Genomic DNA, 144,179 nt, shown 5'->3' on the forward strand with positions numbered 1-144,179 from the left:
GCATATTGGAGTGGGTTTCCATTTCCTTTTTGTCTGAGCCACCAGGGCCATTTCCTTCTTCATGAGATCTTCCTGATCCAGGGATCAAACTCAAGTCTCCTGTATCTCCTGCATTGCCGGTGGGTTTTTACCACTGAGCCACCAGGGAAGCCAGCAGTGGTAAGGGATCTGCCTACCAATGCAGAGAGGCAAAAGACTCCTGTTCAGTCCTCAGGTGCACACACACACACATACACACACACACACACTAAAAGGTGTGCAAGCAAAATAAAACATTAAGCTTGTTCATCACTACCTTGCCAGTTAAGGCTCATAAAATGGTGAGATATTGAATAATTGCAAGAAGATCTTGAATTATCCTTAGGAATCATTAACTTTTTCCTGTTTCCCTTTCTCTTTCTTTCCTTTCCTTCCTTCTCTCCCTTCCTTTCTGCCTTTCTTATCTTCTCCCTTCTTCCCTTCCTCCTTCCATCCCTTCCTCCTTCCTTCCTTACTCCTTTCCTTCATCCCTTACCCTCCCCTTTGCTTTTCCCAAAGAGTAAAGGGAAACATCTTGAGATAATAGGACGTTACTGACTTCACTTTTTTCACTTTCATGCATTGGAGAAGGAAATGGCAACCCACTCCAGTGTTCTTGCCTGGAGAATCCCATTGATGGAGGAGCCTGGTAGGCTGCAGTCCATGGGGTCTCGAGGAGTCGGACACAACTGAGCGACTTCACTTTCACTTTTCACTTTCATGCACTGGAGAAGGAAATGGCAACCCACTCCAGTGTTCTTGCCTGGAGAATCCCAGGGACGAGGGAGCCTGGTGGGCTGCTGTCTCTGGGGTCGCACAGAGTTGGACACGTTAGCAGCAGCAGCAGCAGCAAATACACTATAGATTTCCAGAACCTACAATCATTGAAAGTTTCACAAGTTTTTGTAGATACTGTCTGCTAAAGACATTTTATCCATGTAAAAGTTGTTAGGAATCTGATGAGACTAGAAAGTTTTTATTTGGAATCATACAGAAAGAAGTGGTCTTTTTTAAACACTGAAAAATAAATATGAAAAAGTGGGAGGAAATCTCAAGGGGGTTTTCTGATTTATAAAGAGGGATGTTGAACTTCAAATGCTTAAAATAATATACAATTCTGCAAGTGTCTCTTAAGTCATTTAAAATTTTTGTTTTAGATATTTTGTACTGTAATTCTCTTCAATCTCAGGCCTTCATAAGGCTGCTTATTCATTTCATTCACATTTAAATCAAATATCATTTCTTCCTATAATCTTTTCTGGCCTTACGACCTCAGGGTGTATAACCCATCTATTTCAAACTCAAAAATAGAGAAATTCTGATTTGCCCTTGATTTTTCTTGTTACTATAACCTCTCAAATAATAGAACTACAAATTTTAAATCAAATTAAAATTAGATTGAACAGGATAATCTGTGTGTTATCTTTCCATATGTTTAAAAAGTGGGCCAATTTTATTTTTTAACTGGTATAAATATTTCAGAAAGAAAAAGGTAAGAGAAAATGAAATAATACTATTAATTTCACATATCCCTAGCTTAAAAATGAGAAATATTCCAATGGGTTTAACCCCATAGTATACTGAAAAGCTGCCCCTTCCTAATTTCACATCAATTGAATATAAAAATGAAAGCAGAAACAATGACACTTTTTAAACTTGGGAAGATAACACAATGTCACTTAATTTGGGGTTGGTAGCTGAAATTATTTGTTTTACATTGCATAATAAATGAGAAAAATCACAATAATCCTTATACACGTATGTTTTATAAACATATATATATATATATATATATATTCTATTCATCTTACACAAGCAATTCTGTTTTAGTTGTAAAAAGTCTGTTATATGATTTGAAGATATCGGAGATAATGGTCAGCTTGGAATATAAATTTTGTTATGCTTCTATGCCAAGAGAAAAGAAATGAGGTTTTTAGTTGAGCTTACAATATACTGAAGTCATTTTTTAGTTAAGTGCCAGGAAGCAGTAGAGTTTCCTCTTACGTTTTGAATGTTTTCTTTAACAGGCTGTCCATAATATTAAATCCTGGGTTTGAGGGACCACAATGTTAAGTGCCTAGAATATGCTCAATGATGGAATGAGTTTCCTGCGTGGAATAAATAATGTTTGATTAAATCCATTTTTTTGCTTACAGAATAAAATATTGTGTCTGACAAAATTAAATTTCCTCCATAGCCCATGCATTAGCATAATGTGGATTTTCCAAGCTGCCTTTATACATGATATAATGTAAGCTGTAATGAATGAAAGTAAGTTCAGCTTATTTCAATAGCAATTCTCCAGTGCTTTCCAGAAGTTTTGATGGCAGATCAATTCTATGCAGCTGAAAAAAAAATGTTGATGATGACCAAGTTGACTGTTATGATATATTCTATAAGATGAAAAAGTGGCCACAGAAAACTGAAAGATATTCAGAAGATTTTTACTTTACTCCAATTTATCATATCTGTAAGGACACTAAGATATTACATTAGGTTATTTCCTCTAAGATAGGACCCATGGAGAAAGATGTTATTAATGCAAATCAATCAAGGTCTACATTTTTAGTAAAAAAAAAAAAAAAAGGACAGGTGGATGGATCTCTAGGTAATGTGGGAAATAATCTCATCACAAATTTAGTTTCATAGTAAATTGTAAAGTCAGTGTCACAGAAAACAAAGTGAAATGTCTATGTTTTCACCATATTTTAATCACACTCACTAGTGTATCTATTTCTTGAGAATTTATATTTTAAAATTAGGTTTATTGAAGTTTAATACATAGGGAGTAAAATTCATTGTTGTGTGTTAATTTTGACAAACGATCACAGTAGTGTTATGACTACAGCATTAAAGATGAAGAACATTCTTATCATTCCCAAAATATCGCTTTGAAGTCAATGCCTTCCAGAATGCCACAGAAACATAATTACAGAGTGTTCAGCTTTCTGAGTTTAGCTTCTTACACTTATTACAATGCAGTTGATAGACATCATGTAGTTGCCTGTATCAGTAGTTCATAGCCTTTGGTGCTGAGGTGAGTTGTAGTCCATTGTATGGATACACCACAATTTGTTAATCCACTCACCAGTCAGTAGACAACCATAGTGCTTCAAATTGGGGACAATTATGAAGCTGCTTTGCATGGAGGACTTTTTTTTGACACAATTTTATTTCTCTTGCATAAATACCTAGATATTGAGCTTTGGGGTTGCATAGTGAAAGTGAAAGTCACTCAGTTGTGTTCAACTCTTTGTGACCTCATGGACTATAGCCTGCCAGGCTCCTCTGTCCATGGAATTCTCCAGGCAAGACTACTGGGGTGGGTTGCCGTTCCCTTCTCCAGGAGATCTTCCAGACCCAGGGATCAAACGTGAGTTTCCCACATTGAGGCAAACTGCTTATCATCTGAGCCACCAGGGTTGTATAGTAAGCATATCTTTTACTTTTTAAAATCCATCAAACTATTTTCCAAATTGGCTATATATACCATTTTGTACTCCCACTAACAATGCATATGAATTCCAGTTGCTCTATTTTCTCATCACTGATATTTGCAGATTTTATTATTATTATATTAGCCATTCAATAATATCTCATTGTGATTTTAGTTTTCACTTTCCTAATGACAAGTATCTTTTTATATGTTTAGTTATTTTTGTTTATGTTTATTTGAAGCATCTGTTAACATTTTCAAATCTGTTTCTGTTTTGTCGTATGTCTTCTTGTTGAGATGTAGCAATTCTTTATGGAGAGGAAACAGCAATTCACTTCAGTTTTCTTGCCTAGAGAATCATGTGGACAGAGGAGCCTGGTGGGCTGTTGTCCATAGGGTCTCACAGAGTCGGACATGACTGAAGCGACTTAGCATGCATGCATTGGAGAAGGAAATGGCAACCCACTCCAGTATTCTTGCCTGAAGAATCCCAGGGACAGTGGAGCCTAGTGGGCTGCCGTTTCTGGGGTCACACAGAGTTGGACACGACTGCAGTGACTTAGCAGCAGCAGCAATTCTTTATGCATTGTTGGATATCAATTACATGTTTTGCAAACATTTTTTTTTCCTGGTCTGGGATTTGTCTCTTCATTTTTTAGCAGTTATCTTTCAAAGATCATAACTATTTATTTTGATGAAGTCCAATTTATCACTCTTTTTTCATAATGTTTCCTGCTTTTTTTCTTACACCTAAGCAATTTTTGTCTAAATGCAGGTGACAAAGATTTTCTATGCTTTCTTCTAGAACTTTTACAGCCAGTTTTACACTTAGGTCTATAATTCATCTAATTTTTTGCATATGGTACAAGGTATAGATTATGATTCATATGGCCGTAAGTGTTCCAAGATTCTGCCCAGGGATTGTCAATGCCTCAACAAATGAAGAAATCAAAGTATTTTTAAAAGGTGCAAAAATGTTACATGATGTATAAAAGTCTCATCAAATGGCTACAAAATGAAAAAATTCAGATAGTTGTATAAATGATGCATGAGGAATTAGACATATTCTGTTAACTTAATACTTTATGTTTCTTTTTTTGTTAATTTTATTTTGATTCCTAGTTATATTCACTTGGCAGAAATACTTCAGGTCAAAATTTCAGAACTGAATGTCAAGGAACTGAGTTCACAATTTGCACTGTTATTGACACAAACTGCCAGAGTGGCGATAGAAACTTCAAATCATGGTTCTGCCTGTTGGATTTTCAGTCAAGACATCTCTGAAACACCAAGTGGGCCTAGTATGAAATTTACCTCACTGGATTGTTTGGCTGCTTCAATGAGAGCATGTAAATGAAAGTGCTTGTAAGTTCTTTTAAGGACAATATACATGATACTTATTTTATATAATTTCTTATGTTGTTTTCCTAATTTCAAAGGTAATTCATGTTAATTTTAGAATTAAAAAAAGAAGTACCTTAATGTTTCTTACCCAGAGGTAATTTGTGTTTACTTTTTATGTATATGCTTGCAGTATTTTCCTAAGTATTTACATGAATATTCATTTGTTTATGTATGTTCTACAAGTATTTACCAGTGTCTGCATCTGGACCATACATAGGGATGTGTTTAGTGCTAGAAATTCAGAAATAAGTAAAACCCAGGCCAAGACTTCAAGTCTCACAATGTAGTTTGGGATACAATGAGTGCAGCGATAAAAATAAGACAGCTATTATGGTAGCTGCAGGTGTGAATCTCCATTCATTTGTTCTAAATATCAGACTTCCTAGTTCGAATAGAAAATTACACATATGCATTTGTGTCTATTCTTATAATATGCATGTGTCATTATTACCTATAGCAGAATACTTATTCCTTTAACTATCATATGTTTTTGAATTTTGAGAACGCAAAATTCCAGCTATTTCATTCCATTTGCTTGTAGTTAGACAGAGCCATTCAGGGACAAGGACTCAAGATGGCAAGATTTCACTGGAAAGCCAGTGAAAGAAGGCTTAATAAAAGGTCTTAAATCCAGATTGTATTTAGTAGAAATCATATTATTCTCAATATGGCTTTAACATTAAAGAAAGGAGAAGGTTGTGGTTTTTTATTACCATAATGGTCATGACATTGAAAAAATTAGGAAGAAGTATGAAAGTATAATCTTAACCCTAAAACTATTTCACTTTACCTTTCACCCACTCTTCACACAAACATAATTACCCAAATTGTTCTAAATGTATGAAAAAGTATGAGAGAAAAATACCATTCAGAAATTAATAAATTTAAAATTGAGGTATAGCATAATTTGAGCAAATGTTATTTATGGGGAAAACAATTATGGGAATTCAGAGATATCCAGGGAACAAAAGGAGAAAAAAAGAAGCCTTGGTCAGCCCAGTCCTTAGAGGACGTTTAGTGCAATAAACATATATTTAGTACCTACTCTGAATCTGTCATTTCTTTTTTTTAGATATGAGAGACATAAACATATGTATATAAATCTAGAAACCATAAGGAGATGTCAAAGGAACAGAGAAAATGAGAAGACAGGTATATATATTTGTGAAAAAGTAAAAGGGATAGATGAGATTAAGGATCATAGATCAAGGGAATGGAAAGGGAAATTTATAATTAGTATATAATAATTCAGACAAGGACTAGATAATTTTGCAAAGTTTTATACAGCTTGTTAAGAATAATAGCTATACTGCTTCTAAAATGACACGTCAACTATAAAGACTTTGTGAAAGTGAAAGTCACTCAGTTGTGTCTGAATCTTTGTGATCCCATGGACTATACAGTCCATAGAGTTCTCTAGGCCAGAATACTGGAGTGGTTAGCCTTTCCCTTCTCCAGAGGATCTTCCCAACCCAGGGATCAAACCCAGGTCTCCCACATTGCAGGCGGATTCTTTACCAGCTGAGCCACAAGGGAAGCCGTAAAGGCTTTAAGTAATACTAAAATAAATTTCCAAAATCCCACAACCAATCAAATGTAATATTTAATAATAATCTTCCCAGAAAATTGAGTATTTGTGTGGAAAAATAGTTACAGTTTTAGAAAATAAAATTACACTATTACTGACATTTTTCAAATAAAAATAGATTTCTTTTTTTAGTATTTCAACAAGGAAAAGGAAAAAGTTTACTGGAAAAAAATACTGTACTGTGGATTTATTTTCATGAATATAAATACTAAGTACTACCAAATTAGAGAAATTTAAAAGAAAATAGTTTCTTCTCTAAAATGAAGAAAATAATATTTTAAAAATTAATAAATTTCCTCTAAAATTTAAGTATATCTTTCCATACTAGATAGTTTCTATTTTCTGTTCTACATGATTAGGGCATTAGTACACTTAGTTTCTAAATTCCACTTTTTCTAGAATTTCAACATTTATGTTACTGATTTTATAATGCCTGAAATCCCAACATTTGTATTCATGTCTTTTGCCATAATTTGTCTAGTTTTTTTCCTTGTTTTATATTTGAAGAAACCAATACTCACCACAACATTGCTTGTTCATTCTTGAGTTTTTCATTTTTATTAATTATTAACTTGGTTTTTAAGAGTCAGACATGACTGAGAGACTTCACTTTCATGTGTACTTTATATGGTGAATCATTACATGTTTAAGAACATTATCTACCATCTTTGAATATCTTCAATAGGTATAAAATCACAGGATCACTAGCTACATCAAAACACTGCATATTATTTTCTACTAACATTTACTAATGAATGCTATTGCAAAGAAATTTAGAACAATTTTTCTTCTTTTTTATAATTAACATTTTTTAAAATCTGCTTTTTCCCCATTAATGAAGTTTATTTATTATATTAAGATACGCTTTATCATAAGCTTTAGTGTTTATTTTCCTTTCTTTATGCCTAGAAGACTTTCTTTCTAAGTGTTAATTTACCATTATTTTTTTAAATTCTGTTTCATATTTTCTATTCAGGCACAATTATGTAAATATTGGATTTCCTATTTTTTGTTTCCCGTATTTATCATCTCCTCTATAATATATTACTTTAATTTACTTTTCTATTTGTTTTGCATAATTTTCTTCAACATATTCATCTTTATCTTGGTTTGCATGTGTGTGTATATGTGTCTGTGCTTGTTTATGTGTGGTATTTGGGAAAAATAGTAATGGGTAGAGTGTATTTGAAATACTTGGCTATAAAAGAGGATATTTTAAATTCTTACCCTAAGGATACATCTTTCCTCAGTTGGGATATATTACCAAAAAAAAAATCGACAAATTTTTTATATTACGACCTTGTCAATGCTTCACATTATCTGTCTTTCACCCTCTTCACCTCTACATTTCTTCTGGCTGAGAGGCTGGGACAGAAACAATAGAAATGACTTAGTGGCATGACTATTTCCTTACCTTCTTCTTTGCCATTCTGCTGTTAATCTGCCTCTAAAGTCAATCTTTACCTCTCTCAAGGTAAACCTTATCACCTCAACTCACCTCCATTTTTTCCCTCAGTTCAAAGCAATCTGACTTCTCACCCTTCCATTGAAAGCTTTTTCACTGAATTATAATTCTAATTCAAAATCTAGTGGGCAGTTTTTAATCTGACACTTATTTGACCTGGTATACCTCTAAATAAAATAAAAACAGAAGGAAAAAAAAAAACTCTATCCTATATTTATGATCTTTTTTTGGAGTGGGAGAGGGCAAGGAATAATGATTTTATTCAGAAAACTAGCGAACTGAAAGATGGTGGGCTCAAGCTCCAAAGGATCATCGTGCCTGACTTAGAATTCAGACTCCTTTTCTACTAAAAGTGTAAAGTCAAACACTTCCTGGTCCCCATCAGCCTTTGGAGGGAAATGTGTCAATTTCTTCCTCCCTGCAGTCATTCAGAGGTAGACCAAGTCAGTATGTCACTTTTGTTAGCTCATAGGAATTTTAGCTTAAAATTTTAACTTAAAATTCTGGAAAGAAAAGTTCCCAGAGATGGGCCATTATGTATAATTTAAGTTTACAGGCAGCATCCCTTTAGTGATTAATTTGTAATAGAATACAAAAGCTTCTTCCCTACTGCAGTTCCCCACTTTCAATGTCCATTCCACATTCTTGTGGAAAAAGGAATGAAGACCATTCTGCTGAATCAGTTCAGTTCAGTTCAGTCGCTCAGTCATGTCCGACTCTTTGCGACCCCATGAACCACAGCACACAAGGCCTCCCTGTTCATCACCAACTCCCAGAGTTTACCCAAACTCATGTCCATTGAGTCAGTGATGCCATCCAACTATCTCATCCTCTGTCATCCCCTTCTCCTCCCACCCTCAATCTTTCCCAGCATCAGGGTCTTTTCAAATGAGTCAGCTCTTCACATGAGGTGGCCAAAGTATTGGAGTTTCAGCTTCAACATCAGTCCTTCCAATGAACACCCAGGACTGATCTCCTTTCGGATGGACTGGTTGGATCTCCTTGCAGTCCAAGGGACTCTCAAGAGTCTGCTGAATAGAGGTGATGAATATTTCTTAGGCACTTTAGTCAGTCTTTTTATGTACAACTATTTGAACCTAATGAAATATCTTAGCACTCTGTTGTTTAATTTATAATTGACCTTGGGGTTTTGGTTCCAGTTATCAATAGGTATACTGAATTCTTGTGTTATATATTTGGACAAAATTAAACAAATTGGTTGCCCTTTCTCCAGCTACAATGGAATCATCTACTTCAGTTGGACTTCCCTGGTGGCTCAGACGGTAAAGCGCCTGCCTACAGCGCGGGAGACCTGGGTTCAATCCCTGGGTCGGGAAGATGCCCTGGAGAAAGAAATGATAGCCCACTCCAGTACTCTTGCCTGGAAAATCCCATAGACGGAGGAGCCTGGTAGGCTACAGTCACAACTGAGCGACTTCACTTTCTCCAGCTACAATGGAATCATCTACTTCAGTTGGATAGCAGACCTGTTGGCAAACTCATGAATGGTATAGTGCCCAAAGTTTTAATATAATTGGCAACTGCTAGGTCTTTTAGCATTTATAGATTTTCCTACCTGGGCAGATACCTGGAATGGCCTACAATACAGTAATTTAAAGCTACTTAATTTAAACCTGCTTCTGGAAGCCACTGATCCATGGCAGGGCAAGTGGCAAAGCCTTGGGATATTTAATTTATCCCAAATTAAATATCTCAACATATTTCAACTGGCGTTCCTTTTTAATGTATGGTTCGTTTTCTTGGTTTTTCCTGTTGGTTATGGCCTCCAGGACAAAAGTTGCTTTAATGCCTTAATTCAAAATCTGGGGATAATTTCTCTAAAGAAGGCTTTAACCACTTCAGAGATATTCTGTGTTTGGGATATGCTTCCACCCATCCTAAAAAAGTGTCCACACAAACGAGAGCATGTTATCTGATTTTTTTTGTAGTTCGAGGCATTTGAGTAAAGTATGTATCAGTCCGCAGTGGGCAGATTCCTCCGTGTTGAGTCCCCATCTGGGGAGGTCTGAGAGCAGTCTGAGTTGCTTTTTAAGACCTTGGGGGAAAGACCTCTGTCTCCTTTTCTGGGATTTTCAGGAGCTCTATCAGTAGGACTGAAGCACTCTGGTGGGCTGTTAAACTATTCTGGTGAAAAACTTCAGGGTAAAATCTATCAGAAAATTAATCTGCTCATTCCCTACTGTCAATTTTACCTGGGGCTTCTGTGGGGAATTAGGTGGCACAATCCAAGGACGCTTCTGGGCCTCTTCCTTTAGAGTGTTCCTTTCTGTCTACCACAGGAGAGGCTCTCAGCTTTTATTGTTTTTCTGATTTAGCGTAGGGCAATTGCTTTCCACTGTTCTCCTCCTTACAGTAGCACATTGTTCCTTCCCCAGCAGGGGCTTTTCTCTTCTGGAAATCAAATGCCCCTCCAACAAAAAGTGGAGTTTTGTTTTGCATCTGCATTCTTCTATTGTTTTACTTTGCTGAATACTTTAAAGGCAACATCTACCAACTGAGGAGGGTCCATTCCAAATGTAGGAGGCTTTCCAGGTAGTACTAGTGGTAAATAACCCACCTGCCAATGCAGTAAACAGAGAAACATGGGTTCCATCCCTGGATTGGGAAGATCCCCTGGAGGAGGGCATGACAGCCCACTCCAGTGTTCTTGCTGGAGGATCCCGTGGGCAGAGAAACCTAGTGGCTACTGTCCAGTTCTGCAAAGAGTAGGACATGACTGAATGACTTTTTACACATTCACACATTCCAAATATACCACCTAATTTTTGCAACTTTCTCTTGATATCTGAGGCACTTTGCCCTAAAACATAAAGTTTACCATTCTAATATTTTCACGGGTCTTGGGATCTACATTCGTGTGACACAGGTAGGTCTGAAATTCTTTCCAAAAATTCAGAAAGGTCTTTGTTTTGCTGAGTTTCTTGAATATTTTTCAAACTCCTTTGCTTTGGTTTCCCTTTTCAAAGCCTGCCAAGAGGCTCTACTGTAGTAAGTAGTGCTCTAATAAAGGCCTTCTTCTCTTACTGGGGTACCAGTTCATCTGGGGGTACTGCCAAGTAGGCTTCAGGTGTAGAGGATCCTCCACATAGGAGGGTTGTAATTTTATAAGAGTTGTCATCTTGCCAGTTAAACAAGTCTGAAAAACTTGTTTCTGTTTGTCTGCATTTAGGGCCCCTACAAGATAATAGCATAAGGGAACTTGCCCTGCTCTGGCAGTGGCTCCTAGCCCAAATTGGGCACCCTGTCAGGTCTCAGATGGTGATGCCAGGCCAAGTACCTGTGTCCCAGAATTAACACAGGATTTTCTAATTGATCCCTATAAGGAAGGAAGTCATGATCCTCAGTGGCAGGAATCAGGGCTGGATAGGAATGGGAGGTAGTGGAAGGGGTGGGATATATTGACATAATCATTGAAATGGCTGGGACAGCTGGCTCAGCCAGAGGTGTTAAGGTTTGAAGCAACATATCCTCACTCTCATTCCCTTACTTTCCTTTTCTTATTTTCCCTGATAATAGTACAAATGCTTGCACATGAAGGATTTCATCGTTCTTCCCTGCTTTTTCACAAAAATAGCTATAGAGTCATTCAAAAATCACTGTGAAACCATAGATAGGAATTGACAATCTAACCGTAAAAAGGATGCCTTTTTGCTTTGGCATCAACCAACTGGGATTAAAATGTTATTGAAGAAAAACTTGATGACTGTTGTGACAAACAACTGAAGATAATTACTAGAATAATGACTGATATCATTTGCCTGAAACTCAGGAGACCCAGGTTCAATCCCTGGGTTGGGAAGATCCCCTGGAGAAGAGAACAGATACCCACTCCAGTATTCTTGCCTGGAGAATTCCATGGACAGAGGAGCCTGGTGAGCTATAGTCCATGGGGTCACAAAGAGCTGAACAGCACTGAGCGACAATCACCACAACACCAGAATTTTAGGAGTTCAATGTAATTTCTAGAATGTGTATATTAATAATGTTTACCCATGTGATACAATCTAAGAAGTCTTGTCATCACTTATTTGACAATGCCTCCCATGCAATTCAACACACCAAATAAGCCCAATTAGCTTAATATTCCTCTCACTGAGATGGAAAGAAAACAAATAATTTGAGATGTTCTAGGGACCTCTGAAAAACCCTAAAGTTAGCCAGAGGTCAAATGAACTCCACTTACCACTTGATCTTTTGGAAGTTTGCCAAAAATATTTAAAAAATTTGCCACTGTCTTTTATTGTCATATTTGCCATTATGATCTTTTATTGTCACTGTGACATCACAATGGCAAATACAGATCACTTAAAGAAACAATTACCAAAAGCAGTTCAATATTTTAAGAAAACTTTGTACTCTTAGAGTACTGAATTCAAGTTTTGCACCACTTTACCTTTAAGATTTATTAAGTTCGACCTTATCTTAGAACTTAGTTCTAAGATGAAAACCTGGAGAAACTATTCTAGATAGACATTCCCAAAACGTTATTCCCAAAATGTTTACCCCCAAAACTCTTTACTTCATTTACCTCTATTTTATATACTTAAAAGTTTTTGTCACATTGTTATTTTTCTTGCAGACAAACTTTGAAACAGGAATAAAAGATATTATTTGATTTCTAGTAAACCTACTTACAATAAAAGTATTATACTTGATGCTGATGCCTCTAAAGATATATCTGTGTCAAAATAAGCTTAAGCTAACTTCAGCATCAGATATTAATTCAATACTGAGTATTTCCTAAATCATGTGAATCTGAAACTCATTCTCTCGTTTCTTTTGTATTTGAGTCTGCTGCTGCTGCTGCTAAGTCACTTCAGTTGTGTCCGACTCTGTGCGACCCCATAGACGGCAGCCCACCGGGCTCCCCCGACCCTGGGATTCTCCAGGCAAGAACACCGGACTGGGTTGCCATTTCCTTCTCCAATGCATGAAAGTGAAAAGTGAAAGCGAAGCCGCTCAGTCTATAAGAATTTAATTTCCCTTTAAGCCAATTAAATAGAGCTATTTCACAAATTAATTGTGTCAGTGCCACACATGTATAACACATGCACAAACACACAAACACAAGGACCTTAGAGTTCCCATTCCAAAATTTTAGCCATAAATCAGCTATTACAATGTAAAACCCATCAATTATAGAAGAGATTGGATTCAAATTTGGCTTCTGGCACATGAGACAAATCAAAGTCACCTGTCTACAAAGCTAAGCCCTTTTTACTAATATTTATGGAAATGACACTTCTATTTGTAGCTTCTGGTGATTTTAGGAACCAAGAGAGCTATTCTTCCTTGAAATGTCCCACTCTTGGACAAAAATAGATTTTTTTTTTCCCCTGTTCATTTCCCCCATTTGATAGCAGTAAGCATTTTAAATATTACAGAATTGATTTGGCTGTAAATGGAGAAATTGATTTTGGCCACACAAAATGAAACAAAAATCTAAATAACAAACAGGAAATCCTAAATAAGACTGTCAAATTCAGTCTTGGGGTTTTATATATACCAATGATACAGGAGACCATAAACACTTAACACAGCAGGAGTTGAAGTACATGGTGCACAGGGTCCCAAGGTAACCCTTCCTAAACTCCCTAACATGTACTGTTGGCCTCACACTGTTACAGTATCATTTTCCTCTCACACATGGGTTCATAGCTGTAATCAGATCCTTTATCCAAAACGTGCCTCAGAGGACTTTCTTTAGGGATAGTTGAAACATTCCTCCCTTTTCAAGATACCCAAAATACAAACAAATGCTAGCATCCAAAAAAACCAACAAATGTGTTTAAAAATCAGGTAGAAGTCCAACAACTCTTTCCTCTCTCCAACAGGGTATTCCACAAAACAAATTGGCTTATTCCAGAGAGAAAAAAAAAAAAAAACGAAATGGAAAGGAAGTAAACTTCCTGGCTGACCACACCAGAGAGACTTACCCTACCATGTAGAGTGTTGAGGGCTCCCAGTTGTCAAATTCCTTGCTCCAACTGCCAAGTGTTGGGCAGCTGATGGTGCTTTGGGAAATTTTGGAGGGCAGATCCTCAGGACAAATGGCTACCCTAATATTCCCCAATCAGGGCCAGCTGGATCCCAAGGATCCCAAACAGCAAGGATCCTGGCTGGAGTCACCAAAATTTGCTACCTAGACTAAACCAATACTGCTCGCCCCATGACAGGCCAATAATCGAGAAGTAAGCTGTTAGGGCAAGGAAAACAATTTTATTCAGAAAGCCAACAAACCAATAAGATGGAGGGCTAATGCTCCAAAGAATCACCTTATATTTATTATCTTAATAGCACAAATATCCTCTAATCACTTAAAACTTTAACCTAAAATTTATTTTTGATTCCTAGCTTTCCATTAGTTCTTCACAATCCAAACCTGTTTTCCCAACTCTGACAATTCTAAATATTTCCTGCTACTTCTTGTCCAATAGGCAGACTATCTTTAAAGCAATGGTTAAAAGCAAATGTATATACACGTCAAGCATGCATGCCTATATGTGTGAGTATCCGTGCACATACATACACACAGAGTAAAGTTCATGGTTGACCAATGTGCCCAAAACTTCACAACTAGAAAACCTAGAAAGTTAAAATTCAGCATAAAACTAAGTATTGTATTTTATAACTGAGAACAGGTGGCTTTGTTTTTATGTGTATGGAGAAGGCTGGTGCATCATAATCTTCCCAGATTACACCTGGGAAGGTGTAAATGTAACCTGCTTCTCTCAACCTTCTTGAAGGATGTCTTAGATCCTCTACATTTTTCACTTGGAAAGTTCCAGCAGAATTTAATCTATTTCAGTCATTGCCCAGATGACTTCCAGAGTCCATGATTACAGCACTATGATCCTGTTGTGCTGATGTTTAAAATATTTCAATTCCATCCATTTCTTGATAAAATAAAAGAAAAATGTGTAACACATTATTTACATCTTTCTTAAATTGACCTACGTATATACTTTTCCCACCTTATTTGCATGCATACCATGCTACTGCTAATTAAATTATTTCCAATTCTCCAAAAAGAGCCTGGCTTGCTCTCACCATCCTTTTGACTCTATAGATGGCAGCCCACCAAGCTCCTCTGTCCATGGGGATTCTCCAGGCAAGAGTACTGGAGTGGATTGCCATGCCCTCCTCAAGGGGATCGACTTAACCCAGGGATCAAAGCCAGGTCTTGCATTGTGAGTGGATTCTTTACCATCTGAGCCACCAGGGAAGCCCAAGAATACTGGAGTGGTTAGCCTATCTCTTCTCCACGGGAATTTCCTGATCCAGGAATTGAACTGGGGCCTCCTGCATTGCTGGCAGATTCTTTACCAGTGGAGCTACCAAGGAAGCCCCTCAGACTGACCTGGGACCCTTCTGACAGGCAGTATTCTTGGGAGTTCTCCATTGGTTTGGCTGAGACTTTGCCAGATCTGAATTGCAGTGCGAGGCTCTTCTTTGCTCAACTTTTGTTTTTTTTCTCTTTCCTTCCACAGGTGTCTAATCTTCATAATCTGAGGAGTTTTCCTGCTCAATCCTGTTTTACCACACTTTATTTTTCACAGGGATTATCTTTGCCCCATCTTTTCTCCCTCAGCCCCCGAAATCTCACATGCACTTAACTTTGTCTCAGTGTTTGTTTCCTGAAAGATCCAGACTGACATGGTTTCCTACCTGAAATATCCCATTCTATTTTCTACTCTAGCTAATCAAGAACAATCTTAATTTCTGAAGGCTGTGGGATGCTGGGCCTGCTTTGTGTGTGAAATGTACAGTTGGATAGGACCCTGTACTCTGAAGTGCCATGACTGGCTTAATACTTTTTTATTGTGATCTTGAAATTCTGAATATTTCTGAACATGGGATTCCAAATTTCCATTTTGTTTTGGTACCCCAAATGTATGTAGCCAGTCCTGCATCACTTTCTGCATTAAAAACTTATTTTTTAAATAAGATTAAAACCTAGTATATACTATTTTCTCATGAATACCTCAGTTCTTTTGAGTCATTTGCTTCACACTGGTTTCTGATGTTGATGCCTCTTTTGTATTAAAGTTATATCATTCTTTCCTTTTATACTTTACTTTGGTTGGGAAAATGTGTGTTTGTCTTTTTCTCTAACTAGAATGCAACTTCTGAGGTCACATTTGAGTTCACTTGATATTTTGCATAGAATTGTCAAGTAAACATACAGAAATGTCTGTAAATATTTTCTAAATAAATGACACAAAATCCCCTTTATGTGAAAGGAGTGAACATAGATTTAAACAGTGACAAGCTTAGTGTGTGTAATCACACTATAGCCCACCAGGCTCCTCTGTTCATGGGATTATCCCAGGAAGAACACCCAGGTGAATTGCCATTTCCTACTCCAGAGGATCTTCCTGACCCAGGGACTGAACCCTCATCTCTGGCATCTCCTACTTAGGCAGGCAGATTCTTTACCACTGAGCCACCTGGAAAACACAAGCTTAGATGTGCTAACAAAATAAAACTTGATGCTCTATAACGCATCTGGGCTTCCCTGGTGACTCAGATGGTAAAGAATCTGCCTGAAATGCAGGAGACCCAGGTTCAGTCCCTGCTTCAGGAAGATCCCCTGGAGAAGGGAATGGCTATCCACTCCAATATTCTTGCCTGGAGATTTCCACGGACAGAGGGGCCTGGCGGACTACGGTCCATGAGGTCACAAAGAGTCGGACACGATTGAGGGAGTAACACACACACATAACTCATTTATTCTTCTCAGCATGGAGTAGTATGAAAACCTAATGAAAACTTGTACAACTAACTAAAACTGTTTCCTTTCATTTAAACACTCATTTCAGTTTAAAATAACTAATTTGAGATAAATTCTCAATCACTGAAAGTTCTGTTTAATCTTTAATGTCTCTGTCTCTCTGGGAGAATTCATTTTGTCCTTCTGGAAGTAAGATAACAGCCCTGATAAACCTAAATAACAACAACAATACAAATTTCTATGGATCAGGTACATCATTTTAGAGTTATAATCTCATTTATTCTTCATAAAATTTCTATGAAGGTGTTACTATTGCTAAGTCTCTCAAGGGAATGAATTACAATTCAGAGTTTAAACAATTAGCAAAAAGAATTAGGAAACTGCAAACCAGGTCTGATCACCCCAAGTCTGCAGTCTAAACTCACATAGTTTTATCGCAGAGATAAATATTTACCTGACACTTGTCTAGCAAAAGGTACCAGTTTCTCCACAGATGTGTTTCTTTTCAAACACAAGTGGGAAAAACATTTTGAATTGCCCATTGGAGTCCACATGTGTGAGAACATGAGACAAATCTCAAATAGGAAATTTAAAAGAAAAGCATTAATTAATTGGGCAAGAGATATTTTGTACTCTCAGACCAACACAAGCACTACATTTTCCCCTTATACTTCAGATTACCTGAGAGACTTATCTACTGAAGACAGCTCTAATCTAAACAAATGGCCATAGCCTTGAGAGCTTCCAAAGTTGATATGCAAAGATGGCTGGGATTCAAGGCAATGCAAAATGTGCTACAGGAAGCTTTCAAAGCACAAATTAACCCATTTATTATGTCTGTGGTAAAGTAGCATGTTTTGCCTTGTATAACATTTCTCATGTTTCCATAAACCATAGTTTAATATCCTTTTGGAAGATTAAAACTAGAAGTCATTCCTAGTGCTAACAAATACTTTGATTGAGAGGTATAACTGTTCTATTGGGCCTCACAACTTGGCAGCTGGTTTCTTCAATTACACTTTTTAAGTAGAACAAAACTCTGAAAGCAAGCAAACCCTTGACCCTGAGTCCTGCAGTGGGATTGGACATGCTGTGCTATCTCCCCAAGGCACATTTCCTTAAGCAAAAGTGTGTCTTTGTAGATGGTTACGTCTGGTTACTTACAACATCATGAACAATTACATTCTCTTTTCTGGTTCCTATAGGCCAGCTATCTAAAATTAAGTTAAAATATACACATTTTTGTAAAGAAAACAGACTTGATTTAAATAGATCACGACAAGTAATCATTCTTTCTGAAAAACATGCTGCAGTCGGCATAGTTTCAGTGAAACCTCAGCAAGGGTGTTTCAAGTGTCATGATTTTAGTTTTACTGAATTTGAATTGAATTTATATATATATATATATATATATATATATATATAAATGAATATATATATATATGAATATATATAATATATATATATATATGAATATATAATAGGGGCAAATAGCATCTTACCTCTTCTTGGATTATATATCTTCTCTTCTATTTCAAGCAGGTGTTGGCTGTTTTTGTCTCTGCCCTCCCACCCTCTCCAAGCTAGAATCAAAGATAATTTCTATGTGCAGGCTTAACTCTATCTCATATGTGGAAAATGGACCTGACTATTGTGCAGGTCAAAATCTGTCAAGTATTGGCAATGTCACATGGTACAACCTACTGGTATTCAAGACATTCCTAAACAATGCAGGCTGCAGCCAAGTATACTCTTGAATTGGTCGACATGTCAAAGATGCAAATCTGATGTTTCTGGGATGAACTATGTACAGATGTATATCCAACAAGTCAGTTTTAGACACCTGGGTGTCATGTTCTTGAGGAATTTTGAATTTCAGTTTTTCCCAAATTCTTTATTTATGCCTTTTAGTTCCTTTCTTGGTTATAGCTCTTAAATTTTAAATTATACTTAATACCAGATCTCATGCATTTGCTAGTGATCCAGAGGTGTCCTAGAACATTTTTTTTTTTTAACCAAAATTTCCCTGGTGACTCAGACAGTAAAGAATCTGCCTGCAATGCGGGAGACCTGGGTTCTATCTGGGGGTTGAGAAGATCCTCTGGAGAAGGGAATGGCAACCCAGTCCAGTATTCTGGCCTGGAGAATTCCATAGACAGAGACTGGCAGGTTACAGTCCATGGTGTTGCAAAGAGTCGGACAACTGAGAGACTAACACACAATGAATACGAGTATTTTTATAAAGTGGGTGGCCATTTTTATGGCAATCCCTGAAACTACAAATTGGATCCAAAATGTAGCTTGGTATTTTTCACTGATTTATAAAGTTCTAATAAAAACTTTAAAAAAATAAAAACTTAAAAATATTTTTAAAAGTTCAATTAAGAAGCAACATTTAGGTTGAAACACTCACTGTATCAATACCTTTGAAAGAATCAATTGATTCTATTTTTCTATAATGTCACACATTTTTTTTTCATATGCAGTCATCATCCTCATATATTATTGGAAGTATGAGTCCCTGAGCAAGAAATCCACTCTTTAAACTTTCATCAAGTTATCAAAACTTCTTAACAATGAGAAATAAAGGGAAAATGAGTCTTACATACACTTGTCCCTATTCTTACAACTTCCACAGTCAGACAGTTTTAAAGACTAAAAGAATTATAATCTTCTGAAAAAAAATCAAAAGAAAAGTAACTTTTTTGCCCCAGCTTCAACTGTTTTGTTCATTTACTTATTTTCTCTTTTTTATTCTTTCATGCATGGTGCATGCTTGGTGGTATCTGACTCTTTGCGACTCCATGGACTGTAGCCTGTCAGGTCCCTCTGTTCATGGAATTTTCCAGGCAAGAATACTGGAGTGGGTTGCCATTTCCTACTACAGGGGATCTTGCTGACCTAGGGACTGAACCTGCTTCTCTTGCATCTCCTGCATTAGCAGGCAGATTCTTAACTGCTGCGCCGTCTGGGAAACACCTATTTTTCTTTACATTTCATCTAATTTTTTTTTTTTTCCTTTTCATTCTTACTCTATTCTCTCTACCTCTTCTTCCTGCTGGATGTGCTTCCTTTTAAGTGTCAAACAAAATGACGTAAATGCTGTGAAGTGCTGAGAAACTAAGTCCAAAGAATTTCTGGGTTAGAAGCATACTGACAATTTATAAAATGTTTTAACAAATACATTTTTCTCTTTGAATTTCATTTTGTTTTATTGTTGCTTATGATGTAAAATGAGCAATATCCAACTCCACTAAAAATTGTTTTAGGAAAAAATAGTCAATCCAACTTTAATGGACAAAATTTTGAAAAAATAGTCAATCCAACTTTAATGGGCAAAATTTTGTTTCAGTTTCTTCTTGAAAGCTTTTCCCAAAGTTAGGTTCAACACCATGCTCTTTTCCTAAGTCTGCCCTAGAACTGTGATAGGTTGTAAAAAGAGCATAAATCTTCTCCCTTCCTAGTTAATTAACTTTAGCAAATGATCTTGTCTAGATAAATGGTATAGACCCAGCAACATTCTTATGAGCATCAAGTGATATAACACAAATACAGTTCCACAAATCTAGATGCTAAATACATGTTCATTTCCCTCCCCCTTATTTAGTCATCATGTTTGTTTATTACTGATAAGATGACAACAATTAAGGAGGGAAAGAAGGCTTTTTTTTTTAATTTACTTACTTATTATCTGAGTTATATAACTGATTTCATGGTTGCAGATACAAAATCCATTATTTGGGTATTGCTTCAAAATTCACAAAATCATTTTACATATCATCTTTCTCATTTTATTTAAATAGAATTATGAGGTTAATTAGGTAAATTGTATTATGTATAAATGAAAAAAGTGGGTCAGAGTGGTTACATTGGCATAGTTAGTAGTTCACAAACTGAATCCAAAAGCTAGAATTTTTAAAATTATTTTTTATTGGACTATAGTTGCCTTACAATTTTGTGTTAGTTTCTGCTGTATAGCAAATGAATCAACTATGTGTGTGTGTGTGTGTATATATATATATATATATATAGAGAGAGAGAGAGAGAGAGAGAGAGAGATCTCCCCTCTTTTTTGGATTTCCTTCCCATTTAGGTCACCACAGAGCACTGGGTAGAGTTCCTTGTCCTATTCAGTAGGTTCTTATTAGTTATCCATTTTATACATAGTAGTGCATATATGTCACTCCCGATCTCCCAAGTCATCTGACCCCCTCTTTTCCCCTGGTATCCATATATCCATTCTCTACATTTGTCTCTATTTCTGAAAAAGCTAGGTCTCAACATCTATTCAAACCCTATTTCTAATATAAAGTGTATTATTAAAGTTAAAAGCAATGTTTATCATAATATTTGGTAGATAGCACTGTTTCATGGTTGCTCACATAACATAGTAATTAAGTGCATGGATGCTGGATCCACATTTTGAGTGTGCAAGTCACACCTCTGCCAATTAACTCATTTTTTTTTTTTTGCTCCTGGTTTTCTCATTTGCAAAGTGGGTATAGTAATACTTCTTGATTGGGTTGTTATGACGGTTAAGTGACTTAATGTATGTAAATTGATTAGCATAGGACTTGGCACATAATAATTGCTTTATGTGTTTGCTGTTATCATCATTGCATAAGCTAGAAAGAATTATAAGAGCACATCTGATGAAGAATAATAGAAATCCATCAGATATGAGATATAAACAGATATTTCATTCTTATTTATATCTCTCAATGAAAGAGGCATATTAACTAAATTTTACAGTTGAGTAAATTTATGGTCATAAAAGAGGTGACACAATGGTAAAGAATCTGCTGCCACTGCAGGAGATGTAGGAGATGCTGGTTCAATCCCTGGGTTGGGAAGATCCCCTGGAATAGGAAAGAGCAACCCACTCTTTGATACTTGCCTTGGAGCATCCCATAGACAGAGGAGCCTGATGGGGTATAGTCCATAGGGTCACAAAGAGTTAGACATGACTGAGCAGCTGAGCAGGCATGCAAAAATGTTCAGAAAAGTAAAATGATCATTCAAATTCATGCAACCAATATTACATGTAAGACACATGTAAAAAAGGGGTTTGAATCCAAATCTCTGTTTAAAGCCCATGTGCCTTCCACTATAACACACAATGTCTCTTAATCTAGTATTTTACTTTTCACATGAGTACAGGAGGGTCAAGAGAGAAAAAATATCTATGAGTCCTAGGAATGATGTCTAGTTAATAACTAGCCTAAGCTAGGACCCAGAACTCCTAAATCAGAGTTCAGTGCCTACATGAAACCAGGCTATGAGCTAAATAGCTGTTTTGTTTTGTTTTAATTGTCCATGATCTCATGTTACTGTCACTGTTTTATATGTTAAAAACTTATTGTAGAGAATAAGGAAAGAGAAGCATTTTTTAAAATTAATGAGACACTTGTTCTCTTTATCTACAAATCCTAATAAAACGACAGGCAGACTGATACATAATTCATAGAAGCTAACAAATTACAGTGCATTTGCAAAAATGACCTGTTCTTTCCTACTTATTTTCTGTGTGGTACATTAATGTCAAAAATAACATACTGATAAATATAGACAGCATAGAACAACAGACAATATTGGAATAAAGTATTGATATAACCCATGCCAGAAATGGTAGCAGAGCAATTAGAGGGCTCACACAGTTTGAAAATGAAGTCAAAAAGTCAACCAAGCTTTTATTTTAGCAAATATTATTTTATGCTTTATATTCTTTTTACACAAGGATTCAATTTATTACCAGAAAGAATAATCAAATATTAAAATTATTTTCTTAAATCCTAGCAAATGGACATTGTTCAGGCTTTCAAGAATCACATGAAGACATTAAATAGATACACTTATACCACTATGCTATGCCTCTGTAAGAAATGCAAATTATTGTAACCCCAAGTATAACATTCTAAATGGCAGCTTTCCAGATCTGCCCCTGGAAAAGACTGTGTTAGGTGAGAGGGAAAGGATTGTAGGTAAGAAGAAAAGCTTTCTTTTATGAAGGTTAAAGGGTATAGTTTGACCTTCATCATTGCTTTTCAGTTCTGGGATGAGAACCCACTAATGACGTGGTTAACTAGACAGATTATGGATATCTCAGACAAAATTAGACTCTGAGACATTGAGGGAAAAAACCAAAACAGAAACAAAAAGAATCACATAATAAAAATTAAATAAGATAGTTGGGGTCCTTGGAAGCATATATTAATAAACCTTGTAGTAAAGAGAAAACGGGGAAATTTTTATATTTTTCACATAATAATATCCTGTATAACATGTGGTTGTAGAAATGCCAATGGATATTGTAACTGTAAGCTAGGATTCTTCCCTGTGTGTGGTACTAGCATGTATGGATATTCATTTCAGGTTATTCCTCTCCCTAAGTGGTCCTTATCTGACAAGTGTGCTTCCTATTTAACATACTATTCCCCATGCAAATAAAAACTAAGAGCCTCTTGGCATTACAAAGACAGAATGGCCATAGATTAAATCACAATTCAAATATTAAAAAGAGCAGATATCATATATGCATGCATTAAATGCATTAAAAATTTTAGACATATTTTAAAGAATGTTTTAAAAATAACAAAGATATAGATTTCTAAATTCCAGGGTTTGTCCATATCCATGTTCATAAACACACATTGTCTGTGAGTATATGAATATCCTTTTGGTAAAATCACACAAATAGAATCAGTTGATCAATCAATCAACATTAATTAGTGTTTTTGATAATCAAGAGAAAGTGCTACATGGTGTGAGTAAATAATGACAGAAATTTTCTTCCCTCCTCTTGAGGACATCTACCAGTCCTTTGGAAAGATAGAGCATATGCATTAAAAGTGGGGTCTAGTGAAATCAGGATCAGCAACCAAAAATCCTACTGCTAGGTCCTCTATGGTAAAGAGAATACTGCTTTGGAAGTTAGTGTTAGCCAGGCTACAGTCCATGAGGTCACAAAGAGTCGGACATGACTGAGAGACTGAGCAACACTAGAATGTTCAGCTTGGCAGAGCAATTAGAGGGCTCACACAGTTTGAAAATGTTGGGGACATTTCTTTGGGTGAGACAGTGTATTTAATTTCATATTTTGCTATAAAATTATCACATATTTAGCAGCTTAAAAACAATATAAGTTAATTTTCTTACAGTTTTAAAGATTCTAGAAGACCCAGGGATGGAGCCTGGGTCTCCCACATTGTAGGCAGATGTCTGCTTTACCATCTGAGCCACCAGGGAAGTCATTTTAAAGATCAGATGTTCAAAATGGGTTGTACAGGCTAAAAATTGGTATTTGCACACCTAGTTCCTTCTCAAGGCTTTAGGGGAAAATCCATTCCATCTCTTTTTCCAGTTTCTAAAAGTTGCCTGCCTTCCTTACGCCACAGCCACTTCCTCCAACTCTAAGACACCTCCACTACAGCCTCTGCTTTGTCATCACAGCTCCTCTCTGATTTTGATCCTTTTGCCTCCATGGTGTAAGAACCTTTATGATTATATTGTTTTCACCTGAGAAATGTGGGATACTCTTTCCATCCCAAGATCCTTAAACTTAATCCTATCTGCAAAGTTCCTTTTGCCATGTAAGGTAATATATTTACAGGTTCCAGGGATTCTAATGTAGACACATTTAGGGAACCATTTTTCTGTCTACCACAGATGAAGATGCATCCCAAGTGGTATAAAATTAAGTGCCCAAGTCCTATACTATGATACTACTCAAAAACTCTAGAAGTCATGCTTTCTGAAGGAGTGTCATTTTAGGAAGTTGTGTAAATCCAGCTCCTGTTTTTAAAGAAATGAGTATAGTGTGGGTTTCTAAAACTTTTGACAATGATCCATTGTTAAAAATAAATTCTTTACAATACAGTTCATGTGTATGTGGGTGTGATGTGACAGTTTCATGAAACAATTCACAGTCGAATAAGAATCTAATATTTTCTATACTTATCTCTTTTATTTATAACAATGTGTTGATCATCAGCCTTTATTGTGCTTTTATCAATAAAAGATATAGGTAATTAAAAGTATAAAGTATCTACTGATTTTACAGGTAAAACAAGTACATGTATCAGAGTATAATAAAAGATTCAAATACATTATTTAAGGGGAACCTTAAAATGTTAGTGTACACTGGCACTCAGCAATGGGTAGAGTAGTCCAAGCAAAGGAGGCAAAACCTAAAACTATTACCCAAGGTGGAATAGTCAGGAAACTTCAGTCCTAAGAGTTCAAGATGGAGCTGAAAAATAGAGTATAGTTGGAAGCTATTAAAGAGAAGAGGCAAACAAAGAAGTCAGAAAGATGCACTAATAATCATGGTCTGTTTGAAGGCTTTCTTTTATTCAGGATGTACCAGCTGTGAGGTCCAGTTAGATAACATTGGGAATCATTAATGAATGAAAAGACAATGAATTTGCTCTCATGAAGGTCATAACCCAGTAATTGACTTATCCTTTAAACAATGATAAGAAATTTAAACTTTATCATATAGGTAAAGGTTATGTCACTAGAAATTATTATACAGAAAAAAAATAACACACAATGAGTTTTGTGTTTTAAAGAAACCTATAATTCAATATGGATTTAGTGTATACAGGTGAAAACTTTTGTTTAGCAAGAAATAGAACTAAGGCTATATGATGAGGGGTGGCGGTTAGAGGATGAGGTGGTTAGATAGCATCACCAACTCAATGGACATGAATCTGAGGAACCTCCAGGAGACAGGGGAGGACAGAGGAGCCTGGTGGCATGCTATAGACCATGGGGTCACAAACAGTTGGACGTGACTTAGTGACTGAACAACAACAACTGTATTAGAGGGGATAGACTTTTAAAATATTAATAAGATACAAGTCATATGATTTGGAGGTTAGATATGAAAGTTATGAGAAAGGGGAAATGGATGTTTATTTCTATATACTTAATTTTAGTAACTGGGTGTAAGGAATCACCAATGAAGAAGGAGGCACATATTAAAAGCAATTTTAGGATAATGGATACTAAGTCACTAATTAAAAAAATCAAATGATTACATACAGAAAATGGAAGAATATATAGATCTGGGCTACAGGAAAGAATTGGGACACTGATTATGCATTGTTAATCTGTCAGTGACATTTTAACCAATGAAATTAGGATAATTCACCCAGGAAACTATGCAGAAAAAGGAGAGAAGAAAGGAGATTCATAGATAGCAGCATTTAAAGGATGATCAGAATGGGATATTACACAGAATCTTGTAATGGGAGTAGAGTTTTAGTAAATAACATAGTTGTGTGATTAAAAAAAAAAAAGTTTTGAGATTATATGGAGTGGTTGAAAGTGGATCCAATAGGTCCTAGAAGATAAGAAGTGAAGAATGTCAACTCACCTTGGTTATCAGGATATCTCTGGTAGCATTAGTTGAAGTGAAGGCTCAGAATGATGAAGGCAGTGGACAGATTTTAGTGGACTGAGGAACAACAGAGTAAAGGGTGTGAAGATGGTCACTGCGACCTACAGTTTCCATAAACCTGTTCATGAAGGAAAGAAAAGAGGGCATTGCTCCAAGAAAGCACAGTATAGAAGGTTTTGGGTTTTAAAAGGAGAGCACTTAGAAACATTTTTTATTTTAGGAAGAAAAAATGTGAGAGTCAGATTAGAAGTTGTTAATGAAGTGGATAAATGGTACAATGAGAGCAAGAAGGAAAGAATGTATATGGTGGGTAAAATGGCCCCTTGCCCTTCCTATTATAGTGTATTCTATTTGTATAGTAAAAACAAAATATCTTAAATGACCTAACATTTTAAAAACCTGAGTCCAATTGATTGCTCATAGTAGAACTGGAGAGCTTTCCACATTAATTTTTGATTCTCTTCTCCTCACTTGTAAAAACACCAAGGGCAATTAACATAAACAGGCCTGTGATACTCCTGACTTTGCAAGGTAATTAACACAGCAGGAAATGCATTCTGGGGCAGACAGTTCCTAGAAGAGTGGGTGGAATCCTAATGGGAGACTGAGGAAGAGTAAGCAAGTTAATAATTTCAGTCTGTATATAGCTCTCACATCATTAAACTCTCAAAGTTATTTTTAAAAGGCCAACAACCTGAAGAGAAATTTTTACCTTTCCTTCAGTTTCTTCAGGGGCCTGGGCTTTCATTATTACTGTTGTTTTTGTCTGATAGTGGTGTTTATACAGATTTTCTAAAATAGTCTAAAAGCCAACCTAATTGCTAGCTTTGCATAACTTACCTAGTTACTATTTAAGCAATAATGACCTTCAGACTGGATATTTTCTTGGCGTTAATGACCAATGGAAAGCTTTAGTGGTCTCAGGTAAAGCTAGGGGCCATTAATAGAGACGGTCATTAATAGTGTGAAAATGGCTAACTGAAAGGTCATTAGTGTGATTATAAATCATAACTAAAGAAAAAGGCAAAGAATTCAAAAGTTACAAGTTGAACATCAAGTTGCCATGGATACTGTATTTTCCTAGATACAGAAACCCAGAATACTAACCAAAGGAAGACAATTCTCAATTCTCATTTTCCATTTAGGGCTATACTTGCTGTTTGAATACACATGTTGGTCCATAGAAACTGAAATAACTAACATTCCTGCTGCATGAAGGTAAGAATCATTGCACTGAAAGGGACATAGGGAGGTTATTCATTCCAATTTCTACTATTATAATTATGACAAGCTGAACTACCTTAACATCATCTTACTTTACAGGTATCCAAAGAAGGAAAGTATAGACATCTTAAGTAGGGGTGGATCCAGTTTTTGTGGAGCCTAAGGCTCGTAGAATTTGAAGACTACTTTTAAAACAGAAGAAATCTAAATTACTAATATAAAATATCCATTTTGCCATGTTTCTGACACAAGAAAAAAATGTGACAGAGGCAAGCATTCTACTGATTGCACTTAAAAGGTCTTACTCTTGCAAAATTTTTAAAATCATATGACCGTATAGTATGTTGCAATGTAGAAGATGAAGGGCTTCTTCAGTATAAAATGATTTCCTGTCAAGAAGCCAGAAGTTTAGACAAAGAAAAAGCCAATAGATCATCCAATGTGACACGTGCGCTGTAGATGAGCAAACTCAAAAATGTTCGAGTGAGGCAACTTAAGCTAACCAAGTTCTCTAACTCATACTTTTCTGCCTCCAAGCACTCTAGGTCTAACTGGCTTTTACAGGAGGGAGACTAGCTAGAACCCAAGAGATATTCTTTGGGAATTTCTGATGAACTAGTGAGGCAAATTAAAGTTAGTGTATTTGCATGAAGCTTCTTGAGGCAATAAAACATTCTGGAAAAAGAGAGCTAATTGTTAATTTAAAAAACAGATTGTGTGATGGAACCACTACCTGTTAAACTAAATTTCTTCTGCCTTTCTTTTATCGCAAATGAGTTGTGGCTAGAACTCTCCCAAGTAGACCTGTAGGTCTTAGTCCCTCTTGCAGCCAGATTTTGCTCTGATTGCTGAGGGTCAATGGCAAAGAGAAAATGTGGAGCTTCTCTTTTAATTTCAATGCATTGTGACATATCAATGTAACTACTTGGTGTCAAGACGAGAATCTGCATACTTCTTATCAGTTCAGTTCAGTTCAGTTCAGTCTCTCAGTCATGTCCGACTCTTTGCGACCCCATGAATTGCAGCACGCCAGGCCTCCCTGTCCATCACCAACTCCCGGAGTTCACTCAGACTCACATCCATTGAGTCGGTGATGCCATCCAGCCATCTCATCCTCTGTCGTCCCCTTCTCCTCCTGCCCCCCATTCCTCCCAGCATCAGAGTCTTTTCCAATGAGTCAACTCTTCACATGAGGTGGCCAAAGTACTAGAGTTTCAGCTTTAGAGACTATATATTTCTTATTTAAAACTGTTAATAAATAGATGTTTCCCTTGGCCGTTTCAAAACATACTAGTAAATGATTGAAATCTTTGAGTATGTGAATAATGTCTTGTGCATTCCAGTCGTGTCTGACTGTTGCAACCTTGTGGACTGTAGCCCACCAGGCTGCTCTGTCCATGGGATTTTCCAGGCAAGATTACTGGAGTGCGTTGCCATTTCCTCCTCCAGAGTATCTTCCTAACCCAGGGATCAAACCCACGTCTCCTGTGAATCCTAATTGGTAGGTGAATTCTTTACCACTGAGCCACCTGGGAAGCCCAATAAAAATGTCTCAGAGAAGATCAATTGTGAAGGCATGAGTGTTCAATAAAAACCAGCCTGTGACACTGCAAATAGGTGTTAAACCTTATTAATTTTTAAAATACCTTGGTTTCAATTTTTAGATTAATGCTTTGGCCCTGCTATAATTTATTAATAAAAGGAGTAAATGAATTGGAAATATTTCCAAATAGCATTATCAAAATCATCTCTCTTTCCAGTCAGGTATAAAAGATAAATACATTTTTATAATCATTCATTTCACTATGAACCCCAGAATTATTTTATCATGTAAACTGATATTGGTATATATATATATATATATATATATATATTTATATATATATATTATAGACAGAGAGAGAGAGAGAGACAGAGAGAGACTGATTTTCACTTCTTGATCAAAATTCAATTTGTTTGAACAGCATTTCTTGTTTAAATAAATTTTGATAGTGACCTTGATAGAAGAAGGTCAATGCATAATATACTTCTAACCATAGCAATATTTAGACTTCTATCTGTCAGCTACACATCATCAGACTAGCATGGATGCCCATGAGATTGGCAGTTTTGCAGGGCTTTTATAAAGGGAAAAGGGTTATATAGACTTTTAAAAAATTGTGGGAGAAAATGAGAATTAAAAAGGTAAGGGCTGATTCTCAGATACTTGACTAGATTTCTTAATGACTAAAGAAACTACTGTGATTTCCAAAAGAAGAATTTCCACAAATGTCAAATTTCTACTTCCTCTCTTCTACAGTCTAGTTCTTGTAGTTTTAAAACTGGATCATTTCTAAATGTGACTTTTTCTGCAATCAGACTTTTAGAGAAATTTTACTTTGTACCTACTCAGTTTTACATTCCAATCTAATTTACTATCTATTCCACTAACTCTTTTCTAGATAGAAGGTAACAACCACTGAACTTGGATCAAAAAGAATATTTTTCACCCAGAAATTCATCAGACTTAAAAGTCAAGTCTTGTACAAAATAGTTCCTTGGAACATGATGTTCTTTACTTATTTGGGATTAGTGTAAAAAGTAGAACTGGCTCCTGGTTTATATGAGGTAGTGATTTTGACACTGTTGCTAAAATTGCAATGATATTTTCCTAAAGTTCTAACTCCAAGGACACTAACCTGAGACTGCTGGGTTCTGTCTGAAAAAGTGCAATATAGGACATCAATAGAAGTAAGCATACAGGGGCCAGTTAATGCAGAAAGCAACACAGTGGTCTTGACACTCTAAGGATCTATATTGAGAACCAGCTGAGCTCATTGCTTCAAGGAGGTTAAAGTCAGTCCCTGTCTGTTTTCTACACATTGAAAACCATGCCACCTTTCAGCATAATTAACAACTTACTTCTCCAAGGGACTATTCACTAAAATAGAATTTTCTCTGCATTAAAAAAATTCATATATATCCAAATACCCACACAATTCTGATCGTTTTGGTTGCTGACTATATTATAAGATCTCTGAATTTTATTTCAAGCTTGACTTGGCTTTTTAAACTTCTATACAGCATTCAAAACAATTAAAATACTTGGCATGTTTCTGGTATTGCATCTGGTGATCTGAATACTCTTAGACACTTGAACACTGTCTTTTAGAACCCTAAAACATCATGGTAGTACAAATTACTTTTTGGTTTGTGGGATCATTTACTAGAACTTGTTAAGAAATATGTGTATGATATTTGTATGACACTAAGAGAAAACAGATACTGAAAATAATATTATATATATATAAATATTATATATCCAAACCAGTAGATCACAAGACTGGAAAAATATAGATGTTTAATTCTGGAATACAATGCTCAACCAGGCCAGCTTTATGTAGCAATGATTGTTAAAATTTTATTTTTTCTAAATATAATCTCTATATTAGTCTTTTGGGCAAAGTTACCATATACCTGTGGACATTAGAATCAATGCTTAATTTCTTTTGGGTAGATTGTCTTTAATGACAATATTTTATTGATAATATTTCATATTTGCCTCATATCCTTATGAAAAATTTTATCATTATTTTCACTAACCCTTTCTTTAAAGCCCTCCCCTACTGTCCACCTACCATTTTATTTCTCATGTTCATTACAATTTGTCCTTATGCTCAAACAGTAAAATGCATAGTATGCTCTTAATAAATAACAGCCATAAACAGGGCTTCTAGTGATTTTAGAAACATGACATCTCATTCTTCTCCTAAGTAGTTCTGGATAGCATTTCTCAAGGTTAACATTACAGATCTTCTTTGACTTAGGATTTTGTCTTAGGGTTTTGACTTCTTTGACTTGGGGTTTTGTCTCAATAAACTCATCATAAGTTGAAAATATTGTAAGTCAAAAACGTATTTAAAACACATAACCTACCGAAAGTCATGTGTTAGATGACTTTGTGCAAGTGTAGGTTAATGAAAACGTTCTGAGCATGGTAAACTATCTTACCCTAAAATCCTCAGAACGTTTACAATAGTCTACACTTGTGCAAAGTCATCTAACACAAAGCCTATTTTGTAATAACAAAGTGTTGGACATCTCATGTAATTTGTGAATACTGCACAAAATAGTAAAACAGAATAACTCTATGAGTACAGAATGGTTTTAAGTGTATCCAGTCATTTAAAATGATTGTGTACCCTCCTGATCTCATGGCTGACTGGGAGCTGTGGCTTGCTGCCCTGCTCAGTCATGAGACACTAGCACCACATATTGCTAGCCTGGGAAAAATCAAAATTCAAAATCCGAAGTACAATTTCTACTGAATGCATATCACTTTTGCACCTTCATAAAGTTGAAAAATTGTAAGTCGAACCATAATAAATTGGGGATCGTCTGTATCGACATTCTAAGCTACTAATACTTTGCTATAGGGGGCTATTCTGTACATTGTAGGAATTCCTTGGTCTCAACTCCCTAGATTTCAGTAGCATTCCTCCTCCCATTGTGATAGTCAGAAATGTTTGCAGATATTGGTAAATGTTCCCTGGTCGTAAAATTGCACTCAGCTGAAAACCTCTGGCTTAGCAAATGATATTCTTTGTGTTAGGAATGATGTTTCCTTGACCTTTTTCGGGTGCACGTTACTGTCCATGCATTGTGGAATCATCCTGAAGTGTCATCTCCTTCTGGATGCCTTAGTTGAATTACCTCAGAGAAGGTAAAGTCTTCTTTCTTTTTCTGTTCTCATTAGAATGGCTTCCTATTTCTTCATATTTCAAAATTCTTAACACAATACACTTATACTTACAAATTCATTTGTATTAGTGTCTTCCTCCCTCATTTCTTATGCAATTAAAAAAATTATGGGTAAGTATGTCACGTTTTACATAATACATTCCCACATTCTGCCATAATTTCTGGTATTTATTAGGCATTCACTAAATGTTTATGGAGAAATGACAAGGTAATTTAATAAATCAGCATGGGAAGTTTATAATCAGACAACTCATGAGTATATTTTGAACTTTGTGTAAAATAGTGGGCAGAAATGAAATATTTCTTAATGCTTTTTTCCCAAAAGACATACCCCCTTCTATCTAAGGGGGTATTTGAGGTAATAAAGTAAATTTATTAGGTAGAGTTGGATGTACAGGTAGAAAAAAATCCTTAAAGATTTTGTAAATGAAAATGGATCCTATACACAAAACCTTTTAAGTATTATTTGATAGGATTATTACTTACACAAAGACATTGGTAGGCCACGTGAGTCTATAGTTAGTTTCATTATTTTCCAAGGATGAGGTGCTAATTAGTATTTGTTAGTGATAATGAAATGCAGATTCTTGAACAGAAATATTTTCTTGCTATTTTCACATAGACATTGATCAATTGCTTTGGAGAAAATTTTTCTCTTCCATATGAAAACCACAATCATTTTGTAGCTAATATGATCTGATATATCATGGAAATCTAAATATTGTGCTCCCCCGAAGTCCACATCCTAATGCCTGAAATCTATGAATATTTTACCTTATATGGCAAAAAGGACTTTGTGGTTGTGATTAAAGGTCTTGAGATGAGACAATTATCCTGGATTATCAAGGTCAGTTCAGTTCAGTCTCTCAATCGTGTCCGACTCTTTGAGACCGCATGAATCGCATCACTCTAGGCCCTCCTGCATCACCAACTCCCAGAGTTCACCCAAACTCATGTGCATCAAGTTGGTGATGCCATCCAGCCATCTCATCCTCTGCCGTCCCCTTCTCCTCCTGCCTCCAATATCTCCCAGCATCAGGGTCTTTTCCAATGAGTCAACACTTTGCATGAGGTGGCCAAAGTATTGGAGTTTCAGCCTCAGCATCAGTCCTTCCAATGAACACCCAGGACTGGTCTCCTTTAGGATGGACTGGTTGGATCTCCTTGCAGTCCAAGGGACTCTCAAGAGTCCTCTCCAACACCACAGTTCAAAAGCATTGATGCTTCGGCACTCAGCTTTCTTCACAGTCCAACTTTCACATCCATACGTGACCACAGGAAAAACCATAGCCTTGACTAGACAGACCTTTGTTGGAAAGGTAATAGCTCTGCTTCTTAATATGCTGTTTAGGTTGGTCATAACTTTCCTTCCAAGGAGTAAGCGTCTTTTAATTTCACGGCTGCAATCACCATGTGTCGTGATTTTGGAGCCCCCAAAAATAAAGTCTGACACTGTTTCTGCTGTTTCCCCATCTATTTCCCATGAAGTGATGGGACCAGATGCCATGATCTTCATTTTCTGAATGTTGAGCTTTAAGCCAACTGTTTCACTCTCCTCTTTCACTTTCATCAAGAGGCTTTTGAGTTCCTCTTCACTTTCTGCCATAAGGGTGGTGTCATCTGCATATCTGAGGTTATTGATATTTCTCCTAGCAATCTTGATTCCAGCCTGTGCTTCTTCCAGCCCAGCGTTTCTCATGATGTACTCTGCATATAAGTTAAATAAGCAGGGTGACAAAATACAGCCTTGATGTACTCCTTTTCCTTTTGGAACCAGTCTGTTGTTCCATGTCCAGTTCTAACTGTTGCTTCCTGATCTGCATATAGGTTTCTCAAGGGGCAGCTCAGGTGGTCTGGTATTCCCATCTCTTTCAAAATTTTCCACAGTTTACTGTGATCCACAGAGTCATAGGCTTTGGCATAGTCAATAAAGCAGAAACAGATGTTTTTCTGGAACTCTCTTGCTTTTTTGATGATCCAGTGGATGTTGGCAATGTGATCTCTGGTTCCTCTGCCTTTTCTAAAACCAGCTGGAACATCTGGAAGTTCACGGTTCACGTATTGCTGAAGCCTGGCTTGGAGTTCATGGTTCACGTATTGCTAAAGCCAAGCATTACTTTACTAGCGTGTGAGATGAGTGCAATTGTGCAGTAGTTTGAGCATTCTTTGGCATTGCCTTTCTTTGGGATTGGAATGAAAACTGACCTTTGCCAGTCCTGTGGCCACTGCTAAGTTTTCCAAATATGCTGACATATTGAGTGCAGCACTTTCATAGCATCATCTTTCAGGATTTGAAATATTCAGGTAGGGCCAATGTAATCCTAAAGAGCCTTATAAGACGTAGGCAGGAGATCAGAGGGACAGAAGGTAACATGACACAGAAGCAGAGAGAGATTTGAAGATTTTATGCTGCTAATGTTGAAGATGGAGGAAGGGGCCATGACCCAAGCATCCTCATGACCTCTAGAAAAGGCAAGGAACATAGGCAAGCTGACACCTTGATTTTAATCCAATGAAACTGATTTAAGACTTCTGACCTCAGAGATTATAGGATAACAAATCTTCACTGTTTGAAGTCACTTAGCTTGAGGTAATTTGAGAAATACTGACAACAGAGAACTAATTAATACAATCATGATGAAAATTTTAACATACTTTTGTTAAGAATTTTATCCTGAATATGTTACTTATATGTTTGTATATCATTCTTCCATTTTCTAGCAGTAAACTTTATTCAGTGTTACAAACAATTTTATGAATATGTTAAAAGTATTCATTCATCCATTCCACAGGTAAAGTTTATCTGGCTTCTTTTTAGGGTACAGTTTTTCCAGCAATAGTTCTGTGAATATTCTTATATGTTGATCTAGATACACATGAGCAAGGGTATCCATCTGTGCCAGAACTATACTGTCACAATCTTCCTGAAGTTTGAAAGATATTTATGCATATATACATGGAAAGAGAGAGACAGAGTATGAGGAACTGGCTCTTAAAATTAGAGATGCTGAGGAACCCTATATTCTGCCATCTACAAACTGGAGACTTCAGGAAAGCCAGTAGTGTAATTTAGTCCAGGGAACCTAAGACCAGAGAACCAAGTAACTCAATGTCTATATTGATATAAGTCAAGTCCAAGAACAGGAGAAGATGAGATGAACTGTCCTAACTCAAACAGTAAAGCAAGCGAAAAAGAGAAGAATATCTCCACCTTCTTTTCTATTCAGACTCCAAAGGGGTTGATGATGTTTACCCACATTGGTGAGGGCAATCTATTTTGATGAGTCCATTAAGTGGAATGCTCATCTCATCTGAAAACATTCTTACAGATATACCCAGAAATAAGGCTTAACTTGGGCACTCCATGGCCAGGCAAGCTGACACGTAAGATTAACTATCACGTGGTGCATTAATGCATCTATATGGAAATGAACTGAAATATACCTTTATGATATTAAGTATCCTCCTTACTGGACCTAATAAGCTTTCATAATTTTCCATAAAGAACTTACATATCTTTTGTTAGATTTATTCTTAGGGTTTTTAATTTTTTTTATATAAACAGTATATAAATATTTCTAACTTTGCTCCTAGCATATAAACTATAATTGAGTTTGAAACCAGCAAACTAGATAAACTTTCTTATAAATTTTAATAATTTATTGGCAGCTTATTTAGGAGTTTCTATATATATAATAATTCAATTTGTTGATGTTCCTCTTATTTCTCATTTGTGCCTTAATAAGCTGGCTAAAAATGAACATGGTGAAAACAAAAAACCTTATCTTGTTCCTGAGGGAAAGCTTTGAACACTTCAGTATACATATGATGGTACTGAAATAGCTTTTGTTTTATTGTGGAATAATTGGAAAGTAGAACAAACACGATTTTATGACAGATCTGCTATAGCAGTGGATTAAAAACTATAACAAGACATGATTCTTTAGCTTGGTGGAATGTAGTTACTAGCCCAGGAAGATTAGAGGAAGGTATAAAGTCAAGAACTCCGTTTAGGTCATGTTTGCTTTGAGACGTATATTAGATAGGCAAGTGGACATGCAGAGTAATCAGTTGAATATATAAGCCTTTGTTAGAGAGGAAAGGAACACAAAAGAGAGAGAAAAAGGTGAATCATCAACTTTCAAAGGCTATTAAAGCCATAAGATAGCTAAAAATTCCAAGACATAAATAGTAGATCAATAAAAGTTTGAAAGAAGCTTGGCGTGATGCTTTCCACCATTAAGTCTGAGGTGAGGAAGAGAAGCAAAAAGTCTGTACACAGTGGTTAGAGAGATAGCAGGAAAACCAAAAGAATGAACAAAGTATATTTGAAACCAAGAGTAGAAAGTATTACAATAAGAAGGAAATTGGCTTAATTGCCAATCCTTACTATTCAAATAATGTTTCAGTAAACGTCCTTACATTTATATCATAGCTCATCCATAACAGCTTTTTTTGGTAGACAAAAATCCTTAAATAGAAATTAGAGGAAAGAGCTACAAAACATTCGTAGTTATTATGCAATTGCTGTCAAAAAAAGGCATCGTGCAAATAAATATTTTTGTCCTCAGTATAAGAAAATACACACAGGGAAATTACACACCTTGCCTCAGATGTGTTTCAGTAAAAGAGAAACTTTGGGTGGTAAACAAAGTAGAGACTGAAGTGATTTGCCAATTTACAATCCCTGCCTAGGTTAGATATCTGTGCTTTCAAATGAGCCAGAGAAATGCACCATTAAACAGTCAACTCCAAAATTCAACTTATGACCAGGTACACAGTTGGCTTTCAGTGAAACAGACTTTTTACAATAAGCAAGAGAATTATTTTGGAAGCAAGCTGGGATAGGGTTATTATGATTATCTAAGAGATCCGACATGTTGCCTCAGATAAATCACATCCACTTCCAAAACTGTATGTTTCTAATCTTCAAACGTCTAATTATCACTTTTACTATCTTTATTTTATCCACACATGTCCCATATTTCTCGTAGTGTAATACGCTTAAAGTCAATTCACTTTCTATTTTGCTTATATCTGTGTTGGAAGGAAAGTGTATATTACTTTTGTGAATGGAGAAAAAGTATCACTTGGCATTAAATGTAACTGCAAGAATAAATATAATCAATACAAACAATGTTGTTAAGTTTCAGGTTGATGTTATTGTTGGACAAAGATTTTGAACCTATAAAAAGGAAATTACCAAAGATTAGAGAAGAGTTAAAGGTTTATTTATTTCTATATGATATACTTTTAAAATTGTAAAGGTATAAATTGAAAAGTTAAAGTCTGAAATGTAACTTGCCACAAATTGCACAATTTATTCAAGGCAGTATCAGATCAGATCAGATCAGTCACTCAGTCGTGTCTGACTCTTTGCGACCCCATGAATTGCAGCACGCCAGGCCTCCCTGTCCATCACCAACTCCCGGAGTTCACTCAAACTCACGTCCATCGAGTCAGTGATGCCATCCAGCCATCTCATCCTCTGTCGTCCCCTTCTCCTCCTGCCCCCAATCCCTCCCAGCATCAGAGTCTTTTCCAATGAGTCAACTCTTCGCATGAGGTGGCCAAAGTACTGGAGTTTCGGTTTTAGCATCATTCCTTCCAAAGAAATCCCAGGGCTGATCTCCTTCAGAATGGACTGACTGGATCTCCTTGCAGTCCAAGGGACTCTCAAGAGTCTTCTCCAACACCACAGTTCAAAAGCATCAATTCTTCGGTGCTCAGCCTTCTTCACAGTCCAACTCTCACATCCATACATGACCACAGGAAAAACCATAGCCTTGACTAGATGAACCTTTGTTGGCAAAGTAATGTCTCTGCTTTTGAATATGCTATCTAGGTTGGTCATAACTTTCCTTCCAAGGAGTAAGCGTCTTTTAATTTCATGCCTGCCGTCACCATCTGTAGTGATTTTGGAGCCCCCCAAAATAAAGTCTGACACTGTTTCCACTGTTTCCCCATCTATTTCCCATGAAGTGATGGGACCGGATGCCATGATCTTCATTTTCTGAATGTTGAGCTTTAAGCCATTTTTTTCACTCTCTACTTTCACTTTCATCAAGAGGCTTTTGAGTTCGTCTTCACTTTCTGCCATAAGGGTGGTGTAATCTGCATATCTGAGGTTATTGATATTTCTCCCGGCAATCTTGATTCCAGCTTGTGTTTCTTCCAGTCCAGCGTTTCTCATGATGTACTCTGCATATGTTAAATAAATAGGGTGACAATATACAGCCTTGACGTACTCCTTTTCCTACTTGGAACCAGTCTGTTCCATGTCCAGTTCTAACTGTTGCTTCCTTACCTTGCATACAACATACTAGTCCATTAACAAAAGGAAAGCTAAGTCTTAATTCTTATTTTTCCATTAGAATTGTAATTACTGCTAGATATGAATGTTAGTCCAGAGAACTTGAAGGAAACTTATTAGTGTTTATCTCATGAAACTTTAATAACAAAGTTTTGGTCTATAATTAGCCCTAGGAGTCAGATAATTTTAACTCTTTTCCTATTTTTCTAGGAAGCATTATACTTAAACCACATTATTGTCAAAGGCCTCCAGAGAAGGACTTTTAAAATTCATTTTATACAAGTAATTTCAGAATAATTTTATAGCTGAAAAGGGAATCCAGAAAGCATCCCGTGCTTCACTTCTCACGTGAAGACACCAAATCAGTGGATATGCTGGTGGATGTGTGAGAGTCGAAGAGGGACACGCAGTGTACTCAGACTACAAGTCTGTTCAGAGCCAGCATCTCGTGGACATAGAACTGTACCCTATAACATTCCTTTTGTCTGTTTTTTTTCATTTATCTCAAAATCTTAAAAATATCTATTTTGATTTAATTGCTTTAAAGGGAATAGGCGGAAGATTATGTCCATCACTGTCATGTTTGACTCTTCTGTGACCCCATGAGCAGTAGCCTGCTAGGCTCCTCTGTCCGTGGGGTTTCCCAGGCAAGAATACTGGAGTGGGTTGCCATTTCCTCCTTCAGGGTATCTTCCTGACCAGGGATTGAACCTGCATCTCCTGTATTGAGAGGTAGATTCTTTACCACTGTGCCACATAGGAAGCCCACAGACAATTATATCCTTGTTATTAATTATGGAGATATTTGCCCTAGTAAGGAAATTTAAAAGATAAGGAGTTATAGTCATGTCAGAACACAGAGAGCAGATGGAGTGACATGGAGCCTAGGAAGAGCTTCATGAAGATGCAAATACTTTCCATTATGAGTTTACACACCTAGATGTTCCTTGTCACACTCAAATACACTGGCTAATTGCTTCATAAACAGATTTTGTGTGTGTGTTTGTATGTGTTAACAGCACAGACAAGCTATGAAGGAAAAGACAATATTCTTAATAACATGAACTATTCATTGTTTAAATAGCAAATATGAATAGAATAGCAAATATGAATAGCTTATGTTCTACATATTCTTTTAAGTGTTGGGCAGACTGCATAGTGTGTTAGTTGCTCAGTCGTGTCCAACTTTTTGCGACCCCATGGACTGTAGCCCACAAGCCTCCTCTGTCCATGGGCTTCTCCGGGCAAGAATACCGGACTGGGTAGCTGTTCCTCCTCCAGGTGATGTTCCCTACCCAGGGATCAAACCTGGGTCTCTCACACTGCAGACAGATTCTTCACCATCTGAGCCACCATTGATCACATCAGAAAGATCAACAGTAAATCAAGGTTGTCTATTCATTTCACTTTTGGTGAGTTAAGAAGGAATTGTGTAAACCATTATAATCATTTATAAAGTCAAATGAACTAGTACAGGCTTGATTTGCCAATAATGCTTAGAGCACAAGGACTGAACAGACATAGTAAAGTATAAAAGAACTTTGTTCAAAGCCTCATAACACTCATATACTACATATTACATTTTTGTTTGTATTTTTACCTTAACCTTGTGCCCAATTGAGAAACAGCTTTTTCTAGGATGGAGTTGCACTAGCCATTATGACTTCTGTGTCTAGCTAGTCCCATAAACTTTTCAAATTTCACACCTAGTAAAATGCAGCTAAAACCAAGTCAACAAAACAATCGCCATGAGAATTGTTTGTTTTGTAACTCTAAGTATAAAAATGTCTCTTTTGGAGCCTGACCTATTTTTACAAGGGTAAGAATACATAGTCTTCACATTCAATACTGCAAACAAATCTCCACATTCCCTGCTGGAGAGAATCAGCATTTTAACATTAATGAAGTTTTGTGCTGAGATGCAATCTCCATCTGATAAGTGCTCTGTCTGATACTACTTGTCTTTTATTTACAGTTGCACTATCTAATCAAAGTAGTTTTGCTTCAGAACACAAATGTAATAAAAAGAAAACAATCCTAAAATTTTTCTTATATCTTTATTGTTCTTCAGTTTTCAATTAAGTTTATTTGTAGATAGTTCTTATTTTTAATTCATTCCTGAGGAAAACAGCATAGAACCTCTCACTGAAGTTATAAGTAGTATAGAAAACCAACTTACTAAAAACATTATGATTGACACCTCCAAATGGTCAACACTGAAATAAGATTGATTATATTCTTTGTAGCCAAAGATGGAGAAGCTCTATATAGTCAGCAAAAACAAGACCAGGAGCTGACTGTGGCTCAGATCATGAACTCCTTATTGCCAAATTCAGACTTAAATTGAAGAAAGTAGGGAAAACCACTAGACCACTCAGGTATGACCTAAATCAAATCCCTTATGATTATACAGTGGAAATGAGAAATAGATTTAAGGGACTAGATCTGATAGATAGAGTGCCTGATGAACTATGGACAGAGGTTTGTGGCATTGTACAGGAGAAAGGGATCAAGACCATCCCCATGGAAAAGAAATGCAAGAAAGCAAAATGGCTGTCTGGGGAGGGCTTACAAATAGCTGTGAAAAGAAGAGAAGTGAAAAGCAAAGGAGAAAAGGAAAGATATAAGCATCTGAATGCAGAGTTCCAAAGAATAGCAAGAAGAGGTAAGAAAGCCTTCCTCAGGGATCAATGCAAAGAAATGGAGGAAAACAACAAAATGGGAAAGACTAGAGATCTCTTCAAGAAAATTAGAGATATCATGAGAACATTTCATGCAAAGATGGGCTTGATAAAGGACAGAAATGGTATGGACCTAACAGAAGCAGAAGATATTAAGAAGAGGTGGCAAGAATACACAGAAGAACTGTACAAAAAAGATCTTCATGACCAAGATAATCACAATGGTGTGATCACTCACCTAGAGCCAGACATCCTGGAATGGGAAGTCAAGTGGACCTTAGAAAGCATCACTATGAACAAAGCTAGTGGAGATGAAGGAATTCCAGTTGAGCTCTTTCAAATCCTGAAAGATGAGGCTGTGAAAGTGCTGCACTCAATATGCCAGCAAATTTGGAAAACTCAGCAGTGGCCACGGGACTGGAAAAGGTCAGTTTTCATTCCAATCCCAAAGAAAAGCAATGCCAAAGAATGTTCAATCTACCACACAATTGCACTCATCTCACACGCTAGTAAAGTAATGCTCAAAATTCTCCAAGCCAGGCTTCAGCAATATGTGAATTGTCAACTTCCTGATGTTCCAGCTGGTTTTAAAAAAGGCAGAGGAACCAGAGATCAATTGCCAACATCGGCTGGATCATCGAAAAAGCAAGAGAGTTCCAGAAAAACATCTATTTCTGCTTTATTGACTATGCCAAAGCCTTTGATTGTGTGAATCACAATAAACTGTGGAAAATTCTGAAAGAGATGGGAATACCAGACCACCTGACCTGCCTCTTGAGAAATTTGTATGCAGGTCAGGAAGCAACAGTTAGAACTGGACATGGAACAACAGACTGGTTCCAAATAGGAAAAGGAGTCTGTCAAGGCTGTATATTGTCACCCTGCTTATTTAACTTCTCTGCAGAGTACATCATGAGAAACGCTGGACTGGAAGAAGCACAAGCTGGAATCAAGATTGCCGGGAGAAATCTCAATAACCTCAGATATGCAGATGACACCACCCTTATGGCAGAAAGTGAAGACGAACTAAAAAGCCTCTTGATGAAAGTGAAAGAGGAGAGTGAAACAGTTGGCTTAAAGCTCAACATTCAGAAAACGAAGATTGTGGCATCTGGTCCCATCACTTCATGGGAAATATATGGGGAAACAGTGGAAACAGTGTCAGACTTTATTTTTGGGGGCTCCAAAATCACGACGCATGGTGATTGCAGCCGTGAAATTAAAAGACGCTTACTCCTTGGAAGGAAAGTTATGACCAACCTAGATAGCATATTGAAAAGCAGAGCTATTACCTTTCCAACAAAGGTCTGTCTAGTCAAGGCTATGGTTTTTCCAGTGGTCATGTATGGATGTGAGAGTTGGACTGTGAAGAAAGCTGAGCGTCAAAGAATTGATTCTTTTGAACTGTGGTGTTGGAGAAGACTCTTGAGAGTCCCTTGGACTGCAAGGAGATCCAACCAGTCCATTCTGAAGGAGATCAGCCCTGGGATTTCTTTGGAAGGAATGATGCTAAGGCTGAAACTCCAGTACTTTGGCCACCTCATGTGAATAGTTGACTCATTGGAAAAGACTTTGATGCTGGGAGGGATTGGGGGCGGGAGAAGGGGACGACAGAGGATGAGATGGCTGGATGGCATCACCAACTCGATGGACATGAGTTTGAGTGAACTCTGGGAATTGGTGATGGACAGGGAGGCCTGGAGTGCTGCAATTCATGGGGTTGCAAAGAGTCAGACACGACTGAGCGACTGAACTGAACTGAACTGATATTCCCTCTGTGCCTACTTTCTGGAGATATCATAAAATGAATTTTGTCAACAGCTTTTTTTGTATATATGGAGATGATCATACAGTTTTTATCCTTCAATTTGTTAATGTGGTGTATCGCACATAGTGATTTTCAGATACTGCAAACTATTTGCATCCCTGCATTAAATCCCACTTGAATATGGTGTATGATCCTTTTAATGTATTGTTCGATGCAGATTGGTAGTATTTTGTTGAGGATTTTTGCATCAGTGTTCATTAGTGATATTGGCCCATAGAAAGGGAGAAAATATTTGCAAATGATGAGACCAACAAGTGGTTAGTCTCCAAAATTTACAAACACCTAAGACAGCTCAATTAAAAAATACCTAATCAACTAATGGACAGAAAACTAAAGTGACAATTCTCAAAAGAAAACATACAAATGGCCAAGAGACATGTGAAAAGATGCTCAGTATCACAAATTAGTAGAGAAATTCAAATCAAAGCTACAATGACGTATCACCTCACACTGGTCAGAATGGCCATTTCAAAAAATTGACAAACAATAAATGCTAGAGAGGGTGTGGAGAAAAAGGAACCCTCCTACACTGCTGATAGTGTAAACTGGTACAGCCACTATGGAGAATAGTATGGAGCTTTGTTAAAAAGGAAAAACAGAGCTACCATATGATCTAGAAATCCTACTCTTTGGTATATATATGGAGAAAAACATGATTATAATTTGAAAGGATACTTGCACCCCACCCAGTGTTCATTGCAGCACAGTTTACAACAGCCGGGACATGGAAACATCCTAAATGTCCATCAAAAGAGGAATGGATAAAGAAGAAGTAATAAATACATACAATGGAATATTGCTCAGCCATTAAAAAGAATGAAATAATGTCATTTGCAGCCACAGGAATGGACCTGGAGATTATCATACTAAGTGAAGTAAGTCAAAGAAAGAAAAATATCATATGATATCACTTAAATGTAGAATCTAAAAAAATGATACAAATGAACTTATTTACAAAACAGAAACAGACTTACTTCACTTAGTATGATAATCTCCAGGTCCATTCCTATGGCTGCAAATGACATTATTTCATTTTTTTTAATGGCTGAGCAATATTCCATTGTATATATGTGTTACTACTTCTTTATCCATTCCTCTTTTGATGGAACTCAGACTTAGAATGAAATTATAGTTATAGTTACCAGGGTAGAAGTGTTGGATGTGGGAAAGATTCATAGTTTGGGATTGACATCTATACACTGCTATATTTAAAATAAAATTCTTTTCCATGAAAAAAAAATGAGTTACTGAATAAAAAAATAAGATCTGTTATTTCTTCTCCAACTCTGGTAAACCTCCTTTCACCTAATTGCTCAATATATAATCACATTAATTATCCATTGTTATCATTGTTTTTTTCGTCATTAACTCATGCCCAACTCTTTTGTAACTCCATGGCCCTCCAGACTACTCTGTCCCTGGAATTTCCCCGGCAAGAATACTGCAGTGTGTTGCCATTCACTTCTCTAAGCCATCTTCCTAACCCTGGGATCTAACCTGAGTCTCCTTCATTGGCAGGTGGATTCTTTACCATTGAGTCACCAGGAAAGCCCATTATTTATTCTTGAAAGTGAAAGTGTTAGTTCCTCAGTCGTGTCTGATTCTTTGGGACCCCATGCACTGTATCCCACCAGACTCCTCATCCATGGAATTCTCCAGGCAAGAATATTGGGGTGGGTTGCCATTCCCTTCTCCAGGGGATTTTTTGGACCCAGGAGTCAAACCCAGATTTCCCACATTGTGGGCAGATTCTTACTGTCTGAGCCACCAAGGAAGCACCCACTGCCTTATACTCACTTTTAAATTAAGGTACATTTGTTTAGGTCTCCCATTCAAGAAAAAGGATATATGTTAAAAAAAAAAAAAGACTAAAACATTTTTCTGGGTTATTAAAGAAAGTTTCATAAAAATTACTCCAAAGATGAATAAAATATTTGTGAGAGTGATCAGATTTGAGGAATAGAAGTAAACCATACTAACCCCAAATTCCTAATAGTGACTGATATGAGTGAAGAAAAAAGGAGGAGAGAAGGCCTGAAAGAAACACATTTGTGGAATAAATTTGCATTCACTCTATTCAGTTTTCTGGGGCCAAAAGCTTACATAATTATGAGACCATCTTTTAGAGAAAGAATATTAGCTTACAATATAAAATTATATATAAACCAAATATTCATTAGAATGAGAAAATAAATTATACCACTTTCAAATAACATTAATGTTGGAAAATTTAGAAAATAACAGCATTTTTCAATACTTTTTATTCATAAGATATAATTTATATAAATTAAGATATGCAAATAGAATTTGGTGAGCTTTGACAAATGTTTATACTTAAGTAATCATCCATCCAGTCAAGATATAGAACATTTCTATTAGCTCTGAGTTTCCTTATGCCCCTTTCTAGTCCATTCCCATTCACAATGTAATCGCTGTTCTAATTTCTGTGATGATAAATTATTTTTCCTGATTTTGAACTTCATGAAAGAAGTCATTCAGTATAAACTTTTAATGTAAATGCATAATCTATTTTTCTCAAGATTCATCCAATATTTTTGCATGTGTCAATACATTTTTAAAACTGTGTTGTATTCCATTGTAATAACATGCCATAGATTCATTACCTATTTTGCCATTAATAAGAAACATTTACATTCTTTTCATTTGAAAGTGTTATGAATTAGATATTATAAACATTTCTACACTTAAATACAATCCTTTGTGTAACACAAGTTTTCATTTAACATGAGTGAAAACTAATGGCCTTTAATAAAATTGAAAATAATGAGTCACAAAGCCAGTTTATGTTTAATTATACAAAAATCTGTCAAACTGGTTTTCAAAGTAGTCAAATTATTTTACATTCTCAACAGAAATCCAGGAATTCCAGTTTTTCTAAATCTTTCTTCTTATAAATATGAAGTACTACTTAATTTTGTTTCTAATTTACATTTCCATGATATTTATTGATGCAGACAATTTGTGGATAAAAAGATCATGCTCAGCATTGGTAGTATCATGGAAATGTAGAACATTTTAATTTTGGTAAAATCTAGTTGATAATTTTCTTTCGTTAGTGCTTTTTTGCACTGTTAAAGAAATCTTTCCCTACACCAAGATTGGTTATTCATTCTCCAATTGATGGGATATTTAGGTTTTTCTACATTTGGGATATTATAAATAGAATTGCTGTGAACATTATGCATGGTTGTAAAGACTTTCATACATTTGTATATTTATATACAAGTCTTTGAAAGGATATAATTATTCATTTATCCTGAGCAAATTCCTAGGAAGCAAACTACGCTGTACCAACTACTTTATTCTGAGGAATATTTATTGATGTCCTTTTTAAAACTGGGTTATTTATCATTAATTTCTATATATTCTTAATGTAACATGGAATAAATTCCTTTTTGAGACATATGTATTGAGAATATGTTCCCTAAGTCTGTGTCTTGCTTTTTCATTTTCTGATCAGTTTTTTTTTTGATGAGAAAAGCATTTACTTGTGTGAAAATCAATTTATCTATTTTATCTTTTCTATTTGGCAACTTTTTGTCATATAAAAGAAACTTTCCCTATAACAAGATTAAGAAAATATTTTTCAATGTTTTCTCAAGAAGGCATGAACATTTAGACTTTACGCTTATGACTATGATCCATAGCAGATATTTTGTATGTTACAAAGTAGGGGTCTAGATAATTTTTTCCCCTTATGAATATACAGTGGTTCAAGCAGAATTTGTTGAAAATTTTCCATTCCAAATGGAATATCTTAGAGCATTTGACAAAAATCAATCTTCTATATAGGTGAAAGTGTAGTTAAAGTGTTAGTCACTCAGTGGTGTTGGACTCTTTGCGACCCCATGGACAGTAGCCTGCCAGGCTCATTTGTCTATGGGATTTCACAGGCAAGAATACTGGAGGGGGTTGCCATGTCCTCCTCCAGGGGATCTTTCTGACCTAGAGTAAGATAGATCTTATGGATCTATTAACCTATTAGACAATATCACATTGACTTAGGTACAGCAGGAAGTAAGTTTCTTTTCTAACAAACAACTTTAAATTTACTCAACAAAATATGCAATATTAGAAAAGATTTTTTAGGAAACTCTATGGCAAAAATCTATATGGCAAAAACACTACCTTTATTACAGAAAATAGAGCCAAGAAACTGATTAAAATATATGAATATGTACAATGTGTTTATGATCAATCTTTCTCAGATAATTAACATAAAATTTTTGACCATTTTCTTTAACTTATACAGATACAGAATTATGTTATTTTATTTTTTATTTTCTTAAAATAAATGGAATCATTCTCTATTGAGAAATTGCCAAACTGTGATTCAGAGTATCTATACCATTTTTCGGAGAAGGCAATGGCACCCCACTCCAGTACTCTTGCCTGGAAAATCCCATGGACGGAGGAGCCTGGTAGGCTGCAGTCCATGGGGTCGCTAAGAGTCAGACATGACTGAGCGACTTGACTTTCACTTTTCACTTTCCTGCATTGGAGAAGGAAATGGCAACCCACTCCAGTTCTTGCCTGGAGAATCCCAGGGATGGGGGAGCCTGGTGGGCTGCAGTCTATGCGGTCGCACAGAGTCGCACACAACTGAAGTGACTTAGCAGCAGCAGCAGTATACCATTTTTATATCCACAGCAATATGAGTGGCCCAGTTTTTCAATAACTGTACCAGCATTTGCTATTGTCACCATTTCCTTTTAGCCATTATAAGTATATAATGATATATAACTGTGGCCTTAACTGTAATGTATATGTCCTTTTTAGTGAAATGGTGTTTGTATCTTTTGCTTATTCTCTAATTGGTTTGTTTTAATAATGAGTTTTTAGAACTCTGTCTTCTAATACTTGTGCTTTGTCAAATATGTGGTTTGCAAATATTTCATCTTGCTTTGTAGCTTGCTTTTTTTTTTCCCTTTAAAGAGTTTTTTTTAGAGCAAAATTTAGTTTTGATGAGGTCAAATTTATAATTTCTCCCTTTTACAAATAGTACTTTGGTGTCAAGTTTAAGAATTTTGTCTAATCCTAGATTATGAATATTTTCTCTATCTTTTCTAAAAGAATTATACTTTTACACTTTTTTATTTTATATTTTAGTTCATCATCAATTTTGGTCAAAGTCTAAGGTTTATATTGAGGTTTATTAAAATTATTTTGAATATGAATTTCCTATTGCTCTATTTGTTAAAATGGCTATCCTTCCCCCAATGATTTGCTTTTTCTCTATTGTTAAGATCTGTTGGGAATATTTGAGTGGGCTCTCTGCTGGGTCCCACTAACACCTATAAATGGGGAAATATAGTGTATTAGTGACTAGTCATGTCTCACACTAACAAATTAAGTCTCATTTCTAACTTGTGGAGGTAGACATTTAGCTCATCGTGTACCCTAGTGACACACTACCCTGATCAGTTCAGTTCAGTTGCTCAGTCATGTCCAACTCTTTGCGACCCCATAGACTGCAGCATGCCAGGCCTCCCTGTCCATCGCCAACCCCCAGAGTTTACTCAAACTCATGTCCATTGAGTTGGTGATGCCATCCAACCATCTCATCCTCTGTCATCCCCTTCTCCTTCTGCCTTCAATCTTTGCCAGCATCAGGTCTTTTCAAATGAGTCAGCTCTTCGCATCAGGTGGCCAAAGTAATGGAGTTTCAGCTTCAGCATCAGTCCTTCTGTGAATATTCAGGACTGATTTCCTTTAGGATGAACTGGTTAGATCTCCTTGCAGTCCAAGGGACTCTCAAGAGTCTTCTCCAACACCACAGTTCAAAAGCATCAATTCTTTGGCACTCAACTTTTCTTTATAGTCCAACTCTCACATCCATACATGACTACTGGAAAAACAATAGCTTTGACCAGACGGACTTTTGTCAGCAAAGTGATGTCTCCGCTTTTTAATATGCTGTCTAGGTTGGTCATAACTTTTCTTCCAAGGAGTAGGAATCTTATAATTTCATGGCTGCAGTCACGATCTGCACTGATTTTTTATCACTACCCTGGTAGGGGGAGCAAAACACTATTTCTTCTGCTACAGAGGGTACAAAAGTTCAACTTCCTGCATGTTCTGTCAAAACCAACCAACAGGGAAAACCAGAATGATACTCTTGCTTTCCTGGAGGGATGAAATATCTGCTTCTGATGCCCCCACTGAAGTCATAAGTGGAGGCAGTTTTTTGTCTATATTTAGGTAAGATAGCATAAGGACCTAACCAAAGCAGAAGAGGTTAAGAAGAAGTGGCAAGAATACACAGAAGAATTGTACAAAAAAGGTCTTAATGACCCAGATAACCACAATGGTGTGGTCACTCACCTAGACCAAGACATCCAGGAGTGTGAAGTCAAGTTGGCCTCAGGAAGCATTACTATGAACAAAGCTAGTGGAGATGATGGGATTCCAGCTTAGCTATTTAAAATGTTAAAAGATGATGCTGTTAAAGTGCTGTACTCAATACATCAGCAAATTTGGAAAATTCAGCAATGGCCACAGGACTGGAAAAGATCCATTTTAATTCCAATCCCAAAGAAGGGCAATGCCAAAGATTATTCAAATTACTGCAAAATTGTGCTCATCTCACATTCTAGTAAGGTTATGCTCAAAGTCCTTCAAGCTAGGCTTTAATAGTACCTGAACTGAGAAATTCCAGATGTACAAGATGGGTTTAGAAAAGGCAGAGGAACCAGAGATCAAATGGCTAACATCAGTTGGTCCACAGAAAAAGCAAGAGAATTCCAGAAAAAAACATCTACTTCTGCTTCACTGACTATGCTAAAGCCTTTGACTCTGATCATCACAACAAACTATGGAAAATTCTTGAAGAGATGGGATTACCAGACCACCTTTGCTCTCCTGAGAAACCTGTATGTAGGTCAGGAAGCAACAGTTAGAACCAGATATGGAACAACAGACTAGTTCAAAATTGGGAAAGGAGTACATCAAGGCTATATATTGTCACCCTGTTTAACTTATGTGCAGAGTACATCATGCAAAATGAAAAATGCTGGTCTGGATGAATCACAAGCTAGAATCAACCTCAGACATGCAGATGACATGACTCTCATGGCAGCAGAAGAACTAAAGAGCCACTTGATGAAGGTGAAAGATAAGTGAAAAAGTTGGCTTAAAACTCAACATTCAAAAAACAAAGATCATGGCATCTGGTCCCATCACTTCATGGAAAATAGGGAAAAAGTGGAAGCTGTGACAGGTTTTATTTTCTTGAGCTCCATAATCATGATGGACAGTGACTGCAGTCATGAAATTAAAAAATGCTTGCTCCTTGGAAGGAAGGGTATGACAACCTAAACAGTATATTAAAAAGCAGAGACGTCACTTTGCCCCTAAAGGTCCTTATAGTCAAAGTTATGGTTTTTCCAGTGGTCCTGTATGGATGTGAGAGTTGGACCATAAAGAAGGCTGAGTGCCAAGTAATTGATTCTTCTGAATTGTGGTGCTGGAGAAGACTCTTGAGAGTCCCTTGGGTAGCAAGATCAAACCAGTCAGTTCCAAAGGAAATCAACCCTGAATATTCATTGGAAGGACTGATGCTGAAGCTGAAGCTCCCATACTTTGGCCACCTGACATGAAGAGCTGACTCATTAGAAACTGATGCTGGGAAAGATGGAAGGTAAAAGGAGAAGGGGTGAGAGAGTCAATTCCTAGGCGGGTTGATAAGAAGTCCAGGGTACCGGAGGAGGAGAAAGGGGTCTGTGGCTCTCAAAGCAGAGATAGTGGTCTGAAATTCTGAAGGAGAAGGAAAGAACAAACATCTTTTTTCTTTTTCTCTACATTCCTTAGTCTTCAGATCAGATCAGATCAGATCAATCGCTCAGTCGTGTCTGACTCTTTGCCACCCCATGAATCGCAGCAGGCCAGGCTTCCCTGTCCATCACCAACTCCTGGAGTTCACTCAGACTCATGTCTCTTTAAGCCAGGAACTGATGATTACACAACAAACAATTCAGTTTAAACTCTGACTAAGGATTATATAACAACAGTGTATGCTGATTGAGGACAATTTCTCCTTTCTAAAACCTTTTGGCTAACCCTATTATCTTAAAATTAAATTATGGGAGTGAGTCTAGTAAGATCTTTACAAACTTGAGACATTCTTTTGATTTATAACTAATTTAAGAAGTATGTAACCTCCTTGCATAGACTAGCGAGGGGGGCATTCTCTGCCCCCTTGTGATATCTATGTCAGAAGCTTTCTCTGTCCCTTTTTATACTTTAAAAAAACTCTGCTATACAAAAGCTCTTGAGTGATCAAGCCTGGTCCCTGGTCCCGAATTAAATCTTCTCCAGATATCATGAATTGGACACCATTCACCATAAGCTATCAGGGGGCAGCATAGAATTACATGGTTAGACAGCATCACCAACTCAATGGACATGAATTTGAGCAAACTCTGAGAGACAGTGTAGGACAGGGAAGCTTCGCGTGCTGCAGTCCATGAGGTAACAAAGAGTTGGACAGAACTCAGAGACTGAACAACAACAAAGACAGGGTAGTTTTTGCCCAAATGCTTAGGCAAAAGTACTGGAGTGGGCTGCCACTGCCCTCTCCATTCTGTTAGAGTACCCTTTGCCTATTCCATTGATTAGAAAGAAAAGGCTTTTCTTAGAGCTTTTCCTCTCCGTGCCTGTTGGTGGTTATGCTGGAGTCTTCTGGGATAGAAGGAAGGCAAAAAGGTAACCCAGGGAACTCACTGCCTAGAAGCCGGTCAACTCCTGAAATCCCTAGGAAGTCTGCCTTCTTTTTTACTGTTAAGAGTCTTACTTTGCTTATTTGTGCTGTTATGTCCAGGATTTTTAGGCATATGAGGGAGGACATGGGAAGAATGGTGCTACTCCATCATAGAACTAAAGTCCTCCAAATATTTGTTTGAATATTAGAAAACATTTATATTCTCAATATGAAAGTGAAAATGTTAGTGCTCAGTCGTGTCCAACTCTTTATTACCTCATGAACTGTAAATGCTTGGCTCCTCTGTCCATGGAATTCTCCAAGTGATAATACTGGACTGAGTAGCCATTTCCTTATCCAGGGACTCTTCCCAACCCAGGGATCCAACCCAGGTCTCCTGCACTGCAGGCAGATCCTTTGCCATCGGAGCCACCAGGGAAGACCATATTGTCAACATATAATATGGCAATGTGTATTCAATATTTGGGCTTCCCTGCTAACTCAGATGGTAAAGAATCCACCTGCAATGCAAGAGACCCCAGTTCAATTATTGTGTTAGGAAGATCCCCTGGAGAAGGGATAGGCTACCCACTCCACTATTCTAGGGCTTCCTGGGTGGCTCAGATGGTAAAGAACTCACTTGCAATGCAGGAGACCTGGCTTTGATCACTGGGTTGGGAAAATCCCCTGGAGGACGGCATGGCAACCCACTACAGTATTCTTGTCTGGAGAAACCCCATGGACAGAAGAGCCAGACAGGTTACAGTCCATTGAGTCACAAAGATTCTGAAGTGACTAAGCACAGTATATTCAATATTTGTTAAGTGTAAAAAGTTTATAATTGTATTTATCTTTACAGAAAAACATATATATTTGAAAGGGACATTGACTCAATCTTTTTTGTTAAATTATTAAGTTCAGAAAGCTTCATAATTTTATCATTTCTATATTAAATGCTTTTCACATGTGATAAAGTTTATATTTTATTATAGAACTCCAAATATTGAGTCTATGAAGGCATTGATTCTACATGCACTTCTCATATATATATATATATACATATATATATATATATATATATCTCCTCTAAAACATGCAAATATTTCTGGCAATCTTAAATTTATATTACCTGAATGTTTCATAGCATATGGTAAACCCACATATCTATAAGTCATAGTAGATTCCATCTGAACAAATATTTTAAATTATCCTCTGTTCCTTTGTTATTGTTGAAATGCTTTGGGAAACAACCTTATGCATACAAATAGGAGAATTAGATTCAATTTTTCCATGTTAGTGTTTTAAAAATGTAGATTTCATTTTAAACTTTACATTTATAACATATTAATGTTTTGAAAATTGTGTAATCTTTTTAATGAACTTTAACTGTGATATTTTTCATCCTGTAGGATTGAGGATATGCATCTGTTATATAATTGTTTTTTTCACTAGCTGTGGTTCTATTTATAGTACATTGCAAAAAAAATGGCAATTCTTAAAATAATCTTTAACATTTGCAATCTCAATGATACATTTGCAGCGATGCTATTATATAAAACTATAAAAATACCTAGTTAAGTAAATTGTAAATGATTATAAAACCTCTATGGACCTCTTATGATTTAAATAATCTCCTAGGTCACATTCTGGATCCTAGACTGGCTTCTTATTCATCCCTTATTTTCTAATTGCAGATTACAGATCTTTAAATGTATTTACCTTCTACAGAACTAGCTTGCTCATCCTTGAGGCTACTGAAAATAAGGTTTTTTCCATATAAAAAATATCATCACTAACCACCAATGGAAAACAGGGAATAACAAAAAGCTCAATATGAGACAAGTTTCCAGAATCTACAGTCACCTCTACTTCCTCTGCTGCTCTTACTGTTTCTTCCTTGTTTTCCTCTTTGAAAAGGCACAAGAATTGTTTGTTTTCTTCATTCTATTAGTGTGGGAAAAATCAACCTCTCCGCTTCCTCTCCAGAGTCCCTCAATGCTTAAATTTTCCTTTCCTCTAACACAATCCAAAGTTACTGAAGAAATCTACTATTATGATTATTTGTTTAGACCGTACTAGAATTACAAAAGTGTTTTCAGCAATCTCAGCATACTCTTTATTTATTAAGAAAATACATCATCCTATACAATGAGTTTTTAAAAATCCTATTAATATGTGTAATATCTGGAAAACAGAGGTGGTGGCATTGGTGGTTAGAGAATTATTGTAATGCATCATCCACTCTACCTCATAATAACAATTCTACCCCAAATTTCCCAAATGGAATACCACACAAGGAATCTTAAATTGTAAAACTAAGAGAAAAACTAGAAGATGCTGATGAAAGAAATCAAAGATGATGCAGATGGAGACATATATCATGTTATTGGATTGGAAGAGTCAACAGTCAAAATTATAGTATCCAAAGTAATCTATAGATTCAATGCAATGTCTATCAAATTATCAATAGCACTTTTTTCACAGAATTAGAAAAAAATATCTTACAATTTCCATAGAAACACAAAAGACCCCAAAGAGCCAGGGAAACCTGAGAAAGAAAAACAAATCTGGAGGAATTAGGCTCCTTGACTTCAGATTATACTACAAATCTACAGTAATCAAAACCATATAATACTGGCACAAAACAGAAACAAACAGCAATGGAGCTGGATAGAAAGTCTAGAAATAAACCCACATACATATGGTTAGCTAATGTGTGACAATGGTGGCAAAAATGTACAATGGGAAAAGACAGTCTCTTCAGTAACTGGTGCTGGGGAAACTGGACAGTTACAAAATAATGAAATTAGAACCTCCTCTAACACCATACACAAAAGTAAACTCAAAATATATTAAAGATCCAAATGTAAGACCAGATACTATCAAACCATTAAGAGGGATACACAGAACACTCTCTGACATAAATCGCAGCAAGATCTTTTTGATCTAACTTCAAGAGTAACGAAAATAAAAACACAAATAAACAAATACTACCTAATTAAACTTGGAAGCTCTTGTACATCAAGGGAAACCATCAGTAAAACGAAAAGAAAACCCACAGAATGGGAGAAAATATTTGCAAACAAAGCAACCAATAAGGGATTAGTCTTCAAAATATATAAACATCTCATGCAGCTCAATATCAAAAAGTAAACAAACCAATCAAAAAATGAGTGAAAAAAAAAAGTGAAGTCGCTCCGTCGTGTCCGACTCTCTGCGACCCCATGGACTGTAGCCTACCATGCTCCTCCGTCTGTGGGATTCTCCAGGCAAGAATACTGGAGTGGGTTGCCATTTCCTTCTCCAGGATATTTTCCCAACCCAGGGATCAAACCTGGGTCTCCCGCATTGCAGGCAGATGCTTTACCATCTGAGCCACCAGGGAAGCTCCAGTGGAAGATCTAAACAGACATTTCTCTAAAGAAGACACACAGATGGCCAAGAAGTACATGAAAAGATGTTCAACATCAGTAATTATTGGAGAACTGCAAATCAAAACTATAATGACGTATTACCTCACACCAGTCAGAATATTATCAAAAAAATCTACAAACAATAAATGCTAGAGAGGGTGTGGAGAAAAGGGAACCTTCCAACACTATTGATGGGAGTGTAGAGTGGTACAGTGATTATGGAGAACAACATGGAGATTCCTTAAAAAATTAAAACCAGAACTACCATACGACCCAGCAATCTCCCTCTTGGGCATATATCCAGAGAAAACCATAATTTGTCAGGATACTTGCACCCCAATATTCATTGCAGTACTCTTTACAGTAGCCAGGACTTGGAAGTAATCTAAATGTCCATTGACGATGTTAGGTAGGTAGAATAGGGAAAAGGGGTCCAAAATGGCGGTGGCTAAAAGATAAGGAAGGTCAAAGGAAGGTCTGAGGACCAGAGTGAAGACTTCAGGCAGAACAAACAGCACTCCTGGCTAAGCCCAATTTGCATAGGGCAGGCCCAGGTGGAGGAAAAAACATATAAAAGGAGGAGCCAAAGCACTTTCTCATGGACTCTCTCTCTCTCCCACATGCGTGCACTTTCTCTCTCTCTCTCTCTCTCTCTCTCTCTCTCTCTCTCCCCTGCTATCTTCTAAATAAAATAGAGCTGTAACATTGATTTGCCTAAGAGCTATAACACAGTTTGTCCAAAACCTGAGAGCTGTGATGCGCCGAAGGCTTTAATGTCCATCGCTCCAAATCTTTGTTGTGATAAGACAAAGAACCGTGGAACATACACTCGCATGACAATGAGGAATGGCTAAAGAAGTAGTAGTACATATATACAATGGACTATTAATCAGCCATAAAAAGAACAAAATAATGCCATTTGGAGTAACACTGATGGCTTTAAAGATTGTTATACTGTGTGAAGTATCATATAGAGAAAGACAAATACCACATTTTATCACTTATAAGTGGAATTTAAAGGAATGGTACAAATGAACCTATTTACAAAACAGAAGTTGAGTCACAGACATAGAAACAAACTTATCCCCTGGGGGCAGGGGAGGGATAAATTGGAAAGTCAGGATTGACAGATACACACTACTATATAAATGGCACCCCATTCCAGTACTCTTGCCTGGAAAATCCCATGGACAGAGGAGCCTGGGAGGCTGCAGTCCGTGGGGTCACAAAGAGTTGGACACAATTGAGCGACTTCACTTTCACTTTTCATATATATAATAGATAATAAGAACCTACTGAATAGCACAGGGAACTCTATTCAGTGCTCTCTAATGACTTTGTATAAACCATTTTTACTTCAAGAAAAAAAATTAATAGTTAACAGAATTACATTTACTATACAGTTGAATATATTTTAAAACACTTCATCTACTAATGTGTATATCTCTTTTCCGAGCTTTGAAGATATAATAAACTATGTTCTCACACTGTTCAGTATTTCTAAGACTTATAAAAACAAAGTACCTGAATAAAGTTCCATTTAGACAGCTCTTTCCAAAAGAAAACATTAAAAAATATAACATCATATCAATATAAAAATCATTTGATGCATAAAAATCTTTGCTAAAAATGCAACACCCATTCATGATAAAAACTCTCAGTCAACTAGAAATAGAGAGAAATTATTTCAACTTAGCAAAGATCACATGCAAAAAGACTAGAGATAACATCCAACTTAATGATGAAAGACTGGGTACTCTTCTAAAAGACTGAGAAAAGGCAAGAATGTTCACTCTAGCCACTGTTATTTCACATATTACTGGAAGTTTCAGTCACTGAAACAAATCAAGAATAACAAATAAAAGGCACAAAGATTGGAATGGAGGAAATAAATCTGTCTGTATTTGCATGTGACATATTTGTCTACATAGAAAGTCTCAAGGAATATTAAAAGACTACTCCCTAGAAATAATAAATGAATTCATATAGATTGTAGGATACACAGTCACACAATATACTGTATATATACTAACAATTGGCACATGGGAACACTTATAAAAGCATATCACTAAAATAACCTCAAAAATGATGTATATAGGTATATAAGATATATTTAAAATATACACACTTAACACAATTTTTACAGAGTTTGTATAGTAAAAATTATAAAATTCTGATGAAAGAAATCAAGGAAAGCCTAAATAAATGACTAGGCATAATGTGGTCATCGATGGGAAATAAAATAAAGATTCCAATTTTCCTCAAATTAATCAGTATGTTTAAAGTAATGTCTATATAAACCTGAGCAATGCTTTTTGCAGACATATAAAAGGTGATCAAAATTTTATATATAAAGATCCAGGACCCTGAATAGCTAAAACACATTTGAAAAAATAAAATAAGAGGAATCATTCCACCTAACATTAAAGCCTATTAGATAGCTACACAAATAAAGACAGTATGATATTTGGAGAGAAATACACACAAAGATCAAGGAAATAGAATAAAGAAATCAGAAATAAATCCACTCAAACATTTCCAACTTATTTTTGACAACTGAGCAAAAGCAATTCAATGCAAAGAGGAGACACATTTTAACAAATGAAGCAATTAGAAATCCAGAGTCAGAAAAAGAAAATGTGAACCTCAATCTAAACCTCAGATCTTCACTCAAAATTGATCCAGATATAGCGTAAAACTATAAAACTTTCAGAAAATCTTTGGAAGCAAGGCAGGTCTAGACAAAGTTATTAAGCTTGACACCAAAAGCAAGATCCATAAAAGGAGACAAAATGATGCCTGACCTGATTGAAAAGTTTTTTAGACTTGCTTCATAACCCCTTGTGAAGAGAATGAAAAGATAAGATACAGACTCGGGGGAAATGTTTGTGAACCACATATCTGACAAAGGACCAATATCTAGAATAAATAAAGGATTCTCAAAACTCTAAAGTAAATACAAACAATCCCATTAGAACACAGACAAAGACATGTCACACATTGGTGGTGGAATTATAAAATGGGGAAGCTACTCTGGGAAAACTGAATGTTTGTATATGATCCAGCAATGGCATACTCAGGAATTTATCCCAAAGGAATCAAAAGTTACGTTCATGTAAATACCTCTACACAAATGTTTATATAAGCTTTATTTGTAATAGAGAAATACTGGAGACAACTCAGATATCATTCAGTGGATGAATGGTTAAACAAACTGTGGTATATTCATACCATGGGATACTACTCAGAAACAAAACAAAACTGTTTATATACTCAGCAATTTGCATGAGTCTCAAGGGAATTATACTGAGTGACATAAACTCAGTATCAGCAGGTGACATCTGTATGATTCTTTATAGATCATTCTTGAAATCACAAAATTATTCAAATTGAGACAAATTAGTGGTTGCCATGGAGGCAAAAAAAAATAGGAGGTTGCCTGTTAAAGTATAGCATGAGTTAAGTTCAGTCACTCAGTCATGTCTGACTCTTTGTGATTCCATGGGCTGCAGCACGCCAGGATTCCCTGACTATGATAAGGGATTATATATATATAAACATATGTATATATAATTATTACAATTGTTTTGTATCTTAACTGTTAATTGAACAGAACTAAGGCACAGATACACATACAAGTGCATGAAAAATGGTGAAATCTAAACAGTATGGGTTCAGTTCAGTTCAGTTCAATTGCTCAGTCATGTCTGACTCTTTGTGACCCCATGAATCACAGCATGCCAGGACTTCCTGTCCATCATCAACTCCCGGAGTTTACCCAAACTCATATCTATCGAGTCAGTGATGTCATCCAGCCATCTCATCCTCTGTCGTCCCCTACTCCTCCTGCCCCCAATCCCTCCCAGAATCAGGGTCTTTTCCAATGAGTCAACTCTTCACATGAGGTGACCTAAGTATTGGAGTTTCAGCTTTAGCATCAGTCCTTCCAGAGAACACCCAGGACTGATCCCTTTAGGATGGACTGGTTGGATCTCCTTGCAGTCCAAGGGACTCTCAAGAGTCTTCTCCAACACCACAGTTCAAAAGCATCAATTCTTCAGTTCTCAGCTTTCTTCACAGTCCATCTCTCACATCCATACTAGACCACTGGAAAAACCATAGCCTTGACTAGACAGACCTTCGTTGGCAAAGTAATCTCTCTGCTTTGAATACGCTATCTAGGTTGGTCGTAACTTTCCTTCCAAGGGAGGAGCCAAGATGGCGGAGGAGTAGGACGGGGAGAACACTTTCTCCCCCACAAATTCATCAAAAGAGCATTTAAACTTCGAGTAAATTCCACAAAACAACTTCTGAATGCCGGCAGAGGACATCAGGCACCCAGAAAAGCAATCCAACTCTTCGAAAGGAGGTAGGAAAAAATATAAAAGACAAAAAAAGAGACAAAAGAGGGAGGGACGGAGTTCCGTCCCGGGAAGGGAGTCTTAAAAAGAGAGAAGTTTCCAAACACCAGGAAACCTTCTCACTGCCGAATCTGTGCCGAGCTTTGGAAGCACAGAGGGCAACATAACAGGAAGAAAAAATAAATAAACAATTAAAACTCGAAGATTGCGAGTCCTACGGTAACTCCCCCAGCGGAGAAGCAGCGCAGATGCCTGCACGCACCATTAGCAAGCGGGGGCTGGGCAGGGAGGCGCAGCGCGGGCTGCATCGCTTAGAGTAAGAATCTGGCCTGAATACCCTGAGCACTATCTGAGCAAAATAATTTGGGCTAGCAAACCAGACTGTGGGATATCTACCACGCGAAAAGCCAGCCCCAACCTAAGACACCGCCAGGCCCGCACACGGAACAAAGAATTGAATAGAGATAGCCGGCTGCAGACCTTCCCCCTCCGGTGACAGGCAGCCAGAGCCGGAAGGGGGCAATCGCAGCCCCAGAGAGACATTATCTATAAAACTGTAAGCAGGCTTCTTTGCTAACTAAAACTTTTTGGGGGTCTGGACGGTTAACATCTGCCTGAGAAGGTGCGCCGGTTTTACACCCAGATAACCGAGTGGCGGGGAGGCGATAAGTCGCAGCATTGGCGCTCGCCAAACACCTTATCACTTGAGCTGCTCGGACCTGGGAAGAGCACAAAACTCAGGCCCAACTGAGTCTGCGCCTCTGAGGACTACCCGAGTGCCTGAACCTGAGCGGCTTGGACCTGGGAGGTACATGCAACCCAGGGCCAGCCTCGGATTGTTCCCGGTGGAACAACCTAGAGCCCGAGCAGTGTGGGCAGGGAGGCTACACGCGCCGTGAGCAGGGGCAGACCCAGTGTGGCTGAGGCACTGCGAGCGCACGCCAGTGTTATTTGTTTGCAGCATCCCTCCCTCCCTCCCCACAGTGCGACTGAACAAAGAGAAGAAATACAGCTCCACCCATCAGAACACCGACACAAGCTTCCCTAACCAGGAAACCTTGACAAGCCACCTGTAAAAACCCACACACAGCGAGGAAAAGCCACAATAAAGAGAACTCCACAAACTGCCAGAATACAGAAAGGACACCCCAAACTCAGCAATTTAAACAAGATGAATAGACAGAGGAATACCCAGCAGATAAAGGAACAGGATAAATGTCCACCAAACCAAACAAAAGAGGAAGAGATAGGGAATCTACCTGATAAAGAATTCCAAATAATGATAGTGAAATTGATCCAAAATCTTGAAATTAAAATGGAATCACAGATAAATAGCCGGGAGACAAGGATTGAGAAGATGCAAGAAAGGTTTAACAAGGACCTAGAAGAAATAAAGAAGAGTCAATATATAATGAATAATGCAATAAATGAAATTAAAAACACTCTGGAGGCAACAAATAGTAGAATAACAGAGGCAGAAGATAGGATTAGTGAATTAGAAGATAGAATGGTAGAAATAAATGAATCAGAGAGAATAAAAGAAAAACGAATTAAAAGAAATGAGGACAATCTCAGAGACCTCCAGGACAATATTAAACGCTACAACATTCGAATCATAGGGGTTCCAGAAGAAGAAGAAGACAAAAAGAAAGACCATGAGAAAATACTTGAGGAGATAATAGTTGAAAACTTCCCTAAACTGGGGAAGGAAATAATCACCCAAGTCCAAGAAACTCAGAGAATCCCAAACAGGATAAACCCAAGGCGAAACACTCCAAGACACATATTAATCAAATTAACAAAGATCAAACACAAAGAACAAATATTAAAAGCAGCAAGGGAAAAACAACAAATAACACACAAGGGAATTTCCCATAAGGATAACAGCTGATCTTTCAATAGAAACTCTTCAAGCCAGGAGGGAATGGCAAGACATACTTAAAATGATGAAAGAAAATAACCTACAGCCCAGATTATTGTACCCAGCAAGGATTTCATTCAAGTATGAAGGAGAAATCAAAAGCTTCTCAGACAAGCAAAAGCTGAGAGAATTCTGCACCACCAAACCAGCTCTCCAACAAATACTAAAGGATATTCTCTAGACAGGAAACACAAAAATGGTGTATAAATTCGAACCCCACACAATAAAGTAAATGGCAACGGGATCATACTTATCAGTAATTACCTTAAATGTAAATGGGTTGAATGCCCCAACCAAAAGACAAAGACTGGCTGAATGGATACAAAAACAAGACCCCTACATATGTTGTCTACAGGAGACCCACCTCAAAACAGGGGACACATACAGACTGAAAGTGAAGGGCTGGAAAAAGATTTTCCATGCAAATAGGGACCAAAAGAAAGCAGGAGTAGCAATACTCATATCAGATAAAATAGACTTTAAAACAAAGGCTGTGAAAAGAGACAAAGAAGGTCACTACATAATGATCAAAGGATCAATCCAAGAAGAAGATATAACAATTATAAATATATATGCACCCAACACGGGAGCACCGCAGTATGTAAGACAAATGCTAACAAGTATGAAAGGAGAAATTAACAATAACACAATAATAGTGGGAGACTTTAATACCCCACTCACACCTATGGATAGATCAACTAAACAGAAAATTAACAAGGAAACACAAACTTTAAACGATACAATAGACCAGTTAGACCTAATTGATATCTATAGGACATTTCATCCCAAAACAATGAATTTCACCTTTTTCTCAAGCGCACATGGAACCTTCTCTAGGATAGATCACATCCTGGGCCATAAAGCTAGCCTTGGTAAATTCAAAAAAATAGAAATCATTCCAAGCATCTTTTCTGACCACAACGCAGTAAGATTAGATCTCAATTACAGGAGAAAAACTATTAAAAATTTCAACATATGGAGGATGAACAACACCCTGCTGAATAACCAACAAATCACAGAAGAAATCAAAAAAGAAATCAAAATTTGCTTAGAAATGAATGAAAATGAAAACACAACAACCCAAAACCTGTGGGACACAGTAAAAGCAGTCCTAAGGGGAAAGTTCATAGCAATACAGGCACACCTCAAGAAACAAGAAAAAAGTCAAATAAATAACCTAACTCTACACCTAAAGCAACTAGAAAAGGAAGAAATGGAGAACCCCAGGGTTAGTAGAAGGAAAGAAATCTTAAAAATTAGAGCAGAAATAAATGCAAAAGAAACAAAAGAGACCATAGCAAAAATCAACAAAGCCAAAAGCTGGTTCTTTGAAAGGATAAATAAAATTGATAAACCATTAGCCAGACTCATCAAGAAACAAAGGGAGAAAAATCAAATCAATAAAATTAGAAACGAAAATGGAGAGATCACAACAGACAACACAGAAATACAAAGGATCATAAGAGACTATTATCAACAATTATATGCCAATAAAATGGACAACGAGGAAGAAATGGACAAATTCTTAGTAAAGTACAACTTTCCAAAACTCGACCAGGAAGAAATAGAAAACCTTAACAGACCCATCACAAGCATGGAAATTGAAACTGTAATCAAAAATCTTCCAGCAAACAAAAGCCCAGGTCCAGACGGCTTCACAGCTGAATTCTACCAAAAGTTTAGAGAAGAGCTAACACCTATCCTGCTCAAACTCTTCCAGAAAATTGCAGAGGAAGGTAAACTTCCAAACTCATTCTATGAGGCCACCATCACCCTAATACCAAAACCTGACAAAGATCCCACGAAAAAAGAAAACTACAGGCCAATATCACTGATGAACATAGATGCAAAAATCCTAAACAAAATTCTAGCAATCAGAATCCAACAACACATTAAAAAGATCATACACCATGACCAAGTGGGCTTTATCCCAGGGATGCAAGGATTCTTCAATATCCGCAAATCAATCAATGTAATACACCACATTAACAAATTGAAAAATAAAAACCATATGATTATCTCAATAGATGCAGAGAAAGCCTTTGACAAAATCCTTCCAAGGAGTAAGTGTCTTAATTTCATGGCTGCAGTCACCATCTGCAGTGATTTGGGAGCCCCAAAAAATAAAGTCTGACACTGTTCCACTGTTTCCCCATCTATTTCCCAGGAAGTGATGGGACCAGATGCCATGATCTTCCTTTTCTGAATGTTGAGCTTTAAGCCAACTTTTTCACTTTCCTCTTTCATCAAGAGGCTTTTGAGTTCCTCTTCACTTTCTGCCATAAGGGTGGTGTCATCTGCATATCTGAGGTTATTGAGATTTCTCCCGGCAGTCTTGATTCCAGCTTGTGCTTCTTCCAGCCCAGCGTTTCTCATGATGTACTCTGCATATAAGTTAAATAAGCAGGGTGACAATATACAGCCTTGACGTACTCCTTTTCCTATATGGAATCAGTCTGTTGTTCCATGTCCAGTTCTAACTGCTGCTTCCTGACCTGCATATAGGTTTCTCAAGAGGCAGGTGGGGTGATCTGGTATTCCCATCTCCTTCAGAATTTTCCATAGTTTATTGTGATCCACACAGTCAAAGGCTTTGGCATAATCAATAAAGCAGAAATAGATGTTTTTCTGGAACTCTCTTGCTTTTTTGATGATCCAGCGGATTTTGGCAATTTGATCTCTGGTTCCTCTGCCTTTTCTAAAATAAGCTTGAACATCTGGAAGTTCACAGTTCACTTATTGCTGAAGCCTGGGTAGCTTCAGCATGGGTAGAGTGTATCAATGTCAGTTTCCTTATTGTGACATTGCCCTCTACTTATGCAAGATGTTACCTTAAAGAGAAATTGAGTATAAGGTGTACAGAATCTCTCCATTTCATTTCAAATAACTGCATGTGAATCTCCATTACCACAAGTTTTTTAAAAAGTAAGTAATCAATTAATGTATAAGATCAGGTGCCATTTTGGATGGGTGCAGGTGTTAGTTTAAAAAGTTATTGTAGGTCTTCAAAGAACCATTCAACTTCAGTCTCTTCAGGATTACTGGTTGGGGCATTGACTTGAATTACTGTAATATTGAATGGTTTGCCTTGGAAACAAACAGATCATTCTGTCATTTTTGAGACTGTACCTAAGAACTGCATTTCAGACTGTTTTATTGACTATGAGGGCTACTCCATTTCTTCCAAGGGATTCTTGCCCACAGTAGTAGACACAGTGGTCATCTGAGTTAAGCTCGCCCTTTCCAGTCCATTTTAGTTCGCTGATTCCTAAAATGTCGATGTTCACCCTTGCCATCTCTTGTTTGACCACTTTCAATTTGCCTTGATTCATGGACCTAACATTCCAGGTCCTATGCAATATTGTTCTTTACAGCATCAGACTTTACTTCCATCACCCATCACATCTACAACTGTGATGTAACAGTTGTTTTTGGCATTGTTGTGGCATTTGACATTTGTGCTGTTGTTTTTGCTTTGGCTCTCTCTTTATTCTTTCTGGAGTATTTTCCCCACTCTTCTTCAGTAGCTTATTGGGCATCTATTGAAAAGCAGAGACATTACTTTGCCAACAAAGGTCCATCTAGTCAAGGTTATGGTTTTCCTAGTGGTCATGTATGGATATGAGAGTTGGACTGTGAAGAAAGCTGAGCACCAGAGAATTGATGCTTTTGAACCGTGGTGTTGGAGAAGACTCTTGAGAGTCCCTTGGACTGCAAGGAGATCCAACCAGTCATTCTGAAGGAGATCAGTCCTGGGTATTCTTTGGAAGGAATGATGCTAAAGCTGAAACTCCAGTACTTTGGCTACCTCATGCGAAGAATTGACTCATTGGAAAAGACTCTGATGCTGGGAGGGATTGGGGGCAGGAGGAGAAGGGGATGAGATGGCTGGATGGCATCACTGACTCGATGGACGTGAGTTTGAGTGAACTCTGGGAGTTTGTGATGGACAGGGAGGCCTGGCGTGCTGCGATTCATGGGGTTGCAGAGTCGGACATGACTGAGCAACTGAACTGAACTGAACTGACCTGGGGAGTTCGTCTTTCAGTGTCCTATTTTTTTTTTTTTTTTTTTTTGCCTTTTCATATTGTTCATGGGGTTCTCAAGCTAAGAATACTAAGAGGTTTGCCATTTCCTTCTCCAGTGGACCACATTTTGTCAGAACTCTCCACCATGACCCATCCATCTTGGATGGCCCTACATGGCAAGATTCATAGTTTCATTGAGTTAGACAAGGCTGTGGTCCATGTGATCAGTTTGATCAGTTTTCTGTGATTGTGGTTTTCATTCTGTCTGCCCTCTGAGTGAAAAGGATAAGAAGCTTATGGAGTCTTCCTGATGGGAGAGATTGACTCTGGGGGAAACTGGGTCTTGTTCTGATAAGAAAAGTGGGTAAAAAGTGGATAATGAGTGGGTTAAAAACAAACAACCTTAATGGTTGGATTCACTTTATATTTATGATCAAAAACTGACATGGGCATGCACTGCTGCCTATTTCCATTGTTTATTCACTCCTGATCTTCTAGTTAAAATTTTTGTATCTTTGCTTCTCTTCTCAAAAGTCTAGAGCCTCTTCTCTGCTCCTAATTAGATAATCTTTTTTTATTTTGCACAGAAAATGAAAGCAAAAGAAGGGAAATTCCACATATTCTCAAAACTGTTGACATGCCTTCATTTGTTTCTATTTATTCTTGTGATGGGATATATGATCATGTTTCTGAGTCCAAAATTCCATCTGAGCATAGTCTGCATTCTCTCTTGAGCATTTAGTCAAAATTTCACATCTACTGTGTAATACAAAAGTATCACCCTATTTTCCATAAACAAAACACCCTCTTGACTTGTATATTCTTCTATGATTACTGACCTATTTCTTTACTGTCATTTGGAGAAACAGTTCTCAAAAACTCATTTCATCTTCTCCAGTTGTTTTCATTTAGACTTATCTAAATAGATATTCTTACCCATCACACATACAAAACTGCTCTTATTAATATTATCAATGTCCTCCAAATTTTCCAATGTAAGTGAAAGTGTTAGTCACTCAGTGTCCAACTCCTTATTTTGAACTATCAGCAGCATTTGGAACTATTTAATATTAACACCATTAATTTAAAAAATATGTATTCATATAGAAAATAATCTCTATTGGTTTTCTTTCTATAGCATAAACCACTTCTTACATTTGCTGCTTATTCTTCCTCTATCCTTAATAGAAAATGTTGGAGTTTCCCAGGGCTCAGTGCTGGGATCTCTTATACTTCTCTATATTCACTTCTAAGTGACCTGTTCTTGGCCTTTATATGAGTTCCACATGCCATGCGTATGACTCCAATTTATATCTTCAGTCTTGATTTTTCCCTTAATTTCAGACATAAATAAGATTTCCTCCCCTACATCTTCATTTGGATATTTATTAAATGTCTCAAACTTAACAAATACACTAGTGAATTCTTGATTTCCTCCCAAAATTCTGTTTCTTTTTATGCTTCCTATATAAGTATTTGACATCTCAATTCATTCTTTTTCAGACCAAAATTTTGGAGGCATCACTAATTCCTTTCTTTCTCTTACACTCCACATAAAATCCATAATCAAATTCTACACTTTCTACCATTAAAATGTATCAAGAATCTGAACTCAATTTACCAATTCTTTTTCTAAAATTCTCTTCCAGGCTACCATCATCTTTTATCTGCTTATGAGTAATGTCCAAACTTATTTCCCTGTTCTTTTCTAGCATAACTATTCTCCACAAAACAGATAGAATGATACTTTTAAAGTGTCCATCAAATTATCTATATTTTCAGGATAAGAGTGGACCAAAATCCATGCAGACCTTCATCCTAGTTTCATATTATATTATTGAGGTTTTAAGGTTATCTCATCCACCAGCATTACTTAGCCTAAGTAGAATAAATGGCAAGTTTCTCTATATTTAATTAAATAGGTAGACACAAATTTAACTAAGACTATAGATACACAAGGGCTTCCCTGGTGGTGGTAGTAGTAAAGAACACATTGGCATAATGCAGGAGACATAATAGACATGGGTTCAACCCATGGGTCAGAAAGATCCCCTGGAGGAGGGCACAGCAACCTACTCCAGTATTCTTGCCTGGAGAATCCCATGGACAGAGGAGCTGGCCTGGCTTCAGTCCATAGGGTCGCAAAGAGTTAGACACGACTGAAGCGAGTTAGCACACATGTATGCATATGTTGCTGCTATTGCTGCTGCTAAGTCACTTCAGTCGTGTCCGACTCTGTGCAACCCCATAGATGGCAGCCCACCAGGCTCCGCCATCCCTGGAATTCTCCAGGCAAGAGTACTGGAGTGGTGTGCCATTGCAAAAAAGGAGTCCAGAATGGTGGTGGCTAAAAGACAAGGAAGGGAAAAGTCTGTGAAAATAGAACAAAGGAAGGTCTGAGAACTGGAGTGAGGACCTCAGGTAGAACAAACAGCACTCCTGGCTAGCCCAATTTACATAGGGCAGGTCCAGGGGAGGAAAAAGTAAATAAAAAGAGGAGCCAAAGGGCCAGGGGTCTCTCTCTCTCTCTCCCGTGTTCTCATTCTCTCTCTTTCTCTCTCTCTCCTCTTCGCGTCTTTTGGGTTGGCATGCCTTCACACCTCCACCTCAAGAATGTATTTTCCTTTATTTTCTAAATAAGACTGATCTGTCTGAGAACTATAACACAGACTATTTGAGAGCTGTGACACGCCGAGGGCTTTAATGTCTGTCACTTCAAATTTTGTTGTAACGAGACAGAACCGAGGAAATTAACCCACTCCCCCTAACATCTATGGTACCGTGACTCCAATTTAACCTGGCTGAAACAACCTCAGCGTGGCTCCCCACAAGGAGGAGGCCAAACACAGCAGGAGCCCAACTCGAAGAAAGATCCCGTGGTGGAAGTGGAATGCAAAGAAAACCAAGAGCAGGGGAAGTGACAAGAAGCCCAGCATGGTGGAAACCGGGACAGTGAAAAATGAACTCAGCAGAAAGCTCACGCAGCTCAGTCTCAGATTCTAGAAGACCTCAGGTTAAGGTAGGAGGTCCTTGCTCCTATGGCTGGAAGGACATATGCCTAACAAAACTTAATTCTTTTACAATCTCTTGCTTCTTATTTCCTCAAACCCCCCGCCCCCTCCCCCCCCCCCAAACAGACAAGTGGCAATGGGTGCAACTGAGGGACTCTGGAGAGGCTACTCCTCGGTATGTCCCACAGGGACTATCTACTGAGCCCCAGTAGCTGTTACCCAAGCTGGTGGGGGTTCTTCTGTCCTTAATTTTCTTTGTGCCAAGGATCAGGCCAATGAACACTATGAGCACAGATCAGGTATTTAGCAGATTTTTCTGGCAGGCTATGAAGGGGATTCCTTGGCACTTTTTTCCCACTGCTTTTTCCTCCCATCATTCAGCTCTTCTCTCCCAGGACTGAAGCCTGACTAAAACGCATGATGCCTGGCTTCAGGACCTAATGAAGCTCAGGCTCTGAAGTCTCATTGCAAAAACTCAGTGAGTGATAAAGCAATAGGTAAGAGGTGGATTTGTTGGGATTCGGAGAGAAGGGCACTCTGCAGGGTGTAGGCTATTGCAGAGGGCAAGGGTTTAGGCCACGGAATTCAGTCTGGCTAGCTTTTGCTAGCTGGGTGAATTCATATGCTAATGAGTGGGAGGGCAGACACACTGAAACCATAATCACTGAAAACTAGTCAATCTAATCACACTAGGACCACAGCCTTGTCTAACTCAATGAAACTAAGCCATGCCCTGTGGGGCCACCCAAGACGGGCAGGTCATGGTGGAGAGTGCTGACAGAATTTGGTCCACTGGAGAAGGGAATGGCAAACCACTTCAGTATTCTTGCCTTGAGAACCTCATGAACAGTATGAAAAGGCAAAATGATAGGATACTGAAAGAGGAACTCCCCAGTACAGTAGGTGCCAAATATGCTACTGGAGATCAGTGCAAAAATAACTCCAGAAAGAATGAAGGGATGGAGCCAAAGAAAAAATAATACCCAGTTGTGGATGTGACTAGTGATAGAAGCAAGGTCCGATGCTGTAATGAGAAATATTGCATAGGAACCTGGAATGTCAGGTCCATGAATCAAGGCAAATTGGAAGTGGTTAAACAGGAGATGGCAAGAGTGAACGTCGACATTCTAGGAATCAGCGAACTAAAATGGGCTGGAATGGGTGAATTTAACTCAGATGACCATTATATCTACTACTGCAGGCAGGAATCCCTTAGAAGAAATGGAGTAGCAATCATAGTCACAAAAGAGTCCAAAATGCAGTACTTGGATGCAATCTCAAAAATGACAGAATGATCTCTCTTCGTTTCCAAGGCAAACCATTCAATATCACAGTAATCCAAGTCTGTGCCCCAACCAGTAATGCTGAAGAAGCTGAAATTGAACGGTTCTATGAAGACCTACAAGACCTTTTAGAACTAACACCCGAAAAAGATGTCCTTTTCATTATAGGGGACTTGAATGCAAAAGTAGGAAGTCAAGAAACACCTGGAGTAACAGGTAAATTTGGCCTTGGAATACGGAATGAAGCAGGGAAAAGACTGACAGAGTTTTGCCAAGAAAATGCACTGGTCATAGCAAACACCCTCTTCCAACAACACAAGAGAAGACTCTACACAAGGACATCACCAGATGGTCAACACCGAAATCAGACTGATTATATTCTTTGCAGCCAAAGATGGAGAAGCTCTATACAGTCAGCAAAAACAAGACCAGGAGCTGACTGTGGCTCAGATCATGAACTCCTTATTGCCAAATTCAGACTTAAATTGAAGAAAGTAGGGAAAACCACTAGACCATTCAGGTATGACCTAAATCAAATTCCTTATGATTATACAGTGGAAGTGAGAAATAGATTTAAGGGCCTAGATCTGATAGATAGAGTGCCTGATGAACTATGGACAGAGGTTTGTGGCATTGTACAGGAGACAGGGATCAAGACCATTCCCATGGAAAAGAAATGCAAAAAAGCAAAATGGCTGTCTGAGGAGGCTTTACAAATAGCTGTGAAAAGAAGAGAAGTGAAAAGCAAAGGAGAAAAGGAAAGATATAAGCATCTGAATGCAGAGTTCCAAAGAATAGCAAGAAGAGATAAGAAAGCCTTCCTCAGCGATCAATGCAAAGAAATAGAGGAAAACAACAGAATGGGAAAGACTAGAGATCTCTTCAAGAAAATTAGAGATACCAAGGGAACATTTCATGCAAAGATAGGCTTGATAAAGGACAGAAATGGTATGGACTTAACAGAAGCAGAAGATATTAAGAAGAGCTGGCAGGAATACACAGAGCTGTACAAAAAAGATCTTCATGACCAAGATAATCACAATGGTGTGATCACTCACCTAGAGTCAGACATCCTGGAATGGGAAGTCAGGTGGGCCATAGAAAGCTACACTATGAACAAAGCCAGTAGAGGTGATGGAATTCCAGTTGAGCTATTTCAAATCCTGAAAGATGATGCTGTGAAAGTGCTGCACTCAATATGCCAGCAAATTTGGAAAACTCAGCAGTGGTCACAGGACTGGAAAAGGTCAGTTTTCATTCCAATCCCAAAGATAGGCAATGCCAAACATGTTCAAACTACTGCACAATTGCACTCATCTCACATGCTAGTAAAGTAATGCTCAAAATTCTCCAAGCCAGGCTTCAGCAATATGTGAACCATGAACTTCCTGATGTTCAAGCTGGTTTTAGAAAAGGCAGAGGAACCAGAGACCAAATTGCCAACATCTGCTGGATCATCAAAAAAGCAAGAGAGTTCCAGAAAAACATCTATTTCTGCTTTATTGACCATGCCAAAGCCTGTGACAGTGTGGATCACAATAAACTGTGGAATATTCTGAAAGAGATGGGAGACCACCTGACCTGCCTCTTGAGAAACCTATATGCAGGACAGGAAGCAACAGTTAGAACTGGACATGGATCAACAGACTGGTTCGAAATAGTAAAAGGAGTACGTCAAGGCTGTATCTTGTTACCCTGCTTATTTAACTTATATGCAGAGTACATCATGAGAAACGCTGGGCTGGAAGAAGCACAAGCTGGAATCAAGATTGCTGGGAGAAATATCAGTAACCTCAGATATGCAGATGACACCACCCTTATGGCAGAAAGTGAAGACGAACTCAAAAGCCTCTTGATGATAGTGAAAGAGGAGAGTAAAAAAGTTGGCTTAAAGCTCAACATTCAGAAAAGGAAGATCATGGCATCTGGTCCCATCACTTCATGGGAAATATATGGGGAAACAGTGGAAACAGTGTCAGACTTCATTTTGGGGGGCTCCAAAATCACAGCGGATGGTGATTGCAGCCATGAAATTAAAGGATGCTTACTCCTTGGAAGGAAAGTTATGACCAACCTAGATAGCATATTGAAATGCTGAGATATTACTTTGCCAACAAAGGTCCTTCTAGTCAAGGCTATGGTTTTTCCAGTGGTCATGTATGGATGTGAGAGTTGGACTATGAAGAAAGCTAAGCACCAAAGAATTGATGCTTTTGAACCATGGTGTTGGAGAAGACCCTTGAGAGTCCCTTGGACTGAAAGGAGATACAACCAATTCATCCTAAAGGAGATCAGTCCTGGGTGTTCATTGGAAGGACCAATGCTGAAGCTGAAACTCCAATACTTTGGCCACCTCATGGGAAGAGTTGACACATTGGAAAAGACTCTGATGCTGGGAGGGATTGGGGGCAGGAGGAGAAGGGGATGACAGAGGATGAGATGGCTGGATGTTATCACTGACTCGATGGACATGAGTTTTGGTAAGCTCCTGGAGTTGGTGATGGACAGGGAGGCCTGGTGTGCTGTGATTCATGGGGTCGCAACGAGTCGGACATGACTAAGCGACTGAACTGAACTTAACTGAACTGATGCTCATTAAACTGGGGACCCCCCTTGTGATGGGAAGCCTTTCAGCCCCTAGAGCCCTACAGCTTCTGGTTACTACTGAAGAACCCATTACATCCTCTCCAATAGAGAGGGGCCAAAAACTATGTACAAAGTTAACCCCTAGGTGTGGGACCAAGGAACTCCTGGACGAGACCACCAAGCTGAACTGGTCATCATTGTCCTCTGAGATCCCAGTTTCCCAACCAGAAACAATATCCCCTCAGAAGAGAGGCTCTAGAAAGACTACAGCCTTTAACACACAAAATCCTTGCTTGTGGGCTATTGGTCCCCACCAATTCACCATGTAACACTCCAATCCTCTTAGTAAAGAAAAAGGGCAGAACCTGGCAAATGGTTCAAGATCTGTGGATCATAAATGAAGCTATAATCCCCTCCCATCCCACAGTACCCAGTCCCTATGTAATCTTAGGAGAAATCCCACCCAGTGCCAAGTGGTTTACAGTCTTGGATCTCAAAGATGCATTTTTTTGCATGCCACTGGCTAAAAATCCCAATATCTTTTTGCCTTTGAGTGCGAGGCCCCAGGAGAAAAACACCAACAGATGACTTGGACAGTATTACCTCAGGGGTTCAGAGATGGCCTCCAACTGTTTGGACACGCCCTTAGCCAGGATCTCCTAGATTTGGTTCAGTTCAGTTCAGTTCAGTTCAGTCGCTCAGTCGTGTCTGACTCTTTGTGACCCCATGAATTGCAGCACTCCAGGCCTCCCTGTCCATCACCAACTCCCGGAGTTCACTCAGACTCACGTCCATCAAGTCAGTGATGCCATCCAGCCATCTCATCCTCCGTCGTCCCCTTCTCCTCCTGCCCCCAATCCCTTCTAGAATCAGTCTTTTCCAATGAGTCAACTCTTCACATGAGGTGGCCAAAGTACTGGAGTTTCAGCTTTAGCATCATTCCTTCCAAAGAAATCCCAGGGCTGATCTCCTTCAGAATGGACTGGTTGGATCTCCTTGCAGTCCAAGGGACTCTCAAGAGTTTTCTCCAACACCAGAGTTCAAAAACATCAATTCTTTGGTGCTCAGCTTTCTTCATAGTCCAACTCTCACATCCATACATGACCACTGGAAAAACCATAGCCTTTACTAGACAGACCTTTGTTGGCAAACTGATGTCTCTGCTTTTCAATATGCTATCTAGGTTGGTCATAACTTTTCTTCCAAGGAGTAAGCATCTTTTTAGAAAATACTAAAACATTTTAAAGTTAAGAAATATATTTCTAGTACATCCTTGGTCAAAGCGGAAATTATAAAAATAATTAGGAAATATTTTGAGTTAAGTTATAATGAAAATATATATGAAAACTGGGTAGGAGTGACATCACTGAAAATGAAGGAGTAGATAACCCCAAGGCTAAGAGCTTAACAAAAGACTAATAATACGGGAAAAACTATCAGAATCAACCTTTTTTGGAATTCTGGAATTAGGCAAAAATTTACAACAATCATGAGAAAGCTGAAGGAAGAATGAAGCTGCTTTATTGTGGTATGAGACCATAGAGGCATTTTAAATTCCCTTCCCACCCTCTCCCACTTGTGAGATTAGTGGCAGCCAGTAGATAGCAGTCCACACATACTGGGGCAGATTGCTAGTGCCAGAGGAGCAATATGGGAATCTACTCTCAAGGAACTGAGGTTGTGTGTTTTGAGCTATCTGGTGATACCCCTCCATGGATTGGCAAAATGGCTTGTCTTTGTTTAATCTGACTTGAAGTGTTCCTAGGACTGAGGTGGCTTCCCTGGTGGTTTTTGCCAGAAGCATGTGAAGGCAAAAACTCTGGCTACAGCAGCCCAGGGGAAGAAATACCAGGACAAGAAATAGATTTCCAGACAAAAGCCTGAAAAGGAAGACGTTGGGAAAAGAGATTCGTGAAAGAATAAGGACTTTTGAAAGCTCACTCATATACTAGGGAATGGAGAAGGAGAAGTTCATGTGCCTAAACAAGGCTGAATGTATGTTCAGAAAAAGTTTTTACCACTGACTGGCCTTAGGTTCCACACAAATAGGAATTAAGTCTAAGACAGAGTTTTGAAAAGTCTGGCTTTAGTGTTGAAGAAAAGAATCAAGATTGAGCCAATCTGTAGAGACTGGGAAAGTTTTTCTTTCTCTCTCTCTGTTTTTTTGTTTTTTCTTCTTGGCTCCATGTCTTTAAGGAAATTGAAGAAAATAAACTGATCGCTACGCTAATAGCACACAGATATCAGTGGCCACATAAGACTGCAGGGTTTGCAATTCATTGTTTAGAAAAAACACGAAACAACAAAATCAACACTTCCCACATACCATGTACAAAAGCATTCCCAGTTGTATTATAAACCTAAATGTGAAAGGCAAAATTGAAAAATATTTAGAAGTTAATGCAGAAAACTTTTTTGTTACCTTGGAGTAACAAAGGATTTTTATTAGATAAGATACAAATACTAACAGAAAACACCAATAAAGTAAATCATCTAAAATTAAGAACTCTTGCTCACCAAAACACACTATAAAAGAATGAAATTGAAAGCCACAGAATGAGAGAAGATATGTGTAACACATATAACTAAAATGTACTTATATCCAGACTAAAATTTTTAAAAATAATCAACAACAAACTCCTATAAATGAATAAAACCAATAGAAAAAAATGGGTAACAGGCTGACCCAGCTCTTTTTGAAAGAGGACTCTAAATGAACAATAAATATAAGAAGAGGTAGTCAACAGAATTAATAATAGAAATTGTAACCATGATATAGTGTATCTGCAAACCCACCACTTTAGCATTGTTTACCAACTTGTGTCAAAGATACAGATCATACTAACAGTGTGGCTTTAGTTACAAATCTGAAAACAGCTTGCCACTATGCACTGAGATTATGTGAGCATATCATATGACCCAAGCATTTCTATGTGCTCCAGGGTCCTTGTACACAATTTTCACAGCATAAGTAGTGATAGCTTAATGTTGGGAATAACCCACATGTTCATCAAGAGTCCAAGAGCTAAATAAACAGTTACTTTCAACCCAGAACTACTTTTCAACAGTGAAAATGAGCTATATCCAAAAATAGTAGCTAAAACTTACCAATATAAAATTGAATAACAAATCAGGACCTAAAATGACTATACTAATGATCTTAGTTTTATAAAGGTCAAAAAGAGACAAACCTAAATTAAATTACATAAGATTGCATACAAATGTTAAAACTATACAGAGGAGTAAAGAAATGACTACAAATAATGACAAACAGCATGTGGTGGTTATTAGGATGCTCACTATCATACTCTAAGTATATGTTTTTACATATATATATATATATATATATGTAGTATATTTATAGTCATTATCAAAATCCTAGAATGGTTCTTTATGTTAAGAATGCAACATTCTGCTCTTACAGGTATACTGTGCAGACATTAACATGCAAGTGAATGGGACATTATGTGGCACATACCTTGTGCAGCTGCTCTGGCACTGCTTGACCAGGTAGGTATATATGGAACACCTGGAAACTAAGAGGAGTATGAGCCTTTGAGAAAAAGTTGTGTTTCCTAAGCATGCCCAAGTGCAAAAGTTTATTATTATCTTGGAAGTAAACCATACCCCAGGCTTCCATGGCCTGGTAATATACCAAACATAGTAACATTAGTCAAATAAGCACAAGACTTGCTGTTTTATATTCAGTATTTATCCAATCCATCTCTCTATCCATAATTGCTGGAAAAAAGTAATTTTTGGAAACTACTCAAGATATTATTTTTAATTTTATTAACACCTTGTATTGTGTATAGAAAATAACATGTCAGGAAAGAAAATTAGGAAAATAGAAAAAAGCACAAAGAAACCTAAATTACAAGGTGATCCCAGCATCTAGATCATTAGTCAAGTAGTATGTAATACACAAACCACACATATATAGTTATATATTATAACTGTTCTTGTTACTATTATTTTAAAAGTCTTTGTATATTAAAAAGATCAACTCCTTGGAACTGATGAGCCTTTCAATTGCATAAGGTTTTTCAATGCAATTTTTCAATTTAATATTTTAATCTAACTGACGGGAGAGTGTGTAATTTCCTTAGTTCTGTCTCATCACAACAAAAATTTGAAGTGATGGACCAGTGTTACAGCTCTGTGTTACAGCTCAGTTTTATTTAGAAAGTAAAGGAAAACACATCCTCAAGGCATGAGGGCATGCGGACCCAAAAGACATGAAAAGAGAGAGATCCCTGGCCATTTGGCTCCTCTTTTTATGTTTTTACTCCTCCCCTGGGGCCTGCCCAATGTAAATAGGCTAGCCAGGGGTGCTGTTTGTTTTAATTGAGGTCCTCACTCAGATCCTTGGATCTTCCTTTGTTCTATTTTCGTGGGCTTTTCCCTTCCTTGTCTTTTAGCCACCAGCATTCTGGACTCCTTTTTCCTATTCTAACTACCTAACATAACCACTTCTACTGGAATTTTTAATTATAGTCTTTATTTTTGGTTTCATGTTTTGAGAGTCTTTACTATCTCTAATTTACAAAGCTATCCATAGTTTCATCTGGGATGTTTATAGGTTACATTGTTATGTTTATACCAAATATACCTAGAATTTATTTTTATTTATTTTTTAATACAAGTATTAGATTTTATTTTTAACTAAAAATAGTAACCAATGATCCTAACATCATTATTTGAGTAACCTGTCCATTTCCTATTCATTTCAAATTCTATCTTTATTACAATATAAATGCTGATATTTGCCTTTGCTTTGTGTGAGACTTGCACATTTTTTTATTAATAAAACTCTATTGTTGCATGAATACAATACAGCTTTAATTATTAGAAGGCAATAGTACTTTTAAAAATGTGATATGTCATTTTATTACAACTTTCAGTTCTTTCTTGACTATTCTCATTTAATTTGTTTAATAGATGTATTTTACAATCATATTATCAAGTTCCCCCAAACTTCCTTTGTGATTACCTTTGCAGTTACGTTTACATTTATGACTGTTTTAAAAGAGGATCACTTTCTTTTTCACTTTTGTAATTTTTCCTTGATTATGGTATATCTCTCATTTTATTCAAAAACTTTATTAAATATCTTGGCTTATACTCTTTTTTAGTATTAGCCATAAATATTTCTTGATGAGCTTATTGGTATTATTTTACAACTTTTCTTGTTTTTAGATATTGTTATCTCTTACCCTTTTAATTTTTCCACTTTATATTCTAGCAAATTATTGCTTTGAAATTATTTCTTAGGAACACTACTTTTAGAATGTTTACTATAACATTCAAATTATTTAGATTTTATTTAGTTAGACTATATCTGGATAAACATATCTTTCCATTAAATTTACAGTTTCTAGGTAAATATCTTCAAGAAAAAAAATTCAGCACCCTCCTCAATTTAAACTATTTTCTATTCTATGTATATATCACATATATTACCCAATATTTTTTATTATATTTGCAGTATTCCTTTTCTGTTATCAGAAATCTGTATTGTGGCCTTTATTGCCTCTTCTCCACATTTATCATTTTCTGAGTTTTGTCTTCATCTCTTAATTTTTCCCAAAGAATTTTTATGGAAAAAAAAAACCATCAACAATTACATAATCCACTTATTTACCTTGTTATCTCTCTTAATTCATGATAGTCTGACTTCCCCCTGCTGCATTCTACCAAGATTGTTCTCTTAAAATTGTCAGTGAGCTTCTTGCAACTCAATTTTATAGCAAGTTTTTTGCATATCTTACTGTTCCTCTCAGCACCATTTGAATTTTAACATTCTCATCCTTCTTGAGCACCAATATTATTATTTTTATGACTCTACATTCCTAATTTTCTTCCTTTCTGAGAACTCCAAATGAGTCTACTTTAGCTTTTTTATTTATAACTTAAATGTTAGTTTGAGTTTTCTCCAGAAAACAGACATTGGGCTTGCATGCAGATAGTTCAATTTGGGACAGAATCTTGGGGAACAGGAATAAGAAGCTGGGATGAGCTAAACAGGGAGGGGACAAAAGCCAATATGATGATACAGTATTTACCTGTTCAGATGTTTGAGCACATTAGCAGGATTCATAACATCTTTTGAGGTACTCAAGCAAAAGATATCTCAAAATTGTTACAGTAAGATGATAGAAGGGACAGTCTATCCATGAGTCAAGGGACAGTCTCTTCTTAGTCAAGGACTGCCCCATGAAGTACAACTTGGTTGAACTTTCAGTTCGTTCCTCTAACAGCTGAGCATTCCCACAGGCAGTCCATTCTCCCTACTCAGAGAAGTCTTAGGACAGAAAGGAAGAGAGGAGTATGTGTAGCTGAGCTGAGCTGAGATGCTGTCAGGTGATACTTTCCAGAGCTAGTTGTGGCAGCAGTAGAAAGAGCTTATATAAAAGGTGAATGGAACACATTTGAAATGGGGACTAAGACATACACAATATTCTAGTGCCTCTTCTATTCCTGTTCCACAAAATCTCCTTTAAAAACTCTGTTAGCCCTTTACTGTTAATACTTCTTTCTCTATCTGCCTTTTCATAACTGCAGAACTTATACCACTTCTTATTATACAACTGTTCATGGATATTTTACAGACACATGAACTAATATTCAAAATTGAACTCACCATCAATTAGTTGAGTACTAAGTGCCAGAGTTAATAAAACAGACACAGTCTTTGCTTGTGAAAATGCATATTTTACTAAAGATATTCAACTAAAACAATAATTAAAGTATGGGAATGCAAATTGTTAGGAAGGATAACCAGGAGAAAGGGTTAAATGGGATAAACTAGAAAATTTTAAAAAGCAGAGACATCACTTTGCCAACAAAATTACGTATAGTCAAAGCTATGGTTTTCCCAGTAGTCATGTATAGACGTTGAACCATAAAGAAGACTGAGTGTCAAAGAATTGATGTTTTCAAACTGTGGTGCTAGAGATGACTTTTGAGAGTCCCTTGGACTGCAAGGAGATCAAGCCAGTCAATCCTAAAGGAAATAAATCCTGAATATTTATCAGAAGAACTATGCTAAAGCTGAAGCTCCAATACTTTGGCCATTAATGCGAAGAGCCAACTCATTGGAAAAGACCCTGATGCTGCAAAAGATTGAAGACATGAGGAGAAAGGGATGACAGAGGACAAGATGGTTGGATGGTATCCCCAATTCAATGCACATGAGTTTAAGCAAACTCTGGGAGATGGTGAAGGACAGGGAAGCCTGGCCTGCTACAGTCCATGGGATCACAAAGAGTTGGAAATGATTTAGTAGCTGAACAACAACAACAAAAATATTTTATACAGAAAAAAATTGAATATGTGAAGAGCCAATGTCAACAAAACTATTGCAATTGTTTCATAGGTGAATAGTGGCATGGGCAAGTGGGTGTGGGTAAAAGAGAATAGACCTGATCATTATTAGGAGATCATTTAATAAGATGAATAAAGTGCAAAAAGAAAGCTTCTAAATGATCTTAATGTATTAATTAAGGATATTATCATATGCAAATAATATTTCTAACTTGCACTTTTTCCCCATTATCTTCAGAGTGAAGTATAGACATATAAAATCTGTGAAGTCCTAGATGATTTGGTCATTGCTTATTCCTTTTTAACTTTTGTCTGTCCTGGTATCATCTATACATCCATTTAGATAGAGCTATCTTCATACCCCTGAATGAAAAATACTTCATTTAATCTTCAGGGATTTTTGTACATTTTTTATTCTGTCTTTATAATAACTTCATTGATCCAACTCTCTGCCCTTAATACATCACTTGATCTTATATAATTGCCCTTTAGATCTCAAAAAAATTATGTCATCACTTCCTAAATATGGGTTAGAGACCCATTCTCTTTTTCTCATCACATCCAGTGTCTTTTCCATCTCAATACTCATCAAATTCCATTGTTTCTTATCTGGCTATTCTCCATTTTGTATATATACTATGTGATCAGAGAGCATAACATTTGCATTAATTTTTGGCAAAATCTAGAACAGTGCATGATAGTAGGTTTAAAATAGTTGTTATGTGTTCTTGAAGAACAAGCTTGTCAGTGTCATTCTTCACACTACTCGTTAATTTTCTGTAATACTGATTTAGCAACTCAGGCTTTAGAATGCACCTGGAAATTGTTAGGGCATGCTTATTTTATTATGTTCTTCCTTTTTATCATTAATGCCATTAGGGTATTTTTGGCCTCTCAGCAAAGCTCTGTTTTCATATCAATATTTCTTATATTTTATTTTTGGTTCTCAATATAAAAATCTTACATTATTTTTTTAATGTAGTCAAAAACTCACTATAATTCATGTAAAAAAAATGACAAACTCAGACAATATATTTAAAACTCAATCAAGTTTTCTGAAAATCAATGAGAAAATAGCTAAGAAACCAGTTAAAAATAGGCAGAGAATATGAAAGTTTGATATAGAGAAAAGTATAGGTAATTTTCAAATGTATGATAAAATACCTTATATGATTCATAATGGGAAGGCAAATTAAGATTATAAACAGTAACACTTTTCATTTATCAGATTTTCAAAAATATTTGTTATTTGTGGGGAAAAAAATGTATTTGTTAAGGTTTATTTTGTGAAGTGAAGAGTGAGTCAGTTGTGTCTGACTATTTGCGACCCCATGGACTGTAGCCCACAGGCTTCTCTGTCCATGAGGTTCTCCAGGCAATACAGGAATGAGTTGCCATGCCCTCCTCCAGGGGAACTTCCTGATCCAGTAATCAAATCCACGTCTCTTATGTCTCCTGCATTGGCAGGTGGGTTCTTTACCACTAGCAGCACCTGGGAAGCCTATGTGTATGTGTGTGTGTGTGTGTGTGTGTGTGTGTACATATATATATATATATATATATATATATTTCTAAACCCATTTATCTGCTAATGGATACATCTTGGTTTCTTCCATATCTTGGTAATTGTAAATTATGATTCAATGAATATTGGGATGTATGTATCTTTTTGAAGTAGTGGTTTTGGCTTGTGTGTGTGTGTGTGTGTGTGTGTGTGTGTGTGTGTGTGATATATACCCAGGAGTGGAACTGTAATTCTATTTTTATTTTTTTTAATTTTATTTTATTTTTAAACTTTACAATATTGTATTGGTTTTGCCAAATATCAAAATGAATCCGCCACAGGTATACATGTGTTCCCCATCCTGAACTCTCCTCCCTCCTCCCTCCCCATACCATCCCTCTGGGTTGTCCCAGGGCACCAGCCCCAAGCATCCAGTATCGTGCATCGAACCTGGACTGGTGATTCATTTCATATATGATATTATATGTATTTCAATGCCATTCTCCCATATCATCCCACCCTCTCCCTCTCCCACAGAGTCCAAAAGACTGTTCTATACATCAGTGTCTCTTTTGCTGTCTTGTACACAGGGTTATTGTTACCATCTTTCTAAATTCCATATATATGCGTTAGTATACTGTATTGGTGTTTTTCCTTCTGGCTTACTTCACTCTGTATAACAGGCTCCAGTTTCATCCACCTCATTAGTACTGGTTCAAATGTATTCTTTTTAATGGCTGAGTAATACTCCATTGTGTATATGTACCACTGCTTTCTTATCCATTCATCTGCTGATGGGCATCTAGGTTGCTTCCATGTCCTGGCTATTATAAACAGTGCTGCGATGAACATTGGGGTACATGTGTCTCTTTAAATTCTGGTTTCCTCATAGTGTATGCCCAGCAGTGGGATTGCTGGATCATAAGGCAGTTCTATTTCCAGTTTTTTAAGGAATCTCCACACTGTTCTCCATAGTGGCTGTATTAGTTTGCATTCCCACCAACAGTGTAAGAGGGTTCCCTTTTCTCCACACCCTCTCCAGCATTTATTGCTTATAGACTTTTTGATCACAGCCATTCTGACTGGTGTGAAATGGTACCTCATAGTGGTTTTGATTTGCATTTCTCTGATAATGAGTGATGTTGAGCATCTTTTCATGTGTTTGTTAGCCATCTGTATGTCTTCTTTGGAGAAATGTCTATTTAGTTCTTTGGCCCATTTTTTGATTGGGTCATTTATTTTTCTGGAATTGGGCTGTAGGAGTTGCTTGTATATTTTTGAGATTAGTTGTTTGTCAGTTGCTTCATTTGCTATTATTTTCTGCCATTCTGAAGGCTGTCTTTTCATCTTGCTTATAGTTTCCTTTGTTGTGCAGAAGCTTTTAATTTTAATTAGGTCCCATTTGTTTATTTTTGCTTTTATTTCCAATATTCTGGGAGGTGGGTCATAGAGGATCCTGCTGTGATGTATGTCGGAGAGTGTTTTGCCTAGGTTCTCCTCTAGGAGTTTCATAGTTTCTGGTCTTACGTTTAGATCTTTAATCCATTTTGAGTTTATTTTTGTGTATGGTGTTAGAAAGTGCTCTAGTTTCATTCTTTTACAAGTGGTTGACCAGTTTTCCCAGCACCACTTGTTAAAGAGATTGTCTTTAATCCATTGTATATTCTTGCCTCCTTTGTCAAAGATAAGGTGTCCATATGTGCATGGATTTATCTCTGGGCTTTCTATTTTGTTTCATTGATCTATATTTCTGTCTTTGTGCCAGTACCATACTGTCTTGATGACTGTGGCTTTTTAGTAGAGCCTGAAGTCAGGTAGGTTGATTCCTCCAGTTCCATTCTTCTTTCTCAAGATAGCTTTGGATATTCAAGGTTTTTTGTATTTCCATACAAATTGTGAAATTATTTGTTCTAGCTCTGTGAAGAATACCACTGGCAGCTTGATAGGGATTGCATTGAATCTATAAATTGCTTTGGGTAATATACTCATTTTCACTATATTGATTCTTCCAATCCATGAACATGGTATATTTCTCCATCTATTAGTGTCCTCTTTGATTTCATTCACCAGTGTTTTATAGTTTTCTATATATAGGTCTTTAGTTTCTTTAGGTAGATATATTCCTAAGTATTTTATTCTTTCTGTTGCAATGGTGAATGGAATTGTTTCCTTAATTTCTCTTTCTGTTTCCTCACTATTAGTGTATAGGAATTCAAGGGATTTCTGTGTGTTGATTTTATATCCTGCTTACTATAATCATTGATTAGTTCTAGTAATTTTCTGGTGGAGTCTTTAGAGTTTTCTATGTAGAGGATCATGACACCTGCAAACAGTGAGTGTTTTACTTCTTCTTTTCCAATTTGGATTCTTTTATTTCTTTTTCTGCTCTGATTGCTGTGGCCAAAACTTCCAAAACTATGTTGAATAGTAGTGGTGAGAGTGGGCACCCTTGTCTTGTTCCTGACTTTAGAGGAAATGCTTTCAATTTTTCACCATTGAGGATAATGTTTGCTGTGGGTTTGTCATATATAGCTTTTATTATGTTGAGGTATGTTCCTTATACTCCTGCTTTCTGAAAAGTTTTTTTATCATAAATAGATGTTGAATTTTGTCAAAGGCTTTCTCTGCATCTATTGAGATAATCATATGGTTTTTAGTTTTCAATTTGTTAATGTGATGTATTACATTGATTGATTTGCGGATATTGAAGAATCCTTGCATCCCTGGGATAAAGCCCACTTGGTCATGGTGTATGATCTTTTTAATGTATTGTTGGATTCTGATTGCTAGAATTTTGGTAAGGATTTTTGCATCTATGTTCATCAATGATATTGGCCTGTAGTTTTCTTTTTTTGTGGGACCTTTGTCAGGTTTTGGTATTAGGGTGATGGTGACCTCATAGAATGAGTTTGGAAGTTTACCTTCCTCTGCAATTTTCTGGAAGAGTTTGAGCAGGATAGGTGTTAGCTCTTCTCTAAATTTTTGGTAGAATTCAGCTGTGAAGCCGTCTGGACCTGGGCTTTTGTTTGCTGGAAGATTTTTGATTACAGTTTCAATTTCCATGCTTATGATGGGTCTGTTAAGATTTTCTATCTCTTCCTGGTCAGACAACACAGAAATACAAAGGATCATAAGAGACTACTATCAACAATTATTTGCCAATAAAATGGACAACTTGGAAGAAATGGACAAATTCTTAGAAATGTAATTCTATTTTTAATTTTTGAGAATGGCCATTCTATTTTCCACAGTGACTACAACAATTTACATTCCCACCAACAGTGTACCATGGTTCCCTTTCTTTATATCCTTGAAATTATTTCTTATTTGTGTTCTTTTTGATGACAGCCATTCTGACAGGTGTGAGATAATATCTCATTGTGGCTTTGATATGCATTTCCCTGATGATTAGTGATATTGAGCATCTTTTCATATTACTGTTGTTTACATTTTCTCTTTGGAAAAATATCTATCCAGATTTTCTCCTCATTTTTTAATTGGTTTCTTGTTTTCTTGATGTTGAGTTGTATGGGCTGTTTATATATGTTGGATATAAATCCCTTATCAGTCATATCATTTGGAAATATTTTCTCCCATTCAGTAGGTTATCTTCTCATTTTGCTGATGGTTTCCTTTGCTGTGCAAAAGGTGTTTAACTTGAATTAGGTTTTGTTTATTTTTGCTTTTATTTCCTTCACTTCAGGGACAGATTCAAAAAATATATTTTTATGACTTATGTAAAATAGCATTCTTCCTATGTTTTCCGCTATGACTTTTATGGTATGCCAGCTTACATTTACCTCTTTAAACTACTTCAAGTTTTTTCTTCCTTTTTTTTTACATGGTGTCAAAGAATGTTCTAATTTTTCCTGCTTCCTTACCCTGCTCTAATTTCCTTGATGAGAGGAATATATCTTAGCTATAATTTTATCTTCTTTATTGAGGCAGATTAAATGTTTGTTGAATAAATAAATTATTTGAAATGAAAAACAGGTATTATAGCCATTTTACTATTTTTGTCATTTTATAGATTTATTAATATATAAGTGAAATATATTAAACTTCATATATTTAATGCATTTGATGAGTTTTGTCATACCTATAAACTCTTGAAACACAACACAATCAAGACAATCTACTTTTTCACCCTAAAATTTTCCTCACACCTGTAATTCTTTCCCACTCTATCCTCTCATCATCCCCAGGAAACTACTGGTCTGCATTCTGTTTCTAGATTAGTTTCCAGTTTCTAGAATTTTATCTAAGTGGAATCATATGTATATGTACTCTTTGTTGTTTGGCTTCTTTCTCTCATATTTTTAAGTTAGCTCCATTATGCTGCATACATCAATAACTAGATTCTTTTGTTTCTTTGTATTTTATTGTATTGACACTTACTCCTTGGAAGGAGAGTTATGACCAACCTAGATAGCATATTCAAAAGCAGAGACATTACTTTGCCAACAAAGGTTCGTCTAGTCAAGGCTATGGTTTTTCCTGTGGTCATGTATGGATGTGAGAGTTGGACTGTGAAGAAGGCTGAGCACTGAAGAATTGATGCTTTTGAACTGTGATGTTGGAGAAGACTCTTAAGAGTCCCTTGGACTGCAAGGAGATCCAACCAGTCCATTCTGAAGGAGATCAGCCCTGGGATTTCTTTGGAAGGAATGATGTTAAAGCTGAAACTCCAGTACTTTGGCCACCTCATTGGAAGAGTTGACTCATTGGAAAAGACTCTGATGCTGGGAAGGATTGGGGGCAAGAGGAGAAGGGGACGTCCGAGGATGAGATGGCTGGATGGCATCACTGACTCAATGGACGTGAGTCTGAGTGAACTCCGGGAGTTGGTGATGGACAGGGAGGCCTGGCGTGCTGCAATTCATGGGGTCGCAAAGAGTCGGACTCGACTAAGTGACTGATCTGATCTGATTGATAAACAACATTTGTTTATCCATTCACCTATTGAAGGACATTTGAGTTGTTTCTAGTTTTTATACAGTATTTGACAAATGAATAAATGTATGTCAAACACAATAGGCAATTTGCATAAAGTCAAAGGGTTAGAAAATAATAGGGTAAGGACTCAAGCCCAAGTCTTGTAACGTTAGAAATTCTAGCATGCATTAAAATGTATCATCACAGGAAATTTCAAGTACAATTTTAACGCTACTTTGACTTTCATTCATGTTTAGACTATTGTTCCTTTTTAAAAATAATTCATTGTGTTAAGCATTCCTTCTGTTAAAAACAACAGCATGTAAATTTTAAACAGCACATAAATTCAGTATGTATCATTGGAGACATAAGTAGAGTCAATCTTTATAAAATAGGAATCTTTTTAGGGAAATACCAGTTACCTTTTGTGTAACATACTATGCCGAAATTCATGTATCTCATATCATACATATTGATTTTCTAAAACCCATCATTTTATTTGTTCCTGAGCGCACTGACTGGCTGGACAGTGCTCAGCAAGGATGGCTTAATTCTATATGTTGTGTCAACTGAGCTCATTCACTCATGTGGCTATAATTTGAGCTGAAGGATTCAAGATGGCCTCATTCATGTGTCTAAAACCCCTTAATTGGCCTGATTCCCATGCTATATAACCTTATGTTCTTTCATTCTGCAGGGCCTCATTTTTAGAGTGCCTTTCAATCTCCAACCTTTTACTATATGGATTCCAGCAGTCTCCAATCATATAATAGAGGTTTCATGTATCTTAAAGGCCCAAGCCCAGAACCAGAAAATTTTAGTCCAACTGCATGTATTGTTCAAAGTAAGTTATAAATCCATACACAGATTCAAAAGAAGGGGTGCAGATTCAACCTCCTGATGGAAGAAATGTCATCTATTACTTTGATGGTAATCTTTGCACATAATCTATGATAGGAGCATTGAAAGAGTTCTACTAGCAAGGAAATTGATGCATGGATTATGTTATACTAACAAACATAGATGAATAAGTATATCTAAATCAGAACTGCTCCTTTTAAGGTATTCAATTCAAATGCCTTACTTTACATTTTAGTATCATGTCAATTTTCAAAATTTTGAGAATTAAAAAGTGTTGTTTCCTTATCAGGACTCTTCACTGTGTGATTAAACCAAAGCAAGCAACTGAAGAATAAGACCCTCCAAAATAAATAATATGAAGAAGAATATACTTTAGAGAAAGACACAAGAGAAATGTAACAGTATCTTTCCTTTTTAAAATTAATTAATTATTTTTGCTAGATGGAGTAAAGGTCAGATTGGGACATTTTTATTGAAATCCTCTAGCAACAGGTATAGTCTTACCTGACTTAATCTTGTCCAATGAGGAAAAAAATAACTGTACCTTTCCTCTTACACTGTTGCTTGTCCAAGAATGTAGTTTCTGCTTTTATCTGTGGTTCAAACACAAATCAAAGAGTTAGCACATACATGAAGACAATCCAAAAAAAAAAAAAAGAGTCGAAAGAGATGGAAGTAAAGAACATAACCAGATACAGTCAGAAATGTATAGGAAAACTAGAACATGCTGTCAGAGGGCAGTGACTTTTCATATCAGATATGAAAAAATACAAATACTGCCATTTTCTTCTGAACATGAAGGAGAACTTTTCACATATTTGGAACAGATAGCATAAAGTATTTCAGTTTCTATAGTTTCTCTGCTGAACTAACATTCACTGCTATTTTCTTTTTTCCCTGGAGACCTGATGTTTAAATGTTCTAGCAAGGAATAGCACTGATTCATGATCATCCCTTATGGCAATCATTCTTTGCCATCCTATACAATGGAAAAATGTTGGCAAAGGCAATCTCTAAAGAAGAGCCCTAGGACCTATGGACTTGAGAAAATTTATTCAAGTAAATACCTAAAATGTGGAATTGAAGAAATATATTTTAAACTAAATTTAATTCAAGACATCTAAAATTTGAACTGTTGAAAATTTACTATAATGTTTTCTTGTTGGAAACTTATTATGTATGATTTTTTATTTGTTTTTTTTTTAACTTCAAGAAGGATTCTATGATTCTGAAAGAAGTAAAGACTCTCAGTTCTAAGGGTAATGATTTTAAGTATCCTCTTCAAAGGTCTTCCCTGGTTGGCTCAGATGGTAAAGAATGTGCCTGAAATGAGAGAGAAGTGGGTTCAATCCCTGGGTCAGTAAGATCCCCTAGAGAAGCTAACAGATACTCATTCCAGTATTCTTGCTGGAGAATTCCATGGACAGAGGAGCCTCATGGGCTGCAATTGATGGGGTCATAAAGAGTTGGACACAGCTGAGAGACTGATACTTACTTACTATCCTCTTCAAAATATAGAAAGAGCCCTAAACTGACACTCCTACTAGTTTAGGTCAAAATAGTGCCTTAAAAAGGAGATTCATAAAATTCATCTATTCTTACAGTGAGCTTTTGAAACAAAATCAAATTTAAAACTCTTGGAAATATGCCCATCCATACAAAAAAGCAGAAATATTGGCATATAGAACATACAAATTTTCAAGATGGCACAATGCCTAGAGAAAAACATTAGAAAATCTGGGCTCATCCCCAACTTCGTTGATGTCTTTCTGCATAACCTTGAAGTTTCTCATTTAACTCTTTCAAATCCTTGTTTTTCCCAACTCTATAATGTGATACTTAAATAAATTCATTTTATTCATACATAACTGAACATACACAGAAAGTCTTGTAAGGGTGCAAAAAAACCTGGCAATACTTGCTTCTTCTGGGGAGGCCTCATTGGTTGCTGAGTAACAGGGATGTAAAGGAAACATTTCTCACTAGACATATTTTTTGCACCTTTTGCATTTGTACCATGTGCATGTATTATTGAGAAAGGGAGAGTAGGGAGAAAGAAGGAGAGGGGATGAGAGGGAAGAGAAGGGAAGACAGAACAGGGAGAGGGTGAAGAAGAGGAGAGGAGAGGGTGAAAGAGGAAGGGAAAGAAGTTCAGTTCAGTTGCTCAGTCGTGTCCCACTCTTTGCAACCCCATGAATCGCAGCACGCCAGGCCTCCCTGTCCATCACCTACTCCCAGAGTTTACGCAAACTCATGTCCATCGAGTCGGTGGTGCCATCCAGCCATCTCATACTCTGTCATCCCCTTCTCCTCCTGCCCCCAATCCCTCCCAGCATCAGGGTCTTTTCCAATGAGTCAACTTTTCACATGAGGTGGCCAAAGTATTGGAGTTTCAGCTTCAGCATCAGTCCTTCCAATGAACATCCAGGACTGTTCTCCTCTAGGATGGACTAGTTGGACCTCCTTGCAGTCCAACAGACTCTCAAGAGTCTTCTCCAACCCACAGTTCAAAAGCATCAATTCTTCAGCGCTCAGCTTTCTTTATAGTCCAACTCTCACATCCATACATGACCACTGGAAAAACCATAGCCTTGACTAGATGGATCTTTGTTGGCAAAGTAATGTCTCTGCTTTGAATACACTATCTAGGTTGGTCGTAACTTTCCTTCCAAGGAGTAAGCGTCTTTTAATTTCATGGCTGCAGTCACCATCTGCAGTGATTTTGGAGCCCCCAAAAATAAAGTCTGACACTGTTTCCACTGTTTCCCCATCTATTTCCCAGGAAGTGATGGGACCAGATGCCATGATCTTAGTTTTCTGAATGTTGAGCTTTAAGCCAACATTTTCACTCTCCTCTTTCACTTTCATCAAGAGGCTTTTAGTTCCTCTTCACTTTCTGCCATAGGGTGGTGTCATCTGCATATCTGAGGTTATTGAGATTTCTCCTGGCAATCTTGATTCCAGCTTGTCCTTCTTCTAGCCCAGTGTTTCTCATGATGTACTCTTCATATAAGTTAAATAAGAAGGGTGACAATATACAGCCTTGACATACTCCTTTTCCTATTTAGAACCAGTCTGTTGTTCCATGTCCAGTTCTAACTATTGCTTCCTGACCTGCATATAGGTTTCTCAAGAGGCAGGTCGGGTGGTCTGGTACTCCCATCTCTTTCAGAATTTTCCACAGTTTATTGTGGTCCACACAGTCACAGGCTTTGGCATAGTCAATAAAGCAGAAATAGATGTTTTTCTGGAACTCTCTTGCTTTTTCAATGATCCAGCGGATTTTGGCAATTTGATCTCTGGTTCCTCTGCCTTTTCTAAAACCAGTTTGAACATCTGGAAGTTCACGGTTCACGTATTGCTGAAGCCTGGCTTGGAGAATTTTGAGCATTACTTTACTAGCGTGTGAGATGAGTGCAATTGTGCGGTAGTTCGAGCATTCTTTGGCATTACCTTTCTTTGGGACTGGAATGAAAACTGACCTTTTCCAGTCCTGTGGCCACTGCTGAGTTTTCCAAATTAGCTGTCATTTTGAGTGCAGCCTCATCTTTCACAGCCTCATCTTTCAGGATTTGAAAGAGCTCAACTGGAATTCCATAACTTCCACTAGCTTTGTTCATAGTGATGCTTTCTAAGCGCCACTTGACTTCACATTCCAGGATGTCTGGCTCTAGGTGAGTGATCACACAGTCATGATTATCTGGGTCATGAAGTTCTTTTTTGTACAGTTCTCCTGTGTATTCTTGACACCTCTTCTTAATATCTTCTGCTTCTATTAGGTCCATACCATTTCTGTCCTTTATCGAGCCCATCTTTGCAAGAAATGTTCCCTTGGTATCTCCAATTTTCTTGAAGAGATCTCTAGTCTTTTCCATTCTGTTGTTTTCCTCTGTTTCTTTGCATTGATCGCTGAGGAAGTCTTATATCTCCTTGCTATTCTTTGGAACTCTGCATTCAGATGTTTATATCTTTGCTTTTCTCCTTTGCTTTTCACTTCTCGTCTTTTCACAGCTATTTGTACGGCCTCCTCAGACAGCCATTTTGCTTTTTTGCATTTCTTTTCTAGCCTTTAAACTAAAGAGGAAGGGAGAGGGTGAGGAGAGGAGGGGGTAAAGGAGGGAAGGAAGGAAGAAGAAAGGAAAGAAGGGAAGAATGAAGGAAAGAAGGAAGGAAATTTTGTATCCATTTACATTCATAGATAATCCCAAGGCCTTGGCTAACTGATATTCATTTCACTCATAAAATATTCATCTTATTTTGAAAAATATGATGTCTATTGTATGCTTTCTCCTTAATATCGTTAGGTATGACTTTTTCATCTTACATTTTAAGTACTGCCTTGCTTGTTTTATAATGTGCTTTTTTCCAGTCCTTATCATCCACCCTTAACCCACGAAACTGGGTAAGCAGGTGCTCAGTAGTAGTCTATGAAGTGATCACTTTGAATGAGGAGGAATGATGCCAGATTATAACCTATTAGTACAGAAGCATCCCTTCTCTATTAATGCAATGTGTAGGGACACCTTGGAATCTTGCACAAGCTTGAGTAGGGAATTAGACCTGCATCACTTCTTAGCTCTTATCTTCCTGGTCATGTTATTCTACTTTCAAGAATAAACTGACTCGTATCCACACATTTGGGGGTAAATAGGAAGGATAGACAGACACACGGTATATTTCAAAGGAGAATTTAACAATATGGAAAACAGAAAGAGGTGAAGCAACATATGTTGCCTGTTTTATGTTTGGATGCCAAAGGGAAATAACAGTGGTACCTCTTGCAATGAGGAAAAGTGGGAAACATTTTGTCAAGGTGACTGACTCACCCTGTGGCCTTTCAATTCAACTAGGTTTGAGAGATGTAGAGTTTCTTGGAAGGAAAGATAGTCAGGAAAGAAATTTATTAGGGACAAGAATTTTAATGTGGACAAGCCACTACAGTTCAAAAACAAGCACCAAATTCAAAATGTTGCTGCACTGAGGTTCTCAAGTGTCTCTAAGATAAAAATTCAGCCATCCTCAAGCCTTTGAAGAGGAAGCAACAGGAGGTAAATCAAGAAACACATCAAAAGTGCCTGCCCTGAATTGCTGGGGAAAGGGGAACCTGCAAGTGGCTCTGTTAACAATGCTCTGGGCGCCAAGGCCACAAGCATGGACTGCTTTGAACAAAAGGGCTCTTCTCATTAACTTTCTGCTTCTCTTTTTGAAATCTCCCAGTGGGCAGCAGAGTTGTGTCAGTGAGCTTGTGCCCCTTATCCCTTAACTGAGAATCACTAGCTGTGCAGTGACTGAAACTTCATGTGTTGATGCCTTACTAGGAGGAAACATATTGTTGATACTTTTTCAGGAACTTCTTCAATAAATTTTCAAGATGTTTTAGACAATGCCTATATCCCATGTCCTGAGAAAGGCTCCAAACCCTTCCTTGAACTATCACTCATGATCGTCCCAATGGTTCCTGTATTCTTGTTATTTCTAGGCTCTGTCTGTGCAGTGCACATTTAGAAGTGCACTGAAAGGCGATATCCAGCAATGTGACCTTCTTCGAAGACCTGGACTACTAATCATTCAGTAAAACTTCATGAGAAATGATGAGTGTCCTTAAGGACCATAATAAATGTTGTGGTTTTGATTTGCAGCTTATTTGTTTATTATTATGTACTCATTATCCATTTACTAAAAACCCACTGTGTGACTCACACTATCCAAATCTGTTGATATATTAATAGAAGTGAATAAAATTAACATAGTCTGCCTCAAAGAATATGGCAAGGTTCTGATAAGTTAGTGACAGCATCCATACTGACAAGAAGGTTGCTTGTTTTTTAAATATTCCAAAGTGTTCAGCATCACTTACCTAATCTCTTTATCTCTAGTTTCTTCCTCTCTAAATTCATCTACCTCACCACTCCCCTCACATCAGATTTCTTAAACATTTGTAATCATGTTATGCCTCAAACTGGAAAAAAAAAAAATCAGTACATTCTCAATGGTTATAAGAAAAAATGCAAATGTAGTCTTGCCTACAGACTAATGGCATCATGGCTTGTAAATCCAAGCTTCTCGCTGTATGCTCTAAGGCAACAAAATATTTTGTTTTCTTCTCTTTTATCTTATTAGTACTTTTTATTACTGACCTTCCTGTGTGTACTTATGTGTTCTTGTGACACAACCCTGAGTCATCTGCCCAGGCTCAATTTAATCATGCTCTCCTCTTTACTGCTTTCCAAACACTTCTCCATTCCCCACCTGAGAGTATTTGCTCTCGTACCTGTATTCTCATTTATTTTAAAATACAAGCCTACATCAATGTTCTATAGTCATTTTTCCTGCCAGTCTTCACCACTGCCTACCTAGCATCTTGTGGTCACAGTTGTGATAGCTTACTCCTGTTTACAATATTAAGAAATATTAGATTAACTAAATTTACTTTTGTCATATTGACTATATGTTTTCAAAAGTCAGTCTGGAATATTATCAGTTATCTCACAAATCTGTAAGCTTTACTTATCAGTAAAAACTACAGATAGTAAAATAGAATAAACCAATATATTTAAGAAGCTATTGTACAAAAAGTATTTCTCAAAAAAGTCTATTTCTGAAATATTTTAAACACTTTTCCTCAATTTCAGAGCAGAAATATTTTGTTGCTCTCTGGATATTATTTCTTTTGGAAATAAACTTTAAAATATTCCTTTCTCAAATTTAGCAATTAAAATTCAACATAAAACTGGTCACGTTATTCCTGTAATTTGGAGCAGGAACATACATTCAATACTTCCTAGATCACTTCTTCCCTTGTTCTGCTGAATTTTTAGATTTCCCTGAGGTGTTTCCTAGGTTCTACTTCAGTTGAAAGCTAATTCTACAAGACTGTACTACAGTTTCAATTGAGGAACTATTAGAATAGGAATAGAGAAGCTTCCATGTTCTTAGGTGTGAAATTTCTCTATTCCACAGTTCTCAGAGTATATAAAGTATACATGGTTACTTTAAAAGACAAAATCTGATAAAAATGCAAAAATCCATACTTAATTGTCAGTCACCTACACTGATAGAGGGGAGTCAACAACTTTTAAAATATAATTGGTTTTGACACCCAACCTATATATTAAATAATATTCTAATTCTATATAAAACACAGTATATACTTGGATAGGCTGCCTTACTTTCCACAATAGTTTATAAATATTTGTTAAACTGACACAAAATGTGTATTATTTTGATATTAAAGCATTTCTTTAATGTTATCAACATTAAATTTAGTAATTTTTAAATTGGTCTGTAGCTAAACTTAGGAAAGTATTCACTGTCAATAAACTTAGTTGTTGATTATTTAGATTTAATAGTCACTTTTTAAAATTTAATAGACAATGGTAACTTTTCTATAATTTTTTATTATTACCTAGGTACAAAGGCATATTAAAAAGCAGAGACATTACTTTGCCAACAGAGGTCCATCTAGTCAAGGCTATGGTTTATCCAGTAGTCATGTGTGGATGTAACAGTAGAACTATAAAGAAGGCTGAGTACTGAAGAATTGATGCTTTTGAACTGTGGTGTTGGAGAAGACTCTTGAGAGTCCCTTGGACTGCAAGGAGATCCAACCAGTCCATCTTCCATCATTGGAAGGACTGATGTTGAAGCTGAAACTCCAATACTTTGGCCACCTCATGCAAAGAGTTGACTCATGGGAAAAGACCCTGATGCTGGGAAAGATTGAAGGTGGGCGGAGAAGGGGACGACAGAGGATGAGATGGTTGGATGGCTTCACTGACTCAATGGACATGAGTTTGAGTAAACTCTGGGAGTTGGCGATGGACAGGGAGGCCTGGCGTGCTGCGGTTCATGGGGGCGCAAAGAGTCGGACATGACTGAGTGACTGAACTGAACTGAGGAACAAAAGGAATGGCAACGTTTAATGAACCTCTACAATTTGAAGCTTGTAGTACATTGCCGTGACTAAAAATGCCATAATGTATTTAAATATATCTTTGTGACAGGAATGCAGAGGATCTGTATTATAGGTCTCAGCACTTCCTTTTCATGTCTTCTTATTAGATTTTTTGCATTTTATTTCCATCTGTGCCATATCAGTTTTGAAGAATGTCAATGACATGATAAGTTGTTTTCCAGTCAATCATGTGGATTTCTGAGGGAGGTGTTAACAAAAATGCCAACCCACACGTTTTAAATGTATATATATTCTTTGTAGATTGAGTCACCTATTTGTCATGGTATTTTCATGGTAACCATGACTACACTGTGTGATTTTGACTGCCTTATATCTGTTCATCTTATCTTATTCTCTTCTTATTCACCTCAATGAGATGCATAAAGCCATTTTGATGTAACAGTGATATAACAAAATGCTATAGTCAAAGGTATTATAAAACTAAAGGGCCCTCTTCAATGTTCTGTATCCCAGGGATTGTATGAGGAATAATAAAAAGTTTTGAATTTCAAAAATGATATAAAGTATTACCATAAGAAAAAGAAAGCAATAAGACAGTACCTAAACCAAATGATGAATAAGTTGACACATTCAAGGTATGGACCAAAAATAAAAGCAATGGATAATAAAACAAAGCAAAATGAAACTAATATCATTTTCAACAGATGAGAGCCCTTCTAGAGCCTATCAACACAGGCAAAGGAAACAACTCTTTTTTTAAAAGCCTATAGTCAATGAAAAATAACCAAAAAAGCAATTTTCAAATAAAGCATTATACAACAGTCTCCATTTCACAGAAAGAATTCCTCAAGGAATGATAAAATTCTAAAGCCAGGTATCTTGAATATCTCACAGCTTAAACACTGAAAGTGAAGACAAAATAGCATCAGACTTAATAACTATTCATATAATGGCAAACCATTTCACATTCTAAACCATTTCGTACCTGCTTTTACAGCCCTGTAAATACCACAAAGAATTTAGTGTCTTAAAATATTATTCACTAATCCACTAAGTTCATATTCTGTATCTTTTAGTGTTTCTGTGACTGTGGGTACATGATGCTAACTATTTTGTCTCAGCTATATTTCTTTATGTGTTATACATATTTGTGATTATAAAATTAAAGTATGAATATTTTCAGGAGAGCACAAGTATCTTATATTTGATTCATATTACCTGCTTCAAACATTTAGAAAAGAAAAAGGTTGATTCAAAAAGAAAGAAACATATATTTAGACCTACACCAGAGATAGTAAGTAAAACTATAGGATATCAAATCACATTTTAATTTCCTACAAACAACAACTAATTTTTAGATATAAGTATGTCCTGAATATTACACGAGGTATCCCTATTTAGTAACCCTACTTAGGCCAGAAATGGAGCAAGAATAAAAAGCAAATAAATTTGGATGACGCCATGAGTTTGATGACCACTATTGTCTGAAAGTAGATGGTATTATATTTCCATTATCCAGGGCATTATCCAGTACCCACTGGATAAAGGTGAATAAATGTTTGAGGTAAAAGCAAGGTCAAATTCATTTATCATGAAGAGGTAAAACCAGAGTTCAAAAATAATAAGCCAAAATAATCCAAATCACAATTAGCTTCCAATTGCAATGTAAGTCAAGAAATCTAACACTGAGATGAAAAGACCACAGATAAATAGCTGATATATAAAATCCATCAGAAAAAAAAAAGAAAACTTACTTTAACATCCCCAAATATTCTATTTTAGAATAACTGTTTTTAAAAATATACACATACACATGAACACATATGTGTGTATATGTTATTCACTCAATCATATCCACTCTTTTTGATCCCATGGACTATAGCCCGCCAGGCTCCTCTGTCAATGGGATTCTACAGGCAAGAATACTAGAGTGGATTGCCATTTCTTTCTTCAGGGGGTCTTCCCAACCCAGGAACTGAACCTTAATCTCCTGTAATGCTAGCAGATTCTTTACTATCTGAGCCACCAGGAAAGCTTATACACATATATAAATTTTATTTAAAAGGAATATGTATTTGTGCTCAGTCGCTAAGTCATGTCTGACTCCTTGGGAACCCATGGACAATAACATGCCAGGCCTCTCTGTCCATGAGATTTTCCAGGCAAGAATACTAGAGTGGGTTTCCATTTCTACCTCCAGGGGAGCTTCCAATATTAAGAACAAACATAAAATTAAAAAATAGATATTAAAAACAATCTATTATGAACATAATAAATTATTGAATTGTATACTTTCAGTTCAGTTCAGTCGCTCAGTCATGTCCGATTCTTTGTGACTCCATGAATTGCAGCATGCCAGGCCTCCCTGTCCATCACCAACTCCCAGAGTTCACTCAAACTCCTGTCCATCAAGTCAGTGATGCCATCCAGCCATCTCATCCTCTGTTGTCCCCTTCTCCTCCTGCCCTCAATCCCTCCCAGCATCAGGGTCTTTTCCAATGAGTCAACTCTTCAAATGAGCTGGCCAAAATACTGAGGTCTCAGCTTCAGCATCAGTCCTTCCAATGAACACCCAGGACTGATCTCCTTTAGGCTGGACTGGTAGGATCTCCTTGCAGTCCAAGGGACTCTCAAGTCTTCTCCAACACCACATTTCAAAAGCATCAATTCTTCGGTGCTCAGCTTTCTTCACAGTCCAACTCTCACATCCATACATGACCACTGGAAAAACCATAGCCTTAACTACACAGACCTTTGTTGGAAAGGCAATATCTGCTTTTCAATATGCTATCTAGATTGGTCATAACTTTCCTTCCAAGGAGTAAGCGTCTTTTAATTTCATGGCTGCAGTCACCATCTGCAGTGATTTTGGAGCCCCAAAAACAAAGTCTGACACTATTTCCACTGTTTCCCTATCTATTTCCCATGAAGTGATGAGACCAGATGCCATGATCTTCCTTTTCTGAATGTTGACCTTTAAGCCAACTTTTTCACTCTCCTCTTTCACTTTCATCAAGAGGCTTTTGAGTTCCTCTTCACTTTCTGCCATAAGGATGGTGTCGTCTGCATATCTGAGGGTATTGAGATTTCTCCTGGCAATCTTGAATCCAGCTTGTGCTTCTTCTAGCCCAGCATTTCTCATGATGTACTCTGCATATAAGTTAAATAAGCAGGGTGACAATATACAGCCTTGACGTACTCCTTTTCCTATTTGGAACCAGTTTGTTGTTCCATGTCCAGTTCTAACTGTTGCTTCCTGACCTGCATATAGGTTTTTCAAGAGGCAGGTCCAGTGGTCTGGTATTCCCATCTCTTTCAGAATTTTCCACAGTTTATTGTGATGAACACAGTCACAGGCTTTGGCATGGTCAATAAAGCAGAAATAGATGTTTTTCTGGAACTCTCTTGCTGTTTCCATGATCCAGAAATGTTGGCAAGTTCATCTCTGGTTCCTCTGCCTTTTCTAAAACCAGTTTGAACATCTGGATGTTCACATTTCATGTATTGCTGAAGCCTGGCTTGAAGAATTTTGAGCATTAGTTTACTATCCTGTGAGATGAGTGCAATTGTGCGGTAGTTAGAGCATTCATTGGCATTGCCTTTCTTTGGGATTGGAATAAAAACTGACCTTTTCCAGTCCTGTGATCCCTGCTGAGTTTTCCAAATTTGATGATATATTGAGTGCAGCACTTTCACAGCATCATCTTCAGGATTTGAAATAGCTCAACGGGAATTCCATCACCTCCACTAGCTTTGTTTGTAGTGATGTTTTCTAAGGCCCACTTGACCTCACATTCCAGGATGTCTGGCTCTAGGTGAGTGATCACACCATCATGATTATATGAGTCGTGAATATCTTTTTTGTACAGTTCTTTGTATTCTTGCCACCTTTTCTTAATATCTTCTGCTTCTGTTATGTCCATGAAGTTTCTGTCCTTTATCGAGCCCATCTGTGCATGAAATGTTCCCTTGGTATCTCTAATTTTCTTGAAGAGATCCCTAGTCTTTCCCATTCTGTTGTTTTCCTCTATTTCTTTGCATTGATTGCTGAGGAAGGCTTTCTTATATCTCCTCGCTATTCTTTGGAACTCTGCATTCAGATGCTTATATCTTTGCTTTTTGCCTTTGCTTTTCACTTCTCTTCTTTTCATAGCTATTTGTAAGGCCTACTCAGACAGCCATTTTGCTTTTTTGCATTTCTTTTTCTTGGGGATGGTTTTGACCCCTGTCTCCTGTACAATGCCACAAACCTCCGTCCATAGTTCATTAGGCACTCTGTCTATCAGATCTAGTCCCTTAAATCTATTTCTCACTTCCACTGTATAATCATAAGGGATTTGATTTAGGTCATACCTCAGTGGTCTAGTGCTTTTCCCCACTTTCTTCAATTTCAGTCTGAATTTGGCCATAAGGAGTTCATGATCTGAGCCACAGTCTGCTCCCAGTCTTGTTTTTGTTGACTGTATAAAACTTCTCCATCTTTGGCTGCAAAGAATATAATCAGTCTGATTTCAATGTTGACCTTCCATGTATAGAGTCTTCTCTTGTGTTGTTGGAAGAGGGTGTTTGCTATGATCAGTGCATTCTCTTGGCAAAACTCTGTTAGCCTTTGCCCTGCTTCATTCCATACTCCAAGGCCAAATTTGCCTGTTACTCCAGGTGTTTCTTGACTTCCTGCTTTTGCATTCCAGTCCCCTATAATGAAAAGGACATCTTTTTTGGGTGTTAGTTCTAAAAGGTCTTGTATGTCTTCATAGAACCGTTCAACTTCAGCTTCTTCAGCGTTACTGGTTGTATACTTTAAAATACTTTAAATGATTTGTATTGTATATGAATTAATAGTTCTATAAAGCCGTTAATAAAATAAACAATTAAGATCTTCCTAAATCTACTGAAAATCATATTATATACATATACATAGTGTGTATTGTGCTCATGCGTATATATATGTATATAGATATTTACACATGCATATGTGTATATACAGGGATTCCCAGGTTGCTCAGTGGTAAAGAAGCTGCATGTCAAAGCAGGAGACTGGGTTTGATCCCTGGGTCGGAAAGATACCCTGGAGAAGGAAATGGCCACCCACTACAGTATTCTTGCCTGAGAATTCCCATGGACAGAGGAGCCTGATGGGTGACAAAAGTTGGACATGACTTAGTGACTAAACAACAACAATATGTACACACACACACACACACACACACACACACATAAATACACAGAGAGAGAGAGAGAGAGAGAGAGAGAGAAAGGAAAAGGTCATACTAGTGAACTAAAACATTCCCAATACGCATGGCAAAACATCAAAGACCGCTTAAAAGGAATTTAACTTGTCAGCTGACTTCTCAAAAGCACTGCTGGAAAAAGAAGACAAATATTTAGCATCTTCAGCATTCTGAGAAAAATAACTGTGAACCTTGGACTCTGTATATTGGACCAATCCAATACATATGTATCTATCTAGAGAAAGATGTGGCAGAGAATACTCAGATTTCACCAAACCCTTGTTCCTTCTCCTGAGTACACAATTAGACTATTTTCCCCTTTCTTTCTAGTAATAAGGTGAAACAATATCTGAGTTCTGGCTAGCAAAAGGTGGATAGGACTTATATATATCCTTCCTGTTGAAACATGTGGCTGAATAATCCTCCACTCTTCTTTTTATTCATGTCCTTTCATGAAATGAAGAACTGGACATCATAGCAAATGTTAAAGACACAAGATAAAAAATTCCCAATCACTAAAGGAAAGGCTGTGTGCTAAATGCCCAATTCTGATTACCATGAATGAGAAAAATCTTTTATGATATTAAGCCATTGGAATATAGCATTTTGCTCATCAGTTCAGTTCAGTTCAGTCGCTCAGTCGTGTCCAACTCTTTGCGACTCCATGAATCGCAGCACGCCAGGCCTCCCTGTCCATCACCAACTCCCGGAGTTCACTCAGACTTACATCCATTGAGTCAGTGATGCCATCCAGCCATCTCATCCTCTGTCGTCCCCTTCTCCTCCTGCCCCCAATCCCTCCCAGCATTAGAGTCTTTTCCAATGAGTCAACTCTTCTCATGAGGTGGCCAAACTACTGGAGTTTCAGCTTTAGCATCATTCCTTCCAAAGAAATCCCAGGGCTGATCTCCTTCAGAATGGACTAGTTGGATCTCCTTGCAGTCCAAGGGACTCTCAAGAGTCTTCTCCAACATCACAGTTCCAAAGCATCAATTCTTCGGCACTCAGCCTTCTTCACAGTCCAACTCTCACATCCATACATGACCACAGGAAAAACCATAGCCTTGACTAGACGAACCTTTGTTGGCAAAGGTTCTCTTTGTTGGCACAGGTCTCTGCTTTTGAATATGCTATCTAGGTTGGTCATAACTTTCCTTCCAAGGAGTAAGTGTCTTTTAATTTTATGGCTGCAGTCACCATCTGCAGTGATTTTGGAGCCCCCAAAAATAAAGTCTGACACTTGTTTCCACTGTTTCCCCATCTATTTCCCATAAAGTGATGGGACCGGATGCCATGATCTTTGTTTTCTGAGTGTTGAGCTTTAAGCCAACTTTTTCACTCTCCACTTTCACTTTCATCAAGAGGCTTTTTAGTTCCTCTTCACTTTCTGCCATAAGGGTGGTGTCATTTGCTCCTCATAGCAATAGATATAATTAAAACATTTTAGGGCAAACAGAAGCTGTGTTTATATTCAAAGACCCACTCTAGGAAATATCATATATATTAAAATATATTAGAATAAAAGCTTCTGAAAATCTTTGTATTACTGAAAATAAGGACAAAGACATGATTATATTTTGTTAAATACGCGTGTTAAATGTACTAAGAAAAATAATAGACATAACATCTAAAAACTCAATAGATATAAAAGGAAAAATGAGAGGAGAGTGACAAAGAAGAAAAATAGCAATTGAATAAAAAAGAAAGAAAAACAAAATTGACTCAAAAAAGTAATGAAAAGCACATACTAAAGTAGTAAAATATACCCACATGTGATTGTAAATACAAATTTAAGCCTAAAGGTTTTTAAGAAGGAATTTTTAAAAATTCACCTATATGTTTTTTATGGAATGCACATAAAACACAGACTACAAAAATAATAGATGCTTAAGTCTGTGGACAGATGTATATCAAGAAAATGCTGAAGAATATTTTTATGAGAAGTAAATTGATGGTATGGAAAAAAGCCAAACTAAAGATGAAAACGGGACAAACTTACAAGGTGGTGCTAGTGGTAAAGAACCTGCCTACCATTTCAGGAGACACTAGAGATGCAAGATTAATCCCTGGATCTGGAAGACTCCCTGGAGGAAGAAATGGCGAACTGCTCCATTTTCTGTTTTCAGGCAAATTTGCCTGGAAAATTCCATGAACAGAGAAGCCTGATGGGCTACGGTCTGGGGCCACAAGGACTCAGACATGACAGAATGACTGAGCAAAGATGAAAAGGTCACTTAATAATGAAACAATTTCAGTTCATTAGCCTGATTCCACTTAGTTCTGATTTATTCAGACCTAAATAAAGCAATTATTTAGTTTATCTTTTACAGAATGTGGTATCTTAGAATTAGAGAATGTACATATTTTCCAACACAATATTTAGAAAAAAAGCTATTTTTTTGAAAAATAATATTGAAAACTATTGCAATGTAAATATAATATTTGAAAAAAATGATGGGACCATAAAGCTCACTTAACAAAACTTCAAAGGAATTTTGAAATGACACTATTAATGAATAGAGCAATTAATTTAAATATATATTTAGAAATTTAAAAATATAGTCCTAACATCTCATGCCTCAAATAAACATTTGAAATTAGAAAACACATAGGCGTGAAAAGTTTGAAAAAAAAAAAAAATAAAAGTTTGTAGGATACCACTGAAACACAAATACAAGGAAATTAAAGATTTTACAGAAAACAAGAAAGGCTCAAATCAACCAGATAAACACTGAATATAACAGGTTATAAAAGAATAAAAATTAAAATAATTTGAAAAAATAATTGATTAGATAAGAAAAAGACTTTCAATTACATATTAAATAATTCAATTACACAGAGAAAATCAACAGGAAGAAACCGAATCTGAAGAGGTCAGTTTAAACTACTGCTCACAAAAGTAGATAAGAAAATAGAGAAGACATAAATAAATTTATATCAGGAATGGACTTTATTGAAACACAGATGCTGTAGAGATTACAATAAATATATATTAAGAGTGGTGGAGTAGGAAATGGCAACCCATTCCAGTATTCTTGCCTGGAGAATCCTGTGGATGAAGGAGCCCTGGTGGACTGTAGTCCACAGGGTTGCAAAGAGTCAGACATGACTTAGCGCCCATGCATATTAAGAGTGGGTGTTATTGTCTAAAAAAATAATCTTTAAACCTGTCAGCAAACAGATTTAAAGTAAGAAAAAATTAATTGAATCAGAAAGTAAAACCTTACATCAATGAAACACTGGGATATAATGAGTTTATAAGAGAGTTTCACCAAATAGTCAAGGTTAATGAAATTTCAAAACTAAATATGCTCTTATAGAGAATATAAAGTTAGGGGTTATCTCCAAACGTTCTCCTTTTTATCAGTTGCAAAAATATTTATTGTCAAACTAAAAAATCAAAGAAGATAGGAAAATGATAGGATGTTCTCATAAGTGACTGAGGTACAAGAGATAAAGAAATCCTAAAGAAAATATTATGAAATTTACTATAATAATATTTATTTTAGCCATAACATTTTGATTTAATATTGTTGTTGTTGTCCAGTTGCTGAATCATGTCCAACTCTTTGCAATCCCATGGACTGCAGCACACCATGTCTTCCCTGTCTTTCACTATCTCCCAGAGTTTGCTCAAACTCATGTCCATTAAGTTGCTAATGCCATCCGGTCATCTTATTTGCTGCCTCTCCTTTCTCCCCCAACCCTCAATTTTTTTCAGCATCAGGTGGCCCAAGTACTGAAGCTTCAGCTTCAGCGTTAGTCCTTCCAATGAATATTCAGGGTTGTTTAGGATTGACTGGTTTGATCTCCCTACTGTCCAAGGAACTCTCAAGAGTCTTCTCCAGCACAATTCAAAAGCATCAATTCTTCAGTGTTCAGCTTTCTTTGTGGTTCAGCTCACACATCCATACATGACTACTGAAAAAAATCATAGCTCTGACTAGACGGATCTTTGTTGGCAAAGTAATGTCTCTGCTTTTTAATATGCTGTCTAGGTTGGTCATAGCTTTTCTTCCAAGGGCAAGTGTCTTAATTTCATCACTGCAGTCACCGTCTGCAGTGATTGTAAAGCCCAAGAAAGTAAAATCTGCCACTTTTTTCATTTTTCCCCATCTATTTGCCATGAAGTTATGGGACAGGATGCCACGATCTTAGTTTTTTGAATGTTGAGTTTTAAACCAGCTTTTTCACTTTCCTCTTTTATCCCCATCAAGAAGCTCTTTGGTTCCTCTTCACTTTCTGCCATTAGAGTGGTATCATCTGAATATCTGAGGTTATTAATATTTCTCCTAGCAATCTTGATTCCAGCTTGTGATTCATCCAGCCAGGCATTTTGCATGATGTACTCTGCGTAGAAGTTAAATAAACAGGGTGACAATACGCAGACTTCTTGTACTCTTTCCCAGTTCTGAACCCGTCAGTTGTTCCATGTAAGGTCTAACTATTGTTTCTTGTCCTGAATTCAGGTTTCTCAGGAGGGAGGTAAGGTGATCTGGTATTCCCATCTCTTTAAGGATTTTCCACAGTTTCTTGTGGTCCACAGTCAAAGGCTTTAGCAGAGTCAATGAAGCAGAATTAGATGTTTTTAAATGCCCTTGCTTCTTCTATTTTCCAACAGATGTTCCAGTTTGATCTCTGGTTCCTCTGCTTTTTCTAAACCCAGCTTGTACATTTGAAAGTTCTCGATTCACATACTGTTAAAGCCTAGGTTGAAGGATTTTGAGCATTACCTTAGTAGCATGCAAAATGAGTGCAATTATACAATAGTTTGACATTTGAACATTCTTTGACATTGCTTTTCTTTGGGATTGGAATGAAAACATCTTTTCTAGTCCTGTTGATTTAAACTTAAAATTCAATTTTTTAGGTAATTAATTATTATAATTCATTATTAACAGATTGAAAGAGAAAAACCATATACTCTGTTCACTAGATTCAGGAGGATATTTAATAAAACTCAAAATCACCCAATACTAATAATAATTATAAGAAAAAATTTAGTTAAATAATTACAGAAATAAAAGTACTTTAAACTGATACAGTGTGTCTACAAAAAATGCCTGCACAGTGGATACCAAGCAATGAGGCACTAAAATTATTTGTATTAAAAACAAGATTAAAAGGTCTGCCACCTCTTCTTATTCAGCATTCTACTGGAGTTGCTATTAGTTAAGAAAAATAAGAAATAAAAAAATATAAGAATGAGAAAGGTAAAAAAACTGATGCTTGAAAACAATATATATATATATATATATATATGTATATGTATATATATGGTAGGTGGTGGTTTAGTCACTACATCGTGTCCAACTCTTTTGACCCCGTGGACACAGTGGGTCCTCTGTTCTGCCAGGACAGGTCCTCTGTCCTGCTAGGCTCCTCTGTCCATGGGATTCTCCAGGCATGAATAATGGAGCGGGTTGCCATTTCCTTCTCCATATGTGTGTATGTATATATACTAATATAAAATATTATATAGCACAGTTAATGTAAATGCAGGTTGACCTAAAAGAATATTTAACAAGGCTTCTGGATATAAACTTAATATAACAGGTCAGATGATGTTTTAAAATAGAACAATAATTAGTTTAAAATTTATTTCAGTTCAGTTAAGTTGCTCAGTCATGTACGACTCTTTGTGACCCCATGGACTGCAGCATGCCAGGCTTCCCTGCCCATCACCAACTCCTGGAGCTTGCTCAAACTCATGTCCATTGAGTCAGTGAGGCCATCCAACCCTTTCATCCTCTGTCATCCCCTTCTCCTCCCACCTTCAATTTTTTCCCAGCATCAGGGTCTTTTCCAATGAGTCAGTTTTTCGCATCAGGTGGCCAAAGTATTGGAGTTTCAGCTTCAGCATCAGTCCTTCCAAAGAATATTCAGGACTGATTTCCCTTAGGATTGACTTAGATCTCCTTGAAGTCCAAGGGACTCTCAGGAGTCTTCTCCAACACCACAGGTCAAAAGCATCAATTCTTCGGTGCTCAGCTTTGTTTATAGCCCAACTCTCACATCCATACGTGCTAATGCAAAAACCATAGCTTTAACTAGACGGACCTTTGTTGGCAGAGTAATGTCTTTGCTTTTTAATATACAGTCTAGGTTGGTCATAGCTTTTCTTCCAAGGGCAAACGTCTTAATTTCATCGCTGCAGTCACCGTCTGCACTGATTTTGGAGCGCAAAAAAATAAAGTCTGTCACTGTTTCCATTGTTTTCCCATCTATTTGCCATAAAGTGATGGGACAGGATACCATGATCTTTGTTTTTCGAATGTTGAGTTTTAAGCCAGTTTTTTCACTCTTTTCTTTCACTTTCATCAAGAGGCTCTTCAGTGCCTCTTCACTTTATGCCATAAGGGTAGTGTCATCTGTATATCTGAGGTTATTGATATTCTCCCTGCAAACTTGATTCCAGCTTGTACTTCATCCAGCCTGGCATTTTGCATGATGTACTTTGCATAGAAGTTAAATAAGCAGGGTGACAATATACAGCCCTGATGTACTCCTTTCCCTGTTTGGAACCTGTCTGTTGTTTCATGTCTGGTTCTAACCGTTGCTTCCTGTTGCTTCTTTATGGCTTCTTGTTGTTCTAACTGTTGCTTTTTCTTAAAATTTATTTAAATAAAAAAATATACATTTTATTATATATTATATATATCCAGACAAAACTGTAATTCAAGAAGATACATGCATCCATATATTCATAGCAGCATTAATCACAATAGCTAAGATATGGAAGCAACCTAAATGTCCATCAACAGATGAATTTATAAAGAAGATGCAGTATATATATGCAGTGAAATATTGTGCTAAGTCGCTTCAGTCATGTCTGATTCTGTGCAACAATATGGACTGTAGCCTGCCAGGCTCCTCTGTCCATGGGATTCTCCATGCAAGAATACTGGAGTGGGTTGCCATTTCATTCTCCAGGAGATCTTCCCGATCCGGGGATTGAAACTCTGTCTCTTATGTTTCCTGCATTGGCAGACAGGTGCTTTACCACTAGCACCATCTGGGAAGCTCTAGTGGGAATTGGCTGGGAATACTACTCAGCCAAAAAAGAACAAAATGATGGCATTTGCAGCAACCTCATGCAACTAGAGATCATCATACTAAGTAAATTTTAAGTCAGAAAAAGAAAGACAAATACCATATGATGTCATTCATATGTGGAATCTAAAATATGACACTCATGAACCCATCTATGAAACAGAATGAGACTCATAGACATAGAGAACAGGTGTGGTGTCAAGGGTAAGTGTGTTGGGGGAGGCTTGGAGTGGGTTGTTGAGATTAGCAGATGTAAGCTATTAAATATAGAATAGATAAGCAACACAGAGAACTATATGTAGTTCAGAGAACTATATTCATATATCTTATGATAAAGCATAATGACAAAAATTATTTAAAACGGTGTAAATATATGTATAATTGAATCACTTTGCTGTACAACAGAAATTAACACAGCTTCATAAACTATACTTCAATTAAAAATAATTTAAATGTTGGTGAGGAGATAGAGTGATGGAGCTCTCATATAATTCTGGTGGAAATTTAAAGTGGTACAATCAACTTGGAAAACAGTTTGTCAGTTTCTTTAAAAGTTAAACATACACATACACATACTATATCACTATATCATTCTGCTCCTATGTATTTACTCAAGAGAAATGAAAACAGATGTGCATTGCAAGCTTTATTTGTACTAGCTGAAAATTGGGAGCAACCTAAGTGTCCATCAATAGATGAATGGACAAGCAGATTGTGGTATATCCACACAATGAAATACTATTTAACAAAAAAAGGAATAAACTATTGATATACAAAACAACAAATAAAAGGAAGAGTACTATGAAAGGACAATTTGGTGATTATGCACAAAGAGGTTATGAAGTTCTGGCACAGACTCATCTCTGTGGAAGCAGAACATACTCTTAGGCACTAAGTCACAAGTTGGTTATGTGTTAAAAATACAAAGATGCACAGGTGTATAAGAAATATGTTAAACAAAGATTCAGAATAAATGAGTAGAAAATATTCTATATTTTCATCCAAAACTGTAAATTATACAGGAATATATTAACAAAAGATGTTCAAGCTCTTTATCAAGATAATTATAATGAGTGGTTGATGAAAACCTAAATTAATAAATATGAAAAATGTTGTTAGAAGAAAAGCCTCAATATTGTAAAGCTGTCACTTCTTTTCAAATTATTTAACAGTTTCAATGTGCTTCCAAGAAAAATCCCAATATGTTTTTTAATGGTACTTGATAAAGTTGATTCTGAAATTTTTATGAAAAAGTAACAGGCTCACAACAGCAACGACAAAAAACATTCTAAAGTAGGACGACTCCTACTGAAATTCACAGTAAATAACTGAGTATATTATTAGTGAAGATTCCACAGAGTCAACTGATGATATAGAATAAAGACACTATAGTCAAAATCATTAATTTAAGAAAAGTTTAATTTTGACAGAGCAGCTTTTGCAGAACAGTGGGGAAAATTATATACCATTTATTTACTAACTGATAGTTTAAAAAATGTGTACCCTTACCTCATAATATATTCAAAATATTTTCTATATAACAAATAAGTATGAATGGATGAAAGTATACAAATTAAGAAGACGCTGTGTGTATATTAACACACACCTACACAAACACAATGATTCATCATGTCATGATCTCATGAATAGCATGATAAAGAAGGATTTCTTAAATACCTGATACAAGAAAGGAAAACACAAAGTAAATAGTTAATGCCTTCTATTAATTTAGGTGTTCTTGAAAGTTTTTAAACTATAATTTTCTTGACAAAGAACTTGAAAAACTTTTAATGTTTTTATTTTAGTGTATTTAATGCTATTGGAAAATACAGGTTATATTTTCTTTCTGTAAGTGTATCTTCTACTGTTTGCAGTGATACAATGAAAACTAGGAAAAAGGAGTGTAACTTAAATACAAAAAAAATCAGAAGAAAGGAAATTATTTTAAAAGGAACAGAAATTCAACAAACAGAAAGAAAGCATAATATGGAGATTTTAGAAATCTGAAGTTTATTCTTTGAGATGAATACTCAAATTGATAGACCTCTAGTCAGACTACACAGGATAAAAGGACAGAAAATACAGATTGCCAATATCAAGAATGATAAAAAGCTTGTTATTGTTAATAAGTCTATTTTCCTTAATTGATATGTACCTTTAAATCCTTTCAAACCAAACCTAGCAGACTTAAAACAATTATATATCTATGTGCAAGCAAAAACATAATTTTAAAATATATAAGACAAATATTAGCAGAACTAAAAGGATAACTAAAGAAATTTATAATTGGAGTGTGAGTCTTTAACTTACATTCCAGGATGGTAGATAGAATAAATAGAAAAATAATCAAGACATAAAATACCAGTGATAAAATTAACCAATATTTAAAAACCTGTTAGTTCAAGAACAAAGACATTTTTTAAAAGTTTTGAAGATTTACTGTAGCATAAAAATATTCAGTACCTTGTACTAATATATCAGACTGAAATTTACAAATTTTATGAAAGATATTTAAAAGGTTTCAAATAAATTAAGAAGTAAATGGTCTTCCTGGATTGGAAGATTCAATATTGTAAAGATTTCAGTTATTCCAAAATTGGCATATAAATTCAATATGATGGCTTTGACTGCCATTTCAGAGATAACATCCATAATATTAAGGGCCAAATGGATATAAAATAAGAGGGAGAAGGATGTGCTGAGATGACTTTTAAATCAAGGTGACTAAAGGGATAGAATGATATTGCCTGATAATGCATGTCCTTCTTCAGATTTTAGGTAACAAAGTACTGGCAAATAGAATTATTTATATATTTTTATTGAGGTTTCCATACAAAAGTCAGAATTTTTCCAAGATATTTTGGAGTGAGACAAGGATTTTGATGTAAAATATCCAAAAATTGCTGTCCTGTTGGTAAGTTAGTAGAATCTGGTTACAAATCCAATCCATATTTATGGCAGGTTTTGCTTTATAAAGGCTTCCCTGATAGCTCAGTTGGTCAAGAATCTGCCTGCAATGCAGGAGACCCCAGTTCAATTCCTGGGTCAGAAAGATATCTGCTGGAGAAGGATAGGCTACCCACTCTAGTATTCTTGGGCTTCCCTTGTGGCTGGCTGGTAAAGAATCTGCCCGTAACGCAGGAGACCTAGGTTTGATCCCTGGGTAGGGAAGATCCCCTGCGAATGGAACGGCTACCCACTCCAGTATTCCGGCCTAGAGAATTTCTGGGTCACAAAGAGTCGGACACAAATGAGTTACTTTCACTTGCTTTATGAAGCATACCACCAATCCCTGTTGACTACTTCATTTTATTGCTATTAACACTTCATGAGGACTTTGCTAACAAAACATTGAATCTAACTGTATCAAGGAATTTGAAACTTTCAAGTAGTATTACATCTGTGAATAGGCAGTTGTTTTTTTTTTAATTAATGAAGAAAACTATGGTTTTCTGTCCCAAAGGCAGACAACCAACAGGCATATGAAAAGATGCTTAACATCACTAATCATCAGGGAAATGCATATCAAAAACACAATGAGATACTACCTCACACCTGTCAGAATGGCTATCGTCACAAAAAACACAAATCACAAGTGTTGGCTGGTGGCAAGGATGTGGAACACAGGGACACCTCTATACTGCTGGTGAGAATGTAAATTAGTGCAGCCTCTGTGGAAAGTAGCATGGAAGTTTCTCAAAAAACTAAAATCTTATGACCCAGCAATTCCACTCCTGTGTATGCAAAAACAAAAACCACAGACCCAGACACTAATCTGAAAAGACACATGCACCCCAATGTTCAGAGAAACATTATTTAAAATTGCCAAGATATGGAAGCAAACTCTGTCCATAAACAGATGAATGTCTAAAGATGTAGTATGTGTGTTTACACACACACACACATACAGTGAAATAGATGAAAAAAAGAATGAAATTTCGCCATTTGCAACAAATGGATGGACTTGGAGGGTATTATTCTATGTGAAATAAGTCAGAAAGAGAAAGACAAACACTGTAGGATATCACTTATATGTGGAATCTAAAAAGTACAACAAACAAATGAGTAAAACAAAAGAAGAGACAGATACAGAGAACAAACTAGTGGTGACTAGTGGGGAGAAGTATTTAGAGGTGGAGGGTTAAGAGGTACAAACCATAATAAACAAAAGAAGCTATAAAGATACATTACATAACACAGGGAAGAGAACCAATATTTTATAATAACTATAAATGGATTATAATCTTTTAAAATTGTGAATTATTATACTGTACACCTGTAATTTATATAATATTATAAATCAACTATACTTCAGTAAAAAAAAGGAAAACATTGGTTGCTAGAATCCAAACAACACTGGCTATATTACCAAGTTATGAGAGGACACTGAGAAAGTTGTTATAAATTGGAGTTAGGCTGACAGATTTTTGGAATGTATTTATGTATATATGATATCCATCTAGCACTGTTGTTTCTGACCTCTAAGTGTTAAGTATGCCTGAGCAACTATAGCTTTATTGTTCACAAATCCTTTCTACCATCATTCATGGGGATATATCTATATATTTATATGATATCTATATTCATATCTAATGCTTTCCTGTTTACTTAAGAATTAAAATGCTTTGTAATCACATATTACTAAATTCATAGTACTTTCTGTCATTATACATTTTCTTTGTGGATGATATCACAAGGGTTAATCCACAATAATTTTTTATACCATTATGTAAGAATTTTCATGATTGAAAGTGCTGGGAATAAAAATCCAGAATATAATTAGAATGATAATTGATCATATTAATGAGAAAATTATTTTTCAGTGGATGATAATTAAAATTTTATATTAACATGTAATCATAATGATTAATGTACAATCTCTTAGATTTTATAGCTTACAAAATTCTTCCCCATATACTCTCTCACTGGCTTTCCAGCCTACCCAGTAAGTTTTATTATAATTTTATAAATGTTGTTATATACAAATGCAGAAAAAAGGTTACGAAAGATTAAGCAATTTGAAAAATATCGCATAGTTTTTTAAAGTCTGATTTAAAGTCAGGTTCAAAACTAGATAGTCACCCTGTGAGTTCTTTACTTTTTGTTATGTGTTTCTACGACATAATGAAGGTATTGAACAGGTCTTTAAATTTTATCTCTTGGAAAATTAGCATTCTGTTATGTCATGATATTTGGATCCTTTATATTTAATTTTAACCCCAAAATGGAGATGCAGAGGGTAAATAGATTGGTTGGCCATGGTGACAGATTCTGATCACTTTGTAATTCTAACAATCACCAGTAGCTCTGGTTCTCTCTTGGTCTTCTCTCTACACTAAAATATCTGGGGCTCTTTCAATGCTGTAAAACTTGAATGTAGAGAGAAAGTGGATTTGTGTGTGTGTTATTCACTATGCTTTGTATAAAAATATTCTTAATGAAAGAGAATCAGTGTTTTTCACATCAATACAACAAAACAAAGCATTTATGCAAATATCTCCATGTTTCCATTATTAGACTATTTTTCATTGATTCATGCAACAACAGTATCAACTTGATATCATGACTCATAAAGAGCAGATTTCAAGCTTTCTTTGGGCAATAGAATTCAGTGACTTGCTTCTTTATTACAAGATACTCCTAAACCTTCTCAATATCCTGCATCTGCTTCCATTCATAAAAATAAAGGTAAATTAGACCAAAGTTAGAGAAGATACAGAATATATTCTCTTGCCTCATTCAGTATGACATGCCAACAGATAAATGTATGCAATATTAGTTCTACGGTTGGCATAAGCATCAGTTCAGTTATTTTATGGTGAAATTCTCCTGTAACTCTTAGATTCATTTTAATCCATTTTTTGAGGTGTAAGACACTGTGAGCCATAAAGGCTTCATAAGATACAGAAGACAGTAAGCAAGTGACTGGAATATGGTATAGTAAATCTTATAATAGAAAATAGTACAACACACAAAGTAGAGTGATCAAAATTATTTAAGGGATGGGAATCTGTGTTTCTCAAAAGAGGATATATATAGGCTGTGTCATGAAAGGCCAGAAAGAGGAAGCACTACACACTTGGAGGCACTGAGGTTAAAAACATAATCTAAATCAGCTGTATTCTGGGAACTGTGCATAATTCACTAAGCCTGGTATGTATGTGTAGCAATGACAAGAGGCAAGTCCAAGAGACCAGCAGAGGTCAGATCACAGTGTTGCATGGTGTGCTTAGGAACTTAGAGAGGGCAAAGCAGATTTTGAGGACAGTCATTTTAGATTCAGTGTGGAGAATGAAACAGAGATAAGGAGAAAATGGAAACAGAATCAATTTGACTATTTCAACGGCTCAAGTAAAAGGTGTTATAGACCTGAACTAAGGCGCTAGTCATGAGCATGGGAAGCCTGGAAGGAGATAGAGATACCAAGACTTCGAATCATGAAAAAATTCAAGTGTGCATGTAAATGTCTTATGTAGATTTGAGTTTAAAATTTTTTGAATTTTCTTGTTTTCTATTTTGTGGTTGCTGTTATTGTTTGGTAGTATATTGTAGACAAAATTCTAAAGAGGGTGAAGTTTGACCTCACATCTCTTCCCAATTTCCAATTATCTAATTTTATTTTGACTTGCTGCCTACTTAGTTCCCGTCAGTTTACCCTTATATACTTACAACTGCCCCCAAGTACCTGAACTGTAACCTAAGCTTGAAACAGTCTCCCCAGTAATTAACTTAATAATTAAAAAAATAACTCCTCTGTGATACATGGAAATGATTAATAAGCTAAAAAGGAGATTACCAGATAAATTTCACATTGGAATCACCTAGGTTACAATTATAGAAAGAATAAAAATCAGAGCTAGAAAAATGAGACATATAACCAAGAGCAGGATTCACTTTTAAAAATCTTCAAATATTAATTCCCCAGCAGGTCCTTGTGTTTTTCATATAATTATCACCACAAAAATAAATGCAGAATTACAAGCTAGTTTAATACCTTGGTTGACACTATATTTTTCCCCTTGGTCTATTTCACTTTTAGTCACTTTTAATTTGTTAAGGAAATATCTCATAAACTGAGGGAAAGAGTTATGAAGTTTAAAGTACCAGACATGGAAGCACTTTATTGTCAGACATTTTTTTCCTATGGGTGTGTACCTGGTGTGTTGGATTCTACTGCTTCATTTGTCTTTCATTACTGTTTCCACCTGTTTTTAGAATTATGATCAGCTGCTCTGTCTTTATCACAAAGACTTCTTTTCTACAGATTATCTGGAGTGTCCATTCTTAACCTCAGTTGACTCCCATCTAGAGCCCATTGTGTAAGAAGCTGGATACCAATAAGTGTGATATGAAATACAGAATCACAGTTTCCTTTGTTTCCAAAATAGATAATGTATAGGCCGAGGATAATTTCTCAGACAAAAGCCTAATCTGTTCCTTTATCACAACAATAAAATTCTGGTATTTTAAAACAATGTCAAAATGCTTTCAAGAATATAGGCATATGTTACTATTATCAGTGTTTGTTCCAGCCTCCACCAGCCTATAAAAGGATCAGTTTAGTCTTCACTTATTCACTATGCATATTGTCTCAATGTAAGTTGCTGCTGCTGCTGCTGCTGCTAAGTCACTTCAGTCGTGTTCGACTCTATGCAACCCCATAGATGGCAGCCCACCAGGCTCCCCCATCCCTGGGATTCTCCAGGCAAGAACACTGGAGTTAGTCACTGGTTATTACACAAAACTAAATTTAGTCTGTGTAATCAGCTCAGTTTTCAGAGTAAATACTAACAAACTTAAAGCTTTTACCTTCCATGAGAGAGAAAGAAAAGATAATATTTATGAAGGGTCTACTATGTTCCCACTATAGTCATCAAAAAAACAGGGTAATACTATTATTCTCATTTTATAAAAGGGGAAATTGGAACCTACAGGGAAAAATTATTATTCCTTAAAGTTACACAAGTAATACAGCATCGAGACATGAAATTTCTCCAATGGCAAATCCATTTCCTTTTCATCAAACATCTATGTGGAACTCCGCTATATACACTAGCCCAGTGGCATGCCTCTTACTTGCTTTTTTTTTTTTTTCCAGTTTCTTCCATGTCCAGACTATTCTTGGGATAATCTGGCTCATGACATCTCCATTCTGATCTTCTCAACCTACCCCTTCAACCTCCCCACCCCACAATCTGATGATCTCCTGTCTAGGGATTGCAAACTTTGCTTCATACAGTTCTGGGCCAGTGAGGGGTGGGAGGATGGGCTGAAAGTTGGTACACAAAGGGAAGGAGAAAATGCTATCTTTGTATGCCATCACTACCTGTATTCCTCCAGTATTCCCTCTGAATCCCATCTTCTGTTCAGTGCCTTTTCTGCTGATAAAGCAGTGTTACCTTACAATTGGTACACCAGCTATTCACTTTCAACTATCTTGACAATTCCCAAGACAAAACAAGTATGAAGCCTTGACCACAAAAACATTTATATGGAAACCACCATCAGTGGATGAATGGATAAAGAAAATGTGGAGTATGGATAAAATGGAATTTTATTCAGTAATTTAAAAAATGAAATCTTAACATTTGTGACAAGAATGGATCTCAAGGATGACTTGCTAATTTGAGTAAGTCAGAGAGAGAGAGATACATATGATCTCACTTACATGTGGAATCTAAATAACAACAAAAATGAGCTCATAGATACAGAGTACAACTGGGTGGTGTTTGCCAGAGGTGGGGCTTGGTGGTGAGGAAAATGAATGAAGGGGATCAAGAGGTACACATTTCCAGTTTTAAAATAAATATGTCATTGGGATGTAATATACAGCATGGTGACCATAGTTAATACTATATTATGTATATGAAAGTTCCTGAGAGAGGAAATCTTAAAAGTTCCTAACACAAGAAAAAAAAATTGTACTATGTATGATGGATGTTAACTAGACTTATTGTTGTAGTCATTTCATAATACATTTAAATATCAAATCATTACGTTGTATACCTGAAACTAATATAACTTTAATGTCAAATATACCTCAATAAAAAAGCCTTTATGTAAAGTCACTAAAATAAATGGTATAGAATTGTCTGAATAACCATATTAGTAATTTTTTCCAGTTCAAGAAATATAACACATTTATTCTCTTTATACAAATGAATGTGATAATGTAGATAGCTACATAAATTAATTGTTAATTTGTCTATTTTCATGTATAAATACTTTTGTTGAAAACAATTGATATGATAGGAACAGGCCCACTCAAAACTAAACAAACTATTGATTATCTTTACCCCACTGAAAATATGCATGATCTTCAGGGATTTATACATTCTCTAGGGACTCAAAAAAATCGTAATAAAGGATAATTAAAGAATAAGAGGCAGAAAAGAATGACTTATCTGATTCTGAACTAAACTTATCAATTACTTGAAGTAGTTTATAATCATCTTATTAGGTTAACAGGTACTCATCTGGGAAACTTTATCTTTTATATTGCCTTTTCATTCCTCAGTTTATATATTTTAATTAATTAATTAAACAAAAATAAATGCCTGACATATAGCAAACATTTCTTTCCTATGTATCAAGAACTGTGGTAGTGGTTGGCAATAGAACAATGCATGAAACAAGCATGGTGTTCAACCTCACAGAGGCTAAAATCTGGCCAAAGAGAGAAATTAAATAAATGATGATATGAAAACTACATAATTATAGTTAATAGAAGTATCATGATGAAAACAATCATGGAAGCTATCACAGGGAAAACCAAATCTACATTAAGGTTGTTGAACTGGTCTGTTTTATGTGATGTGTAATGCTCCCAAGGCCCACTTGACTTCACACTCCAGGATGCTGACTCTAGGTGAGTGACCATAATACCATCCTGGTTATCTGGGTCATGAAAACCTTTATTGTACAGTTCTTCTGCATATTCTTGCCACTTTTCTTAATCTCTTCTGCTACTGTTAGGTCTTAATGTTTCTTTCCATTATTTCCCTATCCTTGCATGAAATGTTCTCTCAATATCTCAAATTTTCTTGAAGATATCTCTAATCTTTTCCCTTCTATTTTTCCCCTCTATTTCTTTGCATTGTTCATTTAAGAAGGCCTTCCTATCTCTCCTTGCTATTCTCTGGAACTCTGCATTCAGTTGAGTATATTTTTCCCTTTGTTCTTTGCTCTTCATTTCTCTTCTTTCCTCAGCTATCTGTAAAGCCTCCTCAGACAACAACTTGCCTTCTTGGCAAAAAAAAAAAAAAAAACATTTCTTTTTCTTTGGTCTTAATGACCCAGATAACCACAATGGTGTGGTCACTCAGCTAGAGCCAGACATCCTAGAGTGTGAAGTCAAGTGTGCCTTAGGAAGCATTACTATAAACAAAGCTAGAGGTGGTGATGGAAATTTTAGCTGAACTATTTAAAATCCTAAAAGACAATGCTGTTAAAGTGCTGCACTCAATGTGTTGGCAAATTTAGAAATCTTAGCAGTGGCCATATGACTGGAAAAGGTTAGTTTTCACTCCAAGACCAAAGAAGGGTAATGCCAAAGAGTGTTCAAACTATTGTACAATTGTGCTCATTTCACGTTAGTGGGATTATGCTCAAAATCCTTCAAGCTAGGGTTTAGAAATATGTGAACCAACAACTTCCAAATGTTCAAGCTGTGTTTCAAAGAGGAACCAGAGACCAAATTGCCAACATTCACTAGATCTTGGAGAAAGGAAGGGAGTTCCAGAAAAACATCTACTTGTGTTTCATTGAGTATCTAAATGCTTTGACTGTGTGGATCACAACAAACTGGAAAACTCTTAAAGAGATGGGAATACCGGACAACTTCACCTGCCTCCTGAGAACCTGTAGGTGGTTCAAAAAGCAACAGCTAGAACCAGACAAGGAACAACAAACTGGTTCTAAATTGGAAAAGGAATATGACTAGACTGTCTATTGTCACCCTGCTTATTTAACTTATATGCAGAGTACATCATGTGAAATGCCAGGCTAGATGACTCACAGGCTGGAATAAAGATAGTCTGGATAAATATCAACAACTTCAGATATGCCAGTGATACCACTTTAATGGTAGAAAGTGAAGAGGAACTAAAAAGCTTCTTGTTCAGAGTGAAAGAGGAGAGTGAAGAAGCTAGCTTAAAGTTCAACATTCATAAAACAAAGATCATGACATCTGGCCCCATCACTTCAGGGCAAATAGAAGGGGAAAAAGTGGAAGCAGTGACAAATTTTATTTTCTTGGGCTCTAAAATTACTGTGGATGGTAACTGCGGCCATGAAATTAAAAGACATTTAATTCTTGGAAGGAAAACTATGACAAACCTAAACAGAATATTAAAAAGCAGAGATATCATTTGCTGACAAAGGTCTGTATAGTCAAAACTATGTTTCTTTCAGGTAGTCATGTACAGATGTAAGAACTGGACCATAAGAAGGCTTGAATGCCAAAGAATTGAGCTTTTGATTTGTGGTGTTGGAGAAGAGTCTTGAGAGTCTCTTGAATTGCAAGGAGATCAAATCAGTCAATCCTAAAGGAAAGTAGTCCTGAATATTCATTGGAAGGACTGATATTGAGGTTCCAATACTTTGGCCACCTGATACAAAAACTCAACTCATTGGAAAGGACCCTGATGCTGGGAAAGATTGAAGGCAAAAGGAGAAGCGGGTGGCAGAGGATAAGATTGTTAGTGTCTCGGACTCAGTGGACATGAATTTGAGCAGACTCCAGGAGACAGTAAAGGACAAGGAAGCCTGGCATGTTGCAATTCATGGAGTCACAAAGAGTTGGATAGGACTTAGTGACTGAACAACAACAGCAGCACTGTGATGTATGCTAAAATTTCTCAGAGATGAAAAAACTTAGCCAAGCTTTTATTATAACAGAGAATCAAATAACTAGAATACTGAATAACTGGCATTAGACTAGAGTTATATATGTGATCAGGCAGATACTCATAAAAAGAATACCTCATTGAGAATGAGAGGAAAGTATCAATTATGAGCTTTCTGAATGAAGAATAGTATTTAGTCATAGAGGGAAAACTTACCAAGAGGCACAAAGATAAGGCAAGGCACAGTAAACAGTGAACTTTGGCACAAGCACTAGTTATGAACTGACAAGTAGCACAACTAGAGTAGTAAGTAGAGTCAACAAGAGGAAGAGTATTGATGTCCTTTGTGATTGTGCATGCCAGATGTTCTTGGTCTTGCTATATAATCAGAGTTGTACCCTGGGTGTTCTAATGCATAGGTCCCAGAGGGCAACTTAAAGATAGATTTTTCACAGTCACTCTGAATGTCCTAGGATATTTATTCTTATCAGACACTCATCTTGGTATAGCAGAGATTTCAGTGCAGGGAGATACAAAGCATTTGCCAGGCCTTTCCCATAAATGTAACAGCTACTTACTGCCACCGTGTGGAAGTCTTTAAGTTTATTTAACATGAATATCTAGTGTGTTCTAACATGTAAGAGGTAAGAATAAACTCAGTGAGTTTTTCAGTAAGGATCATGTGTGTCCTCCCTGGGCCTGGGATTTAAATCTATGACATGAGATCATGTATTAGGTTATTGTTAAGTCTGCATTAGAGTGTGTTGTAAGTGAATCTGTGCTTAAGGTTGAATTTGTCATGCTATGTATTGCTTTCTTATCATTTTATATTACTTAAATTCTTCTATGTACTCTAACTTTGCACGCTTAGAAACTCTCCATGCCAATATTCTACCTCTCTTGTTTCTCAAATAAGAACTGATTTATTGAAAAACCTTTATTTAGTACTATCTGCTCTAATATAATTTAATTCTGTTTTCTTTCCTGTAAAGACTAAACTGTTTAATTATAAATTCCATTTGTCACATCCCATGTCATTTATAATCCCTGTTGGGGGAGAAACAAAGCTAGTTGAATCTAAGTTGCTCTATGACTATAGGTTTATTAGTCTTGCATGTTACCATTCTTATGATTAAAAAGTACTTAGATAAAAATAAAACAATTCAAGGCCTATTACTGTAAATATATATGGTCTATTTATTCTAGGACCTGAATTTTACAACTGCAGTTAAATTAAGTCTACTTCTGTATCAATGCTTCCCAATCAATCGGGCTTCCCTAGTGGCTCAGATGGTAAAGCGTCTGTCTGCAATGCAGGAGACCTGGGTTCAATCCCTGGGTTGCGAAGATCCCCTGGAGAAGGAATTGGCAGCCCACTCCAGTATTCTTGCCTGGAAAATCCCATGGACCACGGAGACTGGTAGGTCCATGAAGTCGCAAAGAGTCGGACACGACTGAGTGATTTCACTTTCACTTTCTTTCTGTATCAGTGCAGCCATGGTTACACATTAGAATCTCTAGGAACATTCTGGTACATGCACTGGTTATTTTTAAACATTCCCTAGGTGATTCTAATATACAGTTAGAGCTTATAACCACTGTCCCATACAGTTCTCTAATTTAAGACATTTTAAAAAAATAACAAAAGATGTGAATGAGATAATTGGCCTCAAAATATTGAATGGCACAATATATGTCTCAATAGTTAATGAAAATCTACAAATATAAGATGCAATAAAATATGAATTTCCTACTTTTCTTTCCAAGAAATTGGAAAAACCTCTTAGATAGATGTAGCTAGGGGAAATGATTCATCTTCAATATATTTCAAATCTATCTTATGACTATATTATTCAGATTCTAAAGTATTCATTGAGTTTCAGGATACTCCAGTATCACAGAAGTTACAGTTGGATAACTAGTTCAGTACATCAAGGACTTCATTTCTACTTAAAAAATTTATCTTTCTGTACTAATTCCAAGTTTTCATTTTAACTAATAGAGGCTCATCTACCAGTGAGATTTGCTTTATCCAAAATGAATTCCAAAATGTCAGATCTTCCTTTTCTATAACTGAGTCATCTTTGAGTATACTTTACACAAGCATTTCACATTCAGTACTGTTGGCCATAAATGGAGTAAGAGTATACGATCTTATGATAATTCTCCCTTTTGAAAATCATAACAGCCAAATTTCAGGCTGAAACTTAAGTTCCTTCTCTATTCTATAAGATGAAGGGCTTCCCTGGTGGCTCAGCGGTAAAGAATCCGCCCTCAATCAGAAAACGCAAGACATGTGGGTTCGATCCCAGAGTTGGGAAGATGCCATGGAGGAAGGCATGGCAACCCACTCCAGTATTCTTGTCTGGAGAATCTCATGGACAGAGAAGCCTACCAGGCTTCAGTCCAGAGTTACAAAGAGTCTGACATGGCTGAAGCCACTGAGGCACATGCATATAGGCATCCCACAGGATAAAATATGCTTGCCATGATCCTGTCTGTGTAACATAATTTTGAGTCACCATGGTTTCAGAAGGGCTTCCCTGCTGGCTCAGATGGTAAAGCACCTTCCTGCAATTCAGGAGACCCAGGTTCGATCCCTGGGTCAGGAAGATCCTCTGGAGAAGGAAATGGCAACCCACTCCAGTACTTAGCCTGGAAAATTCCATGGATGGAGGAGCCTGGTAGGCTATAGTCCATGGTTACAAAGAGTGGGACAAGATTGAGCAACATCACTTTCTATGGTTTCAGACATACAAATTCTCACTATTTAACTACTTTATGGTAAATCTGATACATATGGGATAACCACTAGATTTTTTCCATTTCTAACTGAATATTAGTATCAAGTAATATGCCAATTGCCATTGTCGACAGAAATAGTATGGAACTTAATAGAAGCAGAAGATATTAAGAAAAGATGGCAAGAATACACAGAAGAATTCTATAAAAAAGAGCTTCACAACCCAGATAATCACGATGGTGTGATCACTCACCTAGAGCCAGACATCCTGGATTGTGAAGTCAAGTGGGCCTTACTTAGGAAGCATCACTATGAACAAAGCTAGTGGAGGTGATGGAATTCCAGTTGAGCTACTTCAAATCCTGAAAGATGATGCTGTGAAAGTGCTGCACTCAATATGCCAGCAAATTTGGAAAACTCAGCAGTGGCCACAGGACTGGAAATGGTCAGTTGTCATTCCAATCCAAAGACAGGCAATGCCAAAGAATGCTCAAACTACCTCACAATTGCACTCGTCTCACACGCTAGTAAAGTAATGCTCAAAATTCTCCAAGCCAGGCTTCAGCAATACGTGAACCGTGAACTTCCAGATGTTCAAGCTGGTTTTAGAAAAGTCAGAGGAACCAGAGATCAAATTGCCAACATCCGGTGGATCATGGAAAAAGCAAGAGAGTTCCAGAAAAACATCTATTTCTGCTTTATGGACTATGTCAAAGCCTTTGATTGCATGGATCACAATCAACTGTGGACAATTCTGAAAGAGATGGGAATACCATAACACTTGATCTGCCTCTTGAGAAATTTGTATGCAGGTCAGGAAGCAACAGTTAGAACTGGACATGGAACAACAGACTGGTTCCAAATAGGAAAAGGAGTTCATCAAGGCTGTATATTGTCACCCTGTTTATTTAACTTATATGCAGAGTACATCATGAGAAACGCTGGACTGGAAGAAACACAAGCTGGAATCAAGATTGCCGGGAGAAATCTCAATAACCTCAGATATGCAGATGACACCACCCTTATGGCAGAAAGTGAAGAGGAACTAAAAAGCCTCTTGATGAAAGTGAAAGTGGAGAGTAAAAAAGTTGGCTTAAAGCTCAACATTCAGAAAACGAAGATCATGGCATCCAGTCCCACCACTTCATGAGAAATAGACGGGGAAACAGTAGAAACAGTGTCAGACTTTATTTTGGGGGGCTCCAAAATCACTACAGATGGTGACTGTAGCCATGAAATTAAAAGACACTTACTCCTTGGAAGGAAAGTTATGACCAAGCTAGACAGCATATTGAAAAGCAGAGACATTACTTTGCCAACAAAGGTCCGGCTAGTCAAGGCTATGGTTTTTCCAGTGGTCATGTATGGACGTGAGAGTTGGACTGTGAAGAAAGCTGAGCACCGAAGAATGGATGCTTTTGAACTGTGGTGTTGGAGAAGACTCTTGAGAGTCCCTTGGACTGCAAGGAGATCCAACCAGTCCATTCTGAAGGAGATCAGCCCTGGGATTTCTTTGGAAGGAATGATGTTGAAGCTGAAACTCCAGTACTTTGGCCACCTCATGCAAAGAGTTGACTCATTGGAAAAGACTCTGATGTTGGGAGGGATTGGGGGCAGGAGGAGAAGGGCATGACAGAGGATGAGATGGCTGGATGGCATCACTGACTCGATGGACGTGAGTCTGAGTGAACTCCGGGAGTTGGTGATGGACAGGGAGGCCTGGCGTGGTTCGATTCATGGGGTCACAAAGAATCGGACATGACTAAGCGACTGATCTGATCTGATCTGATCTGATACTTCTTGCAGTCCCTCAGCTCTTCCTCCCATCTATTTATGTTGTTCCAGCTTGATATTGATATTTTCAAAAAGTTCTGGTTAACTGCTACTGCTGCTAAGTCACTTCAGTCGTGTCCGACTCTGTGTGACCCCATAGATGGCAGCCCACCAGGCTCCCCCATTCCTGGGATTCTCCAGGCAAGAACACTGGAGTGGGTTGCCATTTCTTTCTCCAATGCATGAAAGTGAAAAGTGAAAGTGAAGTTGCTTAGTCGTGTCCGACCCTCAGCTATTCCATGGACTACAGCCTACCAGGCTCCTCTGCCCATGGGATTTTCCAGGCAGGAGTACTGGAGTGGGGTGCCATTGCCTTCTCCTAGTTCACATTAAAAAAAAAAATAGAAGATTATTAATCATTCCTCCTTCCAGTGGCTCTTATAGAACAATCTAACTTTGATTATCAAAAGAATGAATCTCAGAGAGTAGAGTGTATTTAAGAAAGAGAGTTTGGGAATCAAACTAGTACAGCCACTATGGAGAACAGTGTGGAGATTCCTTAAAAAACTGGAAATAGAATTGCCTTATGATCCAGCAATCCCACTGCTGGGCATACACTCTGAGGAAACCAGAATTGAAAGAGACACATGTACCCTACTGTTCATCGCAGCACTGTTTATAATAGCCAGGGCATGGAAGCAACCTAGATGTCCATCAGCAGATGAATGGATAAGAAAGCAGTGGTACATATACACAATGGAGTATTACTCAGCCATTAAAAAGAATACATTTGAATCAGTTCTAATGAGGTGGATGAAACTGGAGCCTATTATACAGAGTGAAGTAAGCCAGAAAGAAAAACACCAATACAGTATACTAACACATATATATGGAATTTAGAAAGATGGTAACAATAACCCTATATAGGAGACAGTAAAAGAGACACTGATGTATAGGACAGTCTTTTGGACTCTGTGGGAGAGGGAGATGGTGGGATGAATGGGAGAATGGCATTGAAATACGTATAATATCATATATGAAATGAGTCACCAGTCCAGGTTCGATGCACAATACTGGATGCTTGGGGCTGGTGCACTGGGACGACCCAGAGGGATGGTATGGGGAGGGAGGAGGGAGGAGGGTTCAGGATGGGGAACACATGTATACCTGTGGCAGATTCATTTCGATATATGGCAAAACCAATACAATATTGTAAAGTTAAATAAAATTAAATTAAAAAAAAAAAAAGAATGAGAGTTTGGATAGAGTGAGGAGAGTAAATATTCTGTAATAGATTTCATTCTCCAAGCTTCCCTAGTAGCTCAGTTGGTAAAGAATCCACCTGCAATGCAGGAGACCCCAGTTCAATTCCTGGGTTGGGAAGATCCTTTGGAGAAGCGATAGGCTTGCCACTCAAGTACTCTTGGGCTTCTCTGGTTGCTTAGTTGGTAAAGAATCTGCCTGCAATGTGGGAGAACTGGATTTGATCTCTGGGTCAGGAAGATCCCCTGGAGAAGGGAATGGCTACCAATTTCAGTATTCTGACCTGGAAAATTCCATGGACTGTATAGCCCATGGGGTCACAAAGAGTTGGACACGACTGAATGACTTTCACTTCACTTCACCCCAAACTTCTCACTTCACTTATAAGTCTTGCCCTGCTCTAAATCAGAGCTGAGTTCTCAAACACCTATAGATCAACTAAATATGATACATTCTGAAAATCTGTAGCATACAGCCCTGTTCCTATGGACATATGTGTAAAGATTACTCAAAAGTCTTGTGGCTGAGTTGTAGCTCAGATTTGTAGGGTGCATGTAAGCACATAGGTATGTCATCTAGAGTAGGAAAAGATTCTTAAGAGATTACACTTAAGTGGATTTTTAAAAACAAATAGAGACTTCTTCAGAGAGGAGAAGGAATATATAAGTGGATAAATTAATGCAAAAAAAAAGCAGAATGGGGAAGTATGAAAGGATATGCTACCTTTCAGGAGATACAAGCACTTTAGCTTTACTGAAACAGAAATTATAAGATAGGAAGTTGCTAAAGATGAGGCTACCTACCAAGGAGCTTTTTTTTAAAAAGTCACTGCCATATTAAAGAAATTTTAATTTAATTTCAAAATCTTGAAACTTAATCTCTTACAGATTATTTTCAAATTGTCCCTGTAGTAACCTATTCAAAGAATTCAGCAAGATAGTGAATTGTCTCCTGGCTCCACTTCTTTGTCAACTAGAGCAGCTCAATTTCTATTTCCTGATATTTATTTACATTGACACCTAATATTTTACTTAATCAAAGCCTTTTGAAGCTAAAACCAAAAATTCAAACCTATGCTATAAACAATAAGAAGCAGGTTTATTTTTAAACCAAAGGATTATCATGATCAGATTTGAGTTTTAAGTAGAACTCATGTATTACCAATTTAAGGTTAAGACAAATGTCTGGGAGATCAGTTAACAGATGAAGCACAGAATATTAACTGACTTACATAAATTGCGGAAATTACAACAAAAAAGGTTAAAATTAATTTGTTGATTAATTACTTGATTATGTCCCTAAATATCTCCTTTCCTTTTTTTGATAAATGATATGCCCCTAATGGGCTTCCCTGGTGGCTCAGAGGTTAAAGCATCTGCCTCTAATGTGGGAGACCTGGGTTCAATCCTTGGGTCAGGAAGATCCCCTGGAGAAGGAAATGGCAACCCACTCCAATATTCTTGCCTGGAGAATCCCATGGATAGAGGAGCCTGGTGGGCTACAGTCCACGGGGTCTCAAAGAGTTGGACACAACTGAGTGACTTAACTAACTTTCATGCCCCTAATGATACCATAATTACAGCAAGATAATTAATACACATTTAAAAACAAATATTTCTGTTTTACTAGTACTCAAATTATTAAACATCCCTAACCAGTGACCCTCCTAAGTACTTGTCTTTGATTCCTGTCTTTTCTTTCACAGAGTTATTCAGATACCATTTGGTTCTGTTCTAAAGGGCTTGAGTTGTGGTTGCCTAAGGCAATGGGAGCAACTTGGCATGTATCTCCTGTACTTACCTAGGCTGACCCTGGTTCTTCACCTGGATCAGAAGTTCCAAACAGCAACTGAGAATAGCCCAAGTGCACAAGAGGTTTTTAATCTCCTCTTTGTGTCAGGTTTGTTAATGTCCCATTAACCAACTCAAGTCACATAATAAAGCCCAGATTCAAAAGACAGAGGAAAAGATTCCATAACTTCACTGGATGGGGAAAAAAAAAAAAAAATCACATTGCAAATGGGGATGCACTAAAAAATGAGAGGAACTTGTGGCCTTTTTTTTTTTTTTTTTTTGCATTCTGCCACAGAGTATGTTTTGTACAAATGTTTCATTTGAAATCACTTCTTTATGAACTTTCCTATGATTGTTTCTTAGACATTACTTCAAACTTACCTTAATATCCCTTGATATGTATGTTGTTGTTATTCAGTTGCTATGTCATGGCCAAACCTTTGTGACCCCCATGGACTGCAACACACCAGGCTTCCCTGTCCTTCACTATTTTCTGGAGTTCGATCAAACTCCTGTCCATTGAGTTGGTGATGCCATCCAAAAATCTCATTCTCTGTCACCCCTTTATCCTCCTGCCCTCAATCTTTCCTGGCATCATTGATTTGCATTGATCACTTAGGATCACTTAGGAAGGCTTTCTTATCTCTCCTTGCTATTCTTTGGAACTCTGCATTCAGATGGGTATTAATATCCTTTTCTCCTTCACCTTTTGCATCTCTTCATTTCTCAGCTATTTGTAAAGTCTTCTCAGACAACCATTTGGCCTTTTTGCATTTCTTTTTGTTTGCGATGGTTTTGATCACTGCCTCTTGTACAATGTTATGAACCTCTATGCATAGTTCTTCAGGCACTCTGTCTATCAGATCTAATCCCTTGAATCTATTTATCACTTTCCCTATACAATTGTAAGGGATTTGATTTAGGTCATACCTAAATGGTCTAGTGGTTTTTCCCTACTTTCTGAAATTTAAGTCTGAATTTTGCAGTAAGGAGTTCATGATCTGAGCCACAATCAGCTCCCAGTCTTGTATTTGCTGACTGTAGAGAGCTTCTCCATCTTTGGCTGCAAAGAATATAATCAATCTGATATCAGTATTGACCGTCTGGTGATATCCATGTGTAGAGTCATCTCTTGTGTTGGAGGGGGTGTTTGCTATGACCAATTTGTTCTCTTGGCAAAGCTCTGTTAACCTTTGTCCTACTTCATTTTGTACTCCAAGGCCAAACTTGTCTGTTACTCCAGGTATCTCTTGATTTCCTATTTTTGCATTCCAGTCCCCTATGACGAAAAGGACATTTTTTTTTTTTTTTTTTTGGTGTTAAGTTCTAGAAGGTCTTGTAGGTCTTCACAGACCTTCAACTTCAGTTTCTTTGGCATTAGTGGTTGGGACATGCACTTGGATTACTGTGATATTGAATGGTTTGCCTTGGAAAAGTACAGAGATCATTCCGTTGTTTTTGAGATTTCACCCAAGTACAGCATTTTGGACTCTTTTATTGACTGTAAGGGCTACTTTATTTCTTATAAGGGATTCTTGCCCACAGTAGTAGATATAATGATCATATGAATTAAAATCACCTATTCCAGTCCATTTTAGTTCAATGGTTCCTAAAATGTCGATGTTCACTCTTGCCATCTCCTGTTTGACCACTTCCAATTTACCTTGATTCATGGACCTAACATTCCAGGTTCCTATGCAGTATTGTTCTTTACAGCCTGGGACTTTACTTTCACCACCAGACACATCCACAACTGGTTGCTGTTTTTTCTTTGGCTCCATCTCTTCGTTTTGTCTGGAGTTATTTCTCCACTCTTCTCCAATAACATATTGGGCACCTACCAACCTGGGCAGTTCATCTTTCAGTGTCATATCTTTTTGCCTTTTCATACTGTTCATGGGGTTCTCAAGGCAAGAACACTGAAGTGATTTGGCATTCCTTTCTCCAGTGGACCATGTTTTGTCAGAAGTTTCCACCAGGACCTGTCCATCTTGGGTGGCCCTACATGGCATGGCTCATGGTTTCATTGAAGTAATACAATCTCTTCCATTAGGGTTGGATTTATGCCTTGATTCTTAAATGAAGAAAACAATTGCAGAAAAACTAAACAAATTACAGATACTGTGATTAAGGAAATATGAGAGAGAATTACAACTTTACTTTTGTAAATCACATGTTTTACTGCAACATAAAGTAGTGTAAGTTGGTGATATAGAAAGTTGTAACTAGAAGTGGATTCTGCCATTTAAAAAATCCTACAATACATGAGACCAAGTGCAGGTCATGAAAAAGTTCTTGTTGAAGGTTCAAAAGGTGGTAAACAATGTTATCCAGTAACAGAATATTTGGTAGAATTTCCACCTATACTAATTTAGAAGGTAGATAATAATTTGATGAATGAAGGGCTTTAGGGGTTGCTATCAACTCATTTGATAGGGTATTTCAAGAAATAGATATACTCAGAAAATTACTGATAGGTAAGCAAACATGATGAAAGGGGAAAGAGAATGAATCTTACAATTTCTAGAACTTCAGCTTGGTTTATTATTATAGAACATAGATCAATAGAGCAGAATAAACAGCACCCAAGTAGACCCATATAGAGATTACCAACTGATTTTAGAAAAAGATACAGAGGCAACTAAATTGAGGAAGATTACCTTTTCAACAAATGGTGCTTGGAAAATTGAATATCCATAGGCGAAAAGAGGAAGAAAGGAGGAAGAAGCAGAAAGAGAGAGAGGAGGGAGAAAGAAAGGAAGAAAGAGAGGGAGGAAAGTAAAAGAAAAGGAAAGGAAAATGAATTTTGGCCTAATCATCATCATGCACACAAAAAATAACTCAGAATGAATCACAGGTTAAGCATAAAATATGAACTATAAAATATTTAGAAAAAATAGAAAACTTTCAGATCTGTGATTAGCCAAAGATCTCTCAACTTGATACCAAAGCATTATCCACAAAAGGAAAAATTAATAAATCATATCTCATCAAATTTTAAAACTTTTGCTCTGACAAGTACCTTGTTAAGAGGATAAATAGCATGTTACAGACTGAAAAAAGATATCTATAAACCATGTATCAAAAAAAATAGCTGAGAGTATATAAAGAACTCTCAAAACTCAACAGTAAAAAAAAAAAAAAAAACACTCCAAATAAAAAATGGGCAAAAGTCATACACAGATATTTTGTTGAAAATAAAGGGATGGTAAGGAGATCAGCCCTGCTATTTCTTTGGAAGGAATGATGCTAAAGCTGAAACTCCAGTACTTTGGCCACCTCATATGAAGAGTTGACTCATTGGAAAAGACTCTGATGCTGGGAGGGATTAGGGGCAGGAGGAGAAGGGGACAACAGAGGATGAGATGGCTGGATGGCATCACTGACTCGATGGATGTGAGTCTGAGTGAACTCTTGGAGTTGGTGATGGACAGGGAGGCCTGGCGTGCTTCGATTCATGGGGTCACAAAGAGTTGGACATTACTGACCAACTGAACTGAACTGAAGTAAACACTTAAAGAGATATTCAACATTACCATTAGTCAAACGCATATTAAAAACCACAATGGGACAGCTCTACACACATCATGTTATACGGTATCAGAGTACCTTACATTCATTATTATAGAGTTGAAATTCATTCATTCACTAATAAATTATTTTTGAGTGCTACTTAGCATATACCAGACATTTTTCTAGGTAGTAGATGGTATACAGAATAATGAAATAAATCACTGCCTTTATTGAGCTTATCTTCTGTTTTTGGAGAGAGAAAAATAATAATCAGATAATATACTGCTAGTTATTAAGAAGAGAAACAAACAGGGGAATTGGATAGTTACTCAAGGCAAATGGAATAGAAATTATTGTAGATAGGTATATGACAGAAGGCCTATTTATGCAGGTAATATTATTCAGAGACCTAAATAAAGTTGTGTTAGTTTTCTATTATTGCTGTAACAAATTACTAAAATTTAATGTCTTAGAACAATAGATAATTATCATCTTATAGGTCTGGAGTTCAGGTGTTTGACATGGGTCTTATTGGGCTAAAATCATGGTGTCAGCAAAGCTGAATTACTCTGAAGGTCCTAGGCTAGACTTTATTTCCTTGCCCTTTCCAAAATACTGAAAACCACTCATATTTTTGATACATGGTTCCCTTCCTCCATCCTCAAAGCAACTGAGTCAAAATGTATCACATCACATTTCTCTGATCTTCTTCCATCATCACAGCTTTCTCTGATAAACTCTCCATCTCAACATGTTTAATCTTAATTACATCTTCAAAGTCTCTTTTGCTGTGTATGGTAACATATGCACATGGTCCTGGGATTAAGTCATGGACTTATTTTGGGGGTGGTGTGCATTATTTTGCTCACTATGGAAGTGAAGAAGTGTTATATGCAATGATCTAAGAAAGCTCATGCAAGGAAGAGAAATCATGCAAGTGCAAAGAGATGGAAGAGGAAATGAAATTAATGTGTTTTAGTCTGCAAGTCCAGTAAGTCTAGAGTAGAGGGACTGAGAGAACACGTGATGTAAGTGAATTGAGCAGGATCCAGGTAAGGTACAACCCTGAAGCCATGGTAATAGTGCATTTAATTTTGATTATTATACAAAGGTGCAAGGCAGTTTTGGTAAAGATGGTGACATAGTTTATTCACTTTATTTCCTGTGTAGTCACTACTAGAATGTGAGAAATTTGAGGGTAGGAACCATAATTGTCTCATTCACCAATGTACCTCTAATACCTGGCTTAGTTCCTGACTCAGAATAACCTCACAATAAGCACTATTCTGTCAATTTGTGAATGAATAGCATGTTGCCCACAGTAAACAATCAATAAAATTTCTTGTGCCTTATTTCCAACTATCTTCATATCTTTCAATCCTCTCTTATCTCCCTCCCTCTCTTCCTTCTTTCCTTCATTTCTTCCACTCTATTAGAAATATGGGTGCTTATGAATACTTAAAATCAAATGCCTAGTGAAGTCGAGAATGCCAGTTATGTCTGTGGGATAGAGGTATACTTAACTGAAAATAAGAAAAGAGTCACCTTATTGCCAAGAAATCAGCTTCAAGATGATATCTTTGTTAGACTAAAGGTTATGATTTGGCCAGAGGAAGTACCGCATAAACCATATATAGAAAATTATTTGCTATTCTTTTGAACTATACCATACCGTTTGTAATTTGACTGATTGATTCCTCAGAACTTTCAATTTTTAAATCAGATGGGGTTACTCATCTCACATGCTAATAAAGTAAATGCTTAAAATTCTCCAAGCCAGGCTTCAGCAATACGTGAACCATGAACTTCCAGATGTTCAAGCTGGTTTTAGAAAAGGCAGAGGAACCAGAGATCAAATTGCCAACATCTGCTGGATCATGGAAAAAACAAGAGAGTTCCAGAAAAACGTCTATTTCTGCTTTATGGACTATGCCAAAGCCTTTGACTGTGTGGATCACAATCAGCTATGGAAAATTCTGAAAGAGATGGGAATACCAGACCACCTGATGTGCCTCTTGAGAAATTTGTATGCAGGTCAGGAAGCAACAGTTAGAACTGGACATGGAACAACAGACTGGTTCCAAATAGGAAAAGGAGTACATCAAGGCTGTATATTGTCACCCTGCTTATTTAACTTCTTTTTTTTTTTTCTCTCTCTCTCTTTATTATTATTATTAATTTTATTATTATTATTTTTACTTTACAATTTTGTATTGGTTTTGCCATACATCAACATGCATCCACCACGGGTGTACACGTGTTCCCATCCTGAACCCCCCTCTTACCTCCCTCCCCATACCATCCCTCTGGGTCATCCCAGTGCACCAGCCCCAAGCTTCCTGTATCCTGCATCGAACCTGGACTGGCGATTCATTTCTTATATGGCATTATACATGTTTTAATGCCATTCTCCCAAATCATCCCTCCGCTCCCTCTCCCTCAGAGTCCAAAAGACTGTTCTATACATCTATGTCTCTTTTGCTGTCTCACATACAGGGTTGTCGTTACCATCTTTCTAACATAATAAAAACTATATATGACAAACCCACAGCAAACAGTATCCTCAACAGTGAAAAATTGAAAGCATTTCCCCTAAAGTCAGGAACAAACAAGGGTGCCCACTCTCACCACTACTATTCAACATAGTTTTGGAAGTTTTAGCCACAGCAATCAGAGCACAAAAAGAAATAAAAGGAATCCAGATTGGGAAAGAAGAAGTAAAACTCTCACTGTTTGCAGATGACATGATACTCTACATAGAAAACCCTAAAGACTCCCCCAGAAAATTACTAGAGCTAATCAATGAATATAGTAAAGTTGCAGGATATAAAATCAACACACAGAAATCCCTTGCATTCCTATACACTAATAATGAGAAAATAGAGAAATTAAGGAAACAATTCCATTCACCATTGCAACGAAAAGAATAAAATACTTAGGAATATATCTACCTAAAGAAACTAAAGATATATATATAGAAAACTATAAAACACTGATGAAAGAAGTCAAAGAGGACATTAATAGATGGAGAAATAGAAATATACCATGTTCATCGATTGGAAGAATCAATATAGTGAAAATGAGTATACTACCCAAAGCAATCTATAGATTCAATGCAATCCCTATCAAGCTACCAATAGTATTTTTCACAGAGCTAGAACGAATAATTTCACAATTTGTATGGAAATACACAAAACTTCGAATAGCCAAAGCCATCTTGAGAAAGAATGGAACTGGAGGAATCAACCTGCCTGACTTCAGGCTCTACTACAAAGCCACAGTCATCAAGACAGTATGATACTGGCACAAAGACAGAAATATAGCTCAATGGAACAAAATAGAAAGCCCAGAGATAAACCCACGCACCTATGGACACCTTATCTTTGACAGAGGAGGCAAGAATACACAGTGGAGAAAAGACAATCTCTTTAATAAGCAGTGCTGGGAAAACTGGTCAACCACTTGTAAAAGAATGAAACTAGAACACTTGCTAACACCATACACAAAAATAAACTCAAAATGGATTAAAGATCTAAACATAAGACCAGAAACTATAAAACTCTTAGAGGAGAACATAGGCAAAACACTCTGCTTATTTAACTTCTATGCAGAGTACATCATGAGAAATGCTGGGCTAGAAGAAGCACAAGCTGGAATCAAGATTGCTGGGAGAAATATCAATAACCTCAGATATGCAGATGGCACCACCCTTATGGCAGAAAGTGAAGAGGAACTCAAAAGCCTCTTGATGAAAATGAGAGGAGAGTGAAAAGTTGGCTTAAAGCTCAACATTCAGAAAACGAAGATCATGGCATCTGGTCCCATCACTTCATGGGAAATAGATGGAGAAACAGTGGAAACAGTGTCAGACTTTATTTTTGGGGGCTCCAAAATCACTGCAGATGGTGATTGCAGTCATGAAATTAAAAGAATAACTATTATATGTCAATTAGGCTCTATCTTCACATGCATGCTGTCTCTTCAGTCATTTGACTCTGTGATCCTGTGAACCATAGCCTACCAGACTCCTCTCTCCATCCGATTCTCCAGGCAAAAATACTGGAGTGGGTTGCTATGCCCTTCTCCAGGGGATCTTCCTAACCCAGTGATTGAACCCAGGTCTCCTGTGTCTCCTGCGTTGCAGATGGATTCTTTACCCACTGAGCCACCTGAGAAGCCCCTATCAGGACATATATCATCTAATTTTCACATCAACCTATTAACTAAGAAGTTAAATCCCTATGTTTCCATTGTAGAAAATCAGATATAAAAAGTTTAACAAAATAAGGTGTAAATTATGTATTTAATAAGCTACTATTTAAGAAAGGGAAGGATGTAAATATATGTCTATATAAGAAGGGAGCATTCCATTTTTTTTTTTTAAGAGTGAAGAATCAAAGCCAAACCAGAAATGGTTTTCTTCTAGAGAGAAAATAGTTATCTATTACAGGAGAATTGGGTGGCTGGGCTTAAAAAGAAGTTAGATTTCTCTGAGTCTGATTGATTTGTAGATTCAACTCTGGAACCATATAAATATTTGTCATATTTTAAAACAAAACTAAGTATATACAAGCAATCCATACAATGAAAGCATGATTAATTAAATAAGACTACATGGCTATATCTCACTTATTGGCATCACCACACAGAGAAGTTATTTCAAATGATTTCAAGATAAGACAGTTTGAGTGTACATCTTGAGAATAAAATTATATAAAAATCTTAAGCAGTTTTCAGTAATTTATGTGGGGGTGGTAGTATTGTTATTCTGAGACTACTGTATGTGGAAGAAGGAATAAAACGAATGAATGATTATGTTAGTTTGCTTGTTTCTTAGTTTCTCAACCTGGAAGAAAGGATATTCGGGGTTGATGAGATTAACTGAAAATCTCTAGTCCTGGATTTAAAATTTAATTATCAATATGGGCTCAGGTTTAAAAAAGAAACAAAGGAAAAGTTGCATATTAGCTCTGTGCAGAGAATATCAGTGAGACCAAGTCACTTTTGGCTTCTAGTAAGTCCATGTACTAATGCAAGCTACTATTCTCTGTTTTGAGTGTATTTACTAAAATATATTACTGAGAAGAGCTAAGACTCAAGCATAACCGGCTTCTAGAAAAACACTGTTTATGTTTAAACTCCTTGAGCAAGAGTCCTCTAACACACAGTGAATTAATAACACCAGATAGAAACAACAATGGAAATGAAAAGAATGTATTCTCTATTTCCTCTTTCAGTCAGCTGGAGCGTCAGTGAGATTTATCAGGAAATATCATTATAGCCAATAGCTTCCATATTTATCTACATCTAGTATTTTGCAAATGCTATCAACAAAATGCATGTGTGTGTGTGTGTGTGTGTGTGTGTTAAGTCACTCAGTCATGCCCAACTCTTTGTGACCCTATGGTCTGTAGCTCATCAGGGTCCTCTATTCATGGAACTCTCCAGGCAAGAATATTGGAGTGGATTGACATTCCCTTTTCCAGGGGATCTTCCAAACCCAGGGATCAAACCCAGGTCTCCCACATTTGTCACTGTCTGAGCCACCAGGGAAGTGCCATCATCAAAATAACCAACATATTAAATATTTTCACCTTCACCTTTAATTCTTCCTCCCATTGTCTAATGAACATGGCCATGCAAAGTTTGATTCCAAATTGATATCTGCCTGTAATAAAAGGGACTCTGTGGGAGAGGGAGAGGGTGGGAAGATTTGGGAGAATGACATTGGAACATGTAAAATATCATGTAAGAAACGAGTTGCCAGTCCAGGTTCGATACACGATACTGGATGCTTGGGGCTGGTGCACTGGGACGACCCAGAGGGATGGTATGGGGAGGGAGGAGGGAGGAGGGTTCAGGATGGGGAACACATGTATACCTGTGGCAGATTCATTTTGATATTTGGCAAAACTAATACAATTATGTAAAGTTTAAAAATAAAATAAAATTAAAAAAAAAAAAAGCAAAGTTAGGTAATAGCTTGCCTGTCAAGGCAGTCCCAACTGGTTTAGCTCCATCCATGCCAGAACAGACAATGAGCATCTAATGATCGTAATGTCCTAGTATCATGTTTCCTGTTCCTATTATTATTTCCTGGCCTCATTCTTATCTCTGAAATCCTAATCTGAACTTTGCCCATATCCATTGAATTCAGTATGATGTGTAATGCCCCTGATAACGTGAATCTCAGTGAGTTTTTCTGAACTTTTTCTGAATTTTTTTTGAACGGCCAGTTTTTACTATTTCTTGTAGATATGTGTTTATTTATATCTGCAGTCATTTTGGTTTTTCATTCAAATTTATTTATTATCAAATGAATTTTATTATTCAAATTTACTTAATGTCTATATTCCTTAAGACAATTCTTTTTTTTTTTTTCTTAAGACAATTCTTAAGTATCTACATTAGAACTTTTGATGGATGCATAGGTGTGTTGTTGTCAATGTATGCATGTATGTATATAGATGTGAATGTGGGCACTGTGTGTAAGACTGTGTAGGGAGATGTTAGACAGAGTGGTAAATCCAAACTAGAAACAGGTTGACATGGATTCTAGCCCTGAAGCTATTTATAGCATTACAGTGAATTTATGAACAAGTCACTGGTTTCTCATTTTTCTCACTTTTTAAATGCTTACTATATACTAGGAACTAGGTGAGATGATTAACAGAATGGCTAACATTATAGCATTTGGCTTTAAAAAACTCACTGTTGACAGAGTCTAGTAGGGAAATATGCATGTTAATCCACCAGAATGGTGAAAACTGTCTATTCAGTTCTCATTGTGTGACATGCACTATGCCCTGTATTTATAATCTAAGTAGTATAACAATGCAGTGAAATTGGTGCTATTACTACTCACATATTGTGGATAAAGACTGAAACTTAGAATGTTTAATGACCTTCTCAAAGTCACATAAATATTGTGTTGCCATTCAAGCTTAGTACTCCTTGTTACAAAATCTCCACTCTTAGACTCCCTCATTTTTCCCTCCTACATAAGTACAATATAGTAGTAATAATAGAAGTAGGGAAAGAGCTCTAGAGCAATACAGAAGCTGAAGAAAATAGTTCTTTCAGAGAAAGCTGAGGTGACATTTGACCTTTGCATGAAGATGGAGATTGTCAAATGAGAAAGGAAAGGCCTGGGTACAGGAAAAAAAGAAAGAAAGAACAGTTCAGAGAAAGATATGATTAGTGTGGCTGAGCTTTACAACAATCAGGCTTGGCTAAGAGACACGAAGAAATGATATTGTATATCAGGCAAGAAGCATCAGAATGGGGGAAGGTTATAAAGAGTCCTGTATTACAGTGCTTCTCAAATTTTAATGTGTGTGAGTTACCTGAGGTTCCAATGAAAATCATAATTTAAAAAGTTAAGAAGGGACTGATATTCTGCTTTTCTAACAAACTCATAGGTAATAATGGTGATTTTTAACAAAGATTATATATCATACAAAGAAATATGAATATTTTCCAGGATAGTTTATGAAGATGTTATTGAATTTGTATGGGGCAAGGAGAAAAATAGTCAGATTTGTGTTTAAAAATTTTTTCTGTATGACTCTGGAGGATGACTTCCTAACTTCCATACAGAAATGTGTAAAACCAAATAATAGATTTTGAACGTATTATATTTGGCTAATATATTGATATATTATTATTAGCTATCTTCCTGCATAGTGAATCTTTCAACATATTTTGAAAAATAAATGATATAGGCACTTAATGATTCTAACTGAAATTTCATAATTTTCAAGTTGATTCACACCCTTGTATGATTTTTTGTTGTTGTTGCCAATAAGCATGATTGGATAATTTTTTTGCATTGATAAAGGCCTCTTATTTGTTATCCAAATGGGACACATTTAGGCTTATGAAGGAAAAGAAGACTGTTGTGTGTGCCAAATGGCTTAGACACAGAAAGCAGAGACTTAACCACTCAGCAGGGTCTCCATATAACAACTGTGCCTGCTGGATGTGTGTGTGTCCTGCACTTTAAAGGAGCCAAATTTGAACAAGGGCCCTTGAGATTCATAATCAGTAACTCCTTCAGTCTTTACAAAGATATGCACCATTTGGTTCAAAAGCATAGCAGTTGTGCAGTTGTAACAGAACAGGATTTTTCTTTTCCCCAAAAGATGGTGAATCAAAGACGTGTGCATTAATTATTATTGGCAAATGTATAAGGCCTCTATTAAGATCTAAACGGAACATCTGATATACATTACTGCTGTCATTTACACAAATCAATCACTTGAAGTACATGTGAAAATATTTGCTCCAAATCATAGGTTTTTAACATGGAGGGTTGCATACAAAAAATTACTCTTTACACTTCTGGTTTCTCTGAGGAAATCTGGTTTCTCTGAGGATAAGAGTAACACTTTGATTTCTCCTGTGATACAAATTTTTAATTCCAGTGCTTAATGGATATTTCCTTTTCAGTGTCTCTTTAACACATTCAAGTTCTCATGTTTTCATGACTTGAATTTAACTTGTTAAACTTCTCATTACAAAAAACCAAACGTGTTCCCCTTTTTTTCATATTCTTCCTTGTAACATAAAATGCATCCAGCTACCCAAAACCAGAAAACTCAAATTATTCCTGACTGGCAAATTATGGATCTTATCTAAACTGACATATAAATTTGAAAACAGAATTAATGTATATACCTCCACACAGTTTCCAGGTGGAACTTTGGATAACATGGGAGACTGATCACAATTGCAGGGCAATTAATTAAAAAAAAAAAAAGAAGCAATATTTGAAATATTACCCACAGAGTTGAGTTGGGCATTGTGGCCTGAAGCTAAACATATCAGGTGCCTGCAGAAATATCAACATTATCCCCTGAACTTAAATAGGATAGATTCTAATATTATTCGGAATGTGTAGGATATGATTCAAAATTACTTAGCTTATGTAATATCATGAAAATCTTAACCTAAAGATAACCAATAGATGCCACAGACAATATTATATGTATATTGAAATTATCTAACAAAGACTTTAAAGCAGCTAATGTTAAAATGCCGAGTGAGCCGCCATGAACATTCTTGAAACAGATTCAAAATAAAATATATAACTACAAAAATACAGAAGATATAAAGAAGAACCAAAAGGAAAGTTACTAACTGAAAAATAGAAAAACCAAAATTAAAAAAAAAAAAAACTCATTAGAAGGATTCAATAGCAAAATGAGGCTGATAGCCTGTGAATCTGAAGATAGATTAATAAAAATGATCCAATCTGAACAAGAGAGAAAAATAATGATCTTCAAAAATAAACAGAATTTCAAGGAACTATTGAGGAATGATATAAATAATAAAACCAAATTTTGTGTCATCAGGGAGCTAGAAGAACAGAAAAAACGCGTATGACGCTAAAAATCTTTTGAAGAATAATAGCTTAAAACTTCCCAAATGTGGCAAAAGCCTATACATTGATTCAGCTGAGAGAACAGCTGAATGTTCTCTCAGCTGAACATTCCTGTTCTAAACAGGATAAATCCAAAGAAATTGATGCCTGGACACATCCTTATCAAAATATTGAAGATATGAAATGAATAAAAAATCTTCAAAGCCTCCAGAAAAATGATAGTATCAACAGGGGAACAATGATTTAGAAAATAGCAGATTTCTCAGGGAGACTAAAAGGAGTAGTATGAAGTTTTTAAAGTATTAGAAAAAGACTAGTATGCCTTAATTTTATATCCAGTGAAATATCCTTCAGGAATGAAGGTGAAATAATATCCTCAGATGAAGAAAAATTAAGAAAATGTGTCATTATTACAGCTGTTCAAAAACAACACCTATAGTTAAACCTTTAGACAGATACCAAAAACACACATGGAAAATCAGGAATAAAGAGCAACATAATAAAAAAAAATAAATAACTGGATACATTTAATAAACTATTTTCCCTTTGAGTTCTTTAAATTCATTTGATAATTGAAAGCAAAATGTATAGCATTATCTGCCGGGGGATTCCACATATGTAAGTATAACATATAAGACAAGTACACCATTAGGTGGAAGAGGACAAGGGGATTTATTTGGTGCTAAGCATCTATACACCAATGGAAGTGGTATAATATGGATTCTAATTAGATTGTAATAACTTAGCATGCATTTTAAATTCCTGGAGAAATGATAAAAAGGGAGACAAAAAGAATGAGGGACATGAGGCAGAAGGCATTATTTCTATCCGTAAGACTTTAAGTAAAATAAATGGCAAAATATTAACATGTATTGTATACTTTGGAAATGGGTACATGGGTGTTTCTCACCCCCTGTAGTTTTTTTATGCTTAAAATATCTTATAACACATATAAATTTAAAAATAAAACATAAAGGAGTTATTATATTCCAATGTGAAATCAAGATGAAATTGTCACTGAACTTAAAATATTAAAAAATCTAGTTCTAGAAATAGCATATGAGCTGTTGGCTAGCAATTGTAAAATTTAGCCTAATAAATGTTCATTTATTCTGAAATAAAAAGCATTAACATTTTTCTGACTATAAATATAATACATATCTATTGTAAGATAAGTGAATAAACCAGAAAAATATAAAAAAGAAAGAAATCAACTATCAACTCTAGTCTTACCATCTAAAAAAGTGTAACTCTCATTTTACACTTTAGCAAATTTTCTTCCAGCGTTTTCTCAGTATTTGTTTATACAATTGATATCACTGTAATAAATATTTTTGTATTTGTGGTTTTAGCTCAACTTTTAAGTCAATCCTTATCCTTTCCTCCATGATTTAAGTTATTTGTAATCAAGAAATAAAAATGGATCAGATATTATTAAAAATAGGAATCATGGATTAATTTTGGTGACATTTTAATTTCCCAATGTATAATTTGTATAAAGAACATTCTTTCAAAGTCACAGAATCTTTAATAACATATGAATCATTTGAAATCTTACTTAGACAATGTTTCATACCCTGTGCTGTTGGCTGTCATATTAACCCATGACTTCTTCACATCAAAGTTTGGGGCATTTAAATGACAGCCCATTAACTTTCAACAGTGTTTTGTGTACTTTCTGCCTTGGAGATACTTTTTTAAATGTGAAGTTTGAATATTTACTAGAAACCTACTTTTTGCCAAACAAAAAGTTTGACCTTTAAAATTCAGCAAAGTAAATCACCCAGAGTATTACAGGAAGCATTTTTCTATTAACAAAAGTATATAAGAAGCTGTATAGCTCCTCCAAGTTCTTTCCTTCAGGCCTATATACCATTAGATGGTTGCAATATTTAAAAATAAGGTTGTCATTGCCACTCAAAACAAAAAATGAAGAAGGGGTAAATACATCAGATAGAGTTTAAATGGGCCTTATATCATGAATGAGACATGCTTCTTTTTAGAAATACATCACAAATAAACAATTCTTAAAGAAGTTAAAGAAGCAGGAACTGCAGTAGAAGGAGAATTTAACATGGTGGATAATTGCATATCTTCTGAAGGCAGAATGTTTAGGATAGAATAAGGATTGAGTAATTAAATAGCTGTATCTTTGTATGAGTTAGTTAAACTCTCTGAGTCTTTATTTCCTTTTTGGTAAAGTGGAGATACATCTTAGATTGTGTTCAGAATTAAATAAGTTAATATATGTAAATATATATAATTTACATAAATTTTTAGGACAGAGGCTGACTAGGGTAAGCATTATGTAATGTTTGGTGGTGGTGGTTAATATCAGTAGTTGTAATATATGGAATCTGGACATTAGAATCAGATACACACAGATACAAATACTTGCTCTTCAGTTTACTATTGTGAGCTCAGAGTATTATGTAACCACTTTGAACCTGTTTTCCTAAATTTTTTTTTTTTACATATAAATGTATCTATTCTTTTTCAAATTCATTTCCCATTTATGTTGTTACATAATATTAAGCAGAGTTCCCTGTGCTATACAGTAGGTCCTTGGTTATCCGTTTTAATATAGCAGTGATTATGAATCCCAAGGGCTTCCCTTGTGGCTCCGCTGGTGAAGAATCTGCCTGCGATGTGGGAGACCTGGGTTTGATCCCTGCATTGGGAAGATCCCCTGGAGAAGAGAAAGGCTACCCACTCCAGTATTCTGACCTGGAGAATTCCATGGACTATACAGCCCATGGCATCACAAAGAGTCAGACATGACTGAGTGACTTTCACTCACATGAATCCCAAACTATGCCTCCCCCTTGGTAACCATAAATTTGTTCTCTATGCGTCTGTGAGTCTGTTTCTGTTTTGTAAATAAGTTCATTTGCATCATTTTCTTTTAGATTTCACAGATATCATATCTCTTTCTCTGTCTGACTTATTTCACTCAGTACGGCAATCTCTAGATCCATCCATGTTGCTGCAAATGTTGTTATTTCATTCATTTTTTAATGGCTGAGTAATAATCCATTGTATACATGTACCACATCTTCTTTACCCATTCCTCTGTTGATGAATATTTAGGTTGTGTTCATGTCCCAGCTATTGTAAATAGTGCTCCAATGAACACTGATGTGCATGTATCATTTCAGACCATGTTTTTCTTGGGATATATGCCCAGAAGTGAAATTGCAAATGATAGTTCTATTTTTAGTTTTTAAAGGAACTTCCCTACTGTTTTCCACAGTGGTTGCACCAATTTATTTTTCCATCAACAGTATAGGAAGGTTCCCTTCTCTCTACACCCTGTCCAGCATTTCTTATTTGTGAAGTTTTTGGTGATAGTCATTCTGACAGGTGTGAGGTGGTATCTCATTGTAGTTTTGACTTGTATTTCTCTAATAATTAGTGATGCTGAACATCTTTTCATGTGTTTCTTGGTCATCTGCATGTTCTTTTTAGAGAAAAGTCTATTTAGGTCTTCTGCACATATTTTTATGGGGTCGTCTGTTTTGATGATATCAAACTATATGTGCTGTTTGAAAATTTTTGAGACGATTTGTCAGTAACATCATTTGCAAATATTTTCTCCCATTCTGTGCATTGTCTTTTCATTTAGTTTATTGTTTCTTTGCCTAACTTCACAATGACTAACATCATATCTATTGATACTTTGCAACTATTAAATGAGAATATACATGATAAATTCTTGACACATAGAAAATTGTAACCACTATTATTATCCTCACCATAAACATCCAATTATTATTATTTTTAACCAGCAAGAAGTTGATGCCTAAACTAAAAGACAAATGCAATTTTCTTATAAAAGATTAAAGACTAAAGAGAAAAATCAGGACTTCTCTGGCATTCTACTGGTAGGAATCAACCTGACAATGAAGAGGACACGGGTTCAATCCCTGATCAGGGAAGATTCCACATGTCGCTGCCAGCTAAGCCCGTGCACCACAACTAATGAGTTCACACACCACAACTACTAAAGCTTGTGGGCCTAGAACCCATTCTCTGCAACAAAAGAAGCAACAGCAATGAGAAGCCTGCGCACTGAAATGAAGAATAGCCCCTCCTCATAACAACTAGAGAAAGTCTGCAAAGCAGTGAAAACCCAGTGCAGCCAAAAATAAATAAATAAATACGTTTTTAAAAAGAGAGAAAAATCAGTAAGCTGCACAAAAGTCACAGACTAATTTAATGTATATTCCTTTAAGAATAAAACTGTGTTAATAGCATATTTTCTTCTGGAATATTGAGAACACTGTAAAATTAAGTTTCTCTATAAAACTTGCAGAATAAATTTACATTATATGCCAGCCTATAGAAATTTAAAATGTATCTAATTCTATGCAGAGAGCAAAAACTAATGAACTAGAACTTCTATTTAAAGTGGAGTGCAGAGGATTTATGTTACTGAGAGCATTCAACCTTAGCAGCTGATTTTATCTCTAATTCACAGAAAATTATATTAGCACAATGACACAATAAAAAGAGAGTTGTAAGCAGGAATCCTGAGTTTTAGTGTTCAGTTTTTTAAAAACTGATCTGAACTTGAGCAGTGATATAACTCTTTTTACCTCCAGTCTCCTACAGTAATTGTACTTACTTTATAAGACAATAGAGAAGTTATAGCTTAATAACATAAGAAAATACCTTGGACATAGTTATTTTTCAAAGCATATGCATTTATATATGTATACATTCATTCATTTTACTCATTCCACATTTTTAAGTTTTACACTGTTCTGTAGCGAACTTAGAACATCCTATAGAAATTAAAACTACAAATAAGATATCAAGTTTGTAGAAATATAAACAGGTCTTAAGAACTTATGTAAAT

At 36.6% G+C, this 144,179-nt stretch overlaps 1 long non-coding RNA gene across 1 annotated transcript; it reads left to right on the top strand.

Annotated features, from left to right (window-relative positions):
• The first annotated feature begins 23,544 nt into the window (after positions 1-23,544).
• On the top strand, positions 23,545-92,403 carry LOC132346041 (uncharacterized). The gene is made up of 5 exons (XR_009495761.1): positions 23,545-23,735; positions 27,215-27,287; positions 31,885-31,995; positions 75,602-75,687; positions 92,283-92,403. It is a non-coding gene; the product is annotated as an uncharacterized lncRNA (long non-coding RNA).
• Positions 92,404-144,179: the final 51,776 nt, after the last annotated feature.

Source organism: Bos taurus, chromosome 8, assembly GCF_002263795.3.
Source record: "Bos taurus isolate L1 Dominette 01449 registration number 42190680 breed Hereford chromosome 8, ARS-UCD2.0, whole genome shotgun sequence".
NCBI classification, from domain to species: domain Eukaryota; kingdom Metazoa; phylum Chordata; class Mammalia; order Artiodactyla; family Bovidae; genus Bos; species Bos taurus.